Source organism: Pelodiscus sinensis, chromosome 25 (genome assembly GCF_049634645.1).
Source record: "Pelodiscus sinensis isolate JC-2024 chromosome 25, ASM4963464v1, whole genome shotgun sequence".
Lineage (NCBI taxonomy): Eukaryota > Metazoa > Chordata > Testudines > Trionychidae > Pelodiscus > Pelodiscus sinensis.
Genome location: NC_134735.1, coordinates 4,735,902 through 4,858,215, shown reverse-complemented (window position 1 = coordinate 4,858,215; position 122,314 = coordinate 4,735,902). Strand labels below are relative to the sequence as shown.

The window sequence follows — 122,314 nt, the reverse complement described above, 5'->3', positions numbered from 1 at the left end:
GCCTCCTCTCCGGGAATGTCGGAGGCTGCCAAATGTCCTGGATTAGTTGCCAAGTGACTCTGGGCCTAGGTTAGCGTAAGCCATGTAGCCCCCCCCCCCCCCCGGTCAAAGCTGCTGGAGCAGCCATGCAGGGGAGCTGGGTAGGGTGGAAAGGGAGGCGTTAGGGGTCTCACAGCACAGCCCAACTGGGGGGCAGGGACAACAGCAAGCACAAGGAGGGAGCTCCTGCGGCCTTCGCCCCCTCCTCAGGGGATATGGGGCGGCAGCTGCTCTTCCCGCCTATGGGCTCAGAAACGGAGCTGGGGCTTTGCTTCGGCCCAGCATTTTGGGCTCTGGGGAAAGTGGGGTGGGAGTTTTTGCCTCTTTGCTGGCCTAGAACTGCCCCTCAGGAGCCTCAGGCTTGGCACAGAGTGATTCCCCCCCCAGCGAAGGGCCCTTTGCTCCTACCACCTGCATGTCGCTGGTGTGTGGCATGGGGAGGGACGCCTGCATTGGCTGGAGGGTGGGGGGAGGGCCGGCGCGTGGGGAACCTTGTTTAGCCGCAGCAGCTTGGCGACAGAAGTGGCCGGGGAAGGATGAAAACCTGCAATACGGGGAAGCGGCTTTCACAGGCACTTTCTGCGGCTTCAGGCTTCTGCCTGCTCTGCGCCAAGCAGTCCTTGGCTTGTTTCCAGGCCGGGCCCCTGCACCCCAAGGGGACAGAGCTGGGCCACAAGCCAAGGTGTAAACAAGAACTCCTCAGGCTCCGGGAACTGATCTCCGAGCAGCCTCTGTGCTTGTCTTTGGTGCAAGAAGCCAAACCAAATGGTCTCCTGTAATCCCTCTCGCTCTCCCCCAATTCAGCTGCTAACCCAGTACCCTGGCCAACGGCTTCCTGCTTCCTGGCAGCAATATCTTCCCCCCCTCCACTCCCCGCAAAAAAAACCAAGTGGGTTTGTTATAATGCTCTGATACAACAGCCTCGTTCCACACCAGAAGTGGCTGCATTTCAAGACAGGGAACAACCCATGAGTGTGCATTTATAATGGAAAGAAGGGGCGTTTTGCTAGTGGATTTTGGGGGGAAACTTGAGCGGCGGGGGGGGGGGTCTGAAAATTATATTTGCAGAGAGCCACGACTGACTGAAGAGTGCTCCATAAGAGCGGCCAGATGGGTCAGACCAAAGGTCCATCTAGCCCAGTGTCCTGTCGGCCGACAGTGGCCAGTGCCAGGTGCCCAGAGGGAATGAACACAAGAGGGAATCATCAAGTGATCCCTCCCCTGTCGCCCATCCCCAGCATCTGACAAACAGAGGCCAGGGACATATCTCTACCCATCCTGGCTAATCGCCACTGACGGACCTAACCTCCATGAATGTATCTAGCTCTTTTTGGAATCCTGTTGAAGTGCTGGCCTTACAACCTCCTGCAGATTCCCAGACACGTCCATAAGGAGAACAGATTTTAGGCCCGATGGCAGGACTGGGGCCCAGGATTCAGTGCAACTTGCATGAGGGACCCACTGGTTTCAGTGGCTCATAACCTTTCTGAGAATTGAAAGTTACGCTCTGGGCTGTATCTTTCCATGTTGGGGCTTCGCCTAAAAGAGAATCCTGACAACGTCTGAGGAAAGTCCTGGCTGGTTTTGAGCTGTCACTGAGATGTACGGGGGACAGGGGTCAGATTACACCTCTCCAGGCTGTTTTGCTTCATGGAAGTCAGCAAGGATGGCTCTGTGGTTAAGGCACTAAACTGGGTCTCCGGAAACCTGAGTTAAACCATTGGCTCTGCCACAGACTCCATATGTGGCCATGGGTGAGTCATTTAATCTCTTGGGGGAGGGGGGTAGGAGGGGGGCTCATTTTCCCCATCGGTAAAACAGAGATGATAGGTGCCTTTGAAAATTTTAAACTAAGTGACATGAACCTAAGGACCATTTTCAGAAGTGACTTAAGAACCTAAATCCCATAACCCTTCACTAAAAATTCAGCTTCTAAGTCACTCTTGAAAGAGAAGCTTAGGCACCCAGGCAGGGTAGTTGGGCGAGGCTTTCAGAAGCACCTTTCTCCCATCACTTGTCTGTCTGGCCCATGTGGACCGGAAGCTCTTTGGCGCTGTGTCTGTCCTGCACCTAGCACAGTGGGGCTGTGGTCTCGCTTGGGGCTTTCCGATGTGACTGTGACACACGGATGATTCATGAATGACTCAAATGCTAAAAACTTGGCGTGTTGCAAACAGCCTGACACCTAATTATACAGTGTTAATTGATTAAATGGGTCTTTGCGCGGGTGCAGGGAGCATCGTTACTGTTTTAATTAACTTTTGTAGCGGCAGTCCCAAAGATCTGTGTGCACGTATAAGGAGAGCTGCATATTTGGGGCCAAACTCTGCTGTTTTTTATGCTGGAGTAATGGGGCCTTCCAGAGGACGACCCTTCCCCCCTCCATTGGAAATAAGATGAGGCTATGGAGGCACGGTGTTTCTAGAAGAACACCGGCTTAACGCTGAGCTGAGAACTCTTGAGGGTAGGGTGCTGAGATGGTGGCAAACTAAGACAGGGTAGCAGAAATGTCCCCTAAGCTTGCAGCTTTGCATTGCACTGATATGGATTTTGTCACCCCTTTGATGAGCTGTCTCAGATGCCTGTGGGTTTGCAGCCTCGTTTCCTGTTGGAGTAGAAATCAGTGTGTCTGGGTGTATCTTTGTTTATTCACCCTAGACGTGCCAGTCCTTGCACAGAGATGGTCACAACAGCATGCAGGCAATCCCCCTCATCCACCAATCTCAGCCCAGTTCCAATATCTAGGTTCCAGGGAACAACTCTGCCTCAAAGAATCAATTCCAGCTGGACAGATAACGGCAGAAACAAATTCCCTTGCTGCTTACAACAGCTCCCCCAAAGAGAAACCCCTTCAAAAAACACCTAACCACCCAGCACGGCTTCCAAGGCTCACACCTCAATGAAAAGAACTTGCAAGATGCTGAGACAGCGCCACTCGTCATAAGTTGCGATAAACGGGAGCGAGTGACCACTCAGAAATTCGCTAAGTGGTGCTGCTTCGAGTCACGGAATATGACGTGTTGGTTGCCCAAATCTGTCCTGTGGATCTACCCCTAGAGTTGGAGCAGACAGATCAGGCTGATTGTTATTTGAATTCCGGGGGCAGATAAAATTACACCCAGTACCACTTCAGTCCCTCAGAATAGACGAATGTTCTCAGTCTCTAAGGTGCCACAGGACTATTCATTATTCTTTCCACAGCGGGCACAACCTGGGCAGCTCCCAGTCCTTCCCAGCCCGTACATTATACTCCCCAGTCCCTGTTTTGGAAGGGCTGCCTGTGATGGGACAGCTACCCTGCACTGGCCTTATAAGGGTTAAAGCCAGGCTGGGGAGGCTGCCTGGTCGGCAGCCACATAGAACCCAGCTGGGGCTGTTTAATTAGAGATTCCTGAGGAGGAGGGAAACAGACTTGCTTGCTCCAGTGGTGGAGCAGGAGGGACCTGGCTGCCAGGGAAGCTACAGAGGGGACCTGAGGCAGAGCGGAGCTGGGGAGAGGCAGGTAGAGCTGGGGAGCTCTCCCCTGACCCAACTCTCAGGCTGCTGGCCTGATACAGGGGTCTGAGAGCACTAGGGCTCCAGGAGGCAGCCAGGGGAGAAGGCAGCAGGACCACACCTCCTTGCCAATGAGGAGAGGCCACATCAGACTGCAGGAGGCCCCCGAGAGAGGGGCTAGATGCTGCCTGGCAGTGTGTCCCTGAGGCAGGGTGGGCAAAGGGGGTTGGAGGTCCCCTGAGGGGGAGGACCCCAGAGCATGTGGGCACTGTGGCAGGGCAGCACCCTGGGGGAACAGCTCTGCAGTCTGGAAGGGACCTCGCTGGGGGCAGCAGCCAGGCAGCCACCACCACTGGGCCAAGCGACGGCCTTTAACTTTTCTTTTAAAAAACTAAATAGAACTGTGGACATGCTGGGCCTGGTGCTGGAGCTGCAGCCAGGGCGGGCCGTATGGCAGGTGGCTTGCTCCGTGTGCCAGAGCTGGGGCCGAGGCTCCAGTGCGGCTGCTCCTGCGGCAGCCTGGCCATCAAGGCCCCAGTCAGGCAGCATCCTGTCCCCGGCCCCAATTCTGGGACAGGCCCTGGGGTCTGGCCCCCATCTGGCTGCAGGAAGAGCTGGCGGCGTCCTTCCTCCTGCTGTGGACAAGGTGGTGCGGAGCAGCAGGGAACAGCAGGCGAGACACCGGCCAGAAGGGGGCGCAGGACTGAACCGATTCCCCGAACGACCAGCAGGAGGCGCCACGGGGGTGAGTCGCGCCCTCTTAAAGTGGCAAAAAGAGTTTGTTTGGGTCCAAGGCTTATTTTTCCCCAGGCCCCCCCCCCCCCCACGAACCCTCCCCAGGGAGGGAGGCGGCTTTTGTGCTGGATCTCATCTCCCATAGGTTGGTCCCCAGGAGGAGGCTGTGAAGGGGTCACCGCTAATAGGACGGGGGACTCAGTCTGGAGAAGCACCGACTCTGGGGAAAGACGCGGAGATCGCAGTGCATAATCAGGGGAATGCGAGTTCCTGGGGTAACCTTGTACCCGCGAGGGGAAGCCAGTCCTTGCATGTATAGCTGGGACTACGGAGCAGAAAGGTTCTGCTGCCTGTTTGACCCGGGCCCGACTGCTCCTGGACTCCTGCGATCAGAGCTGGGGTCCCAACTTCCAGAAGGATTTGAAAAGTGGGTGGTATCAGAGGGGTCGCCGTGTTAGTCTGAATCTGCAAAAGTGACGAGGAGTCCTGTGGCACCTTATAGACTAACAGAAGTGCTGGAGCATAAGCTTTCGTGGGCAAAGACCCACTTCGTCACATGCATGTGACGAAGTGGGTCTTTGCCCACGAAAGCTTATGCTCCTGCACTTCAGTTAGTCTATAAGGTGCCACAGGACTCCTCGTCGCTCTTGAAAAGTGAGTGAATGCCCAGAAAAGAGCCACAAGAAACATTACAGCAGGGGGAGGGGGAGAGGGAGCGTCCTACGGCCTGGGGGCCAGATTCGGCCCCTGGCTTGTCTGGAAGCGGCCTCCGGAGGCTCAGGGTATTGGGGAGGCTGCACTGGTGCTCCAGCCCCGTGCCCCTCCACCAGGTAAGCAGCCCCATCTCCCAGACCCCCCAACTCCACATGCTCCTGCACCCTAACCCCCACTCAGCCTTTCCACTCCACTCCTGCACCCTTCCCCCTGGCCAGACCCCACACTCCACGCCCACTTCCCCACAATCCCCCACAGTGGACCCCCTCATTTTTGGCCCCACCCCGGAACCTAAGGGTCCCACAAAATGTACTAGCCAGGGCCCCCCCAGACTCTGGTGCGTGAGAGGAACGCAGGGAGTCTTTCTGCTTCTTAGTCAGGGGCCACATCAGGCCCCTGATCCAAAAAAGGCCCCCACCTTTGCATTACAGGATGGGAGGACATGGATGAGGCTGACCCCTTTGAGCATCTCCTTACTTTGCTCACCACAGAGACGACGGGGTGACAGAGCAGGCGTTCCTTCGCATTCCAACAGGGATGCCCCACAGCCTGCGCTCGGCAGGAGGTCAGAGGAGCGGTCCCCTCTGGCTTAGTTCGGACAAGTCGGAAACGCCTCCTTACCGTAGTGTTCCCTAATCCCCTGACCCATCCAGCCTCCCTCGGGAGTCTACAAAGGTGGGGTCGGCATCTTAATGGGGAGGAAACAGAGGCACAGATGGGGGCAGTCTGGCGTTGTGGGGGGGTGACCCACACTGGCCGGAAGGGGTTAAAGCAGGCTGGAGGGAACCTGCGCAGAGCCCTGGCCAATCAGGGAGAAGCTTTTAAGGAGCCAACCAGAAGGTGGCTTGCTGGGGCAGCGCTGTATATAAGGAGCTGCCCAGCAGGGAGTAGACAGATAGGCCCTGACCAGGGAAGGTGCAGGACCTGGTTCCCGGAGAAGAGCTGTGCTGGGCAGGCTCCGGGGGCTGGAAAGGGAGGCTCCATCCTGATACCAGCCAGACTGCAGGCCTGGCTATACGGGCCAGGAGGGTGCAAGGGGTCGCAGGGGAAGTGGCGCAGGGAACAAGAGGCAGAGAAGGGCAAGACAAGCCTGGCGCCAGAGGGTCCCTGATTGGGAGCCAGAGTAGTGGCTGGACCTGGGTCTCCCTTGTGCCTCGCCTTGCCACCAAGGTGTGGCTGATACAGACTGTGGCTCACCCCTGAGTTGAGGGGCTAGACTTTGGGACCGCAGTTGGCCACATGAGAACTGCTGATACCCACGTGGGAGGAGGGCGTGGCCCCTACAGACCGTGGCGTGCTCCTGAGATAGAGGGGCTAGGCTTGGAGGCCACAGTTGGCCACAGTGGCAGGTGCAACTGAGAACTGCTGAAACCCTCATGGGAGGAGGGCGTGGCCCCTACAGACCGTGGCGTGCTCCTGAGACAGAGGGGCTAGGCTTGGAGGCCACAGTTGGCCACAGTGGCAGTAGAGACTCAGGATTGCCGATAAACCCCCAGAAGGGGGACGAACGACCACGTGATCCGAAAGTGACGCAGGTCCAGCGTCCCAACATGGACAGGGCAGAATGATGGGTGAGACACCAGCCAGAGGGAGGGGCCCTCCGGACAACAGAGCTAATTCCCAGCACTACCAGCAGGAGGCGCTGCAGGAGTGAGCCCCGCCCCGTGACAGAGGCTCACAATGAGGCAGCAAAGTCAGGGGCTGAACTGGGACAAAACCTCCGGTCTCCTGAGACTCAACCCAGCACCCAGTCCACTTTCCCAGGCTGCCTTCAGCCGGTCGGCGGCCATTCCTAGCCTGGCTTTCCATTCACAAACCACTGGGGGTCGGAGGAAGGTCTGAAATGGCTGCCAGATAGCCTAATGCATCGTTCTTTTCCGAGCCATGAATATTTAAATGCTGAGGGGACGGGAGCATCCATCTTCCAGGGAAAGATAAATGATTCACTCCCTGCCAAGCGAAGCCACTTTATCACAAGAGAGAGAGGTGGCGGCTGGAAAAATGTTTCCCTTTCGAGAGAAGCAGCGGCACACGGCAGAGGAGGAGAGCGGCTGGGCGGGCCAGCGAGCGGAGAGATGCAGGTGCCCCCAGAACCCCGGCACCCACTCGCCCGCTGGCACAGACCGAACCTGGCTGCTGGATTTTTAAAAGCTCCAGTTTCCTTCCCAGTGAGAGGATGGAGGCAGAGGCTTGTCTCAGCAACTTTCTTTGTTTTCCTTCAAGCAGCTGACGCTGTTTCATGCCGAGGTGCCGAACAATCGCTCGGCTTGGCTGGGGACAGCGGCCAGTCGCTTGGGAATGAGGGGAAGTGGATGAGTTGGACTCCTCAAACTGATTCACTAATGATAGAAATGCAGCCGTGTTAGTCTGGTGTAGCTGAAACAAAAAACAGGATTATGCAGCACTTTAAAGACTAACAAGATGGTTTATTAGGTGATGAGCTTTCGTGGGCCAGACCCACTTCCTCAGATCAAATAGTGGAAGAAAATTGGCACAACCATATATACCAAAGGATACAATAAAAAAAATGAACACATATGAAAAGGACAAATCAAATTTCAGAACAGAAGGAGGATGGGGGGGGGGAGGTAAATGTCTGTGAGTTAATGATATTAGAGGTGATAATTGGGGAAGCTATCTTTGTAATGGGTAAGATAATTAATGTCTTTGTTAAGACCTAGGCGTAAAGTATCAAATTTAAGCATGAATGACAGTTCAGAGGATTCTCTTTCAAGTCTGGTGTTAAAATGTCTTTGAAGCATTTTTACACAATTTTAAAAGACATTTTAACACCAGACTTGAAAGAGAATCCTCTGAACTGTCATTCATGCTTAAATTTGATACTTTACGCCTAGGTCTTAACAAAGACATTAATTATCTTACCCATTACAAAGATAGCTTCCCCAATTATCACCTCTAATATCATTAGCTCACAGACATTTACCTCCCCCCCTCATCCTCTTTCTGTTCTGAAATTTGATTTGTCCTTTTCATATGTGTTCATTTTTTTTTATTGTATCCTTTGGTATATATGGTTGTGCCAATTTTCTTCCACTATTTGATCTGAAGAAGTGGGTCTGGCCCACGAAAGCTCATCACCTAATAAACCATCTTGTTAGTCTTTAAAGTGCTACATAGTCCTGTTTTTTGATTCACTAATGCTCTGTGTTCGCATTGACAGCTGCGGGGGAGGGTAGCATGCCACTAAATCGGCATGCCTGCTTCTTAGTCCTGCTGTGGGCTGGTGTTAACAAGGAGAGTAGGTGCAGGGCCATGGCAAATCAGCAGTCAGTTAAGTTAGCCACTCTGTACCTCAGTTTCCCTGTCTAGTTCAAGGCCTCCACTCAACTGGTGCCTGAATTCACTCAGAGCTGATATTTCTGCTGTAAAAGTGCCCCTCTGTACTTAAAGTCTCATCTACACTAGCACATGTTGTCACCAAAAACTGCCTATGTAAGCTGTCCAGCTGCTCCCTGTGCTCCAGAGGCTGATGCCCTAACTCCAAGTTTACTGGAGACCCCACTCCACCTCCTGCAGGAAGGTGTGTTTGCAGGGAGAGCATTTACACTCCAATATGACCTTTGTCAGGAAAAACACCCAGTTTGGGTGACAAAAAACTTCCAGCTCTGTGAGAGCCTTTTGTCTTTTCCCTTCATTTTATTGTTGACAAGCAGCCAGTGTGAATTCTGCTGTTTGGTTTGTTCTGCCACTATCCCACAATGCTGGCTGTGCTCAGTGTTTTGGGATCTCTGCTGCCCTGCAGGCAGGCGCCCCTCCCCTTGCAAAGCTCTGGGAAGTATCTGACAGCTGAGTGAGCTGTTCCAATTGGGGAATCATTGAAGAACAAATTACAGGGCTCCTGTTCTGCCCTGCTAGGAACACAGCGGCAGCTAGATGGCTGCTGCTGCAGAGGCAGGGCTGGAGAAGCGGCCGTGCTGCTTTCACATTCCTCAGCACGGAGAGCTCCCAGAACTACGATGGAATCCCAGGAAGCGCAGGGATCAGCTCTGCCTTCCCGCAACACCGCCCTGCGGGATGCTTACCCACAATGCTTTGCTCTGTCGACAGGGTGCTAGCCACGTGGCCATGATCTGTCGACAGTGGGAGGCCGAAAAACCGGTTTGACCGTTTTTCACTTCGGGCGACTTTTGCACGGCGAGAACACTTTTGTCACCAAACCCTCCCAGTGCAGACACAGCCTCAGTGTCTGCCGCTGGATACAGGCACGGCTGCCTCAGGCAGCCAGCCGGGCACGTCTGCCAGCCCCTGGGTGAGCCTCAAAGCAGCAGAAGCAGACATTTCCCCCGGCGGACCCTGTCTGGAAAGCCTGTTTAGCTCCACACAAAACGCTCCAATTCCCCCGTGACTCTGGGCCGTTGCCCCTCCCCTCGCGGCCGCCTGTTGCATTGGTGCCCTCCGAGCGACGAGGCCATCGCTGCAAACAGAGACGCTTCCACGCCTGCCTGGCTCCTCCTCGTGCGGAGCCGCCTGCGGCGTGTGGGTGGCAGCGGAGAGGGGCGACCCTGCTGGTCTCCCTGCATCTGCCTGACAGGCTAATGAGACCTTCCCGGCAGCTGGGGGGGACTATCGCACCACTCTGCCTGAACTCACGCATTTATCAATTATCCCGGGATGTAAATAGGTTCACAGACAAGCTGGGGGATTAGTCATAATATCATTAATTAGCGCCTGCTCCCAGAGAACGGCAGCATTTCAATATTTACCTTCTGGCTGCTATTTCCCACCCCCAGCCTGCTGCCCTTCCGGTGGGTGCGGGAAGGAGATTAAAGGGTTTGCGTGCGAAGTGGTACCAGCCGCATGCCAGGAACACGGGCTGGAGAGGCACAGGGTGCTGTACACCCGCCTGTCTCCCCAGCCACTGACGCACTGTCCCAGGATCTCTGAGCTGAAGAGATTTCTCAGGGAGTAGGTGGAGGGGGGGTGGTTCCCTGTTAACGTTTTCTCCGCTCGTCCCTCACCGCCTCACCCTCCCAGAAGGATTCAGATTGCGACAGCATGTGGAAACCTCAGCTGTGGCAGGCGCTGGATACAATCAGCCACAGAAGTAAGATCATCCTTGCCCCATAGGGCATCCAGTGAGTAGCACCAGGCGCATCCTACCGCCTGCTTTAAGAGGGGACATACCTAACAGCTGGAAGATGATACCAGCCCAGGGGATAGGGAGTGACAGCTGGCACAGAGAGGTAACAGCATTGCTCTGGCTTCCTTCCGGCAGACACTGTTGTGTGAGCTCCCCAGGATCTATTGGGGGAGTTTTACCCCCCAAGCCCAGTTCTGCCCTCCGTTAGGCCCATGTAAGCACACTGAAACTAATAGGGCTACCAGGGGATGCATCCTCATGGAAGAGGCTTGTGCTTAAGGCACTGGGAAGGGCTGGGAGCTGCTCCCAGCTTTGCCACTGACTCTTTGCACGACCTTGGGCAAGTCACTTAACCCCACCCTCCTTGTGGGTGCCCAACTTGAACCTCTCAGGCCCAGATTTTTCACTCGAGTCGAGCTTCCCCCAGCTTCTTAACCACTTGTCATCAGGGTATCCAAGCGCCCGTTTGTCTGCTCTTGCTCCAGACCATCGCTCCCTTGCGTCCGTCAGATGCTAGCGTGAGCATATTAGAAATGTGAACTGCAAGCCAACAAAAACGAGTTGTCCCAAGGCACCTTAGAGATGCACAAAAATATACAGAGTATCATGAGCTTCCGTGGGCAACATCCACTTCTTCAGCTGAGCGGGAGTGTACGATCAACAAAGTGAGATCAACCCTGATTAGACGTTCTGCTTGGTGCCGCTTTCCTTGGGGTGTATACAGCAGATGGCAGCTCGCTCAGTACATGGGTGAGAGATTTCTCATCTCTGCCCAGCTCAGCTGTGGCAGGAAACAGTGCTGGTGTTCCATTCGGTAGCTGTAAGCAAACACTGACTTTCTGCCGGCTTGGAGTCCTCCGGGATTGCTCTGCGGCTTACAATGCCGCATCAGTGGAGTGCCAGCTTGTCTGTGAACCTAAAACCCTGCTCAGCTGTGGCTATTAGTGTCAAGGTACTTTCATTTGTGTGTTTTGCAAGGTTCAGTAGGGATTTTAGCCTAGGTGCTAAATTCTGCTCTCTGCCACCATTCCAGAGTAACCACCACGGGGATAAATTGGAAGTAACCAAAGCTGGACACTAGCCCCAGGTGTCTGGCTGTTATGCCAATGGGATACGCAACTCGCAAAGCCAACGGCATTTGCATTATCACATTGGGATGATTGCCTCTGGTGGGGACCTTGGCTTTTTGTATGTATTTGAACTGCAGGGCCACTAAACACATAGTGCGAGGCCATGCCTGCCCCAAGAACATGCAACCTAAGCAGACCATAGGGACAAAGAATGGAAAGGGAAACAGGAGCACAGAGAGGGTCAGTGACTTGACCATGGACATCAAGCACATCAGTGGCAGAACCTGGGTGTGTGTTTGGCTCCAATTAAACAATAAGGCTATGTCTACACTCACGGCTTCTTGTGCGAGTAATATGCAAATGAGGCTAAGCGTGGAATATTGCTGAGCCTCATTTGCATACCTAATGAGCCACCATTTTCTTCAGGAGTGTCTACACTGCCCCTTCTTGTGCAAGAAAACCCCTCTTGTGCAATGCCGTTACACCTATTACTTTTCAGGAAGAACGGCATTGCACAAGAGGGGTTTTCTTGCACAAGAAGGGGCAGTGTAGACACTCCTTCTGGCGCAAGAGCCTCTTCTGAAAAAAATGGTGGCTCATTAGGTATGCAAATGAGGCTCGGCAATATTCCACGCTTCGCTTCATTTGCATATTACTCGCGCAAGAAGCCGCAAGTATAGACCTAGCCTAAAATTTTATTAGTGCTCTGATAAGCACATTCCAATGGAATATCTCAGCAGCACTTTCGTCAGCTCATCCTTACCCCAGCCCTGTGAGATAAGGATTGTCTCCATTTTACTGTGTAGGGAAACTGAGGCACGTGGCGGGGAAAGCCATCAGTATCGGAGGTGGGGCTAGAGCCTGTATGTGTGTGATTTAGCGTGCTGCCCTTTGGGGACACCTCCTCTCTGATTTTCTCCCCTTCCGTTGACAAAACACAACTCTTTCTAAACACAACATTTGTATAGAAGTTTGGTAGAGAGTTCAAACACACACAAATGCCACTACACGTCTGCTCAGCTCCAAGCCTCAGCTCTGTTCGCCAGCCCGCCCCAGGAAAATTGGGATAAATATACCTTTCCCGACTCCCCTCTTTTAAAAGAGAGCTTAGTTGCCAACTAGCAGATTTGGCAGTGAATCTAAATGATTAACCCATCATTAGACACACACAAAAAGCAGGTTAGTAAGTCGCTTTTCCTCCCCTGCTCAATTGATGAGCATGGCAGGGGTGCTGTTTGCTAAGCAGACTATAATTGCCAAAGCAACACTTAGCTCCAGGGCGACATTAAAGGCCGATGCAGTGTGCAAAATCAGGCCTTTCCAATAAAAATGTCAGTTTTCCAAGTGCCCTGTAATGTTGCTTCTCTGTCCCTTGACCGGATGGAGGAAGGGCAGGCCAGAGCCAAGTGACTCTGCTTCTTTCTGGTGATGTCAAGGGGCTTTGGCTCAGATCCGGAGCTTGTAAGTAACGGAGGATGTGGGCTCTCAACGTGGAGACTGTCAAGAGGTCCAGGGAGGTGGAGATACGCCAGCAGCCACAAACCCGTCTGTGCTCAGGATCGCTTCCTGGCTTTCCCACCCCTCCGCCCTGTCCAAAACACCGCTACAAAGATCCCCTCCACACCCCATCCCTGTACCAGCCAGAGGGGAAAGGAAGCGGGTGCGCCATGGAGCTGGCTGAATGGCAGCAAAAGCCAGCAGGAAGTGAGTGAAAGAGCTGGCAGGGACCCGGGGTGCAAGAGACCGGACCTGTCACAAATGTGAAGTTCCTTTCACCACGGGTGCCCACTGATTCACTTCCTTGGATCCCCATCACCTCCCATGGATAGGTGGACTTTCTCTGCCTCCTTTTCAAGACTAGGGTTGCCAGATACCTTCACAAAAAATCCCGAACAAGGCAGGGAAAAAATTGGTTCAGAGGAAAAAAAAAGGAGATGAACTCAACAACAACAACAAAAGGACACTGTGCCTTTAAATTCCCGTGCTCCCAGCTCCCCCACTCCCGCCAGACACAGCAGGAGAAAAATGTCAGCCTTCCATCTGAGAGAAACTGTTGCCACAGATGATGCAATTACCGGACTGTCCGGGCGAACACTGGATACCTGGCAACCCTATTCAAGACCCTACGTGGGCTCTCCTCCACGTGCCATGCTGCTGCTAGCTCTGCTCCTACACTTCCTGAGCCTCTCCATCTCCTTCTCCCAGGCTCAGTTTTATGCCCCCCGCCTTTCATTAAAGCCACGGTGGGCACCCTGCAGCCTGAGGCCCACCTGTGGCCCATCCGGGTTCGAAGTGCAGCCTGCGGGACACTGTGTTACCGTTGCCCACTCACAGGGTTGCCGGATTCCGCTGGTTTCCGTCCACATTGGCTGTGTCTACACTGGACCCCTTTTCCGGAAAAGGGATGCAGAGGAGACAAGTCGGAATTGCAAATGCAGCAGGGATTTAAATTTTCCCCGCTTCATTTGTATAAACATGGCTGCCACTTTTTTCCAGCTTGGGGCTTTGCCAGAAAAAAGCGCCAGTCTAGACAGGGATCTTTTGGAAAATAAAGCCTTTTCCGAAAGGTCCCTTATTCCTCTTAAAATCAGGAATAAGGGATCTTTTGGAAAAGGCTTTATTTTCCGAAAGATCCCCATCTAGACTGGCGCTTTTTTCCAGCAAAGCCCCGAGCCGGAAAAAAGCGGCAGCCATGTTTATACAAATGAAACGGGGAAAATTTAAATCCCCGCTGCATTTGCAATTCCGACTGGTCTCCTCTGCATCCCTTTTCTGGAAAAGGGGTCCAGTGTAGACACAGCCAATGTGTTTTCCTTACTGGTGTCACTAAAGCAACATGCCCGTAAAGCTAGGGCCTGTGAAGGGAGGGGCATGCTGATTGGATGGTGAGAGCCGGGCCCACCCCAGCGCTGCTCCGGCTCAATCGGCAGATTCTAGGGATGCCAGTGCCGTGAGCAACACTTCTCTAGCCTAGGAGACCGTCTTGGTGACGACAATCTTGCAGCCCGCTGAGATGAAGGACTCGCCTCGGCTGCCTGTTGCTGAGTAAGAACCAGCACCACCAAAGCACCCAGAGTCCCTCATGAGCTACCTACCCATGAGGTTTATAGCTTTTGGGACAGAGTCTCCCTTCCCTTTGTGCCCTGGCGTGCCCATTATGTCATTAGCCCCTCGACAAGCCGCTAGATGAAGTCCAAGTAAAGCCAAGGACGGCGCTGTACGCAGGCCCAGGATCTGGGCATCATCCGTGACTCAGTTCTTGCTCTGGACCCTCAAATCCAGGTTGTGTCTCAATGCCACTGCTTCTTGCTGCTTGCTCTCTCTAAGGCCCAGCCCTGGCTTGGCAGCCACACCGTTAAAACTCTTGTCAACCCGTCCTCCTCTCCTGTCTTGGCCGGGCTGCTGCCTCCTCAGTGGCCTGGATTAATGCCATCTTACCCTGCTCACCTCCCTTCAAAATGCTGCTGGGAAGTGTGTTTATTACTGGTGATTTGTATTAGGGCAGTGCCTGGGCACCCCAGTTAGGTACCAGTGCCCCATTGGGCTAGGTGCAGTGCGCGCAGAACCAGAAGACAGTGGTGAGCCAAGACAGTTCCTGTCCCAAAGAGCTATCTCCCAAGGATGGGGACTTTTCAGAAAAGAGAAGACTGGGGGAAAGGTGGAATATGCGAGAGGTCTATAAAATCATAGCTGGTGTGGGGAAAATACATAAGGAAAAGTTATTTACTTGTTTCCCATAACACAAGAACTAGGGTCACCCAATGAAATGAATAGGCAGCAGGTTTAAAACAAAGTTTTTCTTCACGCAGCGCATGGTCAACCTGTGGAACTCCTCGCCACTGGAGATTGTGAAGGCCAGGACTTTCACAGCGTTCCAAAAAGAGCTAGATAAGTTCCTGGAGGAGAGGTCCATCCGTGGCGATTAGCCAGGACAGGCAGGGATGGTGTCCTCTGCCTCTGTTTGTCAGAATCTGGGAACGGGCGACAGGGGAAGGATCACGTGATGATGCCCTGTTCTGTTCACTCCCTCTGGGACCCCAGGCAATGGCCGCCTTCAGCAGACAGGACACTGGGCTAGATGGACCTTAGGTCTGACCCCATCTGGCCTTTCTTATGTTCTCTGTGTCCCTCCATTGGCTTCCCCTCCTCCACCACACCAAGCACCAACCGTTACCTTCCATCACGTCTTATATGGATCCCTTACGTTGTCAGCCCTCTCCTCCTCTCTGCCATTGGCCACTTTTTTTCCAGGCAGCACCTCTTCCACGCCCACCCTCCTGCCTGAAAATTTCTCCCCTTGAAAATCTGAACACTCGCCACACGGTCCTCTTACTACCTGCTTACAAAACAACTTGACCGTGGGTCAACAGCCAGAGTACAGCTTGTCAGCATTGATCCCAACCCTCTCTTCGTCACCCTGCACCACTAACCCTGTGCTGTATCCACCTGTTGCCTCCTTAAACTCTGAGCTGTTTGTGGCAGACCCCATTGTGTATGTTTGCCCTGTGCCCTACCACCATTCGCTGCTCCCATAATAGAAAACGCTAATGAAAATAAGCATCTACAACCAAACTGTTCACACAGGAAACTGAGGTACAGTCAACGCATACACCCGCCTGCACAATCAACTATAGATCGTGCTAGCCGATGCCACTGTGTGTCTGTACCTGACTCCTCTCCAGTAGCGACTACAGCCATGGCAGGCACCCTGCGAGGCCCGCGAGACGTTTTGTTACTGGTGCCCTCGTGCAGGGTTGCCAGATTCAGCCGGTTTCTGTCTGGGTAGTTTTTTTCCTCCCAGTGTTATTAAAGTTACGCACACGTAAAGCCAGGGAACGTGACATGAGGTGGGGGCTGATTACATGCAACACAGAGCTGTGTGCTCCCTCGGTTCCCATCACAGCGCTGCTACGGATCATAGAATCACAGAGCTGGAAGAGACCTTAGGAGTCATCAAGTCCAGCCCCCTGCCCAAGGCAGGACCAGTCCCAACTCAATCATCCCAGCCAGGGCTTTGCAGGGTGTGACAACGTATCAGAGTTCCTCCTGATCCTGCAGCCCTGTAGCAGCAAGAACAGACTCCGCCAGCCGGTAGAACAGAGGGGGCTTACTGCTTCTCCAGGATACAGCACAGCACAGACGTGATGTGGCTACAGGAGTGCGGGCCAGGATGCCTCAGACCCTTTGAGATGGGGTGCCTGGACCCCTAGGCTCCAAGCCCCCCTTCTTAGTCTGTCTCCTTCATGGTTTCCAGCCAAAGACTTCCCCCTCCCCCAACACTCGCTTCCTTTGTTCCATCCCTTCCTTTGACCGGTAGGACCGATTCGGTCACTGTCATGGGGCCCTCAAGGCACCCCCTGCTGGGCTGTGCTTATAGACAGTCCATGCACAGCCCACAACCCAAGCATAGCAGCCAGCCACGTACCGACACTACATCACACAGGGTCAGTTGGCCCACCCTGCAAATTCTAGGTACACAAGCACAGTGAACACAGCGACCCTATCCTGGGAGAGCACCTTAGGCTACATCGACACTGCAACGCTATTTTGGGATAGCACAATATCCCGAAATAGCTATCCTGTATCTTCACAGCAAGCTCATTATTTTGGGCTTGATATTCCGACATCCCTGTAAACCTCATTCTGCGAGGAGTAAGGGACGTTTCAGAACGGCGCTTTTTTTCAAAATGTGGTGTTGCGCAGACAGCGCCAAATGATGAAATAAGCTATTTTGAAATAGCATCGAAATAAGACACGCAATTTACGTCGCTCAAATTGCATAGCTTGTTTCAAGTTATGGTGCAGTGTACGTGCACCCTTATTTACGACAATCTTGTGGCCCACGGAGATAGAGGGCCCCTCATGCGGCCCACTCACTAATCTAGATTGCCTGTCGCTGAACAATAATCTTGCTGAAAAATCTCTGCACTTGGTGAGTAGTTTCAGGCAAAGCCTGAGCATTTCATTTTGCCATCTTGAAATGCTTTTTCATTTGAAACCAGCCTTTTGTGTAGACATTTAGCTGGCTAAAAAGGAGGGTGAAGCAGCAAAGTGACCCCAAATGAGAAATTCAATTGTGTGGGATAAAATGTTTGGGTTGGCCCAATGTGATTTTTCTTTTTCAATTTGGAGATGGGAAAAAAACAGGAAAAATCAGTTTCAGATCAAACCAAACCATTTCCTTTCCACCCACCGGAATTGTAATGGTTTGATTCCCTGCATCAGTGATTCACTTAGCTCTAGCAACAACTCTGCACAAAGCATTGTAACAGATATTTCTCACCCTGAGTCCATGAGCGGAAGGTTTGCAAAGTGCTTTGAGATCTGCAGACAGGTGTTACTACCAGATAAGCCTTCAGGTGTGACAAGAGAGGCCGACACTGGAATGACCATGCTCAAGCCCTTGAAAAAAAAGCTGCTGCTGATAAACTTCTCCTGGGCGACTTCTCTTGTTACAAGGCCCTTCAAGCTCACAGGCTTGGAACAGAGATGGTAGCAGAGGCGCTGAACAGAGCAAGGGACTGGGCTCTATCTGCAACCCTGCCACTGACCCTCCTGAAGACCTGGATCAAGTCACTTGACTGCTTCGTGCCTCAGTTTCCCGACCTGTAAAATGGTGCTTAAAGAGCTTTGCAAAGCTCTTTAAGCCAGGACGCAAGGAATGTTATGTGTGCACTCTAGAGGGAAAACTTCCTCCCTATTGTGCAGGAGTAACTCTTGGGCCACTCTCCTGGTGCAATCCAGAGCAGAATTCAACTTCATATCTGAGAACCGACTTGATTGGGAGACGGCCCGGAACCACAGAATTCCAGCCTGGGTTTGTCGCCCCTTCCCTAGGGCTACATCTAGACTGGCCTGATTTTCCCCAAATGCTTTTAACAGAAAAGTTTTCCGTTAAAAGCATTTGTGGAAAAGAGCGTCTAGATTGGCACGGACGTTTTTCTGCAAAAGCACTTTTTGTGGAAAAGCATCCGTGCCAATCTAGACGCGCTTTTGCCCTGATCACCATTTTAGCCATCAGGGCCTTTTTGCGCAAAACAGTACTGTGCTGTCTACACTGGCCCTCTTGTGCAAATGATTTGTGCAAGAGGGCTTTTGCCTGAACGGGAGCAGCATAGTATTTCCGCAAGAAGCACTGATTTCTTAAAGTAGGAAGTCAGTGCTTTTGCGGAAATTCAAGCAGCCAGTGTAGACAGCTGGCAAGTTTTTCCAGAAAAGCAGCTGATTTTGCAGAAAAACTTGCCAGTCTAGACACAGCCTACGAGTCAAGTCAGCAGCTGGGCAAGCCATTTACATGTCTGGTGCCAGTGCCGATGTCACCACCATCTCCGCTTTCTCCTTTGTAGAGCGGCAAGTAACTCTTGGAGTCGGTTTCGGTGCCCAAGATTCTGACTGTCGTGTGGGACAGCCTTGAAAGGTCCCCAGACTTGGTGGCCTTTGGATGGAAAGCGACCTGTCAAACACCTGCTCTGGCTCCGGGGCCCTGGCTTTTTAAAAAGAGACTCACTGTGTCCTGGCACCTCCCTAGCTGGGGTTCTGGGGCAGGAGGGGCCAACAGCTGTGGGCCGGGAAGGAAACCTACAATTCAGGAAGCATCTGGATTGTCAGGTGCCGCTGCAGAGTCACTGGTCTCCTCTCTGGGGAGCAGGAGCTGCTTTGTGGATGGCTTCCTTTCCTGGCAAAGCAGAGAGGGCGGGAACGCAATGGATCCCGGCTGCAACTTGGGGGGCAGGTTAAAGAGGGCATCGGCATTGCTTGCAGCTGCTCGGGCTGCTCAGTGGCTTCACAAAGCCTTCGTTTAGCTGGAGCGTAGAAATCTGAGATGGATGAGACCTGGGTGGCCAATTTAGACCATTCGCCAGAGGATCAGGGCAAGATTATTGCCTGCCAGCGTTGGGAGCTGAATACCTGGAGCCAAGCTGGTCAATTTCTTTGTGCAGGTTCCAATCCGGCACAGCCCTGGGGAGTCACTCCAGGTGCCCCCCGGTGCTTAAAAGTGTAAGTCCATGCTGACGTGTTTTGCTGGGTCAGGCGTGATGAGCATTTGTGGTTCACTTTGCCCCCTCCCCACCTTTTACTTAATGACTCTTCTTCAGACAGTTCACTGGCAGTGACGTGATTTGTATTAGGAATTGGCTGTTCACGAACTGTGGCTAGGCCAGAGGTGCAGCTCTCTCCTGCGGCCCCATGGCCCTGTCATTAATGATTGGTATGGCTGTTGGATCTAGGAGCTGGGTCGTGGGCCAGGCTCCCCTTGTGCATGGCGCTGTACAAATGCCGCACGGCACCGTTTCTCTGTCCCTACCTGGAGGGCAGATGTTTTTACATAGGAGAACAACGCCCCTCTTGCTAGGACATTTCAGGGGAGCGATTGTTCATGAAAAACTGTAAAATTTGGGATGGAGGAATGGTCCGATATTTTCCATTTGTGTGCCTGGGGTGTCCGAATACGCACCACTATCCAGTACAGCGCCACCAATCCCAGAAACTGAGGTCAGTGGTTATCTACCAGTGCCAGGGCTCCTACCATTGCTCTTAGAGTCACCCTAAGTTCTCCGGGGGGGCAGGGACAGTCCTCCTGTTGTGTGTTTGTCCGTGGTGTCCTGGGTCAGGTCTGCAGGTCTTCCAAGCAACAGGAATCCAAATAATTCTCAGTACTGCTGCTAGAACAGGGAGGCACTGCAGCTGCATCCTTAAAGCACCAGCAGGCCAGTGCCCTGATCCCAAGTTCAGCACTGGCTCCCTCAGTGGCTTACCCTTTCTGTGCCTCGATTTCCCCATCTGTAAAATGTGCACAAGAAGGCCCAACAGCAGTGATACGGCACTCCCGGTGCATGGATCTGTTTCAGCCTGGTGAGCTGGATTGCTCTGAAACTAGGAGCACGCTCTTACTAGCCCAAAACACCCAGCCTCCTACGTTACACATCTCACCATTGCAAACTCCTTTAACAGATGGGTCACTTTATCTACCACTAAAAAGCAACTGCCTCTGGGGAGGAACGCAACAGCAGTTGGACAGCACCCAGGAGCCTCAGGACATAAACCCACGCCCCGATCCTGCCAAGATTGCAGTGGGAACTACTCAAAGGCCTCACGTTAAGCATGTTGGAACCTTTGCTGGATTGGGACCGCAGGAAGTAAACTATGCAGGATTCGGCTGATATTGCAGCGGGGAATTGAGGAAGGCAAAATCTGACCTCCTCATTTAACAAACGCAACACCCTGGCTTTTGCACGCACACCCGTGTGGGTACGTCTACACCGCAACATTCTTTCGAAATAACTTTCGAAATAACTGTGCCCCCTAACATCATGCAGAGACATTGACTCAATACTGAGTCCAGACGATAAATAAATGGGGGGAGGTTCCCAGATTCCCTTTGGCCTCCATTTCATCAGCCCGAAGAGACCGACAGCTAAAAAGCGAAGCATCCTCAGTAATTAGGAAGCCAGAGAAACAGGGGCTCCTGCTGCTTTTTCTCCTCTTCCTCCACCCCTGAGAATTGCTACGCTCCGGCGGCCACACATTAGATCATTAGAGCGCTGCGCTAATGGGATCGCTCTGGATACCAAGCACAGAGTAAGCCGAGCCAAACGGCCAAGGAAAAGCACCTTCCTGGATTGCCGAACCTCGAGGAAGGATGCTCTTTCCCCTTGTCCTGAATTGTACCTCTCCCCCGTCCTCCCCCATCGGCTTACGGCTCGCTGGGAGCACGGGGCACCCCAGGTGCTCGGTTACAGAACAGACCCACAGATCTGGGGGGCGCACCCCGAAGCCATGGGGGCTGCCTGGTACCAGATGTCACAGCTGCCACCAAAACGTCCTTGGGCCAAAATCTGCAGCAATCGCTCTGGGACACTCACTTTCCCCCAGCGGGGGAGGGGGGCAAGTCAATTTCCAACCCCCCTTTCTCCATCCCTAGTTGTATTTCTGTAATTGCAAACTACGAAGCGGCCTTAGGCGAAAGGACAGCGATGCGCCCGCCCGGATCAGCTGCCAGGAACGCGCCTTCCTCCTCTGCCAGGGATCCCGGCTCCGAGCCAGGGGGAAGGTGGGGAGCAAAAGGAAGGCGCGTCAGATGCCGAGCTCGTAGACCCGAATGCAGGGGCTGAGCTGTGCGCTTCCCCGTTCTTACCGTTTACATCTCCAACAAGGCACCGCCTGGAATCCGGGCTGGGGGGAGAAGGATGGGGGGGGGGGGAAAGGATGGGGAGGGGGAGAAGGATGGGGGGGGAAAAGGATGGGGGGGGAAAGGATGGGGGGGAAAGGATGGGGAGGGGGAGAAGGATGGGGGGGGAAGGATGGGGGGGGAGAAGGATGGGGGGGGAAAGGATGGGGAGGGGGAGAAGGATGGGGGGGAAGGATGGGGGGGAGAAGGATGGGGGGGGAAAGGATGGGGAGGGGGAGAAGGATGGGGGGGGAGGATGGGGGGGAGAGAAGGATGGGGCAAAATCGCATCCGGACATAGGAAGAAGCAGGCAATCGAAGACATGAAACATGCCAGGTTAGCAGCCATCACCGCCCGCGGAGCCCCGGGATGGAGAGCCCAGTCCCTGGAGGAGCTTTCGCCCTACAAAGCCCCGCTCTGGAAACCCCATTCCCCGTCGCCCTTCCGCCTCCTGCTGCGACCCCCCAGCCTCCCTCCCCGCCGTGCTCACCGCTCCCGGGAGAAGCAGCCGCAGGTAGGAGAGAGGATGCCGCTTACCCGAGAGGAGTCCGAGAATGGTGGCCAGGTGCGGCAGGAATCGAAGACGCCCCTGCCTCGTCTCCAAAACACAAACAGCCCCCCCCCCCTTAAGAAACCTGCCCCCAAATGAGTCCAAGCCCCAGTCCCATCCCTGGCGCGAGGAGCCCACAATCTAGTGAATCTTTAAAGGTTGCTGGAGAGAGCCGGGAGCGGAGCTGGAGCCTCTTTGCTTCAGCATCTCCATGGTTACCTCTGACCCAATTCTCCTCCCAGCCAAAAGCAGGAGGAGAGAAGAAATTCAGAAGTGAGAGGCGAGGCGTGTGGGGAGCAGCCCTCCCAAGCCATGGGGAGGGGGCTCTTTACTCACAAGCCAGGGGGGGCTCTTTAACATGCTGTCTCTTCCCTTCCCCACCCCCCGTTTTTCCTCCTATTTCCCCTTTCCAGGTCCCAGCGTCTCGGCCTCGCTCCCGCCAGGACGCAAAGACAGTATTTGGGGGCCGGAACGGCACCACCGTGTCACTAGGGACGGGGCTCCAAGCCAAACACTCCCCATCTTCCGCAAACCTGGATTCTGCCCCCCGCGCCCTGCGCGCCAGCCCTTCGCCCTTTAGAATGGTGGCAAGTGGAAGAGTCCGAGCCGGTTCCCAAAACTTGGGGAAAGTCAGGAACCGGCGCGAAATCTTGCTCCGTCCACACTGCAGCACTATTCCGAAATCACTTCGCCCGCGTCTACACAGCAGGCAGATATTTCGAAACAGTGTCAAAATCCTGTCAGGCTGGAGGACTTCTTACTCCGACTCCTGTAACTTTCATTGTACGAGGCGTAAGGGAAGTCGGAGGAAGAGGGCTCTGTTTCGAAAGGAGTGCTGTGTAGACGCTCCCGCTTTCGAAATAAGCGGTGCAATTGACGTAGCTCCACGTGCATAGCTCATTTCGAGTTAAGCCCTGCAGTGTAGACACACCCTTCGATTGGGGTGCGCTGGAGCTGGGATGTCTGGAGCAGGACAAGACGCGAGCGAAGGTGGCAATCCGAGGGGAAGCACAACCCCGGGGATCTCACGAGACCACACAGTCCAGCCCCCAGCGCTGACGCAGGACCAAGACCCTGACAAGTTCTTGGTTGAGACCCCGTTCACAAACACCTCCAGTGAGGGGGATTCCACCGCCTCCCTTGGGAAGCCTCATCCAGAGCTGAACGACCCATCTCGTTCAACCGCCTTTTTTTCCCTTCCTTCCTGCAGATTAGGCCCCTCGCTCGTTGGCAGGAGGTGTGGGATGACACAGCTCTGAACCTTTTCTTTAGACCTCTTCCGGCTTACAGAGAGGAATGATCTGCCTCTAAGCAACGCCAGCAAGCTCCAGCGGAGAGTGGGGCTCGTGGCGCTAGGAGCTGTACATACCCCAAAGGATTCTTGACCCCCTCGCCAAGATCTAATCGAAACAGACAAGACCCAAGAAGTGTCATTACCCCCATTTTAGAGATGGAAATGGAGGGGCAGAGATGACAGATGGAGCCACAAAGATACATAAGGGACCTAAGCCCCAGATTTAGATGCCTCTCTCTCCATTTTGGCTCGGCTACAATCCAAGGAACTGCTGACCACCCCTCTCCCCCTCACCTAAACTCCTTTAGAAGTCAGACATATTCCCCTTAGGTATCTGTGTTCCTGCCTCTGGACATGTGCACTGCAGGCTCCTGCTAAGTGGGCTCCGGGCCGGGGCTGAAGATGAGAGAGCTATGGGTGCAGGAGGGGGCTCCAGCATTGGGGGGATGTCAGGGCTGGGGCAGGAGGGGCTTCCCTTGAACGGCTCCCGGTCAGCGGTGCAGCGGTGGGGCTAAGGCGGCTTCCTGCTTCTCCTGGCACCGCAGACCAGGCTGCGCCCCAGAAGCAGCCGGCAACAGGTTCCCAGCCCATGGAAGTGTGGAGCTAGTGCACGGGGTAGAGGCAGTGCACAAAGCCCTGTGTGCCCCCACCCCCCCGCCAGGAGCCGGGCCTGTTGACGGCGGCTTCTGGGGCGCAGCACAATCTGCAGTGCCAGGACAGGCAGGGAGCTGCCTTAGCACCCCTATTGGCCACCTGACCCCCCTGCAGCAATGAACCCCAGTGCCCGACATCACACCACCCAGTCCTGGGTCATCACCCGTCGTTTGGAAACCACTGCCTTCGAAGATAAGAAACTTTGATTTTGTGTGAAAACTCATGAGCCCATCTGAGTTTTCGTTTTCCAGAATCCTGCCCGACGAGCCCCCTTTGGACACCTCCCGACCCAATTGTTTTTTTAATTTGGGAAGCAACTACTGGTCTCAGTTTCAACCATTCACTGTGCAACAAGGCACATAACTGAATGCAGTTGAGTAGAGAACTTGCAAGTGCAGTTCCAAACCTGCACATGTAATTGCTGACATCTTGGGTGCATGACACTTATTTCGATCAGGTCCTTCATTTACGTTTTATGGCAAGTAATGTTCCCTCAAGTAAGCTGGAGTAGCGGGTTCTTCTATGCTACCTAAAAATTAAGATGTGTGTGTGTGTGTGTGTGTAGACTCTAACTCCATTGTCCTTTCTTGAGCAAAACTGCAACAGGAGCTTAAGGAAGGACTGCAGATTTTTGGCCCTGTGTTTCGATATGCACCCTTCCCCAAAAGAAGCATTTAAATTCCAGCGGAAATTATTTAATAATGTAAATCCGGCAGACAGGTTGTGCTGTGCTGCTGGAAAATCAAACTTTAGACATAGAAACAGAGCCGAGGACTCAGTTTGCATGCTGCTGTCTAATTGGGCGGCTTCTAAATCATGCAAAAAGTGCTGCCCAATAGAATGGAAGGATGCAAATGACGGTGCTAATTCCAAATATTGCAGTGCAGGGGGCTAGGCAGAGGATGCTTGATTGGGGTGGTTAGATTAGCACTCAGTTCTGAAAAGGAGGGGAGAGGCAGCTGGAAATACGACTAGACCGTCAGGGAATCCAAATCCAGCTGTATCAGGCCTGATTTTTGCTCTCCCCCAAATCGGGGAGATTTTGTCTCTAAAATCCGCAGCAGCAGCATGGTGGTTGCTTATGAACACTCCTGTGACAGCCCCCCTCCCCCCCCCTCCCCATGCTGTATGAAATTGACTTATGGATACAAATATACATAACTCGAAGATGCTCTGGGCAAAATACCTCATGTAACCTATCAGTCTTAATGTCACAGTCTCCTCGATCTTATTTTGGTGTATGACCTCCATCGGGCCTCCCCTTCTGATGCTTGGGCGGGAGTCCCTCCTTGCTGGGGCCCCAGTGGTGATGGTACAACGCCACGGCCATGCTTGCAGACTTCTCAGCGTTCCAGCGGGAAGCCATGAACAGTGGCAGCACAGCCTGGCCCTGAAAGGGTTAACGCCAGCTGGGTGCCCCCTTCTCCCACTGGGATGAGAGCTGCCCCTGTGGCTTCAGCTTCCCCACCCCTTGGCTAAGGCTGGTTCAGCCTGCTCCCAATGGGAGCACGCTGGATTCCTGCTGCCGCTGGGCAGAGGGCCGGCTGGACAGGAGCCACTCGCCAGCCAGGGCCCCGATGCTGCAGAAACCGTACCAACTGGGTGATCAACTTAGTAGCCCAGGAACAGCAAAGCAATGGCTGGTCCTGCAAAGGCTTGTGACCATGCCAATTTGTACTGGAATACCAGTTTAACCAGGAAATTTTCCAGGGAACAAAGGCGACAGAGAACAAAGGATTCCTGCCCAAAAGGAAGTCTATTTAAGGTGGAAAGCTATCAGTCTCTTTGTCTCGGCTGGCATGACACACCCAAAAGGATAAACAATTCCATACCCCATATTTCTAACTTTACATGCAAGAATAACACCAAAATAAGACACTGTATATAGTATCTAGCGTTAGTACTCTTCCTCTCTAATTGCCTAGTAATGGTTCTTATCTGCCTCTTTTAACTATCCAGTCTTTAGGTGCTTATTGACTATTTGTTTTTCCTGTTACATTCCCGCTCGGCTTTTCCCTTGATATTTTTATACCTTCTGCCTCTTCTTGTTTTCCCCTACCATTTTTTTCCTTCTCCTCCCTTCCCCTCTCCCCCTTCCCTATTTATTTTAGTTCTGGACATCCAACACTGTGGTCATCTGAAGAAGTGGGCTGTGCCCATGAAAGCTCATGATATGTTTTGTTACGTGTTTTGTTAGTCTTTAAAGTGCTACCAGACTATTTGTTGTTTTTTAAGATGCACCAGAGCGTGAGTTTAAGATTGATGAGGTTGACTTCCCTTACCCCTTGCAGCCCAGTGAAGTATTGGGGTTGACTGGAACATCATCAGTGGTCAATTTAGCAGGTCCTTACTAGACCCTCTAAATCAAACCCTGGGAGATCAATCTCCAGAGTGTTGATCTTGGGGTAAGTGGAGAGTCTTTTGAATACTCTGTTCGTGCAGAGCAGTGGGGACTCTCTCCCCTAGGCAGACCCAAGCGACAGCTGCTGCTCCAACTATGCCAAAGCAAGACATCCAGCCAGTTCATGGAACAAGGAGCAGGGAATGAACTAAAATCCTCTGAAGAATAATTTAAGCAGAATAGGATGGCAGTTGAGATCTGTTAGCAGTTAGAATGGGTTTGCCCCAGGGAATTAGGAGCAACCCAATACATTTTCTTGAGTCGCTTAAAATGAGGACTGCAATGGGCAAGCACAGCGCACTGGCCGTAGTATGGACTAAATGAAGTCCTGGAATAACAACCAAAGTAGATGCAAAGGCTTTATGATAAAGTCGCTAAGCCTGCTTATTGCTAGTATTACCAGCTCCTATGGTTTTATCCCAAGACTTTGGATATTTGGGGTGTTACCAGAAGTGCCACCTCCTGGAGTCATGTTATGTGAGGCTCGACCTTCTGCTTGCCGTGCAGCGCTGGAAAAGGGGACACCCCCGAAAGCTCAAACCCAGAGAGCAAAGAACCTAACATGCATGACATCTCGTTTTGTCTTGGGGATGGGAGACAGCTCATGACTTGTGACTCCTTGGGGCTGGCGACACAGGAGAGGGGTGGGGGTTTTTTGTTTTTTTTAAAGAAAGCAGTCTAGACGCGGTTCTTTCAGGAAAAAAAAAACCCTTTTTCAAAGGAGCCCTGTAAACCTCATTTTTTCAGGAGTAAGGGTTCCTTGGCAGAGACTGGATGGCTAACCCCCAAACCACTGAGAGGCGTGTTTGATCCGGCCAGCAGGGCGGGGCCCCACGACAGCTGTGGTTGCAACAGCCCCAGGTTCAGTGGGGCTGCTGATTCAGCAGGGGATGCTCTTCTCTGTGGGTCACGCCAGCACCTGGGAGTCTGCTTCTGAGGACAGGCCGACAGCGGAGCGAGTGTTACCCCTGCCGGCTGCTGCAGCGACACAAAGCTGCTCTTCTCTCTCCCGTCCTTCAGCCTGGGCCACCGCTCTTCTGCCCCAGCTCCCTGTTCCATGATCTGTGACTCTTGCGAGAGGCTCATTAAGAGCCACTTGCTAACGGGACACCTGAGACCATGTCCATGTGACAGGGCGCTTGCCCTGCACTGGCCCTTTAAGGCCAAAACCCCAGCCTGGAGCAGGGGCTGAGAGCAAAGCCCCAGCTGAGGCAGTGCTAGCTGATGAGGGCCAGGCTGGGAGTTATATAAGGGGGAACTGACAGCGGCCCTGGGAGGAAAGCAGTGAGGACCTGGCTGCTAGGGAAGCAGGAGGCTCCCTGGAGCTAGAGCAGTGCTAGGGTGAAAAGGCAGGGCTAGGCTAGGCTAGGCTAGGCTAGGCTAGAGGTGCTCTGGCCAAGCAGTTTGCAGTGCCTAAGGAGGAGAGCAAGGTGATCTGAGAAAGAGAAGACCCTGGGGTGTGAGCAAAATGAACAACAACAACTCCCAGAAGGGGGGCTCGGACGCTGGCGTAGGCACCTCCGGAGAGCAGTGTCTGGAAGAGGATGCCGTGACACGAGAAGAAACGGGGGCGACACCCCCTAGAGAAAGGCATCCAGCAAGGCCAGGAGAGCTAATTCCCAGGACTGCGGGCCGGTGGCCCCGTGGCGGTGAGTTGGGCCCATCACAGTCCATCAAGGGCAATTGTTAACCACAGCCTAGATCTGAATCTCTCCGATCTTAAACTTGTTCATCTTGGCCTGTGAGGATAGGACAAGAAGCAATGGGCTTAAACTGCAGCAAGGGAGGTTTAGGTTGGACATTAGGAAAAAGTTCCTAACTGTCAGGGTGGTGAAACACTGGAATAAGTTGCCCAGGGAGGTTGTGGAATCCCCATCTCTGGAGATATTTACGAGTAGGTTAGATAAATGTCTATCAGGGATGCTCTAGACAGTATTTGGTCCTGCCATGAGGGCAGGGGACTGGACTCGATGACCTCTCGAGGGCCCTTCCACTTCTAGTGATCTATGGTGGGGACAGCGTCTTATTCTCTCCTGTATCCTTCCTCTCATCTTGTTCTGTCCCATGGGATTTGCTCGGGTCACTAGATCTCTCTGGAAATATACAGAGTCCTGCTGGGCTGGGAAGCCAGCGGATGCTGCACGTAAACAGATGGGGACAGGAGCATGAGCTCACAATCCGGCTGCTTTGCTACTGTGCTGCGCTTTCTGTGGTGGGTCAGACATTACGCGTCCTGTCCGCCACAGGCCTGTCTAGCTGAATCCACTGCTGAGTGGATGAGCAGAGAACATCCCGGGTCCCCGGAGATAAAGATGGCCAGGGACTGAGAGCTCCCTGTTCCTATAGCAACTCTCACTCCGTAGCGCTGGAGCGAGGGTGGAATCCAGCTAGTGGACCACAGGGATGTTTCCCTCACAGCCGCAGGAGACGTTCAAGCGGGGTCCTGCCAGGCTGAGGAAGGGAAGAGAAGCTGCTTGGCTCATGTTTCCAGACGCCTCCCTTCCATCGGCGGCCTGCGGTGGCAGAGAAATGTCTAAGTGCGTGTGGATTTACCGCCGCCGCAGCGCCCGCCGGCCTGTCCGTGGCAGAGACTCCAGCCGGCTGCTCCGGGGGGCAGAGAACGGGCTCTTTCAGCTCCGTGGCTGAACAAAGGACCGCGAGGAAGCCCTTCCCCACCTAACACTGGCATAAATCCTGCTCCCCCCGGACCAATAGAGTCTGTGCACACAGCGGGCAAAGCCTTATCACAGGGCCCTGGAAAATTAAGCCCCTGCCCTCTTAGTTGAGGCTTTTTAAAAATGAGCTTCCTTTGATATTCCAGGCCAGCGAAGGGCAACCCGCGGGCCACGTGTGGCCTATGGGGGTTCTGTGTGTGGCCTCCCATTTAGTTCAGCCTTGCCCGCACACAGGGTTGCCAGATTCTGCTGGTTTCTGTCCACGTCGGTTTTTGTCCTATCGATATTACTCAAGCGACACCCACGTAAAGTACAAACATAACAAAACGCTGTAAAAGTTAAAACCAAAATTCAGTTTTCTCCTAATTTCAGAGGTGTTGACGTACCCCCCAGACGTCTCTTGAGTACCTGAGGGTTCTTGTACCGCTGGTTGAGAAACACTGGACTACACAATTAGCTGATTACTCACTTCTTAACATCCCTAGTCTATATAGGCCCTGGACTGGTGGGACTCAAAGCTACAGGTTGAACCTCTCTAATCCGGCACTCTCAGGACCTGACTGGTGCTGAACCAAAGGAGGTCGATATTGTCTAGTGCCTTTACCAACACTCCTACTGCTTACTGGGCTCTTAGAAGACATTGTGGGGTAAATTAGAGCTAAATCGCAGCACAGAACAGGGAGAGCCAGGACTGGTGGCTGTAAATAAACAGTATGGGACTGCAGGAAACTTGGCTGCACCCATGCTCAGCAGACATCCGGCTAACTCAAATCATGCCGGACCACAGAGGTTGCCAGACCGCAGCGTGCCGGAGTAGAGAGGTTCAGCCGGTGCTTCATAGCCCCTCTACTGCTCAAGGAAATTCTCTTCCTGCACAAGCAGCAAGGGCCTGTGCTTCTGGACCTGGTATTATCCCTGCAATGGACATGAATGTTCAAGGGGCTACAGTATCCCATAAGTACTATCAACTTCCCATCCCTGTGTAGCTCCCGATGTGCCTCCAGAGACAGGAAGCAGTGCGATGCACCAGCTGCCCATGGAGGAGGTTTGGCACATTACCCAACCGCGTGTGAAAAATTATGTTTGGCCACGGACTCCTCCTTCACATGAAAAGAGCCGCAGTGGACCGCACCCATGTGGCACCTCTGTGCTTAATGTCTTAACCAAGGACACCCCCTCCCCCCGCTTTGTAGTATCAGAGCGTCTTGGACCATCCCATTCAGCAACGTGACTGCACGTCACATGTTCTCCGGCTCTCCCCAGGGGCAGGCGAACGGGCTGTGATGTGCCTTGCTTCAGGAGGGGCTGCATCTTAAAGCTTGGTCTCTGTATCTCTAGCGGAGACGGGAAAGGCTCAGAAACCTGCTCCTGTCCCGGGAGGAAGACGAGAGATGGCAGCAGGGCTCTTGAGTCCTGACCAGCTTCAGCTTCCAGGAAGGCGGAAGGCCCCGGATCCCACGGCCAGCCCACCTAGTCCTGAGCCTTGCCACCAGCTCCCAACCGGCCCTCACGAGCTGTGCAGAAGGGTTTGCAGCCATTTGCGATACGGCGGGCGGCAGAGCTGGGAGCAAGCCCACCGGATGAGAGTCGGCAGGAATCCCCCGGGCCCAGAAGCGTTATTCAAAAGAAGCTTCTCCCCCGAGACCCGACAAGCCCTGGCGTGGCGCCGCTGCGGGGTTCTGAGCTCTGCAGTGCAGCTCACCATCCCAGAGACGGCCGCGTGCGAATCTTATCAATATTTCATGGAGCGGCTTCCTCTAGGGAAGGGAAGCCATCCAGCTTCCGGCCTCTCTGCTGCTCCTACCAGCATTGGATTTCTTGCAGAAAATACCATCCTATCCCTCCTCCCCCCCACACACACACGTTTATCCCTTTGATGTGCCAGGCATCACTCTGCAGGCCTCGTGCAGCACTAAAAGCAGGGGCCAAGCGAACTGGAGCTTCCAGAGGATCCGGCTTTTCTCTTCTTTTCCCTCCTCAACTCGCCAGGCCTGGCGATGGGGCTGTTAGGGAGCTGTGGTGCGCCTCCCCCAAGGCAGCCACTGCCCTACTTGGCAGGGGTCGGGCTGGCTGGCCCATGGCCAGGCATGGCGGGGATCGGGCTGGGTAGCCCACGGCTAGGCATGGCGGGGATCGGGCTGGGTAGCCCATGGCTAGGCATGGCGGGGATCGGGCTGGGTAGTCCACGGCTAGGCATGGCGGGGATCGGGCTGGGTAGCCCACGGCTAGGCATGGCAGGGGTTAGGCTGGGTAGCCCATGGCCAGGCATGGCGGGGATCGGGCTGGGTAGCCCACGGCTAGGCATGGCGGGGATCGGGCTGGGTAGCCCACGGCTAGGCATGGCGGGGATCGGGCTGGCTGGCCCACGGCTAGGCATGGCGGGGATCGGGCTGGGTAGCCCACGGCTAGGCATGGCGGGGATCGGGCTGGGTAGCCCATGGCCACGCATGGCGGGGATCGGGCTGGGTAGCCCATGGCCAGGCATGGCGGGGATCGGGCTGGGTAGCCCACGGCTAGGCATGGCGGGGATCGGGCTGGCTGGCCCACTGCTAGGCATGGCAGGGGCTGGCTTCCAGCAAAAAGAAGCAGGTGTGCACTGAGAGGCGCATCTCATGGATTTGCCTTAGCTTGCACTCCAGCTGCAGGCGGGCAGGGGGAGGAAATAACTTGGCTCAGAGGGGGAGGGGACCCCCCTACACTCCGTGGACCAAGGCGGGGGACAGCCACGTGGAACCCGCAAGCAGCAGGCCTCTCCCTGCCACGCAGACACAGGCTTTCCACTGCTGCGGAGCACCTAAGTCACCGGGACGTGACCGCTGCAGGACTATTTCCATGCTGTGAAAACAAAGTGATGTATACACATAAGTATTGCTACAAAGGAGGGATGGGAATGGGTAACCAGTTAACCACTTACCTGGTGAGCATCAACCTTACTGGAGTAACTGCTACCCGGTTCCCCGGGAGCAGTCTCTCCCCCCCCCCCCAACCTGCCACAGGCAGAGGGCTGCTGCAGCTGCGATGGGCGCTCACAGCTGGCAGCCCACCCTGCATGGCTGGGGGCTGGGCGCAGGCAGCCAGCCCCACACAGGTTATGGGCGACTCCAGCCAGGATGGAGCGGTCCCCCACCCGGGACCCCGCTTAGTCGGTTAAACATTAGGTCAACCTAACTTTTAACGGGTTGGCTGATTAATCCGGAGTTTACTTCCCTACTACAAACACAGCCCAAGTGCTTAACGGGCCCGCAGGAAACTCACCTGCCTCCCCAAAGGAACCCAAGGCCCCGCTGTGCTGGGGAGGGGGTATCTATGCCTAGTAAAGGGCAGAGCCTTCCCTCAAGGCGTCGCAATCAACCCAAAAGGCTCAGCAAGAGGTGGGGACTCGCCGAAGGTCACACGGCAGGCCGGGCTCAGAAGCCGATATCCCGGGGTCTGTCGAGGGCGGTGTTCCCGATTGGTGCTCTGCGGAACCCTGGGGGTTCCAGAGGAGCTGGCACTCCCCCACCCCCTCTTAAAGAGACAGGACTCCTTTTTTTTTTTCTTGACAAAAAGCGGCAGTCTTTTTTTTTTTTAGACAACCCTAAAGGTTCCGTGGCCAAATAAAATTGGGAAACACTGGTCTAGGGCCTCAGAACAACCTGCCTCCTCCCTAGAAAGCGGGTGGGGAAAGGATCACTTGGGTGATTTTAAGGTGGCTGCTGAAGAGAGGAGGTTGCCTGCTGGTTTGGGGACACAGAGCGGGTTTGGGTGGGGCCATGTGTCTGAAATGCCAGCTGAGCGTTGATGCTAGTAACACTGGGCGGACAACGCCCCTCATGATTCAGAGAAGGGGGGATTTGAAGGCTTATTTGCAAGCTCTTGTTCTGCACCTCGCCGCTCCACAATGCAAAACACCTGAATGGACCCTGGTTTCCCCTCCTGCGTTGGAGAAGGCCACGCCCAGGTGGCTTGGAGTTTGCCCCACACAATTTTAGGCTTCGGGGGTGAAAGCATCGGGATTATCCACCTGGGGCACACAGGCAGCCTCCCTAACACTGCCATCGCTGCTTCGCGTGCGGGAGGAGACAGCGTGGAAGAAGCAACGGGCATCTCCCGAAGGTTCAGCTTTGCAAACTCGGTGGATGGATTCTCACCGGCATGAGCAGAAGTCTCTTGATTTCTGTATCTGGTTTTCTTTGGCACCAAAGGTGCCCAAAGATGAAGTCTGAGCCCAAAGGGGCTTAGATCCCGGACTCCAGCACAAGCCCAGAAGTCTACACTGCAATTAATAACCCTGCCACCAGTGTTCCCAGTGAGCGGAGTGCTTAAGTGGCCACTCAGGAGAGACTCAGGTGCCGCCCAGCTGATTAGCAGAGCACCCACAGCCTTCAGCTTGCATTTCTATTGATGGTGCACATCCACACATGCCTTGGTGCACATAACAAAATGTATTCCACACACGAAAGGACAAAGTTAGAGGAAGCATTGCTTGGAGCCCAAGCCAGCCAGCAGGAGCCAGCCATGGATTTGTCTTTGCTGTGTGGACATACCCTTGGACTTACCTGTTGTAAGCGTGGTCTTTCATACCATTTATCACAAGGATCAGGAATTCAATAAAATGTCCCATGAGTCCTTTGTTCCCAGAAGTAGCCCCATGATCTGTATAGCCCAGTTTATCCTTTTGCTTTCCTTGAAGGTCAAGACAGAATCCCACAGTTCCAGAATGGGAAACTTGCAAACTAGCTCGGGTGGCAAAAAAATCCAGGAAACATAAGAACAGCCAGGCTGGGTCAGACCAAAGGTCCATCTAGCCCAGTATCCTGTCTCCCGACAGTGGCCAATGCCAGATGCCCCAGAAAGAGGGAACACAACAGCTAATCCTCACATGATCCCTCCCCTGTCACCCATTTCCAGACAAACAGAGGCCAGGGACACCATTCCTACCCATCCTGGCTAACAGCCATTGATGGACCTAACCTCCGTGACTCTATCTAGCTCTTTTTTGAAGCTTCTTAAATTCCTAATCTTCACCACATCCTCTGGCAAGGAGTTCCACAGGTTGACTTTGCGCTGAGTGAAGAAAAACTTCCTTTTGTTTGTTTTAAACAAGCAGAGCTGTTTTTCAAACAGAACCTGTAGAGTTTTGTGCAGCTTTGGCTGACTGAAGACCAGCTGCTTCTGCATCATTAGGGTCAGGCCGCTTTGGGAGTATGGAAACAGTCTGGGAGAGAAATCCTACAGGGGTTGTGCTACCCATAAGTGCCTGCAAATAAATAGCAAAGTGTCCCCCCAAGACCTGGCTCCTACTGGCAAGAAGAGTCTAGATTGTGGTCCTGGGAAAAACTGATCTTGGGAAGGAGGTGTTCATTGGCCACAGATAAGCTGGGGGATACTTAACAGTCCAGAACTTGTAACCACCCAGCAAACAGCTCAGAATGGTCTCTGCACGAGGAGACCGGCAATTGGATGTAAAAGCTATTTGCCTTACAGTTGCCTGTTCTGATATGGCTTAGAGATCAAGGGGGCCATTAATGACCCATCAGCTGACTGGCACTGATTCTCAGACAGCGTATTGCTAGGGAGGCGTCCATGTCTCACCGGAAGCTGTCACCATGGAAACCCGGCAGAGGCCGGGGATGGAATAGTCTCAGAGATGAGGTGTGGGTCCGACTCGATAGGGTCTCTGCGATGGGCTCCAGCTAGAACTGGGTGGGGTCAGAGGAAAGGTGCCCTTTAAATTTTTCCAGCCATGTGTGAATTAAATTTTATCACATGCACTCATGCATGTGCGGATGTGCACCACCATTAGACAAACACACTGGAGGCTGCGGGCCCTGTTAAACAGCTTGGCGGCATTTGAATCTCTCCTGGAGGGCTGTCCAAGCACTCCACTTACAGGGCACTTTGGTCAAAAGTCTCTTCCACTTGCACACGGACAACGTATTGTGTCTCCCATCCAGATCAGACTTGTAGGGAAGGCGGCGCTGTGGAAAGAACAGGGCTTCCATCCCCACGCCCGTCCCAGCAGTGCTACATCACGTTGACACAATGACGCTAGTTGATTTCCCTGCTAGTTAAGATAGATGGGGTGACGCAACGTTTGAAGTGCATCGGAACGGCTTTGAGCGCAGGGTGCCACATGGCCTGGATTTTAATCAGCCGGAAAATGAGACATAAGCATAACCCTCCACAGGCATCGTGTACAGTACAACAGTTGCCATAGGGCCACGCCACAGCAAATTGTTGCTCAGTTTCCCTGCTCCTGTGCGTGCAGAAGAGATGGGGGTCCAGGGACTTTAGGCCACTCCCCTGCCTCCTGCCCACCCTCCTGCGGAGGCTGGAACAGCCCTGAGCTTGCTCCATCTAATGCGCTGCTTTCCAGGAACCCTGGGGATCCAAAGAGCCATAGTCAGGCTAGTTGAGCCAGGCTCCTGATACTCCACCAAGCTGCTATTCTGGGAGCTGAGCCAGTGCCGTGCAGTCTCCAGCCCTGTCCTGTCTGGAGAGCCGCAGCACAGCACTGATCCCTGGGCAGGGGTTTTCCAATGACGGGTCGTGACCCGGAGCTGGGTGGTGGGTGGGCCCTAGAAGAGGCCAGTAGCAGACCCATCTCCTTGGTGGGGGCGGGGGGAGACCACAGGGCTCCCCCCACTGCCCTTGCCCTGAGCACTAGCTCCGCACCCCCATTGGCAGGGCGCCTGCTACTGGCTGCTTCTGGGGGCAGCATGGTCTGCGGTGCCAGGAAGGGCAGAAAGCTGCCTTAGCCTCCCTACCCCACCCCCGTTGGACCACTGAGTGGGAGCCGCTCAAGGAAAGCTCCTCCTGCCCCAGCCCTACACCCCCCAAAGCCGGAGCCCCTTCCAACACCCCAAACTCCAGTCACATTCTCAGGTCGCAGCATCAACAATTGTCTTCAACTGGGGCATGAGAAAATAAAGGTGGAACTCCCCGAAGTAGGGGACAGACGCTACTTCCTTTGAGATCCCTCTGCTCTGCCAGAGCCGAGTGAAGGTGCCTCGGTCCCCTCGAGCCATCCAGGATCACAGGGCGGAATCTCTCTTCTCCAGGGCGGGTTTCTGTCAGTCCTTGTCTCCTCAGCTCAGAACGCAGCAGCCCTCCGAGGGGCGAGGCCGACGCGCTGAACAGAGCTGAACAGAGACACTGACTCCCCCAGGCGAGGGGGGATTGGCCGGTCGGCCGGCCTAGCGCATGCTCTTGCACAGCGCTAATTAAATAAACCACCACAGGCCCACGGAGTATTCCCCATGCACCAACTGATGCAATTCAACCGAGGGCTAATTGTTTTGTGTGGTCTTGAAAGGCCACTTTCAATGCCGCCTCCTCCTCCAATAAGGAGGGCGGAGAGTGCTCTGGGAGGTTACCCCCGGCCTCCCCCTGAACGCCCTCCCGGGGGTTCCACTAGCACGGCAAGATCCTTCCAAGGTTCAGACACGAACCAAGAGTTTCGACAGCCCCTCTGAGTGCGTCTCACCCCCGTGTGCACCGACAACCTTCCTTTGGGAAAAGCTGCCTGTGCGGCACGCTGGCACGGCGTTCATCGTTCGTATGCACACCCGCACCGCTGCAAGCAACCCTGCAGCCTTCTTGAAAACGCTGCTCTAAGAGGAACCCCATGCTCGGGGCAGGAAAACGACGCATCTGACTAGCTGACAACCTGATAAGCCTGGGTGAGTCAGTTACTCCCATCCCCTGCCTTGCTGCCTCTGTGTCAGAGGCAGCAAGGGGGACAGAAGCAGGAGCCTGTGCCCTGCTGCCAACAGATGCCTGGAACGCAAAGGTATCGACAAGTCCTTCATGCACATGATAAGAACATAAGAACGGCCATACTAGGTCAGACCAAAGGTCCATCTAGCCCAGTATCCTGTCTGCCGACAGTGGCCAGCACCAGGTGCCCCAGAGAGGGTGGACAGAAGACAAAGATCAAGCGATTTGTCTCCTGCCATCCCTCTTCAGCCTCTGACAAACAGAGGCCAGAGACACCATTTCTATCCCCTGGCTAATAGCCTTTTATGGTCCTAACCTCCATGAAATTATCTAGCTTCTGTTTAAACTCTGTTATAGTCCTAGCCTTCACAACCTCCTCTGGCAAGGAGTTCCACAGGTTGTCTACACTCTGTGTGAAGAAGAACTTTCTTTTATTAGTTTTAAACCTGCTACCCATTAACTTCATTTGGTGTCCTCTAGTTCTTCTATTATGGGATCATAAGGAACATCAGAGGGAATAAAGACGGCAGGCCACGCTGTCTGCCACGCCCCTCGTTTGCCCCACTCAGATTGCAATGAAAGTGTCTCCAGAACTGTTCACCGCCACACGGAAGAGATTTGCCCAGTGAGGAACTAATGCCTGGAAGGAAGGATCCTGCCTAGCCAACCTCCCTTGCTATTCAAGGTGAGTAGCGGTGACCTATTCTATGCCCACTGAAATTGACCAGGGTTTTTCCCACCACCGCATTGAGTAAACAGCAGGGGACACGCGAATGGTTTCTGAGGACAGGACAAGGAGTAATGGGCTTAAAGTGCAGCAGGGGAGGTTTAGATTGGACATTAGGAAAAAATTCCTAACTGTCAGGGTGGTCAAATATTGGAATAAATTGCCAAGGGAGGTGGTGGAATCTCCCTCTCTGGAGATATTTAAGAACAGGTTAGATAGACATCTGTCAGGGATGGTGTAGACGGAGCTTGGTCCTGCCTTGAGGGCGGGGGGCTGGACTCGATGACCTCTCGAGGTCCCTTCCAGTCCTATTATTCTATGATTCTATGATTCTATGAATACTTCATGTCACTGGGAAGGTCGTTTGCCCCCAGCCTCGCTCCGGGTCCTGGACGTAGGCACGAGCTAGGCAAGCTGCGTTACAGCCAACGACACGAAACCCAGCCTGCACTAGATCCCGCTCCGGAGGGCACCCTTTTCCATTTGAATGGAGCAACGTGTCCGGCTCGTCTCCTCTTACCTGGCCTCAGTACCGAGGGCAGAGCTGCCCCCAGGGCCAGATCAACGCCATGGCGGGAGAGGAGAGCGAGAGCCCCTCTGGATCCTTCCCGCTTGCTCCTGGAGGGGCACGTGCTCCCGGCCGCTGGCTTCACTTCCCAGCAATCCAGGCCGCGGTGCGGCTGCTGCCAATTAGCCTTGCCCACATTTCCCCGGAGGGAATTGCCGCTGCCTTATTACGCCTAATTGGAAGATGGCTGGAAGCAGCGGCTGCTGGGCTTCTGTCTGCCTTTGGGCAGGATTTTAACCCCTGGTGTGCCAGTCTCTTAGGAAAGGCTCTGGTCTCCAGAGAAGCAGGCAGGGCAGGTTTGCAAAAGGAGGAGAGAGGCCACTCCAGAGCCCAGCCCTTCAGGCCTTCCAGCGAGCCTCTGCTGAAATTCAGCTACCTACAGCCCAGTCCGGGGCCTCTTCCAGCTCAACCTCTTCCAGGGTCCCGCGGCCGGCGCTCAGCTCTCTGCAGGGAGCACTCAGACCTGGGCAGGATCTGGCCCCCGTAGAACACGGTGCATCTCTCCCCTTAGCCTGCTCCACACCCTCCGCCCACATCGCACCCGTCGCCGCTGCCTTTGAGCCGGCTGGATGGGCGTAGAGACATTTTCGATTAGCCTCCCCGAGCTCGGGAAACGGAAACCGAGCAGGTGCCTGAAAGCCAGGATGGAGCCTGGAGCAGTGGTCCCTGTAAGCCAGGGGTGGGCAGAAGGGCCTCCAAAGGCTGGATCCGGCCCACCAAGTGGGTTGATCCAGCCTGTGGAGGTCCTGCCGCTCCCCCCGGCCCCTCCTGGCTAATCAGGGCCTGGGGGTGGGGGGTAGTGCATCAAGGTTCCTCCACCCTTAGAAGCGCCTGATTGGCCTGGGGGAACGCGCGAAGTCTCCTCCCACCGTCAGGGGAATGGGCACCTAAGGGGAACCTCAGGGGGTGGGGCAAAGACTTCACACGCTCCCCCACCGCCAGACCAATCGTGGACGCCCAGCCCTGGCAATGCCAGAGCCACGGTGGCATAAACTGTGATGACTAACCCCCCCTCCCCACCTTGTCAGGTAGGCCGGCAAGGCTCCACCTAACTGGGAATTGGGACTTTCCACTGGCATGGTCTCTTCCAGGCAGGAATCGGGAAGGGGGCTTGCCAGCACCCCCATTTTGCAGAAAAGGGGAAATCGAGGTACAGCAGTGACGGGGCTTCCCCAGCCTCCCCCCCAAAGAACTGGGAGGGGCAAAGCAAGGAATACAGCCCAGGGCTAATGCCCCCCACACCCCCAACCAGTGAACATGCCTTGGTAGGGCTGCAATCGCTACTCACCCGCCTGCGATCCGCAGCACCCTGCGGAAACTCTCCGGCTACCCGGCTGTGCCAGGCTCTGCCTGCTGTCAGCACTGGCCCTGGCAGCTCTGCACGCTAGCGGGACCGTGGCTGGCCCAGCACCTGCTGACAGAGATAGCTGCCAGGGAGGGAGCCCATCTACACAGTGCCAAGTCCTTCCAGAGCACGGCCGGGCTGGGCTGCCCTGGGGGGAAGCAAGAGCCCTTGGCCAGGCTTTCAGCCAGCTAGAGGGAGGGGATGGCCGGCCAAGCCCCACTCTTTATTCGGCTGGATCATTGGCTGAGCCTGGAGCTCCCTTCTCCCGCCCTCAGGCGACGGTTGGCCAGGAGGTGCCTGGAGCAGGGGGGATGTAAAGCCCTTTATAAAAAGGGGGGAGGAGGCGGTCCTGTCCCTTTAAGGGCCACACACCCAAGGGGAAGAAAAACCGAGGCACGGTAGGTGCCTGCCCTTCCCCCTCTTCCTAAAGAGCATCTCTCAGCACCTCCCCCTCCTCCCAGCACCAGCCCTCTTACAAGGTGGCGAGGGATTAAGAATTCCCCACAGACCTGCATAGAGCAGCGGTCGCCTCGTCGCAAAAAACCAACCTTGGAAAAAGTTCCGAAAAGGGCAACAAAAGTGACGAGGAGCTTGGAACGGCTGCCACGGGAGCAGCGCAGCTTTGTGGCATGGCGCGTGGGTTTTGTCATCATCCCTAGGAACTCGCATCCCCGGCTGTGTTGTAACCAAAAAGGCCGATAGTCAATTTGGTTTCCAATAACATTTTCTCGTTTCAAACGTAAGCCTGGATTGAGCGGTGCCAAACCAGCACGGCTCCAAATGCCTGTTTTATCTCTTCTTCTGGAAGGTGTATTGAGAAGCAATCCTGTTCCAGGTTCATCTTATTTCTCTGGCTCATCTTGGTTCAGTCCCTTTCAACATTCACTCAGGGGTGACAACGTTAAGGTCACTGGTGTGCGTACGGGGTGTGCTGGGTGTGCCTAGGCACACTCTAATGTCTTAGAGTTGCCAGGTGTCCGGTATTCTGTCCGGTAAAAAAATCCAGAAAATACCGGACATGTACCCGACTGGGCACCCAGAAACATGGCAGGAGGAGTGGCTGGGAGTCGGGACGCAATCGACGCTGGGAGCCCTGGGTGCGTGTGAGGGGGAGGGGCAGCCCGGTCCCTGCTCCGGCGTGTTGGTCAAGCGCATGGTGGAGCTGCAGCCGGACTGACTCGCGCTTCGCCTGGATCGTGCAGGGGGCGGGAGCACCCTGAGATCTGCACTGCCTGGGTCAGTCCCGTTCCCCACCGGCTGATACGCTCCTCCCCTCACCCCGTCCCCTCCTGGCTGGCTGATTGGTTCTCCCCCACTTCTCCTCCCGATCTCCCGCGGCCAGCCCCGCTGTACCCAGCTCCAGCTCCCGCCCCCGCCACCAGCTCTACCTCCCACTGGCCGGTTCCTCCTCTCGATCTTCCCCGGCCAGCCCCGCTGCACCCCCCCGCCAGCGCTGCTTCCAGCGGCCACTTCTCCCCTCCTCCTCATGAGCTCCCATGGCCAGCCCCGCTCCCACTGGCTGGCCTCCCTTCCCCACGATCTCCCCCCGCCAGCTCTGCTTCCCATCAGCCACCCCCCGCCCTGATCTCCCCCGGCCAGCCCCCGACCCTCCCTCCAGCTCTGTTTCCTGGCCCCCCCTTCCTTCCGGCCAGTCCCGCTCCCCTCCCTGCCGGTCCCTCCCACCACCCCATGAAGTGTGTCCGGTATTTTTTTTAAGACTATTGTACCCGGTAACCCTATAATGTCTCAAAAAAAGTGGCTTTGCTTTTTAATGTAATTGCATGATATCCTCTTTTAGTTTTAATGTATGGATTGCTGTATTATGCACTAAGCGCCAAATTGCACATGTACAAAACAAACTAAGAAGTACAATGTCCCATACTTAAGTTTGTACTTTTTAAGTAAAGTTTAGTTGTTAATTTAAAAAAAAATAAGTTGAGTTAAGTTTTAGTTTATTTTTATTCATCAAACAAACTAAAGAATGTTCTTTATGATTGATATTCAATAAATGTTCGCCTTTAAAAAAAAAATTCCCTGGGTGCACACGCGAATGAAATGTGCTGCACACGCCTATGGTTGAGGTCTGTATTTGCATTGGCGATTCTGTCTTGTTTCTGTATGGTTTTATGAGAAGCAATCCCATTCCAGGCACATCCCGTTTTCCTGGCACAACCAAACTGTTATGTTGCTTTAAGCTAGGATAAGAGGAAGCTGCCTAGCGAATTTGGTCCTAGCTCTTACTGTGTAGGAGGAGTTTAGTTCTTGATCAAACAGACTCTCTCAAATATATAGTAGATGAGAGCTATCTGGGGAACTCAGCTGGTAGAGGGCTGGTAGAATTCCGCTCATCTGTGGATTAGTCTAGCATAAAAAACATAACCTTGATGTAAATGGGTGTAACTTCAATGATTTCATGCCAGGGCTTCATTTGTCTCCTTAAGTGCAAATACTAATGAGCAGCAATAAGATTCTGGAAAGCAATCAGACAGCTCACCCTAGGAGTACAGTCTGGAGCCAGTGTGTGAAAGATTGAGCTCTAAGTGGCTGCATAACCAGAGGCAGGCGCAGAGGAATTGCTGACCTTTTGGGGATCCTGCCCCCCACATAATAAAAAGCAAATGGGTGGGGAGCATGAGCTGCTTGGGGTCTTACACTGTTTTTTAGGCCAGGTCTACACTCATAGGGAATGTCAAATGAAGAGACACAACTCCAGCTACGTTAATTACATAGCAGGAGTCGATGTACCTTGTTTTGCGTTTCCCCCTCAGCCCCACAGTGGGAGGCCAACAGAAGTAAATACTCCCGTTGGCTTCCCTTACTCCTCTCACAAGCAACAGTACCAGCTGCTGGCCGGGGCAACCTCTGAGTTTGATTTATCGAGTCTTAGCTAGACTGTCTAAATCGAACTCCAGAAGATAGATCACAGCAGTGACAACCTTCCATTTAGCGTAGACGTGGCCTTAGACTGCTGATGCCTAGGGCTAGCTCTGTATCCGTGTAAATGTTGTGTAAAAGCACTTGGAAATTCACATCATTTTCCTTTTCTCTTTGGTGCACGGAAGGGGGCAATGGTTTGCAGAGGACCCATGAGGAACTAGAAATATGACTAAGAAATGACAAGTGATTTAGCCTGGTAAAAAGATAAATGAATATAACCTGGGGGAAAGGAAACCAAATCACAGCTTCTCAATGGGAGAACAGAAGTAGGAGAATAATGAAACTATGAAAAGCCCAGGAGGTAACCATAGATGTCAAATTAGATAGCTGATTGCAGTGGATAAGGAGTGGGAAGGAATGAGTGAGGAGGAAAGGTCAAAAGAACTAAATGCCAGCTCGGCTGAACCATAGCTAAAATGGGATATGCCTGTCTAGCGGCATTTAAAAGATACAAATAAATGCTCAGGAGAGAGAGGGACTGTTTGAGGGAAACCCTTTGGAATACTCAGATTAGCATCCAAATATTGAGCAGAACTGGCTGAAGGTTTTCAGATGGAAGGTTTTCAGTTGGACAATGCTGGTTTGTTGAAATCGAAAGTGCCTTCAGGAGAGTGTGGCTAGGAAAAGCTGGTGGGGGTGGGGGATTTCTAGGCATTTTGATAAGGTTGAAATGTTCTTTATTTCCTTTTTTTTTTTGTAACAAGTTTTCATTTGGACTTTTTCTTGGATACTATACAAAATGGCCTTCAAAACGGACGGCCAGCATCAAACCGTTTTACTGTGATAAAAGTGAAATCTACCTAAAATGGGTTCCTCCCCCCCAGATATTTCCGTTTCACAAAAAATTTCAAAATGGGTTCTGATTCAGAACAAAACCTTATGAATTCCTGGAATTTCCCACCAAATGGACTTTCCAGTTCCCACACCTGCATCTCAACGACTTTATTACCTGCATCTTGCTACAAAGACCTTTTAAATCTGCACTTGAAAGGGAATCCTCTAAGATTCGACACTTTACGCCAGGGTCTCAACAAACACTCTAGGTATCTAACCCATTACAAAGATAGCTTCCCCAATTATCACCTCTAATATCATTAGCCCACAGACATTTACCTCCCCCCCCCCCCCGCATCCCCCTTCTGTTCTGAAATTTGATTTGTCCTTTTCATATGTGTTCATTTTTTTAAATTGTATCCTTTGGTATATATGGTTGTGACAATTTTCTTCCACTATTTGATCTGAGGAAGTGGGTCTGGCCCACGAAAGCTCATCATCTAATAAACCATCTTGTTAGTCTTTAAAGTGCTGCATAGTCCTGTATTTTGCTTCAGTGTTAATTTAGGCTGAATAGCCAGTAACTTTCCCAAAGAATGTGCCTGACTGTCCCTTCCTCATTGAATAGCAAACCTCATCTCCTCTCCCCTCTCTGACTTCCTCCCCTCTCTAGGAAGTCTTGCAGAATAAGATGCCGCTCAGTGAAAGGTTGTCAGACTCTGGCACAGTGAGATTCAGGTAACTGGTGTGACTAAAGGAAATGGTAGAAGCCTGCATTGGTTGAGTCATTTGTGACACAGGGGCAAGGGATAGCTCAGTGGTTTGAGCATTGGTCTGCTAAACCCAGGGTTATAAATTCAATCCTTGAGGGGGGCAAATCTATAAGGGATAGTATTTGGTCCTGCTGTGCAAGCAGTAGACTGGACTCAATGATCTCTCAAGGTCCCTTCTGGCTCTAAGAGCTACATGTATCTCCATACATTAGTATTTCCCTAGGAGGGAGGTGAAGCACTGGAATGGGTTACCTAGGGAAGTAGTGGAGTCTCCATCCCTAGAGATGTTTAAGTCTCAGCTTGACAAAGCCCTGGCCAGGTTGATTTAGTTGGACTTGGTCCTGCCTAGAGCAGGGGGCTGGACTTGACCTTCTGAGGTCTCTTCCAGTTCTATGATTCTATAACATAACCCTGGGAACTAATCCTACATTGGCTGGAAGGATGGGGCCTGTTAAGTCTCTTTCCCATCTCTAATTTCTGCCTGCTCCTTAACGAGCTCATCCTCTTTGAAGCATTGGATCCTCGCCACTCTCTCCTGGGTGTTTGGGTGTGAGGGGAGAAAAGGCATCTGTTTCATGGGATTATTCTTTTAAGGCATATGTATGAGATTCCAGGGCGTATGGCATTCCAAGGCCTGTCTGCAACCTGTATGCCGTGCCAGTGAGAACAAGCATGCAGGTAAAGCAAGCAAACCCCCAAATCCCCCATGCACAAAACCCTCAGGGAGGGATAGTATCTAGGAAGTGTGCGATGAATAGTTTGTAGCTCTCTGATGCAGTGTTTTTCATCGATGGGTCTATGGATCAGTGCCCATCCTTGAGAGCTCTGACACAGTTTAGGAATCAGAGGGGTAGCCGTGTTAGTCTGAATCTGCAAAAGCGGCGAGGAGTCCTGTGGCACCTTATAGACTAACTGAAATGTTGGAGCATAAGCTTTCGTGGGCAAAGACCCACATGCAACTGACGAAGTGGGTCTTTGCCCACGAAAGCTTGTGCTCCAACACTTCAGTTAGTCTATAAGGTGCCACAGGACTCCTCACAGTTTAGGAAGGCAGCAAATGGGTCCCTGGTATCGAATAGGTTGGGAGAAACTGTTCCAGCGACCCTTGCTGCCTTTGAGATGACGCCACTGCTGTTCTTGGCAGGGTTTGTATGTAGATAGCCTTTGTGGGTTGTGTATCGTTAGTAAATGTGGCTCTTTGGACTTCACTGTGCCTGTGTGAGTCCTTCATATTGCATCTGTCACGTAAAGAGCAAAAGACACAAGTGCCCTAGGTGCTGGGGCTGAAGGTGTGTGTTGCAGCCAGGGAGGCTGACAGATTTGCCGGGTCCTTGGATAAGGTGTGGGGGGGGAGCACGCTTCACGCCTGGGAGGGGCGGAGCCTCAGGTGGAAGGGGCGGGGTCTCAGATGGAAGGAGCGAGACTGGGGCTACCTTGCCCCTGCCAGCTCTTTAACACTGCCCCGGAACATGCTGCATGGGGCTCCAGTGGTGATCTAAAGGGCCTGGCTGCTGCTGCAGTAACAGTGACTAGGAGACCTGGGCCCCTTTGAATCACCAGACCCCAGGGCAGCTGCTGCCTTTCTCTCCCACATCAGTGGGCTTGGCTGCAGCGCGAGGAATAGCAGCCGTGGGAACACACTGGGGGCCGGAAGAGGGACAAGGCTTGGCGCTGTTCTTCGGGGAAGCAGGGGTGCAGAGCGGCTGGAAGGCCAACCTGGCTCGTCGGACAGGCTCACCGGAGGGTCGATGTCTGGACTCGGGGGAGCTTGGCAGAAGGGAAGGAGCCAGAGATGGGCGTGGCCAAGGGATGGTTGAAACTGCAAATGGGGCTCTTCCAAGCAAACACCTTTTGGGTTCATCTGCTCGCTCCCCCCACCATCCACCAGCTGCACATGAAGTGCAGTGAGCCATTTATGTTCCCCTGGCTCTCCTGGCTCCCTCTCCCACTGGACTGAAGATACTGGGCCAGGGAGGATCAACAGTGCAAGATCAGCTACTTCAAGCTCCCCCATCTCTTGCTAGTTACATTCCAAGGCCCCATTCTTGCAAGGGACCCCCTGGCCTATGGAGATGTCCAGGATCCGCCCTGTCACCATCCCAAAGGGAGCAAAGAGGTCAGGTGTCATACCTGGACGACCTGCTAAGTCTGCCCACCTCTGTACCAGGCCCTGGAGCCTACCGGGGAATCGTCACAGGCCGTGCATTCGTGTACTGGGCTCGCTAGCTGTCTTGATTCTGCTGCGCATGGCCTTCGAAACAACCCCCTCCTGCAGGCCCGCGACTGGATCCGTGCACCATTCAGAGACCTCAGGAAATGCCCTTTGCTGGGAGCTGTGTCCTGCTGTCCAAAAGAAGCTGGCCTGGAAATTATGCTTTACGGCCCTATTATTAAACCATAGGTGGTTTTAATGGCTTCTCTACAAAGCTGGAAGTCTCATAGTGCTCTGGCACCGAAGGAGCCGTGTTGCTTTACCACGTATGAGGCCACAGGTGAGCAAGGTACAGCCCGCGGGCCGAATCCAGCCCACCAAGCCGTTTGATCCAGTCGGGGGCCCACCCTGCCGCTCCCCCCCAATCCAGACCCAGGCCGGGGGGAGTGCGTGAAGTCATTCACTGTTCAAAGCAGCTGGCAGTTCCCTCTAGGTGCTGCGCACCCCTGGCAGGGTGGAGGTGGAGGGGAGAGGTCACACATTCCTCCGCCTCCAGGCTGCAAAGTTTCCTCCCCCTCCAGGGGCCTAGAGGGAACCGCCTCTTTTGTGCAAGGCCCCGCCCATTCTACTGAGGCCCCACCTTTTTCGGGAGGAGGGGCCTGGAGCCAGCCTGCGACCACTGCCAAAATTCATGCAATGGTCCCCCCGCAAAAATGTTTCCCCCTTCACCCCCCCCGTATTAGGCTTTCCATTGTTATATGCAATGTGTTTGGCTTTGGAACAGAGAGAACAGGACTTTCTCCATTGCACAGCATCTATTTGGGCACCGGGAAATAATTACTTCACCCGCTGGGTTTCGGTAGCAGAGTTTTGGCCTGGCTGTTTGTTTGAATGGAGTTCTCTGCAACAAAACCCCAGCCTTGTTTCACAAAGTGGCAACCCTAACAAGGCAGACAATCAGCTGCCGTGTACCTCCACCTGGGGGTGAGAAGCAAAACTGCACACTCCTAGCGCAGCTGTGTCCCAAATGCTTCCAAATTACCCTGAAGGTGACAATTAGGTCTGAGTTGGGTGTTTGTTACTTTTGCTTTTTTTCCTTTCTGGGGGTTGCCTGGGAGGAGAGAAAGTTTGAACTCACCTGGGAATTATTTTTAACAGGCAGCATATCAGGTCTTGTCTAGTCTGCTCTGGATTGCTTGCCCTGGTCTGGGGATTATTAGAGAACGGCAGGGATTTTAACAAGTGATGGGGACTGAAATCTGAGCAATGGAGAGGGGAAGGGGATTTGGGGCACACTGTTCAAAATGCCTTGGGGGTTTTCCATGCCTGTTTAGCTCAAACACCTCAGATCCTTGAGCGAAAAGCTCTTTGTTGTGATTCAAACTCTCCCCCCCTTGCCCCTCCAACCGAGGACTGAGAGTCTGTTCAGTTCTCGGGTCCCTGAATCGTATTGCAGGAAAAAAGAGATAAGCTGGGAGAATTAATCTTTTATTCTAAAATGAAAAAAAAAACATGGGGGGGAGGGGACTTCCTACTGGGGTCGCTTGGGATCCTTTTCACACTCTGAAAAGGAGAAAAAGAGTTTGTGGCTCTTTTCAGGTCACCTTTAATGACACGGTTTCCCAAAGCCCTTTAAAAATGTACCCCTTCTATTACCAATACGCTTCAGTAATATGCACAAAAAAGGCAGGCACGGTAGTTACACACTGAGATGCAGACTCAGATGAGGGGCACTTTACCTCCCCAGTCCCACTGACATTCATGGTGCTATTCATGGGCGAAGGGTATCAGAGACGGGCCCAAACTATCACGTTTCTGCACGTGAGCCGCAGGCCGCGTGGCTCATGTGCAGGCAGGTACGATGGTACGAAGCCCATTAATGCCTGACTGCTGGCCTTTTTTTTCTCTTTGCAGTATAGGTTGGACCTCCCTGGTCTGGCACCGTCAGGACCTGACCGGTCCTGGATGAAGGATTTTGCCAGACCAGAGGAAGTTATTTCTGGCCCCCCTCCTCCTGCCGCCCCACCTGGCTTCCCGGCTTCCCTGGGCAGCCCAGCGGGGTTGTGCACCCCAGCTCCCCACCCAGCACATGAGAACATAAAAACGGCCGTACTGGGTCAGACCAAAGGTCCATCTAGCCCAGTATCCGACAGTGGCCAGCACCAGGTGTCCCAGGAGGGTGGACCGAAGACAATGATCAAGCGATTTGTCTCCTGCCTCCTTCTCCAGCCTGACAAACAGAGGCCAGGGACAGCACAGCTGATCTGGGCACTGGGCTTCCCGCTCCTCCCCCCATATCAGCCTGGGTTCCTACCCCCCCACCCTCACGGCACTGGGCTCCTGGGCTCCCCCACCCCGCCCCACACACAGCGTGCTGGGACTTTCTGATCCTGGAACATCTATGGTTGCCGGACCAGAGAGTCCCAGTTTATAGAGGTGCAACCTGTATCATGAAAACTCAGACTAATTCCCCCTGGTGGGGCAGTTAGGAGAGTCACAATTAGGAGAAAGGTCTGGAGAAGGGTGTGACGGCGTGTCAGGCTTCCCCTCGATCCTGCAGCCCCGTAGCAGCAAGAACAGACTCCGCCAGCCAGTAGAACAGGGGGGTTTATTGCTCCTCCACGATACAGCCCAGCACAGACGTGATGTGGTTACAGGAGTCAAGGCCAGGATGCCTCGGACCCCTGAGGTTAGGGGGTCCATGCCCCATCCCCCAGACCCTCAGTCCTCAGCTTAAGTTGTTTCCTTCGTATTTCCCAGCCAGCAACTGACCCTTCCCCAGACACCTGGGCTACGTCTACATTGGCACCCCTTTCCGGAAAAGGGATGCTAATGTAGACTTTGGAATAGGCAAATCCGCGGGGGATTTAAATATCCCCTGCGGCATTTGCATTAATATGGCTGCCGCTTTTTTCCAGCTTGGGGAAAGTAGGAATAAGAAATCCTCCGGAAAAGGCTTTATTTTCCGGAGAATAACGTCTAGACTGGCGCTTTTCTCCGGCTTTTCCCCAAGCTGGAAAAATGCGGCAGCCATGTTAATGCAAATGCTGCGGGGGATATTTAAATCCCCCACGGATTTGCCTATTCCAAAGTCTACATTAGCATCCCTTTTCCGAAAAGGGGTGCCAATGTAGACATAGCCCTGGTGTTTGTCTCCGCCTCCCTCCCTTTGTCTCTCCCCCTGGGAAGAGCTTTGCTAACTGCTCAGGCTAGGCCTAGGTGTCTGGGCCAATACCCCTGTGGGTGAGTCAGTGGGAATCACACATCACAGCGCAGGGGGACACCGGGTTACAGAGCAGATAGCCCCCCCACTACGTCACAAAGGGTGATCAAAAACAAAGGGAAAAACAACTTCCGGTGCAGGGATGCCCAGCTTTCAGGTGTGGCACACATCCTCCACTCAATTCTTCTGAAAACAGGCTCTCCATGCCTTTTTTGTCTTTTTTTTTTTTTGCAGTTAAGAGCCCCTGGATTTGGCTGCTGATACAGCAACGAGGTGGCTGAATGGGTAACGGACAGCGTTCAATATGAAATCAACAAACCAGAGAGAAAGATTTACACATACCAGCGAGACAGTGGAAAAGGCCTCATTTCTGCTTTTCCTTGCCTCCTCCGGCTTGTATTCAGCTCACCATAGAGAACTTTTGGCTACAGCAGCAGTGCTGGCTGGTGGGTTTATAAACAAGTTACTAGGAAGACTGGCTATGCCATATTGCATAGCAGTAAACACTTCCCGTAGTGCCATCCCCAGCATTCAAAGATCACGAGCCAGCTCTCAAAAATGGAGATTGGCTTGAAAATCATGAGATCTTTAAAATAATACATTTGGAGTTCACTTGTATTTGTCCTATGCAGATGAGACCACAAAGGCTTGGAACTTCCTTTTAATAAACCATAACCGAAACTCTCATGCAGTCACATGAATCCAAGAGCAATTGCTTTTAGAAAAAATCCACCGAATATTGCAAGCCTCTTTAAAACTGGCAAGCATTGGTAATAGTGCACTGTACGGTTGTAGCCCCTTAGCTCCTCCCAGAAGTTTGGATCAGAAATCAAATCAGAGGTAGGGGATGGATGTACTGGTTTGGGTACATTTCGGAGGGCATGTCCACACTAGGAAATTATTTTGAAATAACTTATTTTGAAATAATAACTCCCAAAATAATAATTTTGAAATAGCGTGTCCACACTATGGGGAAGCCTCAAAATTAGTCCAAGGTAGGCTCCGTTAAAGTGGACGTACAATCTCAGACTTAGAGCCTCAGCAAGCATTGGGAAGTAATTAGTTTGAGTGACTCTGGGGAGTCGTTATTTCAAAATAGCAGTACTGGAGCATCCACACAACCACTACTTCGAAATAAGCATTATTCCTCATGGAAAGCAGGAGTTATTTCGGAATAACCAGCCCGTTATTTCAAAATAACGGGCTTGGTAGTGTGGACACTCCGCTTGTTGTTTCCAAATAAGAGGGGTTATTTTGAAATGACTCCCTAGTGTAGACCAGGGCCTAGAGGAACCGGTGTCACATCACAAATAGCCACCACTTCAAGGAATGCCTTTGTGGGCAATGTAAACAGAGAGGGCACAAAGAGGGTATGTCTACACTACCACCCTAGTTCGAACTAGGGTGGTTAATGTAGGCAACCGAAGCTGGAAATGAAGCCCGGGATTTGAATTTCCCGGGCTTCATTTGCATGTTGCCGGGCGCCGCCATTTTTAAATGTCCGCTGGTTCGGACTCCATGCCCGCGGCTACACGCGGCATGAACTAGGTAGTTTGGATTAGGCTTCCTATTCCGAACTACCTGTACAGCATTCCATGAATTGGGATACGGAGACTTTTGCGTCCGTGCTCGTGATCCAGATCGAGGCCAGGTGAGATAGTAGCTGAATGTTACCATGTGATGATGAACTGGAGATCCATGGGAAATGAGTTAGTTGTCCCAGGCCAGTTCAATTTGGACAGTTGTCGAGATCACAACTGGCACCGCTTGGAAACATCACCAGATTGGTCATAGACTGAACGAGCCACAGAGAATGGATTCTCATGTTTAAATGTGGTTCTTCCGGGACTGAATTGAAGCACATTTGTTGGATGGTCCCAATTTCCAATCACCTGCACTACCGACTAAACAGAGTACTTATCCATAAAATCTTTGTAATAATATATTTTCCTATCTTAGGAAGCATATAACTAAGAATTTTTGAAATCCAGTAATAGGGTAGCTGTGTAACCACTAAAAATGTATTGGTTACACAGTTATAGCAGTTACATCTACACAGTGGGCTGCATGGCTTCAGGTTACTGTAGTGCTTTTGGCTGCAGGAAGCATGCAGCACTGTGCTATATGATGCCAGGTAAGAACCCTTGCAAGACTTGTCTGGCTGGGACAGAGAGATTAGCTCAATATCAAAGAAAGTAAGTATCCGACCCAGAGAAGTTTTCTCTGGACAGACCAGGGCTGGGATAACTAATCCTGGGGGAATTCTGCAAATGTTGCACTTGAGGCCATAGTAAAATTGCAGAATTCCCCCAGGACTGGACAGGGCAGGAGGGAGCTCCTGTTTGGAGGTGAGGGATGTATCAGGACTCCGGTGTTCTCCTCCTGACCCTTCGGCTTGGTCAGGTGTGTATGTTTGCTTGGGGAGGGGGAGAGGGATGTTATGACTCTTGGGCCTCCTACTCTTTAAGCCAGATCAGAGGTGAGGGGGAGGGTGTCAGGAATTCCGGGTTCCCCTCTCACCCTTTCAGTCAGGTCAGGTGTGTGTATGTGGGGATGTCAGGACTCCTGGGTTCTAATTCTACTCCTTCAGCCAGAACGGAGGGTAGGGAAGGGGTGTACGTGAGCACATATGTGCGTGTGTGTGTGTATGCTCATGAGTTCAGTTCTCTTCCCACCAATGTTCCTGCTAATCTTTTCCATCCCCGTGCTGAATAATTTTTGTGCGCCGAGGCACGCGTGAATGTGCACCACCAGGAAAAACACAAATCGCGCTGTGGGCACTCTGCTAACCAGCCGGGCAGCATTGGAATCTCTCCGGAGTGGCCGCACATGCGCACGGCTTACAGGGACCGCGGCCTCCTACCCCCTCGGCCAGGTCAGGAGTCGGGGGGAATGTCAGCGCTCATGGGTTTTGCTTCTACCCCTTCAGCCAGCTCAGGGGTGTGTGTGTGGGGGGGGGGGGGGGGGGAAGACAGGACTCCTGGCTTCTCCTGCTGCCCCCTCCGCCAGGTCAGGGGTGTATGTGTCTTGGGGGGGGGATCAGGCAGCTCAGGGGTGGGTAAGAGGCTGAGTTGACTCCTGGGTTTCCCCCCTGCCCAACACTGTGCCTATGACCCAGGCAACCATGGGACTGCCCCGCCCCCTCCCTCTGGCACCGCCCAGTCCCCAAAGCCCCGCCCCCTAGCCAGTAGGCGTGGTTGCCCCCACCGCCCTCCACTGAAATCTCGCGAGAGCTAGCGGCGAGTCCCGGGCATGCGCCGTGTTTCGCCCGAGGGGGGAAAGGGGCGGAGCGTCCTCTCCGTCGCCTCACGGAGCAGCCGCCATCTTGTTTCCCTTCCGCTCCGCGCTCGCTCCGTTCCTAATTACGCTTCCCCTCTGCCGGCGGGCGGGAGGCAGAGCGGCGGCGGCTCGGTGGCGGCGGCGGCCGCGGCGCTGGCTTGGCCGGTGAGTGGAGGAGGGGGCAGGGATCCGGGGCGGGCGGGCCGATAGGGGGTGCGGGGCGGACTCTGCCCCGAGCCCGTTCCCCTCCCATTGGCCGAGCTGGCCGCGTCGCCGCCGATTGGCTGGCGGCGAGGAGGCGGGCAGGGGAGCGCTTAGCGCTGAGTGGCTGGGGTGGAGAGCGGACCGCGGAGGGAACAGGAAACGGATTCAACCCCCTTTCCCTCGCGCGCGCACGGGGAGCGGGGGGGGGGGAGCGCTGAGCTCGGTGGACGGCGGGAGCTGGGTGCCGTCTTGGGCAGGGGGCGGGGCTTGGGGCTAGGGGGCGGGGCATGGAGGAGCAAGGGAGCTGGGTGCCTCGGTGGGGGGGGGCTTAGGGGCCATGTGGCTGGAGGTGAAGCGAAGCAGGTTGTGGGGCAGGGCTGAAACGAACCCTCGTGCCCTAATAAATCCCTTCGTCTCTACGGGGATTGGAGCCTTTTTATGGGGGGGGGGATTGGAGCCTTTTTATTGGGGGGGCTGTTGACCCCCTGAAAAATCGGTTGTGGGGGCAACACATAAGGGAGAAGGGGGGGGGGAAAAACCCCATCCTCACTGACATGGCCCCCCACTGAGAAGGAGAAAGGCACTTCCCACATTCCCCTCATACACCAGAGCTTCACGGGGCCCAGGCTAGTGTCCTCCAGCCCTGTGGGCTCCCTACTACTTGGAGTGGGGAGGAGGCCTGAGCCTTGAGGGCTGGATCCAGGCAAGCCAGGGGCCACATCTGACACCCCCTTTCCCCCCCAGCTTTAGGCAAGGGTGGGCCGTGAGCCTAGACATATTAGGCGGTCGCCTAGGTGGCCCCGTGATTACGTCATGATCATTGATGGCCGTACAGGGGCGCTCCTGGCCTTAGGTTCCCAACCCCTGCTCTAAGGAGCCACAGAACTCTTTCTTGCTTTTGAGGCTGTAGAGCCAGGCAGCTCAGTGGAGTGGAACTGGTGGAGCCTTGTGTCCTCTTGAGGGGGTGAGGACTTGCCCCATACAGACTGAAATAATGTTTATAAAGCACTGAGCGATCCTTTTCCAGTGTGTGTGACTAGATCTTTACACGGTAGTACATTCTGCTCCCCTGGGGAGCTGGCTTTTAAGCATTGGATCCTGTGGAGTTGCCTGCATGCCCTCCACACCCCTGTGCTGCTGTCTCTATCAGATGGGCCCGGGGCAGCTCCCCTCAGACAGGCTGCGTCAGCATCCCACAGAGCAGTATGGACCCACTGCGGACAGAGGATGCTCTGCATCAGCCTCTCCTAATCTCCTGTCCCATGCTGCTCCTTCTGCTGATCCAGGCAGCAGTGCAGGGAGGGGGCAGGTGGCTCTGCGGAGCCAGTGCTGGGGGGAGCCAATTTTTAAACTGGCTCCCTCGTGGACTGGCTCCCACCTGCCATCCCGAGTAGCTGCCTCTGATACAGGGGATGGCAGGGGACTACTCCTTGTGAGTGGGGCCAGGAGCACACTGGCTGAAGGCCCCACCTCCAGAGGACTAGCGAATAACTGTGTAACTGCTAATATTGGGTGTAGTTACTTGATTATTAAATTAGTTGATGACTAACATCCCTAACTGCCAGAAGCCAGTTCCGTCAACAAAACAGCAGGGTCTATGCTGGCTCTTTGTAGATAATAAAGGGAAGGGGAAAGAGAAAAATCTCTCCTAGAGGTGGAATTCTTTTTGTCACCGAATTTGGGCATTTTTCCTGACACTGCAGTGCAACTTGTATGTGCACTCTAACTGTTTTGTTGCCAAAATGCAGTTTTTGGTGACAACTTTGCAGAGTACACCAAGCCAAGAGTTGAGCAGGGGTAGCCTTCTAGTGAGAAGTGATATCCAATCACAAAATATTAGTTGAGTAATTTTGCCCATCAATTACATCTTTCATCTGAGGTTCTCAAGAATATTTCTGCTTTTCAGAGTTTGACGGGGGGAAGACCCTAAGAACAACTAAAATGATTAGAAATGTCTTTACAATGAAAAATCGTCAAATTTAAGCAGTTGATTTTTAAACATATTCCCATGTGGTAGTGGAAACCCAAATATAGCAGCTCTAAGAACTTCAAAAGTGTAGATAACTATACACAAAAGTTAAACTGAATGCTTTAACTTTAATGTCTCCAATTGAGATAAATGAGTACATTAAAGCATAACATAGTAAATGGGTTTGAAATCCATTTTTTAAAATGATCTAGATTGTTAAATGTAATATACGTGTACATTTGTTTAGGACACGAGTTTTAAGTTGTCTCTCAAACCAAGTTCTACAATAGCCCTGTGAAATAAGTAGGTGTTAGTCATTCCTGCTATGTGGTTACTCCTAATTCTATCTAGAAAGTTATGTGGCCCTTATAATTTTGAATATTCCAGAAGTCATTAATAGGTTGTATCCTTGCATCACCACTGTCAGGAAAGTATTGTCCCAGTTAGATGGGAAACTAAGGAACAGGTTCATTTAATAATTTGCCCAAAGTCACCCAGGATATACGTGGCTGATCTAGGCATTGAACTCAGGTCTCTTAGGGTATGTCTACACTAATAGATAAGGTTGAATTAAGATATGCAGTTTTGGCTACATTAATTGCATAGCTGAAGTCGAAGTACCTTAACTTTACTTTTGGCACTGTCCACACTGCAGGTAGTCGAAGGGAGAACACTCTCCCTTCAACTTCCCTTCCTTCTCGTGGAAGCAGGACTCCCCCAGCATTGACCTGAGTGCCCCCTCTGTTCAAATTAGCTGTCTTCCCTAGACCTGCTCATTTGAACCCCGGAAGATTGACAGCGACAGCTTTGATCTTTTCTGTAGTGTGGATGTACCCTTAAATCTTAGTCCAGAGGCCTAACTGCTAGACCAGGGGTGAGCAATAATTTTTGCCTGGGGGCCACTTCAAAATTTTTTGAAATAGCCTTGGACTGCCCCAGAAGGGACGGGGCCTAAACAAAAGGATGGGGTTACCCACACCTGAGCATGATGGGTCTGTGGATAGGGGAGCCCCTTTGCCGCCCTCCCCCCTTTCCCACTAGGCACCCATGCCCTGAAAGAGGCTTGGCATGATCCCCCAGCCCCAGGCCAATCAGAGCTTGGGGGCAGGGGAGCGTGGGAAGCCTCCTCCTGCCCTGCAAGGAGCACTTGGCACTTGGAAGTGCTGTGGGCTACTTGCAGGGCTGGGGCAGGGCGAAGGAAGCTTCATGCAGCTCCCTCACCTCCAGGCCCTCATTGGCTTGGGGGTGGGGGAGCGTGTGAAGCCTCCTCCGCTTTTCCCCCCGGGGGCGGGAGGGGCGTCAGAGCCTCTGTGGGCCGGATTCACCTGCTTGGTGGGCCAAATCCGGCCCGTGGAGGCCCTTTTGCCCACCCCGTGCTAGACCATCTTTCCTGAAGGTTTACAGCATGTTACTCAGAGGTAACATTAGAACCCAGAACTCTTGACTCCCAGTGTAGTGCTTAATGATGTATTGTTCAGAAGCAGATGATCATCATGCTGTTTATTTCTGACTAAGCCCAGTGTTCCGAGTTCAGGAAGAAGCTCCTGTTTTGAGAGCTCCAGTCTATTCAAGCATCTCTGTGAATAAGCCTTTCTTGTAAGTACTCTCATTAGTTGCCAAAGTCTATGCAGTTGGATCGAAGGTACCATTTCATGTCAGTGTGCTAACTGTTAGGAATTGTGGTGAAAAGCGTAAGACTTGGCAGCATACAAGACATAGTTAACTTTTTTATATTGGCCACAAACAAAATAACCTAGTACAGCCTGTCTCCGACTTACGAACCAGTTACGGACCAAGCAATTGGTCGTAACTCGGTTTGTTCGTAAGTCGGACCCCATTAAGTTACACGTGACTGCGCCTTTTGTAAGCATGGATTGCATTCGTAACTCGGGGTCCGCCATTTACGACAATTTTGGTCATAACTGCGAACGGTCGTAAGTCAACCGTTTGCAACTCGGGGACTGGCTGTACATAGGTCTTCACTCCTTTCTGCCTTAATGTATTTTAACATCACTGTTTTGAGTCACCTTTCACTGTGAATCACTTTTTTCACTCAAATGTTAATGAATTTTAATGTTTGTAATAAATTTTAGTTAGAGCACTTCATTCCTAATAAACACAGTGGAATGAATGAGTTTCAGTGCCATTCAGGGTGGATACTTTCCATTTACTTGACCAGAAATTTTGTATTATATATTTGTACACCTGTATAGCAGGGCAGGATTGTTATTTAGTAGTTACATTATGGGACTGAGAATCAGGACCACTGAAATCTATTCCAACTGTCCAGTTGGGTGACTGAGCAAGTCGCTTAACCTGTACTTTTCTTTCTTCTTCTGTAAAATGTGTAGTATTTGTGCATGCATCAGAGATTTGTTCATATTTAATGTAAAGCAGGGGTGGGGAAATTTTTAGAGTTGGGGGCCACTGACCCACAGAAAAATCAGTTTTTTTCTTTTAAGTACATCAGAAGTAAGTAGCCTGCTAAACAACCAGTGGGGTCACTTGATGATTGAGGTGCAAAAGGAGTACTTAAGGACAATAAGGTTATTGTGAAGAAACTAAATGAATTTATTGCATCAGTCTTCATGGCTGAGGATGTTAGGGAAAATCCCAAACCTGAGCCATTCTTTTTAGGTGACAAATCTGAGGAATTGTCCCAGATTGAGGTGTCATTAGAGGAGGTTTTGGAACAACTTGATAAACTAAACTGTGATAAGTCACCAGGATCAGATGACATTCACCCAAGAGTTCTGACAACTCAAATGTGAAATTGTGGAACTAGTAATTGGTTTATAACCTATCCTTTAAATCAGCTGGTATGCCAAATGACTGGAATATAGCTAATGTGATACCAATCTTTTAAAAGGACGCTAGACGTGAACCTGGCAATTACAGACCCGTAAGTCTAACGTCAGTTCTGGGCAAATTAGTAGAAACTATAGTTAAGAACAGAATTGTCAGACACACAGATAAGCACAATTTGTTGGGGAAAAGTCAAAATAGTTTCTGTAAATGGAAATCATGCCTTACTAATTTACTAGAGTTCTCTGAGGGCATCAACAAGGGGAATCCATTGGATATAGTGTACTTAAATTTACAAAAAAGGCTTTGGCAAGATCCCTCACCAAAGGCTTTTAAGCAAAGTAAGTAGTCATGGAATGAGAGAAGGTTCTCAACCCATGAGAGGACTGGTTAAAAGGAAACAAAGGGTAGGATAAGTGGTCAGTTTTGAGAATGGAGAGGTAATTAGTGGTGTCTTGTAGGGATCTGTACTGGGACCAATCCTATTCAACGTATTCATAAATGATCTGGAGAAAGGGGTAAACGGTGAGGTGGCAAAATGTGTAGGTGATACTAATCTGCTCAATATAGTTAACATTGAAGCAGACTGTAAAGAACTTCAGAAGGGTCTGACAACTAGGTGACTGGGCAACAAAATGGCAAATGAAATTTAATGTTGATAAATGCAAAGTAATACCTATTGGAAAATATAATTCCATCTATACTTACAAAATGATGGGGACTAAATTGGCTATTGCCGCTCGAGAGAGGTTTTGGAGTCACTGTGGATAGTTCTCTGAAAACATCCACTCAATGTGCAGCATCAGTCAAAAAAGCAAACTAAAGTGTTGTTAGTCTTTAATAAAGGGATAGAAAATTAAACAGAATATTTTATTGCCTCAATATAAATCCCTGGTACACCGACATCTTGAATAATGTGTACACATGCAGTCGCCTCATCTCAAAAAAGATCTTTTCACATTGGAAAAAGTTCAGAAAAGGGCAACAAAAATTATTAGGGATTTGAAACGGCCACCTTATGAAGAGAAATTATAAAGACTTTTCCGCTCAGAAAAGAGGAGACGAAGGTAGTACATGATAGACGTTTATAAAATCATGACTGGAGTGGAGAAAGTGAATAAGGAAAAATTATGTACTTGTTCCCATAACATAAGAACTAAGGATCACCAAATGAAATTAATGGGTAGAGTAGGGATGTGATAGTGTATACAGGCAGTCCCCGACTTACGCGGATCCAACTTACGTCGGATCCGCACTTACGAACGGAGCTTTCTCGCCCCGGAAGTCGGGGCGAGAAAGCCCCGTTCGTAAGCTGCTCCGGTGCCCCTGGTCTGCTGGAGACCGTCTCCAGCAGACCAGGGGCACCGGGCGGGTTCCCGCGCTTCTGAGGCTTTGCCAGAGCAAAGCCTCAGAAGCGCGGGAACCGCTGCTGCTGCCCCTTGAGACCCGGTGCCTGTGGTCTGCTGGGGACGGTCCCCAGCAGACCACAGGCACCCGGACTGAAGCCGCAGCCGCGGGGGGTCCCGCGCCTCTGAGGCTTTGCCAAAGCAAAGCCTCAGAGGCGCGGGGAACCGCCGCTGCTGCCGCTCCAGTCTGGGTGCCTGTGGTCTCCTGGGGACGGTCCCCAGCAGACCACAGGCACCCTGACTGAAGCCGCAGCCGCGGGGGGGGTCCCGCGCCTCTGAGGCTTTGCCAGAGCAAAGCCTCAGAGGCGCGGGGAACCGCCGCTGCTGCCGTTTTGACTGAAGCGGCAGCAGCGGCGGTTCCCCGCGCCTCTGAGGCTTTGCTGTGGCAAAGCCTCAGAGGCGCGGGACCCCCCCGCGGCTGCGGCTTCAGTCAGGGTGCCTGTGGTCTGCTGGGGACCGTCCCCAGCAGACCACAGGCACCCAGACTGGAGCGGCAGCAGCGGCGGTTCCCCGCGCCTCTGAGGCTTTGCTCTGGCAAAGCCTCAGAGGCGCGGGACCCCCCGCGGCTGCGGCTTCAGTCCGGGTGCCTGTGGTCTGCTGGGGGCCGTCCCCAGCAGACCACAGGCACCCAGACTGAAGCCGCAGCCGTGGCGGGGTCCCTCGCCTCTGAGGCTTTGCCAGAGCAAAGCCTCAGAGGCGCGGCACCCCGCTGCCGCTGCGGCTCTGCTCCCCGTGTCCCTGGTCTGCTGGGGGGGGGGGGGGGCGCAGCTAGTGTGCTCCCCCCCCCCCCCAGCAGACCAGGCTTTTGTTTTGGACTCTGGGGCAGAGCAGCTGGGGCGCTGCCGATTGGTCCTGCAGCGCCCGTGGGCACTACTGGACCAACCCGGCAGCACCCCAGCTGCTCTGCCCCAGGTCCTGATTCAGCCGCTGCTGGTCAGTTTCAGCAGCGGCTGAATCAGGACGTCTGGGGCAGAGCAGATGGGGTGCTGCTGGGTTGGTCCAGTAGCACCCCAGCTGCTCTGCCCCAGGCGTCCCCAAGTCAGCTTCTGCTGAAACTGACCAGCGCTGACTACAGGAAGCCCGAGGCAGAGTTGCTCTGCCCCGGGCTTCCTGGAATCAGCTGCTGATCAGTTTCAGCAGCAGCTGACTTGGGGACGCCTGGGGTTCTTAAGTTGATTCTGTATGTAAGTCAGAACTGGCGGTCAGTTTCAGCAGTGTCTGAATCTGGACGCCAGTTCCGACTTACATACAGATTCAACTTAAGAACAAACCTACAGTCCCTATCTTGTACGTAACCCGGGGACTGCCTGTACAGTTAAATGGTTAACCAGTGAGCCTTTCCCTCTTCCCCCTGTTGCTGTCTCTGATACAGAAGCAGCAGTAGGGGTGGGGGTAGGTGGGAGCTCCCGCAGAGCTGCCTGCCCTCATCCCCAAACCTTGCCCCTTCCTGCCACTACCCTACCCTCTAGCCCCATGGCACCCTTTCTCCTGAGGGACCTGGCCTCGGGGATTACCGGGGGAGAGGGGAGGATGGAAGAGGGGGGAGTTGGCATGGGCAGCAGCAGTGGTTGGACCCCCTGTGCTCTCCGCAGCATAGTGTGCCACTGTTATGAGTGCTGGGGGCCTGACCCCTGCTGGGTGTGTTTCAAATAGTGTCCCTGCAGGTGCTGCCCCCCCCCCCCCGCAAATAGGTTCCCTACCCCTCCATTAAATTATTAACAGTTGTATTAATGACCTGGAAGAAAAAATATAAGCATCAGTGATAAGATTTGCAGATGAGACAGATTGGAGGACTAGGGAGGCTGTGAATGCTCATTTGCTGGAGGTTTTTAAAAGGAGGCTGGATAGCCATCTGTCTTTAAGAGTTTAGACTATGGGTTCCCAAACTGGGGGGGGGGGGTGAAGGAATTCCAGGGGGGGCGGTGCAAGGTGACCCAGGCCCCACCCCCATCCTCCCGGTCAATCCCCTTGCTATTTTTGTTTTTTGTCCCCGGTCAGTTCTTTTTCTCTCAAGTTTTGCTGCTGGGGTGGGGGTGAGGTGGCATGAGGGTTTCTCAAAAATCAGAAAGGGGGTGTGATGCCGAAAAGTTTGGGAACCACTGGTTTAGACACAGCAAATCCCGCATCTTGATACGGACTTACACTAGATGACTCTTGGTTTCCCTTCTAACCATGTGGATATATGATTCTGTATTGAGTAGGACAAGTCACAGACACAGTGCAATCTAGATGGCTTGGTAAGATGGCTCAAGTAAATATTATGCATTTTAATATGGCTAAATAATAGACCTAAGAACAGAGAATGTAGGTCATAGTTAATAGTGAGGAACTTAATCCTGAAAAGCAGTGATTCTGAAAAAGATTTGGGAGTCATAGGTAATCAGCTGAACGTGAACCACTGTGAACCACATGAACTACTGTGAGGCTGTGGTTAAAAGGACTACAGGGCATCCCTGCTATACGTTGCCCCAGTATACATCAGTTCCGCACTAATGTAGTTGACACTTGTAGAAACTGATGTTATAAGTCCTCCCATTTCCCTGCTATGTCACATGAAAAAAAATAGAGGGGGCCAGCTTGCGCAAAGAGAAGATGACGTATAGCGGGGGCGTCCTGTAATCCAATCCATGGCCACATATGCAGGGGATTCCCAAGTAGGAGTAGAGACATTCTTTTACTTTGGTTTTTGGCACTGGTATGACTGCCGCTGAAATATATCCAGTTTTCAGTAATGTTCTCTACTAGTATTTGTTCCATGTTATGTAACATCACTGATGGTGTAGATAAGGCACTGGCAGCAACTGGTATTTCAAGCCCTGTGCTATGTGAACCTGTAGGAGACAGTTAGACAACACTGTTTATACACTGGCATGTGCTGGGAGTCCTTTCTGTTTTACACTCCCACCTGTTTAATGATTGGGACCAGTGGTGGAAAATTTGGAGCAAAAAAACCTCCTTTCCCTTCCTGGTAAACTTTCAGAGTCTTGACAACAGTTATACTGTTTAATCCTTTGTCCAATGTGTATCTGAATTCTGTTCTTATGCAGTTTTTATGCCTGGGAGCTAGCTATTTATACAAGCTATTGGGAGAGAGAATACTGAAGGGCTCTGATCATTGGATATGGAGCCTTTTCATCTCTAGATTGAGTCACATCCATCTCAAACAGTTAATGACTAAAAGGGAGCTTCAGCCCCATCTGATGGCCATCTACATGCAGTGGCCTGGAAGTATCAGTTCAACTCCTTGAGGATGTTTGTCACATTGCAGAAGCCACCTCCTGTCAGTCTCAGTATTAAACCAAACACTGACAGAGGAAAAATGCCAGTTAAAGATAGTTTCTCCGGCTAAACATTGTTAGGGCAATGGTGGAAGCTTGCTCAGTGCCTGTGTTTTAGGCTCCAAATAAATAATTTTAATTTTTGTAACCTGTTCATTTGGAAGTCTGTACTGCCATTAAATTTAGAAAGGAAAAAGTGGGTGTGCTGTAAATTTAAGTTCTTTACAGTGATCAAGCTTCCATGTTGCATAGGCCATCAGAATGTTATGTTTCATCTATCTTTTGATTCTATGCATTTGAGAGCAGAATGTTGTTATCTATTAGTCTATTTGGTGCCACTATCTGTTTTTAATGGCATACCCGAATACCTTGCAGTAGATTGTGTTACTTCTGAAAACTTTTATCTGTATGCATGCAGTGATAGCTTTCAATAGCCAGGATAACTAATAAGCCATATAATCAGTCAGAGATGCAAATGTGCTACTTACTTGCTGTCTTCCAGAATCTTCATCTAGCTTTTGTGTGACATTTTTCAGATGTGCTTAATATTGGCTTTACTCCACTTGATTTCATGGTAAGAATAAAGTGTCCAGCAGACCAGAATAAGGCACATAGTATTACAGGGAGATAATCTAAGCATTACTCAATTTTTAGAGATTTTTAAAAACAGTATAAAAAAGAATGAAATTTAATTTTAATAATATTTCATATTCTTCTAGGGTAGATATTTTTTGAAATGCAACTATTTCTTTCAGCTGTTTGGGTCTGTCTTAATCTTTTAGTGTTTAATCTTTTTACCATAGAATAATAGAGGGAAAGAGAAATTAACACTTAGTATTAACTGTGTAAAGCCATGGTGTCCCGCACAGTAGCCATATCTGGCTATTTGGCTGGTTGAGTGCGCCTAGTTTGCTATAGCCACTATAGTAGCTACTGCTTCAGATCTAGTTGGACACCATGGGTGGAAAACATTTTGGGATACAATTTGTTTAAAACCTGCTGTGCAAAATACAGATAAGTTGCTTCTGTAGATATTGCTAAATACCTATCCAAAGCACAAAATGCCTTTCTATTTCAGTATGGCTGTGTCTAGACTGCATCCCTTTTTCGTAAAAGGGATGCAAATTAGACATATCGCAGTTGCAAATGAAGCGGGGATTTCAATCTCCCCCGCTTCACTAGCATAAAAGCTGCCGCTTTTTTCCGGCTTGGAGCTTTGCCGGAAAAAAACGCCAGTCTAGACGTGGATCTTTTGGAAAGTAAAGCCTTTTCCGAAAGATCCCTTATCCCTTTTAAAACGAGGGATAAGGGATCTTTCGGAAAAGGCTTTATTTTCTGAAAGATCCGCGTCTAGACTGGCGCTTTTTTCCGGCAAAGCTCCGAACCGGAAAAAAGCGGCAGCTTTTTTGCTAATGAAGCTGGGGAGATTTAAATCCCCACTTCATTTGCAACTGCGATATGTCTAATTTGCATCCCTTTTACGAAAAAGGGATGCAGTCTAGACACAGCCTATATGTATTAGGGATGTTAAATGCAATTTATTAAAGTAAATGTGGAACCACTGAAAGCAGTCACACATGGGTGGGGGGCAGTCAGCTCCCACCTGCACCTCCCACTGTGCTGCTGTTTCTATATTTTAAAAATAAGACAAGTAAAGGCGGAGGAGGGGGAGCAGGTAGCTCCCCAGCAGGGCAGGTGTCTCTGGCTTAAGAGCCGGCTCCCTGTACATACTGGCTCCCGCCTACTCCCCCTCCCTCCCCTTTCCCCCGCATTGCTGCCACTGATACAGAGGCAGCAGTGTAGGGGGGATACAGTGGCTGTGTTTAACCATGCACACTAACAGATGAGCCTGTGCCTCTGTTTATGCAATTAACTGATTGTGTATAACTGGTTAACCGGTTAACTCTGCACTAGGGATGTAAAATCCCATTTAATCAGTTAACACTTGCAGAATGAAATAATTAGAGTAGGTAGGTAAAGGGCTATCTTGGCATTCTTGTTTCGTTCATGAAGTGTTTTGTAAGGTCAATGGTCAATTGGGTATCATGGACTCCTTTCCCCTAGTGAAGCAGTGAAGTTCATGGGCATGTCTAGACTACATCCCTCTTTCGAAAGAGGGATGCAAATTAGACAGATTGAAATTGCAAAAGAAGCCGGGATTTGAATTTCCCGGACTTCATTTGCATAATGGTGGCAGTGCGTTCTTTCGAAAAAGGGCTTCTTCAAAGTGAAACTACTGTCTAGACACGGCTCTTTCAGGGAAAAAACCTTTTTCAAAAGATCCTGTACTCCTCAAAAAATGATCCCATTATGATCCTCACAAGGTTAATGGAATAGGGCATTTGTGATGTCTGTTTCTACCTGGATGATTTTTTTCCAAATACAGTATTATTTTCTTCAGTTATGCTATCTGTATAACATTCTACTACTGGCTGCTGCTGCTACTATGAGTGCCACACAGTCCATGAAAATCACTAATGATAAATATGCAATGAACTATTCATAACCGGCTGTATACTAAGTAAAACATATTTCAACTATTTATATTTCTCAGTTAATATTAATGGTATATGTCTCCTATGTATCTATCTAATTTCAGTATCTGCCTCATTTCTTGAATTGCACTTATACACTACTGATTGATAAGAAAATGTACATGCAAGTTCTGACATGTATTTTACTGCATTTGCAAAGTGAGCTGAGTTAAGGGTTCACATCAGGGTTGCCAACTGTCAGTAAATTCACGGGCAGTCTGTAAAACAGAGCTAAAGTTGGTCCTAGACCAATAGACTCTATAAAAAACATTTAGATTTCAGTTAAAAACAAAACACACAAACCCACCAACCTCTGCATTGGAGCTAAGAGGTCCCTTCTACTTGTCCCTGGGGCAAGTTCTGCACCTTAAGGCAGCTCCAGAGAGTATACCATTCCCGGGACAGAGGCAGAAAGGTGAATTCTCCTGTCCGGGGGCTCCCTCCAAGCTGCTGCTCCTTGGCAAGGGCTGCCCTTTGCCTCTGGCTTTGAACCCTTCTGTGGCATCCTTAGTATCAGCACAACAGCAACTTTTGGTGGGAGTGTGTGTAGCACATATCCCTGCCAGACTTGGTATGTCGGGGGAAGGAGGGGGGGGCTCTGTGGAACAGGGTACAATGGGCTGGGTGTAGCAGTCTACCACAGGCTCCCCCTGGTAAGTCACAGCAGGGCAGTCACTTAAATATAAGAAATAAACTGGCCACTTCTATGCTGGAAGATTGACTGTCAAAAATGGACCTGGAAAAATTACTAAACCAGTGGTTAACAGTGTGGCTGTTGCAATGTATGATCACAAACTGGAGCATTTGGAGGATGTAGATATGTCTAGTAAGTAGGTTAAACTAGCATAATAACATTGCCGTTGTGGTGTATGAATAAAAACACTGAATATTGTTCATAAAAACGACCAGACTGGATCAGACCTAAGGTCCATTTAGCCCAGTATCCTGTCTTCCCATAGTGGTCAATGCCAAATTTTCCTGAGGAAATAACCTTTTGAGCATATTTATATTGCATCAGAATGAGTGTATAAAACTTTGATTGTCTGTAATTTTTTCCCTTATACTGTCCATAAAAACTGTTTTAGCAATTGGCAACCCTAGTTCATGTGCAACCTGTAACTGGCTCTTCATGATTTGGGTAATCATTTCGTCAACTTTAAAGTTGCCTTGTCTTGTTTTTTAAAATACAATTAGTTAGAAAGACAGATCTGTTTTGGAAAGCCATAATAGGCCTTCTGCAAATAATTGAGACTAGGGTTTATATAGATGACCTCAATTCTGCTATGTTAAATTTAAAGTTGTTAGTTTAATTGTCTCTGGCTGTCTTTTCCTGCCTTATAATAAAGAAAACCCTATAGGGTCTTCACATAATAACTTTCCAGTGTGCCTACTGTCTTCTCAGATTAACTGCTAAAGGGTACTATACTGATGCTACACAGACAACCTATCTGGCCAATCAGAAGCTCCTACATTATCTTAATTTTTTTAATTGGAACACAGATAGCCAATAAGAAATCCTTGGGGCGGGAAATAGTACGTTAGTATCAGGAAAGCTGTTAGGCATGCAAGAGCAATTCCTTTGGATAGAAATATCTTGTCAGTTTTTGTATTATGTCTGTTTACTAAATATTTCCTTATATAAGTTTCCTTCTAGTTTGAAGTCTGCGTCTGACCCCTGTTCTGCATCTCAAGGTAACTTTAAAACAGGAAGTGTACAATGGAGGTTAGTGATGACATGAGCAGCCAATCCAGACTCTGTGAGCCTAACAGATAAAGGAGCTTAACCAATGAGATAGCAGTGGAGGCAAGATTTGGTGTCAAATAGCATGGTAGATTGAATGCCTTTGACTGTTAAAGTGGAAGGAGGCTGCACAGTGTTTCATTGGCGACTCGGGAGTTTTTCAGTGAGGCAGGGGTCAGCTGAAAGACAAAGAAAAATGGCGAATAGTTTGCTGAGAGGGCAGCTGTTCAGTTATGTACTGCATTGGACATTCTGCAATCATTTCTCTGCATCTCTTGCTGCCTTTGTTTCCTCTTCCTTTTTTGTGGGGGATGGATAGGAGTGAATTGCTTCTCCCTGTCTGAAGAGGGATAATAAGCTGCATGTAAAATTAATGCAGTTCCTGGTAAGTTTAATTTTTGTTTTATGTGGAAATCACAAACTGTCTAGCTTTAATGAGAGGAGATAAGTTGAACTGTCTCAGAAAATGGCCACTTTACATTCCTTACATACCTTACAGCACACCTACTGTACCTTGTGTTGTGTTTGGATTTTGCATGCCCTTCAACTATGTTTTAGTAGTTCAGTAGAGATAAGAGAAGATGGATGAAGAAACTACCAGTTTGCAAAGAATTACAGTGATATATAAAATACTTATTCTAAGCAACGAATATGGAGGTTCAAAGCTTGAACTATTTTCAGAATAATTTTTCTTTGTTAAAGTGCGTTGACGCTTTCATAGAGGAAGAAAATGTAATATTCTGCGTGAATTTTTCTTCACATTTCTTTTTACTTTAAAGATACAAAGACCACCAGTAATACTGTTGTGAATTTGTATACAGATACGCTTTACTGTTTGTAGGATTTCATCTTCAGGGCCCTGAATCATAAAGTTAAATTCTTTCATAACTTTCCCCCTGTATATCCTGAATAGAATTACTGCTTTAAAATGGCTGTATAATGATGTTTAAAATGTTGCTGTCTTCATTCTCACTGCAGGTTATTCATAATGTCTCCAGTGCCTGACTGAAAAGGAACTACATTAATCCTTTAAATTACATCCTTTATGAAGACAGTTAACTCTTTAGATAGCATGCACTACAAACTGTCTGTCACTTCATATACAGCCTTCTTAAAAATTGCAGTAGTCTTACTATTATCAGAGTGTGAAAGTCATAGTAGGTGCAGCACATTCTGTTGCCCTTGCAGATAATGCCATGTTTTAGGTTAGGGTATATAAAACCTAACATTAGCACATAGGTTGCTAATCAGTAACTATTCAGTTCTTGTGAGTAATGAAGCCTTGTACAAACATCAACAAAACACTTGACAAGTATAAGCAGCCCATTGTTTTCCTTTTTATTTGCAAATAAGGATTGAAGGTCACTGGAATGTTCCTGCAGTAGAGCAGTCTTACAAGATCTGTAGTTCTGCAAAGAACAGCCATGGAAACAAAATAAGAGAGCTCTTAATTTAGAAGTTTTTCAGTACAGAAGAGCTGCATGGCAAACTGAATAAAATATTTGTATTCCATATTTATTTATTGCTCTTGCAGTTGAAATGGTGCTGCAGTGAAAGTTGCTGGAGTGAGGCCTTCATTTGCTATGAAGAGTGACCTTGAAATACTGCTCCTTCGAGTTTAGAGAATGAAGGACAAAGTTTGTTTATACCACATTGAAGGGGGGTGGGGGAGAACATCTGTGTTAAAAATGAAGTTACTTCTAATGTCTGGGAACATCAGAGTTGGCATGAATAGGCTATAGATCTAAATTAGAAATAATTTTCAACAGTGGTCCAAATTACATCACAGTTCTTCTCTGTTCTATACACATACCAAAATATTCTAAATCTCCCTGGCATTACAGTTGTTGCATTGCCTGAGTGAACTGCATGACACAGATTCAGTATTCCTATTCTGATGCTCTTATCTTTCTAATCTTCAGTTATTGGCCATGGGAGTGGTTTTCTGAAAGCCCAAAGTAGTTATGTTTGTATCTTATTTTTGTATAGGAGATGGAAAAGCAGGCCAGAACATTACTTCTGGATCTTAAAGGAGAATGACTATTCTGTGATGTTAATAACTGTGGCAATAAAGGACTGCATGCTAGAATTAAACTTTACCAAGAGTCAAGTTTAAAAAGTCCACGGTCTTCAGAAACTAATTGTTCAAAATAGATATTTTGAACTTAAACGAATCTCACATATCATTGTCTTCCATTCAGCTTTGACTTCAGGGTTGTATCAGTGCTAGTTCTGGGTTGTAGGAGTGCTAGTTCCAAATCAGAGAGGGTGATAAAGTATGGGGTGCTACACTAAGAGCTTGTATACACAAAACACTACACGAACGCAACTGTGTTGCTTCAGTATAGGCACTACCCATTCTGGTGGGAGGTGTTCTCCTGTCAGTGTAGATAATACACTTCTAGAGGCAGTGTAGCTCAATCTAACATTGTCTACAAAGGGACTTGGGGCAGCTTAACAGTGCCACTCTCAAGGGTGTGGATTTCTCACATCCATAACCAGGCCTAACAGCCAAAATCATCTATATTGGAGGGCAGTACTTACATTTATTCTGCACATGGATAAGTTTATTAGAGTATGTGCACTGATGCCCGTACGGAGGTGCACCATTGGTAGAAACCTGTGCTTCTGGGTGGGTGATCTGCTAATCAGAGGGCCACACCTGAATCTCTCCCAAGCACTCATCTTACCAAGAACACTGCTGGGAGGGTTCCTTCTTGTATGTGAATTGTAGTGATATTAAAGCTTGGAACAGGGTTACCAGCCAGACTCAGTGGACTTTTACTGTGATTATGAAGATAATTAATAACATTTTCAAGCAAAAGATGAATGACAGTTGAAAGTATTCCCTGTCAAGATTAAGATATTTCCCCCAAAGAAATTAAAGGAAGGTGCACTGAGCCATTTTGAAAGGGAAATCAGAGGCTAGAAGGAAGTGTGTATGTGTCTCTAGTGTGCACACATGCTGTGTAGAGAGGATAAGAAATCCTTACCAAAGGCACATTTTAATGTCCAATTCTTACTAATACACATGCAGTTTCTTAACAGTTAAGAGTCTAATTAAGATAGATACATGTTTTATTTAACTATATTAAAGACTGAAGAAATTATAAAAGTGTTTCAATAGAGCTAGGAATGAATTTATTTATGAATGGGACCAGCTTCTGTCTCCTTTCTTCCTCATCACTTTGCAGGGCAGGAAGGGAAGGAGATGCACTTTCCCTCTACTGCACTGAGTAAATTAAACTTAGTAGCCTAATCCTGTATTCTGTGCTCACCCAGTACTCCTATCTGTTTCTTTGAGAGTTTAATGAATGCAGGTTTGGGATCTCAGTTTGAGAGAAACAGATTTCATTTTTTGTGTTTCAAGTCCATGTTATGGCAAAGTGAGTGTTTAGTTTAAATTCAGTACCTGTATATGTGTGTTCCCATTGTTATTGCAATTGACTTTTTATGTAGTGAAATTTTGTAGATGAAGTTTATAGCGAGGGAACACTGTTGTCTCTGGGTTTAAAAACCAGCAGTGGGATATAAAATGGTTGAATGTTGTTTCCAATGGAAGTCATTCTACAACCAAAGGATTATAAATTTGAGTCTCGTATGCTGTGATAAAGAACCTATATTTTTAACTTGTATGGTCATGTGAATCAGTCTCTGACAATTTAAGGACATATTTCACTTTATTACAAATTGGCTCTTTATGTTGTCGTCTCTTGTGCCAGCTTTTAAGTTTTGTTTCGCAAAAGATTAATGAATTCATTTCCTGGTCTCTTCAAGTGTCCAAAAGCATAGTACCTGCTATACGAATATTGATTTCAGGAACAAACTTCCAAAATACTAAAACTTACTAAGAGTTATTGTTGGGATATTTTTCCTTATTAAAAAAAAATTCTCTTACAATCCTGACACGTATCTTGTCCAGGAGTCTTTTTTGAGTCCTGGGGGGCTTTCTGTAGTCTGTTTAACTTCCTGCCCTACTTGGTCACTTTGTATAATGTTGGGTCAGTCTAAGCAGTCTTTTTCTTTTGCTCACTGAAGGTGACACAGACTTGTATAGGATGAAGATTGGTGGCACTTGTATGGTATGCTCTTTATAGGACAGAACTGTCCAAGTTCAAAATGTACAATACTTTGTGGATTATTCTACCTCCCTACCAATTCAGCATCTGAGGCAGTGGACTTAAGTATTTCCTTGTGTAAATGTCGGAGAAATAAGTGGTTTTAAATTTTGTTTTTTCACACAGTTTATTATTTACAAAGTACATTGATAAACAGAATGAATAAAAAAATAGGAAAATTATTTATCTTCATATACAAAATAAACCTTCCTGTCCGTATCTGCAATTTTCAAATCCATACTTGTGTAGGCATTAAATAATTACAAGGAGATTCTTTGCTTTCTATTATTTTTACGACTGGTGTCTGCTGATAGTTTGCTATTTTGAACAATTCTCTCTATTCTCTCCCCCCTCCCCCCCCACACACCCTCCCTTTACGGTTTAATGGTTGATATTAAAAATACTACAGGTTGAACCCCTCTAGTCCAGCACCCTTGGGACCTGATCGGTGCCGAACCAGATAATTTGTCAGATCACGGGAGGTCATTATTGTCTAGCAACATTACCACCACTTCCACTGCTTACTGGGTTCTTCAAAGACATTTGGGGTAAATTATAACTAAATCACAGCACAAAATACTGAGAGCCAGCACTGGTGGCTGTAAACAAACTTTAGGGGACCTCGAGAAACTTGGCCATGCCCATGAGAAGTGGACACCCAGCTAACTAAAATCATGCTGGACCACAGATGTTGCTGGACTGGAGAGCTTCAACCTGTACAGAAAAGCTAAGAAATATAGTTCTTAGTTTGCTCTAAAGGTGCTAGAGCTTCTGTGTTTGAGCTTAGTATGATATATCGAACCCTGTCAGATCCAAATAATAAATAGAAAGTTAAGGCTCTTTCTGCCAATTATATTGTTTGGCTGTCTATTAATACTAAAGTGTATGTGGGTATTTGTGATTTTTCTGTTCTAAAATCTGTTTGTATTCCTCTATTGTATATAAATAACTAGTATAACTTATGCCAGGCCCCAAATATCACCAAATCCAGGCTTTGCTGGACTGCCAAGAGATATAAGTTCCAAAGGTAAAGACCCACAAATTACAGCTATGTTGCTGGCTTTCACATTGACGTGTTTTCTATTGAGATCGTACTAAGAAATTGTCATTTATGTAAGTGCTTTAAAAAAAAAAAAGTTAAATTAAAAACTATACTACATCAGCCTTCCACAGTTCTACTTTTTGGGTGTAAGTAACATTTTTTTTTTTGAGAGAGAGAGAGAGGTGAGTTACATATCATTTACTTATTATTCACATCATGATCATGAATAACAGCAAGTGAGTAAATGTTTGTTGTGCCTGGACTGGCAAACTCATGGTTTGCAAAGCTGTGTTGTTACATACAACGACTTAAATTTATAAAACCACAATATGGAGCACATATTTCATACTGGATTCCCTGAGTGAATGAGATGAAAGTTAGGAGACAAATTGCACCATTTTGGTTTATTCAAATGTATGCAGAGTAGTATTTACCATGTGAAATAGACCTTACTCAAAAAGTGTTCAGATTATTAGAGGCCTTTTTACCTCTGTAGTCAGTATTTGGCATTGAATTTATATAAAATACAAAGTACATCTGAAGAATACTTACCTTCCCTATCTGAGGGCTTCCTGCATCAGTTTTTATTCTGTACTGGAAAAAAAATCTTGCCAACACTGAAACCAAACCAGGGGAGTATTGAGTGCAAAGGGAAAATATAAACATTTTAGTAAATGTTTAACTTTTAAAATACCAAATCTTCCTTGTGACCTTGTGCTCCTTGGTTCAAAAGAAGAAGGGAAACTAAAATAACTGACACACAGCAATTCAGATTAGTTTTACTTACTTTTTAAATAGATCGCCTTTTTAAAATATTAAATTTGGGTATTTTGCAATTACACGATGACACTTTAGGTCATGTACTGCACTAAGAACAGGCAGGCCTGTCAATGGGGCAGTTGTCCTGGGGCCCAGCATTTCAAAGGGGTCCAGGGCTCCTGGCCAGCACTACTAGAGCAGCAGCAGGGGCTGAAGCCCCAGGACTTTTAAATCACCGTCAAAACACTACACTGTAGAGCCCTGGAGAGTGCACTCCAGATGGCCCTCGTGGGTGGGGAGGCACAGTCCAGGTAGCACTAAGGGCTGGCTGCTCATCCCCTTCAGCCCAAGGTCTCGCCCTTTCCATCTGAGGCCCTGTCCCTTCCAGGAGCACAGAGCAAGCTCCCCCATCTTGCCCGGGGCCCGGCTCATCTGTTCTTGGGTCTCTTGTATTCAGTTTCATGCCTTTTAGGGCACTTAAGGCAGCCAATGGTCATATTGTAGAATAAACCCTATGGTGTGTACGTTTGGAGTGTCTAATTTATAATTAAGAGCGAGGAGCATCCTTAGGATTAAAATTAGAGAAATAGGTTTGCATAACTAATATATGCACACGGATAACAAATGGCATTCTTTAATGTGTGGTGTATGTGATATTATATGACAAAGTACTTTGCCCTTGGTGTGCAGGTTTAAAGAATAGTTGCTTCCTTTTGGAGGTTACAACAACAAATACGGAGTCTTGATCCCTGCTCCTACAAAGACGTAGGTACATGCCTACCTTTTAAATGTCAGTAGTTCCATTAAATGCAATGTGTTTACTGACATATTAAATTTAATCATATGCATGACTCTTTTCAGAATCAGGGCCTTCATCCCATAATATGTCCTTCAAGAGAATTGCATGACCAGGTTAAGTTCTGTTTCATATGTGCATTCTCTCACTCGACTGCAATCTAATGGATTACAGGTAGCAACTAGTAATTCCTCACTTCAATTCATGACTCTTCAACTCACTGTGATCTTGGGTAAGTCTTGTGCCTCAGTCCACCAAAATGGAAGTAGGTATAATAAATCACAAGAATGCTGCAGGAGCTAATGTTTGTATAGTGTTTTGAAGCTAGAAAGAAACATACAATACTAGGTGTTTATTATCCAAGCAATTTAAGCACAAAACCTTTTTTTTTTATAAAGGGGGAGAGTTTAAAATGAAACTGAGTTACAGAAGTTTCTTGTTGTAAAAGTATTGAAGGAAAACTTATTTTGAAATACGGTGGTTTGTATTAATAGTTAAATATTTGCAGGTGCTATTTTTTATTTGAAAAAGCTTAAGGCCCATACTGTCTCTTTCAATATGTAAATTAAACTCTCATTGAAGTCAGTGGGAAATGTTCACATTCATCTGAGGAAACATTTGTATCTCTGCAGCACTGTTTTATGGAGAGAGTTTTAAAAATGTGTTGTGAATTAAATTACAACCATTTTTAAAGATGTGCCTAAATCTCTTGATTCTGGTTTATAGTCTAGCCCTAATTTATGTATAATTTCCTGTGCCTCAAGATAAGAATTTACTGTGCTTTATCATTCACTGCATTGTTGCTGCTGCTGTGTATGCTAAAATAATTGTAGTTAGAACTTATTAGCACTTTTTGTCTTTAAAGTGCTTTACAGCACTTGTGGAATTTCCATTTTATGAAAAAACTGAGGCAAATAGACTGTAATTTGTCTGTGGACTCAAAAGGAGGTCATAGTAGCTGTAATTGGAACTTGTGGATCTGTGACTCCCAATCCAGTGCTGAAAGCACAAGATCATGCTTTTATGTCCAAATCAGGAGTGTCTGGTTAGCTCCAGTCAAGGAATATAAAGCTAGCTGGTGTGTAACCTAGAGCCAATGGGAAGGAGATAGAGAGATCCTTCAAGGAAAACCTTAAGAGCAGCCAAGCCTGAAGAGAAATCTTAAGTTGGATTTTAATTCTGTTGTTTGAGCTGTCAGTTAAGCCACGCCACTGGAAAGTGATAAGCATGGGCTTTGGTGGTTATGTGTACGGTGCTCATAGCAGAGTGAGGACTCTACCTACTTACACGAGTATATTTATGTTGTTGCATGTTTAAATCATAGAAGTTCAGTCCTAAGAAACATTTAAAACACAATTGTTGAACGCCTTTAAAAGCAGACTAAGGATCTTTTCTTTCACACTGGCTCAGACAGTAGACCAGGTGTGATCTAAAAGAGCCTGAAGAGACCTAACTCTACTTACTCAGGAAATTCTTTCTTTTGATATAGGAAATCGAAATAAAATAAGCATGTTTTCTTAATGTGATCACTTATTTATGTTATCAGCTATGCAAATATTTAGTTTCATTATTTGATTTCTGTTCAAGTGCCTGCTTGCTGAAAAACAAGGTATTGATTTATAGAGTTAGCATTTATTATAAAAGATCAAAAGAGACTAGCTATTCATTAATACTCAATACTATGGATGGTCCACACTAGTGTTTCTTCATTGTAGTTTACTGTTATAAGTTCTCATCATGCAGTAGCTGTTTATAGTTGAAATTATGTTGTTCTTGGTTCCGAAATTAATAAATGGTTCTTCAGTGCCACAAAATATACTAAAATATTATATAAACAAATTAAATACATGTTAATACAAATATTTTTCTGTCAGATACCCTTTTTGTTCCCACTTGTGGACATATCAGAAGTGGAAACAAATCTCAACTGAATGTACCAATTCAAATGACTTTTTGCTGGAAAGCATTTGTCATGCATAACTATAACTTCATGTATTGGGGCCCAGTTCATTACAAATCAGATGGCCAAGCTGCATATTCACTGTTCTTTTTATGGGTTGTCCTGAAACACTGAGCCCCCAAGACTCAGGTAATACAATCCTTATCTTCACATGTTGTCTTTTGCTTGAACATCTTTCAATTTCAGGAGAGCTGGACCTCTGGTTCTTGTGTGCCTCCTCTTAGTAGTTACTACACCATATTGTGAGACTAGAGAAGCTGAGCACACAACTATTGCAGCACTCAAGGTTAGATAGCACAGTATTAAAAATATCAGTAGCATCCTGGAGCCCTTATCTACACCAACGGTCCAGACCCTCTGTTGCTGCTTGTGGATCTGCATCAGTGTCAGCAGTAGTGAGCACTTTCCGTAGAAGTCTAGTGTTCGGCAATGCCAGGCAGTTACTAACCTACTCCGAATCCAAGGCTCGAACCCAACAAAGTGGAGTGGAGTAAGGGATGGAACAAATAGCTTCTAGCATCATTAGTTTGCTGTCAATGCCACTGTTTAAAAACTGTTTTCAGCACAGTTCTGTAATGCCATGCAGAACTTTGCTTTTCAACCAGTTTACAACATGGTGCTTTATCTTGGGCAGGGGCCTGAGTGTGTTTGGGTAGTGAAGAGAATACTCTCTCCCCATGAAAGCCAATTAAAAATCCAAGCATTTTTTTTATTCAAGCACGTAAGATTAATTTTCTTTCCATGGCTTTAGCTGTGGTATCTTTATGCTACCAGTTCTGTTGCAGCTAGATTATTTGGCCTCTGTCCTAAAGATTATATTATTTGGAATGGTAAATGAAATACACTTGATGCTGTGACATTATTTCTATAAAGCTGTGTCTATTGTTTATATCCGTGGTCCCCAACACGGTGCCCGTGGGTGCCATGGCGCCCGCGGGGGCATTTCCATGCGCCCGCCAGGTACTCGGGGCTGGCCTGGCCCCGGGCGCGCGGCGGGGGGGAGCGCCGGCCCCGGGCGCGCCGCGGGGGGGAGCGAACGGCCACGCCCCCTGGCGCCCGACAACCTCGAAAGGTTGGGGACCACTGGTTTATATGAATGTTTATATGCTATCTTGAATACTCCTTGAAGCAGACAAAAGTACAGGGGGTTCAGGCACCGAGTCTTTTGGGAAGCAGTTATCAGATCATTGATATGATTTCTCAGAGGGTGATTTCAAAGCAAGATCACAGTCAGCTCCTGGGACTGGAACACAGGAAACTCACACCTAGAAGAACAAGTGCTATTGATCAGTGGCCCAGAAACTAGCTTTCAGTACAGTTAAGACATTCTTATTGTTTCTGTGACTGTAAAATGTCATCTCATATACTTCATTTTCAATCTCGTCATTTATATTCCGCAATCAGTGGGTTAAGTAAGGATGTTAAGAGGTGGGTAACTGACTAATCGTATAGTCCAGTGTTTCCCAATTTTATTTGGCTGAGGAACCCTTTTCAGCTTTTCAGAATTTCAAGGAACCCCTAGGTTTGTCAAGCCAAAAAAAGGGGGGGGGGGCGGGAGGAGAGAGGGACCCACCAATTCATGAAAATCACATTCCTTCCCCAAGACACCCCCCCCCACCTCCCTTCTGTGAGGCGTCATGTGCTCTGTTCCCCTCCTCTCCATCACTTGCTATCCCCAGCACTTATACCTGTCTCCACCTAGTGAGAGCGAGGTGTGGGGTGGGAATGAGGGATTTTGGTGTGGCAAAGGGTGAGAAGTACAAGCTCTGGGAGGGAATTTGGGTGCAGGAGAAGGGGATGTTGGCTCGGGGAGGGGGCTCTAGGCTGGGGAGTGCTGGGTTCAGGTGGAAGGTTGGGGTGCTGAGCAAGCCAGGGCTTGTGGATGTGAGAGTGCAGGAGTTTGGGCTGGATATGTGAGGGACCCAGGACAAGAAGGTTGTGAGTATGATGGGCTCAGGACACAGATTTGTGATGTGTGGATGGTGGAGGAATGTTGTGGCAGAAGACAGAGGATGGGGAGATGGCAGGATGCTGGGACAAGGAACAGGGTGCTGCTGGGTGCTAGCGTGGATGGCAGGGTGCTGGGGCCAGGGCGGTGCTGAGTCTTGGGGTGTTAGGCAAGGTTCTGGGGCCAGGGTGGTGCTAGGTGCTGGGGTGGATGGCAGGGCTGCCAAGGAGCGGGATAGGGATGGGGTGCAGGATCTGGGAAGGAGGTGGGGGGGCAGAAGGGGGCAAGGTCTGGGTGGTAGGTAGGGTGCAGAAGCAGGCTGGATGCAGGGTGTCTAGCCAGGAGGAGAGAGCAGGAGCAGATTGGGAATAGGGTGTCTGGCTACGAGAGAGAGTGCAAGGAGTGGATTTGGGTAGGAGTTGGACCTCTCTGAACTGGCACCCTCTGGACCTGACTGGTCCCAGATGAGGAATTTTTGATCCAGGGGAGGTCATTTCAGGACTCCTGGTCCCCCCTCCCCACTAGGCTTCTTTGCACCTCTATCCCCTGCAACCCAACTGAGCTGCCCACCCCTGCTGGTTCCCTGCACCTCCCACGATCCAAGGGAGCACAGCACCAGTTCCCTGCAGCCCCTCACAGCCCAGCTGAGCTGCCCTTCTGTTCCGTATGCCCTCCCCCATCCACCTCAGCCCAGCTGAACCCTGCACTGGTTCCCTGCATGCCTGCCCCACAGCACAGCTGAGCCCCATTTCCCTGCTCCTCCTCCAAACAACGCAAACTGCCCCCATTCCCCTCATGCCTCTGTGCCCTCACACATGACTTGCTCCATCCCGGCCTTCCTCATGCCCACCCCTTCTTTCAAGCCTTCTCCCAGCACCTCCCCTCACCCCTCTAGCCCCCAATGCCCTTACTCTGTCCCCTCCCAGCATCACCCTGTCCCTCTCCCACTGACACCTCCCCTCCTGTCTTTTTCCTCATTGTTTGCACTTGGCCCCGTGCCATTTGTCTCTCCTCCACCCCTGTCCCTTCGGTGCCTTCCCCTTCCCCTCTTCCTCTCCCAACCCTTTCCCTTTCCCTCTGCACAAGCCCCTTCCCTCCCTCTCTCATACCTTCTGCCTTCCACTTTGTGGGGCCGGAGTCTGTGCTTTGTCCCCGGACTCCGATCCCGCAACTCAGCCATGTGGCGTAACACAGTGCCCAGCAGGTTTAAAATCCCGGCCATGATGTTACGTCACGTCCGGGTGTCTCCCCACCTACTGGTTTGAGCACACTGCGCAGGGCAGCAGCAGCAGCCAGCAAGGGGGAGCTCAGTGAAGGTTGCGCATGGCAGGGACGGGACCAGGACAGGGGAGAGACACTCTGGGGCCGGGGTGGGAGGACACGCGGCGGGAGGGGGAGAGGGTCGGGACCTGCTCCAGCTCCAAATATTGCTGGAGCATGAGCACCATGAGCCCACACAACTCGCTGCCCATGCCTCTGCTGGCTAGCCGGCTCTCTCTCTCTCTCTCTCTCTTTTTTTCAGAGGGGGTGGGGGAGTGCCAGCTCCTCGGGGAACCCCTAGTTTTGCTCCGCAGAACCCCAGGGTTCCCCGGAGCACCAATTGGGAAACACTGGTATAGTCGGTACAATTTGCACTGGTCCAGAAGCTAGCCCAGCTGTGACTCTGCAGTTTAATTGGACATGCAGGTAGTCTAGCTCCTACTACATTTAAACTGCAGAGTTGCAGCAGAGGCAGTTTCCACGACTGGTGTGAACCGGGAACACCCAGCTCTTACAATAATTTAAAAAGCAGAGCTTGCAGCAGTCCTGGACTGGTGTGAACGGGAATGAGCCGGGCTTGCTCAGTCCCGGCTCGCGCCAGATCCAGCAGCCCCTGTCCGCGGGGTGGGGAGGAGTCACGCAGTGATTGAGCAACAAAATGGCAAATGAAAGGTAATGTTGATAAATGTAAAGTAATGCACATTGGAAAAAATAATCCCAACTATACGTACAATATAATGGGGACTAATTTAGCTACAACTACTTGAGAAAGATCTTGGAGTCATTGTGGATAGTTCTCTGAAAATATCTACTCAGTGTGCAGCGGCAGTCAAAAAAGCAAATAGAATGTTAGGAATCATTAAAAAAGGGATAGAAAATAAGACAGAAAATATCTTAATGCCTCTATATAAAACCATGGTATGGCCACATCTTGATACTGCGTACCGATGTGGTCGCCTCATCTCAAAAAAGATATATTGGCATTGGAAAAGGTTCAGAAAAGAGCAACAGTGATTAGGGGTTTGGAATGGGTCCCATGTGAAGAAAGATTAAAAAGACTTGGACTTTTCAGCTTAGAAAAGAGGCGGCTAAGGAGGGATATGATAGAGGTCTATAAAATCATGACTGGTGTGGAGAAGGTGATTAAGCTGGCCCCGTACCTGCCCCCAGCACCGGCTCCTGCTCCTCTACCCCCACCCCCTTGGTGCCTCTGATACAGAGGCAGAAGGGGAGGGAGGGGTGAGTAGTCGACTGCTCACTTACATCTCTAGGGTTGAGTGTGACTTGTTAAAGGTAGGGCATTTGGCCTTTGCAATTAAAATATAATTGCTGCAGTATCTGGCTAGTGGTAATGTGCTGCTTCCCCTGTTCATATGCAGATGCTCAGGCTATCTTTAAAGAAATATGCTTTACAAAAACCTTGTTACAATACGCATACCTTTTTGTGAGGTTTTTTTTTCCTTGCTAGAATCTTCCTCCTCCAGATGCTATCCTGATTAAGTGCCTATGACATCACAATTTATTATCATGGAAAGTAGAATCTTTGATACACAAGTGTTGTTTCTGTATATCTGATAGCAGACTCTCTCCCTTGTATTATGGAGACTAGTAATCTATTTTGAAGTTTGTAGCCTAATGGATTTTTAAAATCTATCATGAAGATAATTATGAATTTTAAGACAACAGATATATGCTCATTTTCTGATACAGGCAGTCCCCGGGTTACGTACAAGATAGGGACTGTAGGTTTGTTCTTAAGTTGAATCTGTATGTAAGTCGGAACTGGCGTCCAGATTCAGACACTGCTGAAACTGACCGCCAGTTCTGACTTACATACAGAATCAACTTAAGAACCCCAGGCGTCCCCAAGTCAGCTGCTGCTGAAACTGATCAGCAGCTGATTCTGGGAAGCCCCGGGCAGAGCAACTCTGCCTGGGGCTTCCTGTAGTCAGCGCTGGTCAGTTTCAGCAGAAGCTGACTTGGGGACGCCTGGGGCAGAGCAGCTGGGGTGCTGCTGGGTTGCTCCAGTAGCGCCGCTCCTGGGTGCTACTGGACCAACCTAGCAGCACCCCATCTGCTCTGCCCCAGGCATCCTGATTCAGCCGCTGCTGAAACTGACCAGCAGCGGCTGAATCAGGACCTGGGGCAGAGCAGCTGGGGTGCTGCCGGGTTGGTCCAGTAGTGCCCAGAGCGGGCGCTGCAGGACCAATCGGCAGTGCCCCAGCTGCTCTGCCCCAGAGTCCAAAACAAAAGCCTGGTCTGCTGGGGCGGGGGAGCACACTAGCTGCCCCCCGCCCTCCCCAGCAGACCAGGGACACGGGGAGCAGAGCCTCTGAGGCTTTGCTCTGGCAAAGCCTCAGAGGCGAGGGACCCCCCCCGCGGCTGCGGCTTCAGTCCGGGAGCCTGTGGTCTGCTGGGGACAGTCCCCAGCAGACCACAGGCTCCCGGACTGAAGCCGCAGCCGCGGGGGGGGTCCCTCGCCTCTGAGGCTTTGCCAGAGCAAAGCCTCAGAGGCGCGGGGAACCGCCGCTGCTGCCGCTTCAATCTGGGTGCCTGTGGTCTGCTGGGGACCGTCCCCAGCAGACCACAGGCTCCCGGACTGAAGCCGCAGCCGCGGGGGGGTCCCGCGCCTCTGAGGCTTTGCCAGAGCAAAGCCTCAGAGGCGCGGGGAACCGCCGCTGCTGCCGCTTCAATCTGGGTGCCTGTGGTCTGCTGGGGACCGTCCCCAGCAGACCACAGGCTCCCGGACTGAAGCCGCAGCCGCGGGGGGGTCCCGCGCCTCTGAGGCTTTGCCAGAGCAAAGCCTCAGAAGCGCGGGAACCCGCCCGGTGCCCCTGGTCTGCTGGAGACGGTCTCCAGCAGACCAGGGGCACCGGAGCAGCTTACGAACGGGGCTTTCTCGCCCCGACTTCCGGGGCGAGAGAGCCCCATTCGTAAGTGCGGATCCGACGTAAGTCGGATCCGCGTAAGTCGGGGACTGCCTGTACTACAGATTTATTTTCAATTCTGCTGGCTTTCAGTGTTTTCTGTTGTGTGGTAGGCAAGATGCTCTTTATTCTTCCTTTTTAGGTGATGTTCTTCAAGAGCATGAAATAAGGCAATATATTGTTTTTCCTTTTCTGCAACTGAGCTTCTTGATAAAAAGATCTTTTGTGAGTATCTGTAGTAGATTTTGTAACACCAGCGGCATCTTCCTGAGGCAAAGTATCTTTCTTGTTGGAACACTAGCTGTTTTCAGTTCAGGCATGGTTTCCCTGTTCCTTTTTTACTTAAGTACAATACTAGAATATAACAACACTGCAGATATAAAATAATCTTTTATTTGTGAAGCTGCTTTCATTGAAATCATGCAATAAGTGTTTAAGAATATTTATTTGTAGCATTTAATAATGCTTCACAACATAAAGGCAAAAATACAGTAGCACAATTCAGAATACAAAACCAATGCATTCAGAAGGTAAAACACATTAGATAACAAAGGAAATCTTATAAGAGATACTGAACATTCATGTAAATAGAGAAGAAGTGAGAAAATAATTGAAAGCCTGGTCTAATAGCATATTAAACGTGAGACTACAAGCCAAGAACTCCTGATGGCCAATCCTAGCTCTGCCGTTAACTCACTTGATAGTGTTGGGCAAGGGGCTTAACCCCACTTTCATATTTTCCTGTCTGCAAAATGGAAAAAAACCTTACTGAATCAGGGTGTGGTGAAGATAAGTGGTGAGTTTTGTACAGTGATTTGAAGATTTATAGTGTGGTATAAATGCTAGTTCTTAATCTGGCCTCCAAATAGGCAGTATAAGTGTGAGATCTTCCAGGACACGCAAGTAGACATCCAGATCCTGCGCGTAACGGCTCACAGGACTCTCCAGCTTATATAACTTCTTCAGCATTAGAGTTACCAGATGTCCAGTATTGACCCGGACAGTCCAGTATTTTCCCCTCCTGTCGAGTAAAAAAATTCGGAAAATACCGGACACCTATATTGTCCAGTATTTTCTGTTGGGTTTTTTTCCTGGCCAGGAGGCGAAAATACCGAGTGCTTAACTGGTTCCTCAGGAGAGCTGTCTGGCCCGGAGCAGGAAGACAAGATGGCGGACGGCTGCTGGCAGCCTGTTAGGGCTAAAAAGCCTCAAAGGCATTTCTTAAAGGGACCATGCTGGGTTTTTTTATGTATTTATTTGCTCTTGGGGTCCCTTCTCCTCCCCAACAACTTTGGTCTCCCCAACAGAATTTTTTCCCTGTGGTTTTTTTTTGGGGGGGGGAGGTGGGGGGAGTGTTCGGTATTTTTGGTTCAACCATCTGGCAACCCTACTCAGCAGAAATGAGGCCATGGGTTCCTTGGTTGAGTTTTTTAAATAGTGACATTGTTGTCTCCAATGGTTGGTCTAGCCCAGGATCCTGTCTTCAAACAGTAGCCAATGCTAGGTGCTTCAGAGAAAACTAAAAGAACAGGCAGTCATTGAGTGAGCCATCACTACTTGTTCACTCAGCTTCTGGCACAGAGAGGTTAGGGACATTAAGAGGATGGTGCCTCATTCCTGGTCATTTTGGCTAATATCCACTGATGTCTCTATTGTCCATTAGTTTATCTGATTATTTAATCCCATTATAGTTTTTGCCTTTAGAGCGTCTCCTGTCACTGAGTTACAAAGTTTGTGTATTGCGAGAAGTACTTGCTTTTTGTTTTTTAATATAGTTGCCCATTAATTTAATTGGGTAACATCTTGTTATGAGGAGTAAATAAGATTTCTTTATTCACTTTCTCTGCACCAGTCAAGATTTTATAAACCTGTTATAGCCCCTCATAAATATCTCTTTTCCGTACTAAAAAGTTCCAGTGTTCTAATCTCTCTTCATGCAGAAACTGTTCCATACCCCTAATCAGTTTGCTCTTTTCTGTACCATTTCCAGTTCTTCCAACTCTTTTTTTTGAGATGGCAGAGCCAAGTCTACGTGCAGTATTCGTGACGTGGGCGTACCGTGGATTTATATAGTGGTGCTACAATATTTTCTGTTCTGTATACCCTCGGGTGGGCAATAAGATGGTGGTACACCGATTCCTGCAGTTACCGTTAGCTGGGAACAACAATGTGTGGCCAGTGGGAGCTGCAGTCACCCATACAGACACAGGTGAATGCAGCAGCAGCATGAGCAAACCAGATCTAGCCTATAGACCAGTATTTGCCCATCATTGAACTAACCCGTGCCTAATTGTTCCTAACATTGTTAGCTTTTTTCTTCACACAATACTCCAAGATCTTTGCTGAATGGTAACAGCTAATTTAGACCCCATCATTTTGTATCTATAGTTGGAATTATGTTTTCCTGTATGCATTACTTTGCATTTATCAACATTAAATTTATCTGCCACTTTGATGCCTAGTACGCAGGTTTGTGAGTTCTCTTTGTAGCTTTTCACAGTCTGCTTTGGACTGTGTGCCCCTTTTTCCAGATCATTTATGACTAAGTTGAATAGCAGTGGTCCCAGTACAGGCCTCTGGGGAATGCTGCTATTTACCTCTCTTCATTCTGAAAACTGAACATTTATTTCTACTCTGCTCTTGTGTTTTAACCAGACACTTGTCCATGAGAGGACCTTCCCTCTCATTTCATGATGTCTTGCTTTGCTTAAGAGCCTTTGGTAAGTGTCCTTGTCAAGGTTTTCTGAAGTTTCATGTACACTATAGCCACTGGATCTGTCTTGTCCATATATTTGCCCCTCAAAGAATTCTAGTTAATTAGTGAAGTATGATTTCCTTTTACAAAAGCAATGTGTTTGACTCTTCCCCAGCAAATGGTGTTCATCTTTGAGTCTGATAATTCTCTTTATTATATTTTCAACCATTTTGCCTGGTACTGAAGTTAGGCTAACTGGTCTGTAATTACTGGCATTGCCTCTGGAACCTTTTTTTAAAATGTCACATCAGCTGTCCTCCAGTCATCTGATGAAGAAGCTGACTTGAATTATTGGTTACATGCTATGGTTCTGTATAACCATTAAGCTTCTCTAAAGATTGAAAGCAGAACTGTAAACAGCTACTCAGACACAACAAAAATTCCAGTGATTATTTAGTAGGTCATTTCACTATAGCACTACATTTTGCTTTTCACATTAATAGAAGAGCTACTGTACATCAGATATTCTTCATTATCTGGTAACTTATCTTTAAAATGCAAGATGGAAAAAAAATCTAAACATTTCATCACAGGAATGGGATACAATCTAGAAACCTGTAGACAAAGTTATTAGCCTGTGGGCAAGCAATTTTGTTTAATTTCCTCTAGTCTTGTGAAATGTGGTCATTCTAGTCCGTGTATATCGCTTCAGAAACATCGGATGGGATAATATGTTTCTAGTTTCATGTAGTATAGCATAAAATCCTTCATAAATTCAAGTGATTTATTAATTATACTGTGTTCTTTATTCCTCTTAATGTTGATGGTACTAGTCAGCAGAGGTGTGTGGTTCTTATTGTCACTGCTGTTGAGTTTAAGGATCTCCTTCATGCTTTTGAGGGCTTCTGATTAAATTACAGTTTTTCCAGGAGCATCCCTGTGGGCACTCCACTGTGTCTTAGCACTCCTGCACCTATAATCGGAAATTTTAGAAGCAGTATTTTTCCCCCTGCCCAGGTGCCAGCACACACGTGCTGTACTGCCCATGCTGCAGCAATTGCAGTGACGTGCGCATGCCGTCAACTATCCGTCAGTCCCTTCTCAACTGCTCCTGGGTTGGTCGGAACCCAGCTGCACTCTGTGTTTACTCTTTAGATATTGTTATTGTTAGCAAATAAACACACAAAAGTCACACTTTACCCCATCTCAGGCATTGGAGTTCAGAGGCACCACATTGAATTGCGTGCAAGTGCAAGTGCAACTACCTATACAAAGGTTCCACGCATTGGCCACACTAGCAGACGGTTATGGACAGCCTTACAATATCTGCCAGACAGTGCCTGCAACTTCTTGGTTATATATCTACAACAACTCACGCCAGGCTACACGTGCGATGCCTGCAGGCGTGGCTTCAAACATGCCTTCGGCCCAATAAGCACCCTTTATGCAAACTGCTGAGTCCTACAAACAAGGTCAGGGAATCCCTCAGATGGTGGTTGCAGTCCCTTTTCAACAAATAACCCCATCCATACACATAACTACAGATGATTCCCTAGAGGGCTGGGGTACGCACACCAATGGCTACATCACCTAGGGAAGATGGTCACCTCCAAAATCAGGTCTGCACATCAACATCCTAGAACTCTGCGCAGTAAGAGGAGCATGTGAGTACTTTTTCCCCTTAATTCAGGGCAAATCTGTGAGAATACTGACAGACAACACCACTTGCATATTTTATATAAATCGGCAAGGTGGGGCCAGGTCATACCATCTCTGCAAAGAAGCCACAGCACTGTGGCAGTGGTGCAGTCAAAATCAGATCACCATATCAGTGGTATATCCCCTAGGCAAGCAAAATGTCACCACGGACCTATTGAGCCATATATTTAATCAAAAATATGAATGGGAGATACATCCCCAAGCCCTACATACCATCTTCCAGAAGTAAGGTTTTGCGGAAATGGACTTATTTGCCACATCCCGCAACACCAAATGCTCCAGGCATTGCTCCAGAGCGGGACTGGGCAAGAGTTCTATGGGAGATATGATGATCAGCTGGTCTCACAATTTCCTATATACCTTTCCGTCCCTTCCTTCCTCAGCAAAGTTATACAAAAAATAAAACAGGACGGGGCAGAGTAAACATGATAGCACCTGCATGCCCCAGACATACCTGTCTCAACTGTCAGTTGCTCCTCCAATTCCTCTTCCACGATGGCTGGACGTACTGTATCGGGAGCAGGGTCGCATTCTTCATCCTGACATCTACAACTTCCATCTGGTTCCTCCAAGGGGGATTTATGCAGGGCCTTACCTGTTTGAAAGAAGTTTGTATTCTAGTCATGAACTGTCACAAAAAGAGTACAAGAAAGAGAAATGGCTCCATTTCTGCAAATAGGTCTAAGTGGGCCACCCACAGAGCACTTCATCATCAGCCGTATTGAATGAGGTTGGTCTTGGAGTACCTCCTTTTATTAAAGAAACAGAATCTTTCAGATTCATCAATAAAGGGCCGCTTCGGCTATTTCTAGTGAGCATGATATCATACGGTCACACTATTTTTTTTTTTATATATATATATATATATATATATATATATATACCCAACCACTAAGAAATTTTTAAAGAGTCTCAATAATATATTTTTCCCCAGTAAGGCCAATAGTGCCATCTTGGGATCTCAACCTTGTCCTTAACACCTTGACCTGCTCTCCGTTTGAACTGATGGCAACATGTTCCTTGTCACACCTTTCCATGAAAGTTGAACTTTCTTGCTCGCAATCACGACAGCCAAAAGGGTCAGCAAGTTGGTAGCACTCACGGCGGATCTGCCATTTACGATCTTCTACAAAGACAAAGTTGTGCTAAGATCACATCTGAAATTTCTCCCAAAGATAATTTCACAGTTCCACCTCAATGAACATTCATACTTACCTGTTTTTCACCAAAAGCCTCATCCTGATGCTAATGCAGCATGGGTCCACTCTTTTTGGATGTTCGGGCAATTGCTTTTTACCTAGATAGAACAAAGCACTTCAGACACTCTTCCAGACTGTTCATTTCCATAGCAGATTGCTCTAAAGCGCATGCGATTTTGAAACAGGCTTTCAAAATGGACAACAAATTGTATTAAAGCTTGCTGTGACATCAGTAAGGTGGCACTACCGACTCAGCTGCAGGCACATTCCACCAGGGCAGTGGCCACCTCGGTGGCTTTCCTCCACAACATGCCCATCAAGGACATTTGTAGAGCAGCAACATGGGTCTCTACATGTACCTTTACGAAATATGCAATATAGTGTATCAGGTTTGGGGAGGCAGTCCCCTCTGCCACCCACTGGTGAGGTCTGAAGCCCCTTCTTCCAGATACTCAAGTTACTGCTCAATAGTCACCTATAGTGGAATGCTCACAGGGGTACTCCTTGAAGGAGAAAAGAGAGAGTAGTGCAATAACTAGTGTTCTTTAAGATGTGTGTTCCTGTAGGAGCTCCACAACCTTTCCTCCTCCCCTCTGCTTTGGAGCTGTAACATCCCTCTGCGGTAGAGAACTAACTGAGGGACAGTTGACAGTGTGCCTGCCTCGGCACATTCACTGTGGTGCAAGGAGTGCTGCATGCGTACTCCAGCACCCGGGGAGGGATACTGCTGCTAAAGAGTTTTGATTATAAGCGCAAGAGCGCCAAGATACCTATAATGGAGCATCCACAGGGACACCCATCTTGAAGAAGAACATTTATTGCACAAGGTGAGTAACCTCTCTTCTTCTGCAGACTATAACCTTTTTTCTGTGGAAGTCTGTGCCCCTTGTACTATTTTGGATCATTTTATGTTGGTTTTAATTCAGACCTCTGGCCTAGAAGTCAGAGCACGCCCCAGCTGCTGAAAGGATCAAGTTCTATTCTAGGCTCTGATACTGGCTTGCTGTGAACTTGATACTGGCTTACTGTGAACATGGGTTAACGTACTCAAGTCAAAATCTTTAAAATTAGCTTGTGATTTGGGTGTCTAACTCTTGGGTGCTCAACTTTGGCCTGAGGTTTTTTTAACTCTCCTTAATTACTTAATTTGGGTCCTGAAAATTGGAAAACATTTTGAGAAATGGCCTTAGCTACTGGAAGCTTTTTTTTTTTTTTTTTTTTTTTTTTTTTTTATAATAATAAAATGCAAAATGTTCTCCAGTTTGTAAGATTGGGATTAAGTAGAATTTCTGTGCCTCGTAGCATTGATTGTTAGATTTAATAATGTTTGCAAAGTAGGGATGTAAAATCCCATGTAAAATGATGTTAATTAGTTAAAACATAGGTGAATCATTTAGCGGTGAGGTGTTCCTGGCCAGATCGGAGCTCTCCTCTTCTCTCCCCCCCCCCTCCCAGGCACCAGCACTGATTAATCAGTTACCCCGGTAAGCATGCCAGTAAGGCGATGCTTATGGGGTAACCAGTTGAACCTTTACATCCCTGTTGTAAATGTGTTCAAGTCTTTGAGTTCGTTGGGTGAAACTGTTGTAGAAATGGAAAATGTTTGTTGTGGTAACCTGAAGATATAGTTTATTTGTGGTATTGTATTTCTCAGCAGAGTCTGTTGGCCACATTAAAGAGCAGCATTGTTGGGCTTTATTGTGGTCTCGTCCAGTACTAAAAAGATGGTGGCAGTAAGCTCTTTTGAATGATCAAAATAGGGAATTTGAGGATCCCAGTGGTTTACATTGCAGAGAGAGTTTTCAGGGGAAGAGGCAAAATGTAATGGTGTCTGAGGCCTTGTCAGCGCAATACATTTGTATTGGTTAAAACTAAACTATCTAGAAACTGATGTTATTAAATCAGTGCAACTGTCGTCTTGTGTGAGCATTTAAATTTTGGTTTATTTACTTTATCATTTTAGCTTAAATCAGGTCTGACGTAAAGAATTTGTAAATCGAGTTCAAAGGGTGCAGTCCATTTCTTGTGTGGACAGAATTAAGTACATCCATTTCTGTTTACCAGTTCAGCTAAATCAATATATTTTTCTTGATCCCTTCTCTGACGGGGCCAGGTGTTGTATCCTTTCAAGGCTGATTTGTAAACTTTTCCTTTTAATCAGTGTTCTTCAGATTGTAGAAAACTCATCAATTTGATAAAATGTTACATGGGCTTTGGGAAATGGCAGTTTTCTCCCCACTGACTTTCTCCTAATTAAACTGTAGGAGAAAGGTTAGGTCAATGTAATCCCCCTTGCTTCATTTTTCCCCCCTTTTGCAGCCTGAATTTGTAAGTCAAACATAATTTATATTTTTTTCTTATGCCAATGACTGCTTGTATTAATGTTTCAAGATGTTCTAACCTGCTTAGAAGACACAAACATCCAAGTTTGTTTGAAATAGTTTCTATCAGCCTAGCATTCCTTTACAGAAACATCAGCCATTAGTCACGGTGTGTCTTATTTCTGGCTGTATGTTTTTTACTGGAGATAATTATAAATAGATCTATACTAATCTCAAACTGCCTTCTCTTTGTAGTTTCCTAATAATTATCTTAAGCAGTTATTTAAAGTAGCAATTATCTTTGAGTCAACTATCAAGCTATTGATTCTGCATTCTGAAATATTGGTCTTGTATTTATTTACTTTGAATATATGATTTTAACTTAAGGGTTTTTAAATTCTTAGATGACTAGATAAAACTTATTTTGTGCTCTTTGTAAGAGCTTGTGATCACTTGTATAATATATATGGAATACAAGAGAAAATTTACTTTAGCCGATTCAGACAATAGAGGATAAAGCTTTTCATTTGTGTAACTTTAACACTTCCTTGTCCTCCTTATCTAATATGTAGTAACTTGTTCACCAATTGGTTGTCGTTTTGAACAGTCTAGTTGGAGTGGATTTTTAAATAATTAAATTGTACAACTTAGTAAATTAAAAACAGCACTACTTTTCAATACTGATATCAGCAATGGTGTACACTTTGATGCAGTTACGTTCAGTAAGCATTTTCATCTGCATTTTGCTTTTTGCATCAAACTGTCATTTCTATGTTGAGAGGATTCAGGAAGCTCAACTTTTCTTCATCTGGTTCATATTTCACTTTAAGAAATAATGAGTCAGAAAAGCAAGTATGTACAGTAGAACCTCAGTTATGAATATCTTGGGAATGGAGATTGTTTATAACTCTGCACAAAACGTTATGGTGGTTCTTTCAAAGTTCAGTTTTACAACTGAACATTGACTTTAGTCAGCTGTGAAATCTTACTATGCAGAAGAAAAATGCTGCTTCAGTCATCTTGATTTTGATGAAACAAGCATAAAAACAGCTTCCTTACTTTATCAAGTCTTTTTTTAAACTTTCCCTTTATTTTTTTCAGTAGATTACTTTCAATACAGTATGGTACAGTATTTGTTTTGTTTGGTCCCTGCTAATGTCTGATTTCATACTTCCGGTTCCAAATGAGGTGTGTGGTTGGTTGGTTGGTTGTAACTGTGGTGTTCATAACTCTGATGTTTTGCTATATTTCATATGGCTGTAATGATTTTAAAAGGGTACTTTCGAGATATTAATCTATTCAACTATTTTGTGCAATGCCACCTTGAGTAAAACTTAGGGGGGAGGTGAAGTGTTACTTATCTTGCCCTTTGCTTACTTTCAGAATTTTTATGAGATTGGACTGTTTGCTTAGTTTGTTAGTTTCACCTTCTGTTATAATCACTTTCTTTCTTACACTCAGACACAAAAACAATGCCACAGTGTTTGTTTAAGCTAGTTTCATTAATGACATAATCATTTAAAAATTGTTTTATTTTAGTATTTGAGAGAACTTTTGACTATTTAAAATCCATAGTTTGGTCATAGGCTACTTCATAGTATTTCTGTAAGGTGTAGTCAGCTTTTACCTAATTGATTTAGTAATATCCATGTAAATTTTAGAAATAGATGTTTTCCTGGTGGCTGGTATTTTTTTTTCTTGGTTTGTTTTATATTGCTTTTCTGTTTCTTGCTGTTTATAATTCACTGTGGTATTAAATGGATTGCATAACTGTTGTTTTTGCCTTCTGATTGAACTGAATCATGAGTTGGGGAAAAGTTCCTATCCAGTCTTAGTATTATTTATATGCAAGATCAGTTGCATAAGAGTATGTTCCCATCACAGAGTGAATCTCAAGGATTAGTTTGTTACAAAGCAGAGATGCACAAATTCAGAATTCAATTACAAGGCTTAGTTAAAATATTTTTTTCTACTTTTGTTTTCTTTTAAGTATTTGAAGATTTTTCTGTCATTGGTCGTTTAATTATGAAAATGGGGTGCTCTTAGAATCATTGAATAACCTGCGTTTGTCTTATTTTTCTCTTACTATTATTGCAACAGTTGTGTATTATAGACAAATATTTTATAGGTTAAATCTTATTTTTGTAGTCATATTATGCCCTGTCGAACTATCCCAACAAATTTTTAAAAAGTAAGCATGCACAGCATTTTTTTTTCAACATATACTGAATGTAAGAGTGTACAGTTTAGATAGTTTGTACTAAACTAGCCATGAATGTTCTAGACTTTTCTAACCGTATTCTTTTATGAAGAGTAATTATTACATTTGGCACAATGGGTCTAAAGCCCACCAGTATTCTTCCTGAGACAGCAATCTAAACCACACCACATAAAGCTTTAAAATTACTTTGTTCCTGCTTCAGCTTGAGATGAGACAGGAAAAAAGTCGTCACATGCATTGGATCAAAAGTGAATGGGAATTGTGCCTAATAAGACATCTCTAAGTTTTGCCCTATGCCTTTTCCCATTACATCACCAGACACAAATATCACTACATATGTTGAGATTTGTCTTTTGAAAAGCAGCACATAATTTCTCTCCCCACAACCAACTGAACTTTTAAGAGTGGCTTTTTTTAAATGGAAACATCAAAGCAGCTTTGGATGGCCCAAGAGAAACATTTAGCATAACTTTTAATTTCTTTGTTCACTTGGGAAGTGAGCAATGACTCTTCTGGCATTTCCTGAAACACTTTTTACGCCTGGGGAATAACGAGTTCTGTCCTGCAGTGTTCTACACTTCTGTAATTCATCCATGCAATTAGAACTGGAATGATTCTAGTATGTAAACACAGCGCTTCTTAAGCATTCCTTTGCTAGAGTGTTAAAGATTGTTAGATTGTCTCAAATTCTAGAGTACTTCGCCGAGTGCCTTTCCCCCCTTCCTAGAAAACTATTTCTTTTTGATTTAAAGAGCATAGTTGGGCTTGTCCAGCATTAGTCACTTCTGGCTTAAATGTTATACTTTGTTTGTGTGTTTTTAGTCACACATGCAGGGCTTGATCCTGCTGCCTCATTAAGGAGTTACTTGAATGGTACAGGATTGGCTCATACTATTTCAGTGGCATGTAAACCCAAGTTCAGGTTTTTTTAAAACTTTACGTAGCTGCCTGACAGTCTGTCCTATTCTCCACCGTGATTGTGTAAAAGGGACAGAATTCAGTTGCTGTATATTTTGTGTATTCATTGATCACAATTGCAAGTTTTAGCATACATCTTAAATTTGACCTCTTATTAAGGTACAAGTTATAACTTAAGGCAAAGTGCTCAACACATGGCCCGCGGGTGGGGACTAAAACAAAAGTTGTCAACATAATGAATGCTTTTCTGTTGATATGCATTTTAGTAGTTAAATTCCTAGACTATCATTGCTCATTAAAACTGCTGTAATATGGGTGGAAATCAGGTAAATATTGCATTTTATTAATATCAGCAGAACTAACTTAAATGGGGCCTGTGTGTTGTGTAGTCTTGCCTTAAGACTTTTTGTATTTATCATCGTCAGTGTGAAAGAAGCTATTTGCATATATATTTGCATGTATATGCATCCACACTTAAGTTGCGGCCCTCGCATGTGCTGAGAGTATCATTGTGGGCTTCCGGGCTTCCAAAGTTGAGTAGCCCTGACTTAAGGTATTCATAGAATAGGTTCTGCATAGTTCTAAAGCCTTAACAGAATTTGCTTCCCAAACTTCAGTTCTAAGTGCCAAATGATGAGTAGTTTTGATAAAATACAAAAAAGGTAAGTAGATAACCTTCAACTCGAAAATCTTTCTTCTGGATGAAAATGCTTTAGCTGCTTTTGTAATTAACATGCAAAACAAAAACAGCCATTCTGGGTCAGACCAATAATTCATCAAGCCCAGTATCCTGTATTCTAAGAAGGGCCAATATCAAGTCGTTTCAAAGGGAATGAACAGAATAATCAGTTGTCCATTGATCATCTCCCGTCGTCCACTCCCAACTTCTGGCAGTCAGAGACTAGGGACACCCAGCATTTGGGATGGCATGCTTGTCTTGGCTAACAGCCATTGATGGACTTATTGGCCATCAATTTGTCTAAGTTCTTCGTTGACCCCCCCTCCCCCTTATCCTTTTGACCTTTGCTACATATTGTTACTTTTTCTTTAATCTTTTTCAATTTAAATTTCAGTTTATTTTCTAAATTTTATTTTGTGTATTTAGTTTGTTTCTTTTGGTGTTTGGATCTTTCACACAGCACCCAAGGGGAGAGATGTGTTTTTAAAAAATGAGAAAATGGGACTATAAAATCACAGAAATTGTCAGGTCTCAAATAGGTACAGAAACAGTCATTTAAAAAGGACATTTAACTCTAAGTGTGGGCTCATGCAGAGTAGTAGTTGCATGATGGTTTCCTTGATTTGTTCAATTAAGTGGAGTCTAATTTTTAAATGTAGATAACTCAAAGCAGATGAAACTCCTGTTTGCTCATCCCGTTTTTCATTGGTGCTTATTCTAGTAAGTTTGCAAGCCTTTTGCATCTAATAAGATATTGACACCCTTTTAATTCTGAATCTGAGAAGCTTGTTTTGGTTGGAGAGTTTTGCAAAATGCCTCAGGAAAACACTCTAGGATTCTTTGAATGTAGTGTTTCTTCCATATCTACTAACATTCCTTTCTCTCCTCCCCCTTCTACTCCAGTTATCACCATGTCCACAGATAGTGGCTTTGGCGCGTCTGGCAGTAGTGATGCTCAGCAAAGTCTTCAGTCTTTCTGGCCTCGGGTCATGGAAGAGATTCGAAATCTAACAGTGGTAAGAGAGTGTCCTTTGTTAATATGATAAAACTTTAAGAAAACGTCTAGTGCAACAGAAGATACCAGCTACTTTAGTGTCATGTAGAAAATATTCACAACTGTATTTGGCAAGTTCTTTCAGATATGTATGTTGGAGTCAACAATGAAAATTGTGTATAAGTATCTCAAGTCAGAACTTGGTCCCATGAATGGTTCATCACTTGCAAGAAATTGCCTAGCCTAGCTATGGGGTTAGAAAATGATTACTATGTAGCCAAAGTATAATTTGATTTATATGAATGTACACTTGTATCAAAATTTGGGATGTAGCACAGCAATAATGAAATCATATTTCATAGTTTATGGAGACACAATAGTCATTCGTAATTTTTTTTTTTTCAGATTAAACCAAAACCTTCTGGGTGATGGGGAGAAAATGGGATAAAAGACTGTTCATATAAACAATCGTGCCTTAATTCCTAAGAGTTTTCCGAGAAATTCAAAAAAAAGCAGTTTTGGATAAGTGTAGAAGAAGAGTGGTTATAGATTCTATCAGGATAAATTCTATAATGTAAAATGGTGACAGTGCTTCTAAACTTGGGTACACTTTTGCTACCTATTTCCCACATTTTAACAAATAATATATAATGTTGTTAAGATGTTCTAGGCTTAAGAAAAATCCGTAGATGAAAGATTTGATTTTTATACTCCCATTTTCAGAGTAGGGCTTACAGTTAGTCATATTTTACATGAAACTTGCTTGCTGACTTGGTGCATTCAGAAGTTCAGTTTTTATAGGATTTAAATATCACTAGTGGCAACATTTTAAATAAGTACCTCGTTAAAAAATATGTTACAGTACACCGGGGGGGGGGGGGGACTAGAGTTAGGTGGAATACTCACGCAGTGGAAATCCCATTCGCTTCTTCCTTCGTCTGATTGCCCTACTTTGAAACAGATGTGTTGTAGGACCCCTGTCTTTCCCCTACCAATTTTCCTGTACAGTTGTGAAATCCAATGGGGAAAAAGTATACTTATACAGCATTTTTTGTTAGAATTTAAAGGCATAAATTTCAGAATATTTAGTTATGGCTTTTACGGTAATTACTTGCTTCAGAATATTCAAGGTTACGTAGACCAATTTAGTTAATCTATGATATTTCTACAAACTTGTCACTTTGATATCTACATACCAATATCAAGTTAGTAGGCAGTTTAGTATACACGTTCTATTGCTTGTGCATAGCTAGACCAGTGTATTTTGGTGTGTTACCTGCTATTTTTTCAAATAAAATATTATCACGATTTTCTGTCCTCCGTTATTCTATAAGCCTATTCCTTGTGAAGTTAGCAGGTATTATGGATGTGATTCTGAGGGTAGAATTTTGATAAACTTTTATTTCAAAAGTACTATACCCACTTTAAGATTAATTTAGCAGTTGTGAAGTTTTAGAATAACCTGAACACAAAATGCACAATATTTAACAAACACACACACAAAACACTGCTACACTTTTCACATGCGTAAATAACTCAGAACTGAACAGAAATTTGTCAGATTTATTTGTAAAAATTTCACTTATAGGCTAAGAATAAATGAACAATAAAGATTTCACTTCCCAGTTTTTTCCATGTACAAGATAAGCCTCTGAGAATAAGGGCATATAACAAAAATAACTTTTCAAGAGTGACTGACATTTCTACTGTGATATTACAGTAGTCTGTCCTAAAATGCAGACTTTTTTGGATTTCATTTAAATTAGCTGAAAACAAGGGCTCAATTTGAAGATGGTTCACTTGAAATGAAGAACCCTATTCTGATACAGTAGTTTAAAGATAAGTTTCCCCTTTCAGCATGTTATAGTCTCAGCTCAAGAAGCAGATGTAGCAAGCTGTATGCTGAGATGAGAATTAATTACTTTGATCCCTTCATGCACTGAGCTCTTTTATGCAAGAACTGTGGCTTGTCTTCATCTGTATGTGGAAGGGGTCTATAGATCACCTAGTATGAGCAATTTAATTCCTAACACTGCTGTCATGTGAATCTGTTTATTGCATTGCAAGTTAGAAAAATGTTGAATGCTGAGTTGTAAGCTTCTGTCTGAATTAAATTTTTAATAAGGATTGTAGGGGGAAAATAATTATAAAACTATCATATGTAGCCGCCCTGCATGTAATCAGGCACTGAAATTACTGTATCTCTGTAAAGCTAACATGCTGAGTGCTTCTGCATATGTGGACCAGGGCAAATTGAGAATTCATTTACAGTATTGTATGGGGGGTGGGGAGGAATGTCAAATCAGTCAACTGAGGTACATATAGTTCGGGTTTCCTGCTCTTCGAGACCATCTTTATTTCCATTCTTGTACTTTTTTGAATTGTACACTTCAGCTAGAGTTCGGGGCAGGGGAAGGGGGAGGGCACAATTCAAGAATGGTTTTCCCATAAAACAGAATGCTCCCTAATGTTGGTGAAACTGTAGAAAGTAGGACTAATGTTATACTGCTCCAGAATAGGCTTGATGAAAATGTTGGTGCTTAATGTGGCAAAAGAAAAGGTGAAGAACTGATGTCCTAAATCTTGCTTAGCTGGGTAGTAGCCAGACAACATGCCATGTTTCTCTTAAACCAAAATAAATACACGATTTATGCAAAGTCTGAAAGGCATAGTACATATTTAAAGGAATAAAATAGATTTTTTCCCCCTTAAAAATAATAAAATATAAGGTCATATTCACCTATGACAGAACCTAGAGAAGAATTGCATCACTGGGAGATTTCCTGGAAAGGATTCATATATCACAGAAGTCATAACTAATTCAAAGATTCTGGATAAGAAGGCCAGAAAGGACCACTGTGACTATCTAGTTTGACCTACCACATAACACAGACTGTAGACTTTCCTAAATTAATTCCCGTTTGAACTAGATCATGTCTTTTAGAAAAACATCACATTTTGATTATATTACTACTAATGCAGAATCTGCCACAATACTGAATTTGTTCCTGAGGTTAATCACCCTTACTGTTTTTTAAATTGTACCGTATTCCAGTATGAATTTGTCTAGCTTCAACTTCCAGCCATTGGATCTTGTTGGTTATACCATTGTCTGCTAGACTAAAGAGCCCACTGTCAAATTTTTGTTCCTAAGGTCCTTGTAAACAATCATGAAATCACTCTTAACCTCTGTTAGGTGAAATAAATTGAGCTCCTTGAGCTTTTCATTCTTCTAACACAGGTTTCCTGGCTCTTTGCACTCTTTCCCCCCATTTGTCTACATCAGTGGTCTTCAACCTTTTTATGCCCAAGATCATTTTCTAAATTTAAGGGAACCCAAGATCTACCCCACCCCTTTCCCCAAAACCTGGCCCATCTCACTCCACCGCTCCCTCTTTCTCACGCACTTTCACTGGGCTGGGGCAGTGGCTTGGGGTGCTGGCTGTGAGAGGGGTAGGGCTTGGGCAGGGGTTGGGGTGCAGGAGTAGATATGAGGTGCTGGTTTTAGGAGGGGGCTCGGCTGTATCTTGGGGGGGCAAGAGAGGGTTCAGGGTAAAGGAAAGGTATGGGGTGCTGGGTATGGCAGAGGAGTGGGAATTGGGGAGGGACCTCCTGCCATGCGGCTCTTACAGTGGGTGGTTCCAGGTCAGTGACATAGCAAGGCTGAGCTGAGGTAGGCTCCCTACCTGTCCCGGCCCCATGCCACCCCTGGAAGGGGCCAGTGTGCTCCTGTGCCCCCTGGTGGGGCTGGGAATGTAGGGCTCACATCTGGGACAGGGTGGGTTGCAGACTCTGGGGTAGGTTTGGGAATGAGGAGTCTAGAACTGGAGAGGAAGGGTGGGGTATGTAGGAGTGTATGGGCTGGGGGGGGGGGGTTCCAGGCTATGGGGTAGGTCTCGGTTGAGGGGCTTGAGGGGGAGGAGGGTGTTTTAGGGCTACTGCAAAGGTACAGGGACTCTTCTTAACAGCACTTTCCCTGCGGGAGAAGGGCACCTCTCCTTGCTGTGGCAGCTCCAAGGTCAGGCCTGGGTAGGAGATGGGCAAGGGCTGCCACAACTGGGTTTGGGCTGGTACTGGCTTCAGGCCGTCCCTCCCTGGCCGTAGCAGGTGAGAGGCTGGGTTAGGATAGGGACGTGAAAGTGTAACTGTACACGAGTAACCGATTAGCCTAGGCTCATCTGTTAACCTTCACGGTTACACGCACCAGCTCCCAGGGAGATGCCTGCTTGCTTCCCCCCCCCCCCCCCCCCCCCCCGCCCGTGCTGGTGCCTCTGTATGGGGAGGACAAGAGCCTGTACATGCACAGAACCAGCTTAAAAGTCAGCTTCCCGCATGCGCTAGCTCTGGGGAGCCACCTGTCCTCCTTGTATGTAGCCGGGTAACCAGCCTGCAAGAGAGAGATCTTCCTGCAGGCCTCTTGACCCCATAAACTTTCCTTTTCCTACACAGTGTGAGGGGGAGAAATGCACAAGGTCTGTTATGTTGAACTTGAACTAGAGACTGCTGTGTGCCGCAGGGCCTTTCTCTTGTACTAGGAGCTGCAGGGATGCTGTCTCTTGTAACAGCATCCTTCAACACTGAAGGGGGAAACTGTACAGTATGTAACAATTAGAGTAGGTAGGAAAAGTGGGTAATAGGGTAGACCTCAAGTGTTTGTATTTACTGCATCTTGGAGAAAAACAAAACATCGTTGCCTCTTACAGGAGACAGATAACTCCTGAAAGCAAAGAGGACCAATTTTGTGTTCTTCTGAATATCACTTATCTCTTGTTTTGAATTATATGTAGGCAAACAGTTTCTGAAGTCTCTTTTTTGCTCTCTGCAGAAAGATTTCAGAGTGCAGGAACTCCCACTGGCACGCATTAAGAAGATTATGAAACTGGATGAAGATGTGAAGGTAAATGTGTATTTGATCTTTTCCATTGTGAACCAAAACATATGGGTATGAACCTTGTTGGTGTGCACTATAGACAGAGCCACCCCTAAGGTCTGGTGAATTGGGGTGACTGCCCGGGCTCTGCACTTTGGGGCATCTTGTGCTGCAGGGCTGGAGCAGCCACCAGCAACTCCTCTATCGGAACTCTCCCTTCCCCAGAACTTTCTGTCCACTGGCAGGCTCTGCCAATCAGCTCTTCCCTTTCAGTGCCTGCTGCCTGCCACGGAGCAGATGTTTCACAGTTTTAGGAGGTGCTGGGGGAAGAGGGGAACTGGACAGGGAAGCAGCAGCAGGGCCTGGGAGAAGGGGTGGAGTGGGGGTAGGGCTTTGGGGAAGGGATGGAGTTGGGCAGAAGCTCAGCCTGCTCGTATGGATGGCCCTGACTATAGATGTCGTTTCTCAGGGGTATCATGCTTGTAAGAAAAACAATCTTACTGTGCAGTGCTCTTGACACTGTACAAGAATTAAAATACCCCATCAGCTACCAGAACAAATTCACAGTTGATGGTATGAAGAGCCCCCTAGAAACTGGAGTGATTGTTTCTTTTTGAGGAATGCTCTAAAATGATAAATAAGTAGTAGACTTGATTTAAAAAAAATCCTTATCTGTTTTACTCTGTCTGCATTCATTACCCTAATATGTAAGTCACTTTGTAAATGAGCACTGATAGCTTCTAATTGTAAGCACCAGATTTCTAAATGAGGCCTCAACTTGGACTTTGAATTTGTGCCTTTGTTGCACAATCAACATTTCCATATATAAAAATGGCTCATGTGCAAGCACAGCAGGTGACTGACTACCCAGTTTCATGCATATACCATATGCACCAACAAACAAGATTGGTATTTTGTGAGCATAAAGTTGAGGCATGTGCTGAAGACTTGGCCCTAAAATGTTAATCAGAACTTAAATTTCCACAGTATGTATTATATCTATGATAAATTAGCCTGACAGGTAGTGAGAGCTGCAGGGATAGATTATCCTCCATCAGAGAGAGAAAACCTATTAACCTATGATTGGAAGCATGTCAGTCATGTGAATTGATAGTAGAGTTTCATTTGTGTTGTTAAAAGGTAACACTGATCAAAACTGTGTGTTAGCATAAAGTAAGCTATGCAAAATTAAAATCTGATAACCTTCATTTTTGATTAAATAAACTTCTACAGAAAATTGTAACCAATCAGTATTCCTATTACAGTGCTTGATTCAAATTTAGTAGCTCTTTGGACTCCCACATTTTGCAAGGACATGGCCTTTTGATGTAATGTGGAAATCCCCTAACCTCCCAAACTACCATCTTATTTGCCCAAGGTCCGTTTATCTGTTGATACGATTCCAAACTTCTGTGACTAGAATCAAGGGTAGTACTCTGGTTGAGTGAATGAAATGCACATTTTTCATTACAGATGATTAGTGCTGAAGCTCCTGTGCTGTTTGCCAAGGCTGCTCAAATATTCATAACAGAACTGACGCTACGGGCATGGATACACACTGAAGATAATAAGCGCAGGACTCTGCAGGTAGTGGAGAGCTACTTCCATGAAATCTTGAACTGCCATGTCTCTTGACTCCTTTTACTAAATATGTACCTTATACAGCCTTAAAACCCTCAGATGAGACAAGGGCCCTTGACCAAAGATGGATGTTGGCTAAAGATCAGATATCTGACTAAGAACTGCTGGAGGGTACCACAGAGGAGGGGATACAGGTGGAGTTACCCAGCAACTGTAGCAGTGCCCTTTTAAAAAAGGGATGTAAAAGGCTAACTGGTGGGGGATGGAGCAGCTCCCCAGCCTGACCGTGGCCCCCTGCCACGCCCCCTTTAATGGTTAACCAGTTATATATCCTGTTTAACTGGTTAACCAATTAAACGGGTTTTTACATCCCAACTTTAAAATATACGCCACTGATGTTGGCACTTAGATGTCAAGGTGGTGATGCCTTAGAATGCTTCAGATAAGTCGTAGTGTGAGGTTTGATAGCCCTTCAAATTTTTATCTTAGATAACAGCAGAAATGGCACATATCTTTGTCTCAGTCATGTTGTGTTCAAGTCTAGCTTTAGGGAATTTCTTCTAATGCCAAATAAGACCCTTTCTTTTTCTATAATTCCTGGAATCAGCCCTAGGATTGATTATTAAAGATGTCTTACAGGTTTGGTAATTGTACTGTCCTCTATTATTTAAGCAATTTTCAATGACAAATTACTGTGTTTGTTAGAAATTCAGCTGCCTTGTCCTTTGGTGTCTTCAGAACTTGGATAATTGTTGTCCAGTAATGGGTAACTTACCAATTTGACTCTTCTAGTTCCTAAAAAAAATCCTTAATTTGGCACTATACCTGAAGACAGTAAATCCATTATGTGTATATCTGTATCACCCTCTGAGTCCATAAGTAATATGGTAAGGAATTTTAGTATTCCGTGTCTCCAGTTCCATCCTCTCATCTTAGACGTCTCAATGACTCTCCCTCGAATGTATTTTGCTTTCCTTCGAATGTATTTTGCAGTCCGCCAGCTCTTTGCTCTTTGTGCTTCCTCTTAGTCCTCTTAATTGTCATCTTACAAGTTAACGCTGATTTGTTAACATAATTTGGGATGCAATTTTTTTCAAATATTCTCCTATTAACTCCTCTCCCGCCCACTCTACAGCTACATAGCAGTGTTCACTTTGCGAATCTAAAATGTTCTTAAACGGTCTCCCTAGTGATGCACTGTACTGCTGTCACTTCTCCTTCAGGTTGTTTCCAACTGTGCTAAAGAAAAGTTCCCTTTGCTAAAGAACAGTGCCCTAGCACTACTTCTAGTAATTCTCTCTTTGAGAAGGTACTGAACTTATTATGCTAAAGTTCACTATGAATTAGTGGCTCCCCTGCACTTACTTCCGAAGCTATTTCCTGTTTAACTGTGACTAAATCAAGAGCAGCCTCTTCTCAGACATGCTTCAGAACCAGCTGTTCCAAGACACAATTATTTATAGTATCATAGATTTTTAAGGCCAAAAAAGAGTCATTGTGCTCTTTGCAACTGACCTCACATGTAACAGATCATAGAACTCCCTTCCCCCCCACCCAATAATTCCTATAGTATATCTTTTAGAAAAGCTAAAATCCAGTGTTGATTTACTTTTGGTTTTTAAATGTTCAGAAATGTTTACAGGTGGTCTCCCCCCTAAAAACGTAACCCAGTGAGGCCTGTGTACTCTAAAAAGTTAGTCTCCCCCCTCCCACCTGTCACTTGTGTGATAAAGCCACACCCTGGAGAGGCATAGTAAAGTGGACCTAACTCCTGGAAAAATTCTTCCCTTGACCTGCCTACTGCCTCTCAGGGGTTGAGATTACCTAGGTTGATGGGAGAGCTCTTCTGAGCAGATAATTTTGCCATTGCAGATGATCTTGTTGCTGCTTGTAGTGGCTTGGGGCTTGCATGATTCTCTCATTCTGCTTGCCTGCCCTCTGCTGTTTCTGATTTAATAGTACTAGCTATGTGAGTGGAACCATTTGGGACTTCAATAAGAATTCCGTTCCATATGATGGGCATTCCCAACTTCTCTTTTACTCCGCAACCAAACAGGTCATTCTGAAATTGAAAGACTATTTTTATTGTTTTTTAATTTACAGAGAAATGATATTGCCATGGCAATTACCAAGTTTGATCAGTTTGACTTTCTCATCGATATTGTTCCAAGAGATGAACTTAAACCTCCAAAACGCCAGGTAAGTTGGTAAAATTGTTATTACTGTTCTTTACTTCTGATGAGGTTGATTTTTCCACTACAGTATTTACATACTTCTGATGTTAAATAGTAATATAAAGTGAGGTTCAAACATAAGACAAGTACAGTTTATTGCATGTTTGTTTAATGTTTACTGTGTCATCTTAGACATTTTTTTCCTATATTATCAGTGTTACCATTGCTGTTGCTAGAGCCTCAGAGATGTAATTGGGTGCATTTTAGAAGTTTTAAAATCTAACATGTATAGAACAGTGCAGTGAGGATTGTATAAAATGGAACATTTGATTATCCTCTCAGCGGGTGACTTGTGCCTGTGTTTGATTACACCAGGTACCTGCTCCGATAGAATGAAATCCAACTGCAAGGTCCACATTACATCAACCACTAAAGTCCAGAAATCTGTTGTCTTTGTAAATGTTTCTTCTGAAAAGTTTACAGTTAGCTTTACTCTAAAGGGACCAAATGACTGCCTGTATAGGAATGGGGGGAGAGCACATCCTAGTGGTTAGAGCAGTTGCTCTGCTACTATCTTGCTGGATGATCTTAACAAGCCACTTACACCTCTATGCTTCAGTTTCCCAACTCTGAAATGAGATAATGATATTCCCTGATAAGTTTTTAGTTTTTTTTTTAAATCAAGAGCTCAGCATTATTAAAGAGTGAAGTTTTTCTACCCTCCCCCCTTCACATTTCTTCATTTTGGCACTTTCAAGTGTCCAGTTGTCACTTGAGTTACGTTATATGATGTAAACAAAACTTATGCTCCTACTGGTAACACAGCTACCTCTGAAACCTAATTTAAAAGTGAAAATTGATATGAAACTGATTTAAGTAATTGCTGGTTGAAAAGGCTGCAAATAGAGGTTGCAGATAACAAAAGTTGCTAACATTAAGAGTATTTAAACATCTAGAAACCTGTTGAGCTAACACATCTAGGCTGTTGGAGAAGAAGGAAACGTTGCTTCCCGTAGAAGTACCACATTCTTCATTTTTCTGGGCAGTCATTGCTACTGTAAACATCCTTGACTGGAAGCTGTAAGGTGTTAGAAGGGAGCTTTCAGTCGGATGTTTACAGCGGCAGGCTGCCACAGTCATCCTGAACAGCAGGCCTGCTTTGAAACGTAACAGGTTTGTATTTAAGAAGCACTGGTTTCTCTGATTATTGCAGACCATCCCAGAAATGGAGCATACCCAGTTTTGCTGCTTCAAAGTGAACAATGTCACAGATCCAACTTTCTGCTAAACCAGTTTATCACCTTTCATCTGAAAAGCTTATTTTCTTCTATAATTGTACCAAGCTGCAGAAATATGTAGCAGTTCATCTAATTCCAATGGTCAGACTGCTGTACAAACTTCTCTACAAACTATCTGGTAAACTAAACAGCTACATTAACACCCAATGCCATAGACTTTCTAGGGAATTCTTAGATTTATGATGATGCTTCATTTAGTACGTTGTTCAGTAGCTCCTGGAATCATTGCTTGACTGACTTCAGCTCCACACATTTTAAAAGAAACTTTCTTCCATTCTGGATAATTAAATCCAGTGTTTTGTAGGCTCTGGAGCAGATGATTTCTTTAATCTTGAACTGCTGCTCTGATACTTTTGATGGTTTGATATTTCCTAAAATTTTGTGGCAAGTCCATGGTAACCAGAACCCTATGCAGATACAAAATTTGTATCCGCAAAAATGAGCCTCAGATGCCCGCATCGACACCTGTGGATACCCATGGATATAAAGCGTATATCCACAGATTTGCAGGGTTCTAGATACAAGATTTATATCCATATCCATAAAAATATCTACATCCACATCCAAGGATAGCCTTTGTATCCTTGTACCCTAGTACCCTGTGGATACCCTCAGATATAAAGCAGTTATCTGTGTATTTGCAGGGCTCTAATATCACCCTTAGAATTCTCTGCTCCAGCCATGCTTACACCTCCCAGAAGCACTATAAAACAGAGTGCTTTTTTTTTTACATAGATCCCAAAAAGCGTATCACTAGATTGTCTGTCCTACATTGTCTGCAGGGAGACCTACCTTCACACTCCAGTGTGAGTAATACATAGCAGAGTACTTCAGTTTGGATACAAAGAGCAGCACATTCAACATAGTCTTCTGCCTTTGGGCTTGCTTACCATCCTATCTCTGTTGTTCACCAAAATTCTCATGATGCTAGCGATGGCTCTCCAAAGGAAGGGAACACGTTTACCCTTTTTTTTTTTCTCTTTTTTTTTCTTTCGATAACCTCCTGTCATCTGGGCCCAAGCACATACCCTGTCATTTCTTGGAAAGGCTTGCTTTCCATCACATTATATACATCAGTATTAGGGAGTGATGATAGAACACTACTTACTAGAAAGTATTCACTTAGGAAAGATCTAGAAGATTATCTGCTATGGGAGGTTGCTGAATTTTCTCCATGATTTCTGTACATGTGATGAAGCCATGTTCTGTATATACTTGCTCACATAGTCAATGTCACAGATGAGAAGGCTGCCCAGGTCCCTGCAGTCCCTTCCCACAGAGCTGCTTGCTTATTCTTCAATATAGAAAAGTAATGATTCCTCTGAATGTGTTTGTCGCTATGGTTTGTAAAGGGGTTTTCACAGGTGTGCCTTAAACAAGAGCCATCTAGCAAAGAGAAATCTCTGCATGCCAGTTTGGAGGATGGGGGAGCCTGCATCTCAGGAAACCTGGCAAAATGAGGAAAAATGGTTTCACATAAGCACGTTGAAACTAAAAACAATGAGTAGCAGCCTGAGATAACAAAAGTCAGTCAAGATTCCTAAGCGTTTGTGTGCAATTCCCCGAGTCTGAGAGTCTAAGCTGGAGCAAGCAAAATATGGCCCTGGGCTGGATCTGGCCAAACATTTGAATCCAGCCCACAGCTCAGTGGGACTCTCAGGCAAGCTGCCTGTCTTGCTGCAGCCCCACACGCTGCTCAAAGTGTCTGGCTTCTGGGGCTAGCATGTGTGTCTCTGCGTGACACACCCCTGGGGAGCAAGTTGTTCCCCCAGTACCATCCTCACAGCTTCCCATTGGCCAGAAACTGTCCTAGGTCAGAACCCCCTCCTGCACCTAAACTCCTTCCCTGGCCCTACACTCCCTCTTGGATCCCTGCTCCAGGTCAGAATCCCATCCTGAGCCCAGACTCCCTCTCAGAACCCACACCTCCTCCTGCACCCCAGTCCAAAAACCAGAGCCCCCTCCTGAACCCAAACTCTGTCCCAGATCCCGCTTCCCCTCCATTAATATCATAGAAAGGTGCTGTCCCTGACCACTTACCAAATTCTTGAAGCGGACCCCACCTCTGCAGAGTGATGCCTTTATGCTCCTGTCCAGGTAGCTTAGGGAACACCTCCAGTATGTGTACACAGCATTGCTCGCTCATTTGACCTTTCGATCCACTTTGAAAAAAGAGCCTCGGTAAAGGTCATTATTTATAACCTCCCTAGTTTAAAATACGAAGGCACTTATATTTTATTATAGTTCATTAACTCACCAGAGGAAAATAACTGTGTGTAATCCATGGAAATTCTTCTTTGCAATCAGAATCACTAAAGCTTTCCTGTCCTGGTTGCACATCGTAGATAACAATGAAACAACATGAACGTTTGTTTTGAAATAGGCAGCAATTTCTCAAAGCCTAACACTGTATATTCCCAGCCTTTGTGAACATTCTGGGTCACTAGAAACACTTTCAGGGGCAGAAGCAAAATACAGGACTATGTAGCACTTACTACAGGGGCAGGAGAGCTTTGGTGGATGATGGTGCCATTTACAAAGCGGGGTAGGAATTTTCAGTGGAAAAACAGCTTCTTTGAGTGCTGTCCCTGTGGGTGCTCCACTCTAGGTATCAATGCATCCTCACGCCAGCAGTTGGTGCTATTTCCTGGTAGCACCTGGCCGTGCTGTGCGTATGCAGTAGCCACTTAGTGGTGCCCTTTGTGTCTATTGATTGCATGTGCGGTGCAGCTCCTTCAGTTCCTCAGTTGGCAGCAGACGAAGCTCCTAGCAGTTCTCTCTCTTTTGTACCTGAAAGACAAAATACTTTAGCTTTCCCCCAACTCCTTCCCCAGTTCATGATTTCTTGGTGGTTTTTTTGGGGGGGGAGGGGGGTGTAGAAAAGAAAGGTTGTTTTTCCCACCTCCTCCTTGGATTCCTTCCTTCAACCTTATTTCCATAAGGGGTCAACCCCAACCTCTCAGTGTAAGGAAAGGAGATGGCGAAACCATCAGTTGTCACCATGCCCAGCTCTTGAAGCAATTTCAGAACCTGTTCAAAAGAGTGGCCGTAGCACAAGAAATTTTCTTACCAGAAGTGTAAGAAAAGCAGCACAAATGTGTAAAAATCCTGTAGCCCTCAGCCACCACAAAGATAGCCCTGCCAATGGACGAGGCCGTTTTGGAAGTGGGCAGACGCTGGCATTGGCAGCCCTCACTAACAAATGTGCCAGCTGCAAATATTTTGTCCCTGCCAAAGGCATGAACTTCTTATTTTCTCACCCTCAGCCAGACTCTTTGGTAGTCAATGCAGTACACCAATGAACAACTAGAGATACGAGTTCAAACGCTGCATGCCCAACTAGCTTGGGTAGATGTAGCAGCATAGATAGTGAGGCATGATTTATGTGGGAAGAGTGCCCTACAGACCTGAATTGCAAGTGTACGGATCCTCAAGGTGTGTATTTTTAGCGATGTAGCAGCATGCCGCTGGAGACTTTCCCTGCCACAATGACATGGCTCCAGCAGCTCCCTGCTGCCAGAGCCTTTTCCCACTGCTGGAGCCATTCATTGCAGCATATAGCATAGTGCCTGTAGTCTGCATGCTGTCTTAAGTGTAGAGCTAGCCTAAGAGACAGCAAACCATAAGACAAAACCTGGTTTAAATAAGTTCAAATTTAAAGCCATTTCTGTCAGGAGCACTATGAAACATTAACCTAGAGCACATGCTTTATTGAGGTGCAGAGTTGATTTAATTTTTATTCAAAAGCTCAGGAGTTTGTGTTGCAATCCTTGGAATGGGATATCTAAGCAGCTTGCTCAACAGAAACTGCTGCAGTTGTCCTCCCCCTTTCAATGGATTTTTCATGACTGGATCAGGACAGACTTGATTTCAACTGCTGTGTCCTGTTAGTAACAACAGCAAAAATGTAATGTGTTGTAACTTTACAGCTAAAATCATCACACTTCTCAGAAAGAGCTTGAGGAAGTCAAATTAAAATACTCCAGCAAATTTACTCATGAAAGAGGAACTGTAAAATGAAATCAGTGAAGTATTTTGGTCTGCATTTCTGTTGGGTGATCCTGACATTGTTCACACCAAGATTCAATCTCAGAAGCTCTTTCTTTCATGACTACAACTGGCTGTGACATCTTTTAGTTTTGGTTGGGAAGAGTGTGTGTGTGTGTGTGTGTGTGTGTGTGTGTGTGTTTGTGTTTTTAAGGAAAGAGTTTAATACTATATTAGGCTTGCACTTTATAGAGTTTAATCAAATGTGTGTGTTACTTAGTGCTGGCTTGACCATTCTGTCTGTCTCTGGTGTCTCACCCGCAGAAGTTGGTCCAGTAAAAGATACTACCTTCCCCCATGTCTCTTTAATTCTGCCTTTATCCACATTAATCAGTAACAGTGCATACTTCTTCCATGTCATTCTTTGCCAGTGTCTGTCTCAGCTTTGACCTGAAGGAAATCCAATCCAATGATGGAAGAAGACAATTTATTTTCTATGGTCTGTTCAACCTTTCTTCCTGGTTGAAACTGACAAAAAGGTGCCAGTAAGTGTCAGTTGTAGAACACATGTTTATTAGGAGCTGGGGTCATTTTACGTCAGTCTCTAAGGCTTTGTCTACACTGCTGCAGGCTGGTGACCTAAGTTATGCAACTTCAGTTATGTAAATAGCTGAAGTAGATGTATTAGGTCTGCTTTCTGTGGTGTCTTCACAGCACTAAGTAAACGGCTGACCGTTCATCGACTCCACTTACGCTTGTTTTGGTGGAGTATTGGAGTCAACAAGAAAACTCTCGACGGCAATTTATCATGTCCGTACTAGACACGATCAATTGATTCCCGATGGATAGATTGCTGCTTGTCAATCCAATGGGTAGTCTAGGCATGCCGTAAGAATCCATCCAGTAGTAATTGTGCAGCAATTGAACAAGAAAGATTCTGTATGCCATTATTGAGCTCTTAGCCATTCAGACTCCATACACTTGGATCTGGTTTCATTCGGGTGTTTTGTTTTCTTTTAATTGGCATCTCAAGCAGGTATAATTGATATTGATCTATGGGCAGCCCTTATTTAATATCCGGAAGTCCAACAGGCTTTATATGGAATCTACCATGCTGTAGCATGTGTAAACATCCTACACTCTCAGCTGTGGACTCAAGGTGGCTGGGAGAGGGTTGTTTACTCCTTCTGCCATGGACTGAACATCTGAAGATTTAATAAGTGTTAGTTCATTTCTGTGTAGTGTAATATCCAATAATTCTACTTCTGTTCCTGAAATTCCATTAATCAGCATTATTTCTATACCTAAGGCCATGGGTAGGTAAACCAGAACAGGCAAAAGCTACGGCATTTCCTTTGCTTGAAACAAAAGAGCCAAAAGCTAAGATTTTTGGATTGCCAGATGAAGCAGACAGTGCAAAACTACAGCGTTTGTCTGAACGTTCTAAGATATGTCTACACTGCCCACCTTACAGTGACGCAGCCATGCCCTTGTTAAGGTATGCAGTGTAGTCGCTCTTTGTTGGCAAGAGAGAGCTCTCCTCCCCACCTTGACAAAATTAAATTACCCCCAAAGAGGGACAGTAGCAGGAGAACATCTCTTTGACAGAGCTATCCACACCAGCGCTTTTTAAGGGTAAAATTTCTGTCAGAGGGATGGTTTTCTTCACATCCCTAAATGGCAAAAGTTCTACAAAGCCTAATTCTGGACTGGTTTGGTTATAAAATCAAATTCAGTGATTTATTTAGTTTAACACTCCCTGTGGTGTCACAGCAAGTGGCAGATTGAGGTTTGTGTTCAGCGTGTAGGCTAAGGAACAAGCTTGAGTAGCACACGATGTTTTTATATCTCTTCGTAGTGCACTTCCAATTAGCACTGTGCTAAGATAACAGTCCTTGCTGGAATTTACTGCCAAGCACTGTAATTGTATGGTTTTTAACTGTGATAATTGTTTGCTCATTTGCTTCTCATAATGGAATGGGTGATCACATACCTTAAAAATCTGAAATGCTTTGATTTGTGTAGCTCAGTAAAAATCTGTGGAACCCATTATTTTCATCTTGATTTATCTTTTCAGGGCTATTTGAATTTACTTTCCTTTGGCTTAAACTGTTCAGAACCTAGCATTAAAGAATCCATTGTACTGAGCATGTTTATGGAAGTGGATTTCAGCCGGAATGCAGTCTGTTGGTTTTGTTTTGTTTTTTTTCTTCTGTATCCTAGGAAGAGGTGCGCCAGGCTGTGACTCCCGCTGAACCTGTCCAGTACTATTTCACGCTTGCTCAACAGCCCGCCGCAGTACAGGTACAGGGGCAACAGCAAGGACAACAGACCACCACGTCCACCACTACCATCCAGCCAGGACAGATCATCATTGCTCAGCCTCAGCAGGGACAGGTCAGTGAGGAGGCACGGCATGAAAGCTTACCGTTCTACATAGCCAGCAAAGGCCTAGAAGTATGTGGGATATGAAAAGCCACATGTGGCTGTTACAAGTAATAACTAAGATTTAGTCACAGGTATTATTAGTAACAGTCACGAGCCGTAAATAAAAATGAATGGCCGTGACTTGTCCATGAATTTTATTATATACTCTTGAGTAAAAATTGGTGGGGGGGAGGGCAGCTTGTGGATGCACTGCAGGTGTTTGTGGGAGTGAGGAGGAAGGGCAGACCTGGGAGCGCTGTAGGTGCTAGGAGGGGGACACATTGGTGTGGCTGGAGCAGGCTCCCTACCTCTTCCCAGGAGGTGGGTAACTTCAAGCTCCTAGGTTCATGTACTGCCTCCACTCTGCCCCAAGCCTTTCTGCAGCTCTGTTGGCCGGGAACTGAGGCTAATGGGAGCTGTGGGGGTGGAGCTGGGAGCTGAGCTGCTGCCACCCCCCTCCCTCCTTCCCCCCCAACTAGCAGGGTAGCAGATGGGAGGGCCCACGACTGCCCCAGCAGCCACCGATGTGCCCAGCTTGTGAGCTGTCTGAACTGACAGCCCCCAGTCCAGGCTCACTTAGCTGCTGCAGAAGTCACAGAAAGTCATGGAATCCGTGATGAACGCAGAGCCTTGATAACTAGTGTTACCTTAGCACTTAGGAGCCCTAGTCAAAGGCCAGGACCCCGTTTGTGCTAGGTCCTGTACAAAACCAGAAGTCTATCCCTTCTCCGAAGAGGGAGCACTGCCCAGGATTTTTGTAGGCCTCACAGAACAGGAGTTTTGAAGAAGGATAATAAGGTAACTTTGCACGTGGAGCTCATGCAAAGTACAAGGGGCATAACAGGAGAAAGCACATAGGTACTTGTTTAAAAATTGAACTGGTGGGCAGTTGCTGTATTTACCTTGTTGTGAACACTTTGAAGGTTAGGGAAACATGATGTTTTTCTGGTGATTTGCTAGAAAAGTTTTTTGCTGCAAATTGGTTTTACAACCTACTAAGTGTTTCAGTTAATTTGTGTCACGTATCTGTTTTGAAAGAGACCCAAGTTTTGACAGAGTTTCTGTCTCATTTGAAATAGGAGTGGCATTTTTTCCAAGTGTATGAAGATGGACCAATTTGGTCATTTAATCATCCACTTGTCAATGCAAGATTTTATCCCAACAGTTAATGACTGTACATTGCCTAGTGTATATTACTTAATGTTTAGGTTGGACATGAGGAAAAACTTCCTAACTGTCAGGGTGGTTAAGCACTGGAATAAATTGCCTAGGGAGGTTGTGGAATCTCTATCACTGGAGATATTTAAGAGCAGGTTAGAGAGGCACGTGTCAGGGATGCTGTAGTTGGTGTTTGGTCCTGCCGTGAGGACAGGAGACTGGACTTGATGACCTTTCCAGGTCCCCGCCGGTTCTAGTGTTCTGTGATTCTGTGATTTGAGTATCAGAACTAACATACTTTGTGCTGAAATACTGAATTGCACTGGTATGCCTACTAGGGAAGTGGCATCCTTGTACTTTCAAAACCAAATGTTTGACTTGCTACTTCTTAGGACTAAATTGAGTCTCAGGTTGAGGCTGGAAAATATTGTTGTTTTAAAAGTACCATAAGTATAATATACATGGACATTTTAAGAGAGAACCTGCGGAATTTACTTTTCCAAACCGTTTTGTTATGTTTGCAAACATTTAATATTGCTGTGTTTCTAGTGGTGTGTAGGTGCTCCTGTGGCTCTTTTTTTGTTCACTTTCTTAAAAGAGCCCCTTTCTTGGAGGAAGGCATTAACCTAGAACTCATGAGATCTCTTTTCAAATCCCTGTTCTGCTACAGATTTCCTGTGTGACCATGAGCAAATCACTTAACCTTTCTGTGCACCAGTTCCCTATCTGTAAAATGGGGAGAATATGATTTCCCTCCCACATGTGTGTTGAGGATAAATACATTAGATTGTGAGGTGCTCAGATGCTGTGGTAGTAGGGCCAGTTAAGTATGTAAGACAGCTAGATCTCTGATGGCAAAAATGCTCAGGAACCTCTGCAAGTAAGGTTGTCCTGTTTAAAACTCTCTGTATTTCTAGGTGGCAGTAGACTTAGAATCACAGGAATATGCTTTTCCTGATTGTCACAGTGCTGAAGTAGGTCAAGCTTGAAATATCAACAAGCTGAAAACAGGGCTGCAAAAGAGCCTTTTGTTATTGGCTGAAATTGCAGAAATGTACAGCCAAGTCAGTCCGTGCTCCTTTTTGTCTTTCAATTCAGACCACCCCAGTGACGATGCAGGTTGGTGAGGGTCAGCAGGTCCAGATCGTCCAGGCACAGCCACAAGGGCAAACACAGCAGGCTCAGAGTGGAACTGGGCAGACCATGCAAGTCATGCAGCAGATAATCACCAATACAGGAGAAATCCAGCAAATTCCGGTAAGACTTTGCCGGGGGGGGGGGAAATGTATAACAGTCTCATGGTCTTGTATCAAACTGTGCTACATCAACCCTTTTTCAGAAATCCAGATATAGATATTCCAGTGCCTAGTGTTACAAGATCTCTGTTATGTAGCGCACACACAACTTATAACTCCGTTAAGAATTTTGCCTTGGGAGAAGAAATAATTAGGTATGCTTAGGAGACTGTTAATAATAAAAACACTTACTGCCTAAACTTTAGGTCTCTTACTACCTATACTTCAGTAAAGAGCATTATTTCATTCTTTTTGTGTCTGACTCTGTAACCTTAAGCAAGTCACTGTATCCGGATGCCATTTGTGAAATTGCAGTCCTTATTTTATGAAACATTTTTATGAAACACTTCTGCTGGAAGAAAGGCACTACAGAAGCAGAAAATATTGTATATATTAGGCATCCACATGATGCATACTTCATATAGCTCTCCATCCCATACCTAATATTCAGAGATCTTAACCTTTACCAGTATGGAGTTCTGCCCTTCAGATTCTTCGTGACATTGAGAGTAATGCTTAACAAGTAGCAGCAGTGCATTTCAAGAAGGCCTGGAATCCACATCTATCTGTACTTGGACAGCTGGCTGATAAGAAGCAGAACCCCACAGGCAACTGTAACAATCTTTTCCCTAGCCCATCATGAGGTGTAAGAAATCACTCCTCACATTGTCATAAATGATAGTAACCATGAAAGCCAGGATCAACCCCTGATTGTCTGGAGCCTACTTGCTAAAGAACAGATTCAGATCTTTTCAGTTGCTGGAGAACAACCTAAAATCAAACCCAGTGACAGTGTTGTGCACTTCTTTGGGACTCTTAGGCCACATGTGAGTATGCACGTACAAGATGCTGCTTGATTTCACCGTTGGTCCTTACACTACAGCTGTGGCCTGCATTCTCCCTATTCAGACCCCACTGAACAGACGTCAGTCTTCCCTCAAGAACTGTAAGAACTTGGTGGCTAGACCCACTGAACATACAGGAAGGTGGTTCCATTCTCTCTCCTTTGCAGTTAAGGACCTGACTTGCACTTGGGATTTTACCACTGACCTCCTCAAACTGATGGAATCTCCCTCGGAGCCACTGTCACAGTGCTCAATTACATCACCTGCCCCTCGGGATGGTCTGTCCCGTGGCCTCCGCTCATCAGAGAGTCAGTGAGCTCCAGGCTCTTACGGCTAGATTGCCTAGCAGCTTTGCATAGGTCGAGATGATAAGACCACACTGCAAGTTCAGTCCTGATGTGGTCCTAGGCTTCCATTTGAGCCAACTGATCATTTTGCGAGGCTTCTTCCAGAGGCTGCAATGGACACCAGGAGAGAGAGAGCTGCATGTTTTCAATGTGTCCAGAGCTTTGCTTTATTACTTTAATAGAACTAAACCTTTCTGGCTGCACGCTGCCTCTTTTGGGGCATTTGTGCCCATCTAAAAGCCAAGCCATCTCCTCTCCAAGAGGGTCACATAGTGAAGTTCCTCCACTTGTCACAGGGGTGGGGGACATTTTTTGGGGTGGGGGCCACTGACCCACAGAAGAAGTGAGAAGCAAAGAAAAACAAAACAAACCCTCATTGATGTGCCGCCACCCCACCCCCCCCAACTGAGAAGGAGAAAGACATTCCGCACATTCCCCTTGCACACCGGAGCCTAGGGGAAGCCCAGCTTGGTAGATTTTGTGTGGTGGAGCGGGGGGGGTTGGAGCACCAGCGCAGGCTCCCCAATGCTGGAGGGGGGAGCCCTGAGCCTTGGAGGCTGGATCCAGGCAAACCAGGGGCTGCATCTGGCCCCCGCGCCTAAGGTTCAGATGGCTGGCAAGCCTCTTCTGCCAAACATTCAGGTATGGTTCTCCAGCGCACAGACAGCTTTTTCTGCTTGCTTCAGGAATGTTCCAGGCCCTGAGATCTGCAGGCCTACAACGTTAGGGCAACCCACTGATTGTTTTGTTTGTTAAATGTTATGCCTTTGACGTGGCAATCAGGTCAGATGCCAGTTTTGGGAGCGCAGTACTGCAGTGGCTGTTTGACTGACATTGCCAAAATTACACTCCTACCTTGCAGGGAGGAGATTGTAGGTGATCAGCGAACAATGAGCTCCACACTGACACACACTAAAAGAAGGAATCATGGTTACTGTACAGTAACTGTGGGTCCCATGCCCTGACCTCCATCCCTGCATTTAAGCCCACAGAAGTGCATACTCTGAGCTGTAAGGAAGCTGAGGGATTGTCACGGTGCCCTCCCATTTCTGCCCTCACACAGGAGCATGAGGACATTGCAATTTCAAAAACCTGTCTTGGGCACATGAGGCTCCTGCCCCCCTTTTTGGATCTGCACTAACACGCTCAAAAACTTACATGTCAAATGTAAGGTGTCCTAAAACTGATGGTGCCCACTGGAATTTAAAACCTTGATATTGGAATGTTACTTACAGTCCAGCGGGGGTTCACTTCCTTATAAATTCTGAAATTGTCTTTCTGGAAATAATTTGCCATCATTGATCTCAGCCCATATTTTGTCTTTAACTTTTACTTATTTTTTTTTCCCCCTCAACTTTGAGCAATGGTGGGAGAGGTACGTTTTAGGTAAATGTTAATATTGTTTTGCTCAGGTCTCAAAAATAGTGCAACTTTATCATTTGAAATTTTCACACTAGCTGGATGTCCGTGAGCACTAGACCCTTTTTTCTCTTGAGAACCAAAGCAGTATAAGCATTTCAGATCAGTTTCACCCATTACATTAGTACTGCAGTTAAAAATCAAAGTGGGAAGCCTTCAATAGAGAGAACCTTCTCTGCAGGCTGCTTTTAATGCAAAAACAGATTGTGTATTAAACCGTTTATGCTCATATGGAGTTTATAACTGCTGCAGAGGCTATAGCTTCAAGAGCAAATGGTGGGGCTTCTGGACACAAGTGGTGAAGTCAGCAGAATTTGTGTAAACTGCAAGCCCAATCATTTTTGTTCCAAGAGCTTCTAAGCTTCACTGGTGAAGCAGAGGTGTTTTATGCTCTTTATATGTAATAGCTCTTTGCATTTTCTTCCTCCTTTAAAAGTAAATTAAAATGCAAACTTTAACCTTAAGATTCTAAATTAAATGTTCAAAAGTAGGTTAATGGAAAAATTTGCACCGTGTTCCATGCTTAGCTTTGTTTTGTGTTGCTTTTCAAATGTTTAATTTAGTTAAAAATATGAAATGTGCACAAGAGCAGAACTAATGATACTGTGATAACTTTTTCCTGACTTGTCAACATTTAAAATTCTCACCTTGTGTTTAGGCAAACTGAAGTTTTTCTTTTCTTAATATAAAGCACAAAACGTTGACATGATAATATAACAGCCTTTGCCATGTCACGACTAAACTACGCTGGCAGAATTGTGTTGGAAGCCTTTGCAGCATTCCTGGTTCTAGCTAGTTCTTTATTCCCTCCTTTCTAAGAAGGTGAAAAGTTATCAAACATCTAAAGGAAAATGATGGGAAGACCATATTAGAAATATCTCTAGTTGCAGCTTTCTCACCGGGAAAACAGTTTTCTTATTTGAACAAATGACTCGGATGACAGAAGATTTAATGTAATCACTCTTCATATTTGCAAAGGAAAAATAAGAGCTCGCTAACGTTTGCTCAGAACTGTGTATGCCATCTCTCAATGCTTTCTCCTTGTAGAAAGAAAGATGCTAAAAGGGTCTCTTTCAAGTTTTAATTTAAGAATTTGCAGTGGTAAAGTTTCTATTATTTTCTTTGAGTGAATCCATGTAGCTATTAATTTCAAAACTTAATCTGTTCAGTCCTCCCAAGTATCAAAATCTGTTACTCTGCATTCTGTTATGAAAACAAGAAGGCAAGTTTGCGTGTTTCATACTGCTCAGTCCACTGTTTTATTTCCCTTTCCCTGCCTTGTTTCTAGGTTCAGCTGAATGCTGGCCAGCTGCAGTATATCCGCTTAGCTCAACCTGTATCAGGCACCCAGGTAGTCCAGGGACAGATTCAGACGCTTGCAGCCAATGCGCAGCAGGTATGTACTATAAGACCAAAGACTTGTCATTAACTACTAAACTATTATTCCCCACATGTTGAGATTTCAATTTCCAGCATTCCTGATCTTTCTGCCTTTGTAATAGATAAATAAAATAAAACAGCCCGGTGGAAGTCTGGCACAACCACTTCATTCATGCCAATGTGGGAGTGGTGTAAAAGTTCACAGCACTTGTATAAGATCTGTGGTAACCCCTGCATAAGACGCATACAGTTCAGTTGTGGAAGGCTTATGGAAAGATCACCAATATAAGGAAGAGTCATGAAAGAAGTGGGCTTAAAAGACAAGGAAGCTGTGTGGCATAGGACAAATGGGAGAAAGTTAAAGCAGAGTGTGAAAAAGACACAGGAGTGATCCCTTGTGTTCTTTGGAGCAGCCTTAACTAGGGGTGTAAAATCCTGATTAATCAGTTAACTGGTTAAACATTAGGTCAACCCAGTGCTGGAAATTATTTTAACCTAACATTTAACCAGTTAACTAAGTTGGATCCCAGGACTGGGGCTGCTGCCACCGCTGCTGACAGTGAGGCTCCCAGGACCTCTGCCCATGGCAGGTTGCTCCTGGGCACCAGTCAACCGGTACCCAGTAAGCATCACCTGGTAAGGGTGATGCTTACCAGGTAACAGGTTATCCATTCGCATCCCTAGTCTTAACGTGAGAAGCAAGTCGTCTTCCATTGAAGATCCGTTCACATCAAGTGCTGCAGGCTCAGCCTCTTAGCCGAGAGATTTTTCATCCGTGAGGGTCAGTGAGAACGCACTCCTAAACAGATAGCGCTCCTCTGTGCAGATGTGGGAGAAGCGCCATATCATTCAGGAGTGGCTTTTTCAAAATGTAAACTCCTGTATCTTTTTCCCAGTGCACTCCAAATGATTGAGTGCCTCTTATGAGGACTGCATATGGCTGTCTTAAGACATACAATTTTATCTTCTCACCCTTGCCCAGACACCTAAAGTCACAAGAAATAAAATTAATCATGTTGGTAATCTGAAAAATTTAGATACATTTAAATTCCTAAGGATCCCACATCCTTCCTTTCTTCCACGCATCCCTATGGTGTTTTCTTTACAAACTCTCACAAGCAGGACATGCTACCTTTATTTGCACTACAAAATACTGTACGCGCCTCAAGTGCCACGTAACCCAGTCTGCTTTAATGCCATGCAGAAGAGAAATCTACGGAAGTACATCTCCGCGAGGAGTGTGATCTGAAAGGACAGACGGGCCAGCAAAGGGCTCCCCTCAGTTCTTCATCTCCTCCTTTTTGCTTTAAGAGCAGAATCTGCCTGACACAAATGTGTGTGCTTCTTTGTAGCAGTGTCAGAGCTAGGATTCAGGTTTCAATCCTAAAAGGTTTAGGCTGTGTCTACACTAGCACTTTTGTTAGTAAACTTATGTCACTCAGGGGAGTGAAAGAATGCACATGCTCAGAATCTTAAAAACTCACATAAAAGAAAGCAATATGAAGTTAGCCAATTTAACAAGTATATGACCTAGTTGTCAACTGGCTAGCCAGACTAGGGTTCAGTAGCTGTTTGTTTCATTCTCTTACCACCAAAACTTTTGTGCATGTGAAATGGTTAGTTGGACTGGTACATTGAAGAAGTCTCCAGTGTCTTACCAGAAGTCTCTCTCTTTGATACCTCTTGGATCCCCTGAAACCTTTCACCTCTTTTACATGAGGAGCTTTTGCAGCTCAGTCATTGACGTGATCAACCTGCACTAATTGGGGTGGTAGAGCTGCATGCTTCCCATGCTGCATCTGTTACTGCCTTCTCTTCCTTCCATTCCTTTGGACTAGGAGGATGGGACAGTAACTCTTCTCAGAGCACGAGAGCTGCTCAGAGATGGGGCGATAAGGTTTTCAATGAGGGCAGCACACCAGAATAAGATGTTTCATGTTCTTGTTAGGGATGTTAAAAGTTTGATTAACTAGCCAATCGAGTAATCGATGGAATTTCCGTTGACTACTCAATTAGTCAATAAGGGGTGAGGTGGAGCGCTCGCTAGCTTGGCACAGTGGGGAACTCCAGGCGAGTGGAGACTCGAGCAGTCCCCGCTTGCACAGGGTTCCCCGCAGTTAGACTGGCGCGAGTGGGGACTGCTTTGGTCCTTGCTTGCACCGTTTCCTGCTGTGCCTCTGCCTCCCCTGCTACACACACCCTCTCTGTGGAGATGGTGCTGGGTGGAGCCGGCTTATTCCCCTGAGGCCGCAGGCAGCAAGTGGGGGGGGAAGCGACTAGTCACTTACGTCCCTAGTTCTTGTCAGATAACTGTAGCTATCCATCTTCAAAAATTGAAAGAACTGCTCACCTTCCTGTCCATAAACTGATCATCCATATGCTGCTTATGAAAGCAAGAGGGAGTCGCTTTGCTTTGCTTTTTAATTATTGAATCCAACAATGCCCTTTGTTCTCCACGAGCATTCATCCCCCTGCTATTCTGTGTGTGGGTTCATGTTTTAATTCCCATTGAGGTGAGCTTGTACGGGAGGCTGATTTAGTGCAGAGATGGGACTCGTGGGTTCTGTTCCCAGCTCTGCTGCTGACTCACTGATGTGACTCCAGGGAGGGACCTTAATCTCTCTTGCAGTACCATGCGGGAATATTGGGAGGCATAATATTAAAAAAAAAAAAAATATCTGTAAAGTGGTCGGCAGTGGTGCTTTGGGGGGGATAAAATATTGTTAATTTATTGTTGACCCAGCTGGTATGTTCCCTCACTGATGACCCTTGTCATTTCTTTATTGTAGATCACACAAACAGAAGTCCAGCAAGGACAGCAGCAGTTTAGCCAGTTCACAGATGGGCAGGTACCTATTTCAGAACTCATACCTTACGAATAAAGAGCCAGTCTCCATGAAATCAGAGCTTAGAAAACTCCTGGTCTTTAGTACTAGGCATCTAAGCAAGAAGTAGGATAGCGAGATGGATCTGGGAATCAGGATGCATAAGAACCGTGACAGACTTATAGCAAGATATTAAAAAAGACTTCATATTTGCTCCAAATTAACCCAGTTCTTTGAGAATATTTAACTTTTGTCCTCTCCATCTCATCCCAGGTTTTACAAGATGTGGAAGATGTTATGTCTTATTAAAAAAGCAGCCTAGGAAATTTTTACGCCAATAAATAAGGACAAACTCTTGGTGTGTAACTCAAGCATGTCACTAGAAAGTTTTTTGAAGATTGCACAAACAGAAGAACAGCTTATGGGAGGTGTAGTCTCTATTTGTGTGAGGAGTGTTTAATGATAGTTTAGCACAAACTGTGTTCATTTGTCATATCATCTGCAGATGAAGTAGCTGAAATAATCACTTTAAATACTTGGAATAGACACGTCAGAGTGGATCCAGTGAGGGGTAGATTTGCCCCAAATAAACTTTGACCTTCAATTTGTTGAAGACAGGGCTAATATGAAATTCAGTCTGATCAACTTTCAGAATGTAGACTAATAGAAAACAGCAATCCTACTGAATTGCTATTGAGCAAACACGGGGTAAAGGTAAAATCAAGATAGAAGTTAGATTGCAGGAAAAGCTTGATAAATCAAGGTGAGCCGTAAGCTGTGGAAATATTTTGGAAATCGCTGTCTCTCTTGTTCAAGCAAGTTGTGAAAATAGTATCCAGCGTGAGAACAAAAGTTGGTTCTGCCTGCTTAGAATATGTAATAGGGTTTTAGCGGATGAGCAGTAATTGAACGTATCGTGCAGAGTGCCAAAGACGGTGATTAGAAGTAACCTGGCGAACCTACTCTGGAATTTAAAAAGGTTAAATTGTCAGTGGGAGCTTTTTCAGTCCGAATCTGTTCAGGAATCAAATTCCCCTACCATTATACATGTAAGCCAGTCTGTCCGGTTCTAACTGGCCGTCAGAGATTCATGAGGTTAGCTTGTTATATTGTCACATTTTGCTATTTAAGGCCTAGAGTAATTCATGTTTCAACTCTGAGCGCGTTTGACTTGCTTTGTGTGTGGATTTCTAGCGTTGGTCCAATCTGTGGCTACACAGGCTGCATGCTACCAATAGTTTCTATTTCTTGAGCATCTTGCTGAAACTTTTTCTCTTCCTACCCCACCTTTTCCAGCAACTCTATCAGATTCAGCAAGTGACCATGCCTGCAGGGCAGGACATCGCCCAGCCCATGTTTATTCAGTCCACCAATCAGACTTCAGATGGACAAGCTCCCCAGGTGGCAGGGGACTGAACGAACCCACAGCAACGAGTATTCTATCGGCATGGAAATGGACACTCGCCATCTTGACTTTTGCCATTCTAACCGGCTCTGATGAAGACGTCTCCCTTTGTGTATCTGTACTTGATATTAAGCCTATAGTAGGCTATGATCGCTGGTGCGCTCTACACCATCTCTGGTGGGTATGAGAGAATATCCAACAGTGACTAAGAAGGATGCAATATAGGTCGGCATACTTAGCTGCGTGTTCATCTTTGTAAAACTGAAGATAATTGAAATGAAATCTATAGCAGCTTATTCAATGATGTAGTGGAACATTTTTCTTTGGTCAGATTCGTAAAAGGGGACTGCATCTTGTTTCCCATAACAGCTTTATTCCCAGTATTCGGTTTGCATTCTACTGTGAATAGAGCTAGACCAAGGTATCTCAACCTGGTAGTTCAGTAGAGGTATACGTGTGCGTGCACGTGAGTGTATTGGGAGATTTTCCTCCCTGCTCCCCCTTTGTTTTTGATAGACCTAAGCGCTGAATATTTGCCGCTTTTTGGGAAGGAAAAACCATTCCTTGTGTTACAATAAACATATTTTCTAAGGACAATAGAGGCTTAAACTTGTCCCCGTCTATTCCAGAAACACTAAAGAATCTGGAGAAAAAAAGTTAACCATTGTGCTAGTCTGTCGATGCATGTATTATAAGCTGCATGAAATGCAATAAATTTCTTTTTAGATAATCTACATGTCTTTTCCTTACTCGGCGTCTGAGCATATGCTTGAGTACCAAAAGTAACCAGCACAAACCCAAGAAGGTTCCTATAGAAGCTCTTACGGGCAGGTCCTGTAGAAATGTTACAAATGTAACTGTAGCAAAAGGGATTCAGTAGGTGTGAAGTCTGGATGGAATCCCACTTCTTGGCAGCATGGTTCAAGTGTGAGACATAACAGATGTGACTCTACATCTGTATCATGCCTTTTACTCCAACAGATCACCATGCACACTCCATAAGTTAAAATACAAACTATAGGCAGTGATCATCTCCTCACCCACTGACATGTGGCAATTGCTCAGTAGAACACAGCTATTTGTGCATATCAGCCCTGCGTGACAGCTACACCAGGTTAGGATTGCCCTTTGTCCAGTAGAAGGGGGGGGGGGGGAAAGGAGGAGGGTTCGGCCCTGGAGAGACATGTAATTGCTGGAGTTAGAATTTGGCTTTAAGCTCCATTTTTATTAAATACGCCTTTTACCCCAAGTGTGGTCAGGACTCCTGGTTATATCTCATCCAAAAGATAGATGCAATTTTGATCATCCTGACCAGGTCCCTTGTTAGATGTTGACACATATAACAGCATGATACAGCTGGCAGACTCCACTCAGGAAAGGCCTCATGTTGGTATGAGGTGTCTGAGCAGAGCAGCGTGAAAGGAATCTGTCCCTT

The 122,314-nt window shown here is 47.5% G+C and overlaps 1 protein-coding gene across 3 annotated transcripts; it reads left to right on the top strand.

Annotated features, from left to right (window-relative positions):
* The first annotated feature begins 52,395 nt into the window (after window positions 1-52,395).
* On the top strand, window positions 52,396-121,609 carry NFYC (nuclear transcription factor Y subunit gamma). 3 transcript variants are annotated; one of them, XM_075908952.1, is made up of 10 exons: window positions 52,396-52,540; window positions 93,778-93,890; window positions 98,694-98,765; window positions 100,212-100,325; window positions 102,423-102,518; window positions 110,002-110,175; window positions 112,462-112,620; window positions 116,558-116,665; window positions 119,439-119,498; window positions 120,771-121,609. In XM_075908952.1, the coding sequence occupies exons 2-10, from the start codon at window positions 93,786-93,788 to the stop codon at window positions 120,888-120,890; spliced, it is 1,008 nt and encodes a 335-aa protein (XP_075765067.1). In that variant the 5' UTR covers window positions 52,396-52,540; window positions 93,778-93,785; the 3' UTR covers window positions 120,891-121,609. The 3 variants fall into 3 exon arrangements, with proteins under 3 accessions (XP_075765067.1, XP_075765066.1, XP_075765068.1); XM_075908951.1 differs by lacking the exon at window positions 52,396-52,540 and adding an exon at window positions 66,106-66,263; XM_075908953.1 differs by lacking the exon at window positions 52,396-52,540 and adding an exon at window positions 66,367-66,697.
* Window positions 121,610-122,314: the final 705 nt, after the last annotated feature.

Bases quoted from the DNA above. Each gene is read 5' to 3' on its own strand.
- NFYC (XM_075908951.1), top strand. From the start codon at position 66,134: ATGCAAGAGCAATTCCTTTGGATAGAAATATCTTGTCAGTTTTTGTAT. The intron at 102,519-110,001 runs GTAAGTTGGTAA...TCTGTATCCTAG, and splicing joins TTAAACCTCCAAAACGCCAG to GAAGAGGTGCGCCAGGCTGT. The intron at 119,499-120,770 runs GTACCTATTTCA...CACCTTTTCCAG, and splicing joins GCCAGTTCACAGATGGGCAG to CAACTCTATCAGATTCAGCA.